General features: G+C 39.8%; 1 protein-coding gene across 2 annotated transcripts; it reads right to left on the bottom strand.

Moving 5' to 3' along the window:
- Positions 1-30,001: 30,001 nt before the first annotated feature.
- Positions 30,002-107,147, bottom strand: LOC120722624 (vitamin D3 receptor A). Of its 2 annotated transcripts, none has more exons than XM_040013673.1 (10): positions 107,011-107,147; positions 105,904-106,044; positions 53,430-53,577; positions 52,065-52,195; positions 45,277-45,461; positions 43,419-43,518; positions 42,635-42,812; positions 40,445-40,596; positions 39,824-39,940; positions 30,002-38,827 (listed from the first exon to the last, which is right to left on the bottom strand). In XM_040013673.1, the coding sequence occupies exons 3-10, from the start codon at positions 53,573-53,575 to the stop codon at positions 38,574-38,576; spliced, it is 1,263 nt and encodes a 420-aa protein (XP_039869607.1). In that variant the 5' UTR covers positions 53,576-53,577; positions 105,904-106,044; positions 107,011-107,147; the 3' UTR covers positions 30,002-38,573. The 2 variants fall into 2 exon arrangements, with proteins under 2 accessions (XP_039869607.1, XP_039869608.1); XM_040013674.1 differs by lacking the exon at positions 107,011-107,147 and adding an exon at positions 106,137-107,000.
- Between the last annotated feature and the right edge of the window lie 704 nt (positions 107,148-107,851).

Raw genomic sequence — 107,851 nt, 5'->3', positions numbered from 1 at the left:
GTCCCATATACCTAGAAATGAAGATTTGTACAACATCTTTACAGGTATTTACATCAGTTCAATCAAAATATATGCATAAGCAGAACCGTGATGGAAAAGTAATCCGTGTTTGTTTGGACAGGACAGCTATGAAGTTCAAACTGAAGAAAAAGACAAATGAGCTGCTGTGGTTATGGTAAAGGCAGCTAAAACAATACTGTTAAGGTTGGGATGCTTAATGCTGTGATGACAGAGTGATGTAATGATATGGATGACTAAGCTGCATATAAGTTTAAAAAAGGGAAAGGAAAGGAAAGGAAAGGAAAGGAAAGGAAAGGATGGGGTCCAGACCCCTGATCCCAGCAGCTGCTGTTGTTTTGTAGGTCAGCATTACATCAGTAGGTTTATGGAAAAGGCTGAGCATCACTTCTCTACTTGACCTACTTAAAGAATGTTAGTGTTAGATGACATACAATACTCCCCCGGCTTCCCAGCACTCACTCACTCACTTCCTATCCAATGCAAAGCGACACACGCTGTTTTGTCATCTTGTTTTATTAGCATTTGCTGAAAGACCACATAATTTAGGAAGCAGGACCTTAAAATGGTTTTGACTAACTGAAGTTCTGGAAGGAAAACTTTGGCTAGAGGGATTGTTTTGAATTTTCAAACCCTTTCTGATTAGTTTTACGTTCGTGATTATTTTACTAATATTTTTTGCCAGCTGGGGCTTCGGTAAAGTATCTGCACAGTTCATTGAGGTTGTTATTAGCAAAGAATGAAATACAGTTTCTAGAACCTCATACATTCATTCATAAAAGTAACATTTCAGAAGTTTACTGTTTATTTTCGACAAAGCGCTAGAAGAAAAATGCAGCCCACGCTTTTCACCTCTTATTCAAAGAGTGGCAGGGCTGTTGGAGCCCCGGGTGTCAGAGCTCGTCGCGATCACGGTCAATTTAACATGCCAGCTGTCTTTTTGCAAAGAATTACGGTTTTAACATCTTATAAAAAACAGTGACAAACCCAAAAGAGTCTGAATAGTTTGAACTCAAATGCATTTTGCAAGAATTTATAGGTCTGGTTGAATTTATAGCATCCATATGTTGGGGGATTTTACAGTGAATGGATGTGGTGAGGACTCTGGGTGTGTGTGTGTGTGTGTCATGCAGAGGTTAAGTGGTATGGTTCTGGCCTCTCACGCAGCAGCTTTCCAACATGGGTCATGTCTTTTTCTTCACCTTAAACCACATTTGGCATACACACACACAGATCCTCAGTTCTGAACATATAGCACATATGAGATCATGAAGAATGTAGAGCTGGCCTGAGAGTAAATGTTGGACTGACAGTATGAGTTATGAATCAAAGAATGTAATGGTAATGACCTGTATTTGTATAGCGCTTTTCTAGTCCCTAAGGACCCCAAAGCGCTTTACACATTCAGTCATCCACCCATTCACACACACATTCACACACTGGGGATGGCAAGCTACATTGTAGCCACAGCTGCCCTGGGGCGCACTGACAGAGGCGAGGCTGCCGGACGCTGGCGCCACCGGGCCCTCTGACCACCACCAGTAGGCAACGGGTGAAGTGTCTTGCCCAAGGACACAACGACCGAGACTGTCGGAGCCGGGGCTCGAGCCGGCAACCTTCCGATTACAAGACGAACTCCCAACTCTTGAGCCACAATCGCCCCGTCCAAATTTGTGTCCAAATTACGCATGTGTGCTGTCACTGTGGCATCAAAGCTGCCATGCACTTGTTCATACACTTCAAATTAGCCGTATCCAGCATTTAATTTCCTGATGACATCATGATGAAAGATTTGTCTCTCAGAAAACTTTGTTGGTATTCACAAATCCAGATTGAAATGTGCCACATAAAACGGCCAGCACAAGGACAGAGTGTATTCACTCCACAAACTGGAGGAGATTCAGAGCTCTCCATGAACATCTGCTAAGAAGAGACTAATAAATGCCTATATGCTTTTATATGTTGGGGTACTAAAAATCTAAGGAACCCAGAATAAGCTATTGCTGAAGTGCTTTAGTGGAGTGCTATAGTGGAGTGCCCACTCAGGGTCAGGGACGAGTTCCTGCCCCAAATTGAAGAATTTAAGTATCTCGGGATCTTGTTCACGAGTGATGGGAGAAGGGAGCAGGAAATCGACAGACGGATTGGTGCTGCAGTGATGCGGACGCTGTGCCGGTCTGTTGTGGTGAAGAGAGAGCTGAGTGTAAAAGCGAAGCTCTCAATTTACCGGTCAATCTACGTCCCTACCCTCACCTATGGTCATGAGCTGTGGGTAGTGACAGAACGAACGAGATACAAGCGGATACAAGTGGAAGGGTGGCTGGCCTCTCCCTTAGAGATAGGGTGAGAAGTTCGGCCATCTGGGAGGGGCTCAGAGTAGAGCTACTCATCCTCCACATCAAAAGGAGAGAGTTGAGGTGGTTCGGGCATCTGACGAAGATGCCTCCTGGGTGAGGTGATCTAGGCATGTTCCACCGGGAGGAGGCCCCGGGGCAGATCAAGGACACGCTGGAGAGATTATATCTCTCGGCTGCCCTGGGAACGCCTGGGTGTTCCCTCGGACAAGCTGGAGGAGGTGGCTGGGGAGAGGGAGATCTGGGCTTCTCTGCTTGGGCTGCTGCCCCAGCGATCCGGCCCCGGATAAGCGGAAGAACATGGATGGATGGATGGATGGAGTGCTTTACCAAAAAAATAAGCTTTTTAGACAATGAAAAGTCAGCAGTGGCAACAAGTGAAAAGAATAAAACGAGAGGTATTAGGCTACTACTTCTCAAAAAAAAAAAAACCCACTTTGAAAGCACATCATATGTCAGTGAGTAAAGAAATCATGCTGGATATCTATACTGATATGGACAAGGCAATGTGTTATGAACAAAAGGATGCTACATGGTTTAATGAAAATGAAAGGGCTGAAGTGAAAAAATGATGCAGCAGGCTAGTCCATTTCACTGCAGCAACTAAAAATGGTACTCATTAGCTTGCATAGCCCCCACGTGTTTGTGTGCATGCCTGACAACATCAGGGTATGCTCCTAATCATAATGTTTGGGGCGATCTTCTCCCAGATGAGCTCCTGGACAGTTTGAGGTGCAACCTGACGATGTCAGATGGACTGAAACATGATGTCCCAGAGGTGTTCTGCTGGTCAGGTGAGTGTGGAGGTCAGTCAATGATATCAATCCTTTATCTTTCAGGAACTGCGAGCATACTCTTGCCAAATGAGGCCGGGTACTGATGTGCCATCGTGGAGGAGATGAACTACCTGTGTGACCTCTGTACAGCTGAGGCATCAGCTCCTGCAACCAGTAGTCACACTGAACACAGCAAAATGCAAAGCTGGTGAAAAAACAGTGAGAAAAGATAAGGAGAGATAAAATGTCAGTATCTTCCAACTGTAACATCATTTCTGTTTTGATGACAGGGTCTTTGTTGCCCCTCCAGTGCACCTGTTGTTAATTTTATTAAGGTGTTAATTTATGCTAAAGCATTTTTATACAGTGTTTTATGACAGAATTAGGATAATTCAGACTTATGAGTAGTTTTTGGGACGTGCCTAGCTAAGTAGAGTAAACTGAAAGTGAAGTATAGCTACCATTAGCTTTGTAAAAGCTAACTAGACGGGGTGCTTGTATAGTTCTTTGGCAACATCAGATCTAACGTTTTTAGGAAGTTCATAGAATTTTGTTTGCAGTTAAGCTCTCAGTTGCATGTGATAGGCTAATGTTTTAAAACAGTGCAGTCCATCTCTTTGCTATTCTTTGCAGTCTTCCAAATGTGTGCCAGCTAGAATGAAGAAATTGTGATCAGCTGATTGGAGAACAGAATGAACCTCATCGTTAAGAGTCCACAGTCTGCGTCAACAGCCATATTTCAGTGTATTTAACAGCTTGTTGTTATGGCCTAAAGTGAATATAAATAAACCCTAGTTTTATCCAAACATCAGTGTGTACATGATGCTGCCAGAGATGTATACAAGCTTCACAGAGGCTGTGTAGATAGTTCATTCTGTCCACCTCATTAAAACTGTTTATAACAGATACTGAGAGATGAAGCATACTCAAAATTACTGAATCAACATTAAAATTGATACCTTCAAAATCCTCATTAACAATGGCTGTGGAAACCTTTCTAAAATAACAGGAAGCTTTTTTTTTTTGCAAAATCACAAGTATAAATAAAATGGCACATGGTCACCATAATGTCAACAATTACCAATTTAGGACAACTAACAGCTGTGTTACCCTGAGTATTCATAAACCACAGTTGCAAGCAGCTGCACACGGACAGGCTGATGTGTGTTTGTGTATTTTTAGACGCAGCGCAAGATCATGTGTGCAATGGACATCTGGGTATGACGTGAACATTTGATTAAGCCCATTAAAGTGACACATGGCTATAATTTGTGTTTACACTGGCAACACCTGTGTGGGTGTGGGTGATTTTAACTGAGACCCAAAATTATGAAGTGACATTTTGAGGCTCACAGCCTTTTTTTTTTTTAAATAGTTTTTGCCACCACGGAACAGTTTAGGATGGTAGTTAATATTTTTTCCCAGATGGATTTTAAATAGATTTTGATGTTGATTGTGGTTTCAGAGTGTGTAACACTCAAAAGCTGAGGAAGGATTTATTTATTTCCAGATGAGTGGCCCATGAACATCTGTTCATTAGCATTATAACCTCCGTAAGGTTCAAATACTGAAAGTGACAGATGCAAAACTGCATGACATAACCTGTCATAACCTTATAAAAGTGCATTTACAGATTATATCATGTAATCTGTACATCTATTATTTGAATATTATCCATCAGATATTTGTTCACATGCTCAGCACCTGTCCACACTGTGACTGGATTTAAATTTGCTCGATAAATTGCCAAGAGAGTGCACAAAAGGAGCTGCAGACCTGCATTCATTGCTATTTTTTCCAACTTGCTGCTGTACCTAAATGTCAAAAGAGTGGCAACATATATGACTGTTTGCAGATTTGCTGTCCAAGACCCTCTATTGGACGGCTATGTTTCTGCCAAAAAGGAAGTAGGTAGAGGTAGGATAAAGAGTAAGAAAGCCCACCTTTGAAAGATGAGCAGTGTTGAGTGTAATGCATTTCAAACTAAAGTGCAAACTGCATTCACCTCAGAAACAGCTGCATTGTACAGCTAACATAACTTAAGCTCTTTGCTAGCATCTGCGCAGACAGCATGCTAACACAAAGCTAGCCAAGAACTCAAAATGATAATGAAGTTAAGTAAATGCAGACCGAGATCGTTTTGAAGCCTCTTTACGCTGGTTTTCATCTTCATCTCCGTGTTGTCGATTTTGTGTTGTAACTTAAAAGCTTACAGAAAGATCACGTGTGTGCTCATTAGGATATGTATTTGTGTTGGTGTGTAAAACGGTAGCCTATGTGTAATGCATTACTTTTTTTGAGTAATGAACACCTGAAGATCACACTGAAGATTAGTCATAGAGGAATGGGTCACATTTGCTCTTTTCTTATTTGCATACATTTTTATTTTTACTCAGTAGCAAAAAAAAACACAACTTTCAAAGTTTGAACGATCTTTGGTTTTTGGTAAGAATCCACCCTTTAACAAAAATAACTGCAACATCGAAGATCTTCTTGGTTACTACAGTGAAAGTCCTTACTTATCACACTGCCACAAAAGTATTGGCATTATGCAACGGCTGATGTTGTATTTTGTTGTTTCCTTGCTTATCAATGTAATTGCTCGTTCAGCCATATAACACCTGTGAGACACACTGTAGCGCTTCCCGTGCTCAGATGCATTTACATTTATACTTGGCATGGGGTTTCCTTTGTAGTTGATAGACTTATAATAATGTATAGTAATAAAACCATATATGTACTTTCACATTTCAGAACACTGCGTAGTAAGTTTGAATAATATTAGAAATAATTCTAATACATTAGAGTTACAGTCAATCCCACTCCCACTGCCCACAATCCTGTCTCTTTTCTAAACACTTCTCTCGAGCTTGATGGAAAAGTCAAGACAAACGAAATGTGACTGTGAAGTCAAAAAAGACAAAAAGAAAACAAAAATCTGCTCAGAAAATTTGACTGCTCATGCACTAGGCTACATAATTATGTCGCGGCAGGTGTTCTTGATGTGGCTCGAGAGCGGTGAACCTAAAAGCACCGCTCAGATACTTCACCCTGTGCACACTGCGGTGTTTTATGCAGGTCATAAAGACGGTAACCTGGTGAGAAATGTGACTTCATTACCAACATCGGAATTACCGGTCACAAACGAACTCTCATGCTCATTGCGCATCCTGCCATTTAATATAATTTTATGAAAGCAACTGTTACATGTATGAAAAATAAATAGGCAAGTGTTTGGTTTAGAAATCTTCCACCATATGCTTACAAGTCATCCAAGTTTCAGTAAAACCTAGACACTGTACGCTATTCAAACACTACAATGCTGTGTTATGTTGAATGCACACACTCTGATCTGTCCAGACTAAAGGAGGAAGGAGGAAGCCCCAACGAGTATTTAAAGCATTCAGAGAATTTGACGGACTTCCACACTCAAAAAAATCTGTTGTTGGATAAACACAATTTAATCATGGCACCTTTTTCCACGTGATTTAACCAAGTACAATAACCCATTTTTGACCATGTCAAACCAACACATTTGGCATTTGGTGGTTTAATGTAATCAGATTATGTTGAATCAACGTAGTGTACTTGCATTGACTTGAAGTGATTTATTTAAGTATGTAGAGTGAAATTTGTTTTAATTCATTCTACACAAGTTAAAAACTTTAGGAAAATGCAATGAAATCTTGTTGTTTGAACAACTACTTTGTTAATCAAGGCATTTACTGCTAGTCTTGCTTAATGAACCAATATGGGGGTTGATGATTTTGGTTGAGACAAACAACCATTTGCACTTGCATTCATGGGTAATTTAGAATCACCAATTAACCCAACTCTAATTACACACTGCAAACCAGCCAGATTGTGGATTTGAACCTAGGCCCTTCTTGCTGTGAGGTAACAGCACTAACCATCACACCACCAAGCTGTCAATCCAGGCTTACCAAAAGTAGAAAAGCTATGATTACAAGGCTTGATGCAGCATTTTCTGTACGTTTTTGTCCATGACAGGTTAAACCACAATAAATAGCGATAGCATACACGTGGTGTGGGTGTAGTTGTCTGCCTCTTAAAACTCCAGTGATTTTTCTGCAGTTTGACATCTAATGTGATCTTGTGAATTTTGTGAGTCCAGGCAACTAACCACTCTTACTAGATTGTATCATGTCATCTCAACAAGAACAAATTAAGTTTCTGAATTTCATGCAGATGCTGCATGATTTAATTACGTTCACCATAGAAACATGAAATTATTTAGTTCAAATTACAAGTTTGAATCTTGTACATGCAACAACCACCCAATTTCATTTTTTTGAGTGCATCGTGGATGCCACTCAGACACTTCTGGGTCATTACACTGTTAATCCTACATGTTTCCAACCCTCATGCTGCAAGTTTGTAACCCAAGCTTTCTGTTACACATTTGTCGTATCAAGTACTCAAACCAGGAGAACTTTGATGTTATCGTCAGGGGTTATTTTCTCAAATGTGGCAAAGCTCCTGCAGAACCGTTAAACTGTAGATGCTTAACTGTTTTCACAGACTGAGCGGCACTTCTCATGACTCGACTGTTAGCGTGACATGTGAAAATTGGTTGACTGTCCCTTTAAAGATGACTATCTACTATATCCCTTGCAACCACAGTGGCTATGGTCAGACGGACGTGCTTCTAAAAGTATAATGTGGCCAGAATGATAGAAATAGGGTTACTTTCTAGTATATTTCTCAGCCAGAAGACAAATAGAGCAGAATAAAAATATTTTTCTTGTGTCACTGTAACTTCAGTGCGGAAACAAATCTCCTTCATCAGACTGTTCACTTCTGACACAACTGAAATGAACCCTGTCCAAACCACAGCCGTCTTTCTGAGATGTAATATCCCTGTTATATATTTAGCTACTATTTGCACACTGCCAACTCTCCACTTGACATTCATGATGGAGCCAGATGCGGCTGATAGATTTGTGATATCCGAAAGCAGAACCCCGAGGATGTGGAGATGGATGGACGGAGGAAGGAGGTGAAGGGGGAACACAATGGGTTTGGGAGAAGGGGAAGACGGAGGCTCTCTCGAGACTGTGAGGGAGGGGGGATTTGTGTGTGTGTGTTTGTGGGGAGGGGGATTTTCCTTCACCTCTCCATCGCTCATCCTCTCATTCTCATTGCAGCCTTGCTCTTTCTGTCCCTCCTCCTTGATTTAACACGTAACTTTCCTTATCTCTAAGACACACACAAACACACACACATACATACATACACATACACATCTGCACACACACACACAGATGAGGTTTTGTCTGGAGGAGGCAGCAATGTGAGTAAGAGCAACAGCTGCAGGGATTAGAGACAAGGGAGGGAAAAGGAAGAGGGAGTGGGAGTGTGAGTGTGTGTGTGTGTGTGTAGAGTCTGGACAAGAGAAAATGTTGCAAAGTGAGGTGTGTGTGAATTTATAAGTGTGTGTGTGCAAGGGAAAATACAAAAAAGTGGTTGTGGGTGAGAAAGACAACAGAAAAGAGAACGAACAAACTTGTGTGTTAATTCAAATGTGTGTGTGTGTGTGTGTGTGTTAGCAGCTCCACCACAGACCCTGTACATCTCGCAGATCTATAGCAAGCACCTATATAAGGGTTTGTTTCAGCTGGGGGAGGGTTTGTGGTTTAGTGAGCAGTGAGTGGGAGATATGTGTGTATGTGTGAAAGCATGTACTTTGTTGCTGGAAACACCTGTAATTTCACTCAGCCAAACATCAACAATGTCGCAGCGCAGAGATGTAATCAGCTCTCGTCTGCGGCAGCTCACTTCTCTCTGCAGAAGTTTGTGTTTGTCAGGAGAACGTCAGAAAAAAAAAAAAGAAAAACCTGGGTGTGATGAGAATACAGAACAGCTGGTATTTTGCCAAAAATCACAAATAAACATCTGGAGCGTGGATTTCTGCCATTAGACGATTTTCTGTTTTTAATCATAACTGCGAGGGGAGTGGGGATAACGGCTACAAATGTTACTCAGCGGACGTTTGCATGTTTAATGAGTCTGATACAGAGTGCGATGATTTCTTGAATTTAGTGAAACTGGAAACTGGAGCTTTTGTTTGGTTATGTTCACCTAAAGTCACCAAAAGGTCCACTGATAGGATTCCTTACTGAGAGGTGAAACTGGTTCTTGTAGTCTTGAAGTTATCGGAGAAAAATGCGATTCCATGACAACTGGACAAACACAAGTCGGACGAATAAATGAAATCGCTCAAAATCTGTTAAAAGTGTCTAATTTTCCACAACCTAAGATGTTTGTTTTATTTGGCCTTGTTTTATTCAACTCTAAAGCTATTTTGTTTAATACCACAAAGACAAGCATCACTTTGAAACTCCCCTAATGAGTGAGCTAATTATTAGCTCTAGGTGAAATTTTTACATGTTTGCAATCTGCTTATGTCTTGCTTTTCATTATTTTAAGCTTTCTGTTGGATTACTTCTTCTTCAGCTCAGTGTGGTGGGGTCTTTCTGTGTGGAGTGGGCATATTCTCTCTGTTCCTGTGTGGGTTTCCCTTCAGGCTCTCAGGTTTCCTCCCACAGTCCAGAAATATGCATGTCAGACTAATAGATGATTCTAAAACGAGCATAGGTAAATGTGAGAAAACAACCACAAAGGCCATTTGCACAAGCTATGATAAGGTCCTATCTGTGTAGAAGTTAAGTGGCTTCTCTCGGTGCATGGAAAACATGACGTCGTGTTGCCACCAAAGATAATGTTAGCACAAAATATTGACTCTTGTTTTGAGCTTCTAGTGCTGACAATCAGGTGCCTGATTAGCAGCACCTTGGAGCATGGAGCCTGCTACAGCGGTCAGCTGGTGTTTGCTACAAGTATGGCATGTTCACTGATCTGGATAGGGCCAGTGCCATAGGGTGACTTCAAGCTGGTGTTCTGCAAAACCCAGCTGCAGCATATCCTGGTCTGAGCCTGCATACCATTTCCAAATTGAAGATCAACTTTTAACATAACAGGGGATGTCAGAGACAAGCCATGAAGTGGGAGTCCCAAGAAGATGAGATCCACAAGACGACAGTTTCATCACTCTGTCAGCACCTAGGAACCATAGACTGCAGTCAATGTTTGCAGAATGATAAGGCCAACGGCTCTCTGCCCAGACAATCCACAACAGACTAGACGCAGCCAATGACCGGTCGGTCCCAAAGGGTTGCCAGGAGGCCTGCGATAGCTGCCTCTCATTGTCAGGCCCGTTTGCGCTGGAACCTGAACATGTAGAGAATCATTGTGTTCAGTGATGCGTCCAGATTCAGTCTATGGTAGTTGGATCTTAGGGTCAAAGTGTGGAGAAAACACTGAGCATGCTATGCTGATTGCTGCACCAATAGGGTAGCAGCTCTCGGATGATCTGATATCCTCGTGTTGGTGTTGTTCCCAGACCATCATGAAAATGTTGTTCCAGGTTCAACATTGCAAGTGACCAATCACATTGTTGTGACGTTATTCCTTTGCGCACCAAGCCATTCGTGCATTTATGAAATTCCAATGTTGCAAGGACAATATCAATTCTGCTTACTGTTTATTAAAGGGTTACGGTTAGGGTTAGGGTCAGGGTCCGTTGATCGGCGGACAGAGGCGGTTTCACGCAGCTTAAGTACAGTTTTTTGTTTTATGGCGGTTTTTCCCGAAGTCGCAAAAGTATGACGTCACAACATTCTGATTGGTCACTTGCAATGTTGATCCTGGAACAACATTTAGTATGATGATCTGGGAACAACACCAACACGACGATATCAGATCAACCAGCAGCTCTCGGTGGAGACAGTTTTAATGGTACGGGGCAGCAGTGGAAAAGGCTTGTCATCACTGGAAGCATTACTGGAAGAGATTCTGCAACCATTGGCAATCTCATATCTCCACAGCCTGGGAACAAACTCAGTCTTCAAACATGAAAACGCTCACCCCCACAGAGTTGGGATTATCAGAGACTACCTCCAGACTTTGGGATGGCCTGCCTGCATTTCTGACCTCAACCCTATTGAACACTTGTAGGATCAGCTTGGGTGTGCTCTTTGTGCCAGAGCGACAATCACACTCATTGGGATGAATTCTGTTCCACATATTACAACAGAGGCCCCTGATTGTCAAATAAATAAACTGTTAAATCTTCAAACTTCAATCATCCAATCCAACAAATGTTGAACAAGAATCAACAGCAGAATAAGCTGTTAAGCATTAGCAGAGAAGATCTGGGAAGTTTTTCATGGGCACAACTCACATACTCAACTCTGCTGCTCAACCCACAAATGCATTTTCCTTACAAATGTGAAAAATCTGATAGATCACATAGAAATATGATAAGTGCCTCTCACCTCACTCACACTAGAGTAAAAATAGGACAGCAGCCTCCTTGTGATTAGGAAAAAATTGTGGTTGCTTGGTGATTGCACTGAATGTTTTTTCATATTTGGGGACAGGTGACACACAGCTGGTCGCCCAGAGGTTGAGCATGCAACACTTGACCATTGTTGATCCAGGCTATTGCACAGGTTGCCTGTCTCCAAGCAATCATGGTCCCACTTGGATTCACTGCAGCCACTCTTAGACAAAGTGGTTAAGGTTTGCAAATAAATGCTGTGCAATTTATGCATGCAGACAACAATCAATCAATCTGAGTCAGTCTGCATCAATGAGTGTAACTCTGCAATCTCGTTGCTGTAAGGAACTCGACTCACCTGGTTGCCAGCTGGTTGTATTCTTGTTATACTGCTATATAAAAGCAGAGTTCCATTGCACCTATGCCATTTCACAGTTAAATGGTCATATTGTAGCAACACGTTGCAGACGGCAACAGATTTGCAATTTTCACCAGTTTATCAGAGTTAATAGCTGAATTATCACAAACAAATTGCATGTATTTGTCATCTGGGACCTAATTTAATCACAAACTGATTAGACTGAGTCCATTTTATTGTTGTTTTATTCCTGTCTTGATGCACCAAAGTAGTTTTGAAGATGGCAACTGACTAATGGTTGCAGCCCCGTCTTCATATTTAAAGCAACTATTTCAAAGGCAACAAAATGGTAAGTTCATTGCACAAGGTTGCAATATTTTTGGTTGTACTGCAGTCTATTTTTTTCTCTAGTTTGACTGCAGCATTGCTGACTAAAGAGAAACACTTGGGATTTTAGCAAGAGTCTAACTGTATCCCACCTGTACTGAAAATACTAATGAAACTACAATCATTAATTTAGCTCTTCTAACTTAAATATGGTGACAGCTAGAAGGGCACTTATACCCCTTTACCACATCTTACCAGTTACCCCAACTTTTGCCTTGTACCACTGTATTAGGTCAGTTTTCAAACCTGCCCATTCCTAAAATGTGGGCCCAGTCCCAAAAGACACCACGCCAGAACTTTCACAGCAGTATCATAATGGGAGTTAGTGGAAAAGATATATCAGAGAAAATGTCCTTGGACGAGGACATTATGCATTATTTCAAATATTTAAACACAGCGTATAAAGTACTGTGTTAAGGCCTGGTAGGGTTTCTTTTGCAAACAGACAAACTGTGATGATAACATACCCCCTGTGTCATCCCTGTGCAGTACCATAAAAGTATCTGTCCTGAGGTAGATTTCAAATAAAACACAGAGCTTACTTCCTGTTCTTGTGATAACACTCTCAAAGTGCAGACAGACAAGACCCCATGCAACACAAACAAGAACAAGACCTCTATCACCGCAAACAAGCAGACCAGTGGGGAGAAGGTGCTTTGACACACTGATGGAAGCGGAAAATCATGAGTGAAAGTCTAGTTTATTTAGATGAAAATAAGCACAATTTTTCCTGCGACCATCATTACGTGTTGCTCTGGGACTGTTTAGCTTGGGGGAACAGCTCAGTGAGGGAGTCATCAAAACAGGAAGTGCTTTATGTAGCTGAAACATTCCATTTTTAACTCTCACACAGGCTAGCTAAAACAAATAACACAGTCAGACCCAACAGACCCAGGAGATGACAGGCTGGGGTTAGTGTATTTAAAGTACATATATGTGTGGCTTACAGTGTGTGTGTATGTGTGTGCTGTCCAGCAAGTACCTTTTAGTATGTGTGAAGCTGTTGTGCACATTCTTGCATGGGCTTGCAGGTGTGCATGTGAGTTCATGTGTGTTTGTGTGTGCATACCAGCCTCCCTCCTGGCCCTGCAGAGGCCCTCGGGTCTTCTGAAGTCATTTCCTCTTTGATGGGGGACCTTGACTCGTTGCCTGCACACACATAGAATAACAGTGCCCTAGACAAAGGTGGAGTCTAGGACTTCAGTCTTCTAAAATGATCCATACGATGCAGTTAGATCAACAATAAAATGAATGTAGAGTAGAAACAACTATAATAACTGTCCTAAACGAAAACCGCCACATCTGTCCAGTAGTTCCAGTAGTCTAGCAGCAGTAGCACACTTATTAAAAATAACGCAAGTTCTTAAAAAGGTTAGTTAAAGAATTGACTCTACTCTGCTTTAAAACCTCCTAAGACCTGAACTTTTTCATGGCATGCATTTTTAATTTCTCTTTGCTATTTGGGCTGATTGGGACCTGATGAATGTAAAAACAAAGAATTGACAGATTTTTTTTTCCTGATTTATTTTTCTGAGACAAATGAGAGACATATGAGGACATTTGTTTCAAATTTCGATAGAACAGTGGCAGTATAATGTCCTCGAAAGTGGATATCAGGCCCTTGTAGGGCAAAATTGTGTCTTTTGGTCTAGACAACCCAAAATGTGATATCCACATATTTGGACGCCAGGTCCTAGGAGGTTAAGAATACTAATAATAGTTAAAGTAGTACTGTTAAATTTAGGTAAGTTAACTTTGGGTTCTAGCTTGATTGCCAGGAAAAACCCAGCAAGTCATGACAAGGTGACAGAACTTACCTTTTTATAGCTCCCAGCAACAATGCTCACCAAAATGGTATTAACCTGCTGAAAAAGCACTTTGTGCAACACACACACACACACACACACACACAAACGCACACACTGTCCAGTTAAAAGGGCTAGCTTAGTTAGCCTAGCATAAACACTGTAAAAAGTAGAAAAAGCTAACCTGGCTACACTCAAATTTTAGCACGCTATACAGTGGGGCAAAAAAGTATTTAGTCAGCCACCGATTGTGCAAGTTCCCCCACCTAAAATGATGACAGAGGTCAGTAATTTGCACCAGAGGTACACTTCAACTGTGAGAGACAGAATGTGAAAAAAAAAAATCCATGAATCCACATGGTAGGATTTGTAAAGAATTTATTCGTAAATCAGGGTGGAAAATAAGTATTTGGTCAATAACAAAAATACAACTCAATACTTTGTAACATAACCTTTGTTGGCAATAACAGAGGTCAAACGTTTACTATAGGTCTTTACCAGGTTTGCACACACAGTAGCTGGTATTTTGGCCCATTCCTCCATGCAGCTCTTCTCGAGAGCAGTGATGTTTTGGGGCTGTCGCCGAGCAACACGGACTTTCAACTCCCGCCACAGATTTTCTATGGGGTTGAGGTCTGGAGACTGGCTAGGCCACTCCAGGACTTTCAAATGCTTCTTACGGAGCCACTCCTTTGTTGCCCGGGCGGTGTGTTTTGGATCATTGTCATGTTGGAAGACCCAGCCTCGTTTCATCTTCAAAGTTCTCACTGATGGAAGGAGGTTTTGGCTCAAAATCTCATGATACATGGCCCCATTCATTCTGTCCTTAACACGGATCAGTCGTCCTGTCCCCTTGGCAGAAAAACAGCCCCATAGCATGATGTTTCCACCCCCATGCTTCACAGTAGGTATGGTGTTCTTGGGATGCAACTCAGTATTCTTCTTCCTCCAAACACGACGAGTTGAGTTTATACCAAAAAGTTCTACTTTGGTTTCATCTGACCACATGACATTCTCCCAATCCTCTGCTGTATCATCCATGTGCTCTCTGGCAAACTTCAGACGGGCCTGGACATGCACTGGCTTCAGCAGCGGAACACGTCTGGCACTGCGGGATTTGATTCCCTGCCGTTGTAGTGTGTTACTGATGGTGACCTTTGTTACTTTGGTCCCAGCTCTCTGCAGGTCATTCACCAGGTCCCCCCGTGTGGTTCTGGGATCTTTGCTCACCGTTCTCATGATCATTTTGACCCCACGGGATGAGATCTTGCGTGGAGCCCCAGATCGAGGGAGATTATCAGTGGTCTTGTATGTCTTCCATTTTCTGATGATTGCTCCCACAGTTGATTTTTTCACACCAAGCTGCTTGCCTATTGTAGATTCACTCTTCCCAGTCTGGTGCAGGTCTACAATACTTTTCCTGGTGTCCTTCGAAAGCTCTTTGGTCTTGGCCATGGCGGAGTTTGGAGTCTGACTGTTTGAGGCTGTGGACAGGTGTCCTTTATACAGATGATGAGTTCAAACAGGTGCCATTCATACAGGTAACGAGTGGGGGACAGAAAAGCTTCTTACAGAAGACGTTACAGGTCTGTGAGAACCAGAGATTTTCCTTGTTTGAGGTGACCAAATACTTATTTTCCACCCTAATTTACGAATAAATTCTTTACAAATCCTACCATGTGAATTCATGGATTTTTTTTCACATTCTGTCTCTCACAGTTGAAGTGTACCTCTGGTGCAAATTACTGACCTCTGTCATCATTTTAAGTGGGGGAACTTGCACAATCGGTGGCTGACTAAATACTTTTTTGCCCCACTGTATGTTCTTTACTTCATTCTTACAGTTTTATTTATTTATTTAAAACAGTATTATATTCACTCTGTCACTACAGAGTGAGTTTTTTATTTTAACCTTTGGAGAAAGCCAAGCTAGCTGTTAGCCACTGTTTGCAGTGTTAATATTATAATTAGCTTGCCTTCTCCTTCACACAGCTACATGTTTAACAACGTGACTCTTCTTTCACTGTGAAAATAAAGGAATACACATTAATTACATAACTGTAATACATACAATGTTTATGTTCTACATTTCAGTTTATGTTCCCCAAATATCTGATGCACAAGCTGATTTTTCTTCTTCTCTTCTCTGGCCTAAAAAGAAATGATCGTGCTATAAATATAATAAAGTTACAAATAAATGGTAAATGGCCTGTATTTATATAGCGCTTTACTAGTCCCCAAGGACCCCAAAGCGCTTTACACATTCAGTCATCCACCCATTCACACACATATTCACACACTGGTGATGGCAAGCTACATTGTAGCCACAGCCACCCTGGGGCGCACTGACAGAGGCGAGGCTGCCGGACACTGGCGCCACCGGGCCCTCTGACTATTCAAGCTTCTCATGGATTGCTCTAACTCTCAATTCAATCCAGCTTATGTGATTCACTATTCTCCTGGTTTCTGGGTCCAATAACTACTGGAGTCTTCACACAAATCTCAGCTGCATTCTGGATATGATTTTTTCCTGCACACATATGTGGATGTACTGTGTAACCCCTACTATTAGGAGGTTTTATGTGCACCAGTCACTCTGTGTGCAGTATAAAATAGTCTGTGTGTCTGTTTATATTTATGGATGTGCAGATGCTTCTTATTAGTCACAGTGACAGCAGACTACTGAGACCCAGCCACTCCCAAGTGACCAGCTGAGTGATGGTGATGACTGAGCTGTGGTCAGTGCTGACGTAGACATAAAGCCGCGTGCTTCTGTGGCTTAAACTTTCTTTTTCTTATTTTTTTTAACCTATGGGCATAGTCAGATTAGTTACTTTTGTATCCTTCTCTGGTGTTTTCACATATGAACTACAGTTTGAACGTCTTCGTTAGTTGACCATATCTCCACTTTGCGTCATACTGCCATTTGCTGAGGCAACAAAAACTGATAACCACATCCCCTTTCTGTTTCCACTTTTTGGAATTTCTGGTCACAATTTTTACCGACTACACTTAATTATTATCACTAACCATATCTCTAACACTAACTAATGTACTCCAAAATAATATACAGTCATGTGAAAGAAGAGCTTTCACAGCACTTTATGCAGTCCTAGGAAAAATTAAACACATCCGTACTGCTTCCACACAAATTCTGAGGAAGCTGATTAATTGATGATCAGCAAAAGCAAAAGTATTATTGCACTTTTCTGATCTGGAGCCCTTTGGTTTGTGTGTTAACTCAGTGCTAAAATCTCCCTAGAAGTGGATGCCCCAGCAAATTTGTTCGTTCTCAGATAGCATGTTAGATCAGAAAAAGACAAGTATGACTAGTCTCAAAAGGGTTTGAAAGGACATGAGAGTTCAGAAACAATGTCATTTTACAAATGGGAGAAAATTGGAGATGTTTGGCTATAATGCACTGCACAAACACCTCATACTGAGTCCAGCACGGTGGTGGAGGGGTGATGATTTTGGCTTGTTTTCTAGCCACAAGCTCTTGGTACCTTGCGGTCACTTTAGTCGACCATGTAGTTCTAGAGTCATATGTGAGGCCATCTGCCAACAGCCAACAGTTGGGGCCAAACTGGACCATGATCATGCAACAAGACAAAAATCAGGATTACAGCAGCAAAACTACAACAGCATGACTGAAAAAGGAAATAATCCAGGTGCTGCATGGGCCCAGTCACAGTCCAGACCTCAATCTGATTGAAATACTCAGGTGGGACCTGAAGAGGGCTGCACATAAATGAATCCCACACAGCTCAATGACCCGAAGCAACCTTGTAAATAATAGTGGGCCAAAAAGTCACTGATAAAGTTACTTCAAGTTATTACTGCTAAAGGTGATTCTAAGCTACTTAATCATGTGGTGTACTTAGTTTGACTGCACAGAATCCTCATAAAGACTTTGACTGTATCCAGCAGTTAAACCAACACCCTTGATGATATTTAGACTCAACAACTGCAAAAAAAAAGAAAAGAACCAACAGTAATAGAAATGTGGGGGAAAAACTCCCAACTTTATCATCTGAGTAAGAATATGAGTCAGATATCATCATTGCTGGAGCATTGCTTTGTCATCATGCACATGTTTGAGCCCCATCCTTAGTAGTGAAACCCTGTTCGGTTTTAGGTTGGAAGACACAGACATTATATGGATAGCAGTTGTTGAATGAACACCAGTAAGAGCAACCCAGAGATTGTAAAGGTTTCCTGCAGAGTAGCTATAGCCAAAAACAAACAAAAAAACCATGGGTGAACAAAACAATTTGCTCGCCCACTATCCCCCTTGGTGCAATCCGAGCGGGTCGCCCACCCTGCAGAAAAACGATTTCCATGAATGTAGCAGCAGTAGTAGCAGAAGTAGTAGTAGATCACCATAGCAGACAGCATGTTGAACACAGGTCAAACCAAGAAGTCAGAGCGGAGGAGGGTTTTTTTTCCTATCCCAGAATTCCTTACAACCCACACGCACATCCTACAATGACAGCCATCGAGTTCAGCTGCGAGAAAATAAAAAGCATGAAGGAAAGAGTTTTTGAAAGTGATGACAGAGATTAATGCCCTCTTTGGGGTAGCTTTACATAGGAGAGGTGGTGGGACAGCAAAGGAGTCAGAATGATTTTCTCCACCGGCGTTTATATAATTGCGATGTTTTGGTGCTAATTGCTCCAGGAAATTACAGTCAGATTAAAAATGGAGAGCAGCGGATAGCAGTGGTGCTTTTCTATTGTGTCTAAAACGAGACCCAGTTTGTCATTTTCAACATTCGCTGCAGAATGGGAAAAAAGATATTTAAAAAAGAAAAAAACAAAGAAAGAAAGAAAGAAAAAAAGAGTTATGATCTTTGCCATCTTCTTGTGAGGGGAGGTGGGGGACCCTCGGGAGGCCCTCACTAATCTTTAATTCCATTTCCCCAAAAAAGACGTTCCTATTTTTACCCGCGCCTCGATGATCCCCAGAGGGAAAGCACCCGCTCTGGGCTGTTTGGTTTTCCCGCAGATATGTCGTCCCTCAAGAAAACCCAAAATAAACATGCGGAAAACCACGAGGATAAATTTGGCTGCTTGTGCGGAAAAGCTTGGAGTCTCCGTGATTGCGCTCTCACATGCTTCTTTAAGGAAAGAACAAGAAGACAGATAGCTGAGAGGCAGAGGCGGAGATGAGAGGAACAAACAGAAAAATGGAGAAAAGCTGGAAACACATGGAAATGGGTGACATATAAAGGGCGGGGGCTGATGGGGGAATGTGGGGGACAAAAGTTTGTCTCAGAAGACTTTACTGTGGACTGAGCACTGGAAAAGTATACACCTTTCAAACTAATCCCACGGATGAGATGCGTCCTGAACACGATGACCCTGAGGTTTATTATCATTGAAATATATGACCAAGCAGAACACATAAAAATAAAATCAATCTTTCACAAAAATTAACAAGAAAGAACAGAAAAAGAAAGGTTGCCTCATGTCACTGGAAGATTTCCATCCCCCATTTCTGGAAAACAAGAAGAAAGAAATGTAAGTCATCAGATTCAACTAAAAATAGGCGTTCCTGTTGTGTACTTTGGAATTCCTGTTTATATGACCTCTGATCTGCATTATATCTGCCTTTGATAGGAAATAAGCCTCGTGCTCTACCAAAGAGACACGAATACCACCCTGTCGGGATGGTCGACAGGAAAGAGTCTCTGGAGGGGCGAGTTTCGATGGTGTGAGAGTTTAAAGATGAAAAAATGCCCAGCTGGAGGAAAATAATGAGGTCTGCATTTGGTAAGTAAAAAAAGATGTTTACTGTATGCACTGAATCCATCCATCTGTCTGCTCCACCCAAGGCTTGAACTTTTCTTTCTGAACAAACAGAGCCTCTCGTAGCACATGTTTCAAACAGCGAAAAGGAGAGTTAAATACGTTTAAACGGATATTTATGTCAGCTTTGAACGGGGTCTGTCTGTAGTGTTGATGGGGAACATTTTTTTTGTGCAGAGGATTTTTTTTTTAAACAGGAAAAATTAGTCTTGACATTTTCAGTACAAAAAAATGCATCCAATCCAGTTTGACACCGAGGTTGGAAAGATCAAATTTGCAAAGATGGGAGGATCTGATAATCGCTCACACTGTTTACTCTTCTTATCGGTATAAAAGCTGCTCTGCTCTCCTGTCTCCAGACCAACACGTCAACACCGTCTGACTTTTCAGTCAACTTTGACTCCAACAACTCCAAATTCAAACAACTGAAGCAAGTCCAAGTTCACGTCACGGAACATAGGAAAACATTCACCACAAAATTTTAAGAAGCAAGAAGAAGAAGAAGAAGAAGAAGAACATTTGTCTGGTCTTATCAGCTGAGACCCCGAGACTCATAATTAAATCAAAATGTGAAGCAAAACAGCCATAAAGAGATAGAAAACAATCATAATGACAAATGAATTGACCTAAATAAATAAATAAATCATCAAAAGTAGGTACTAAACTACAAAATTGTGAACTTCATAGACGCACCCTAAACATGCTACATGCAGGGCATTGTTTCACAAAGTGCCCTTGTGAGAACTCAGTGGAGTTTTACACCATCAGAGTGATAAGGTTCTATAAAAGGTCAATTTGAGAGTTTAGATTTAAGATTTAGGTTTGATTTTGTAAAATTTCATGTTGTTGTCATTGCTTTAAAAAAATGATGCAAACTCTCTTCCTTAGAAAAACTAAGTACAGTTCACTAACTTTTGTTTTCTTAGTTCGTAGGGGTCGTGTTCATTGTGAGTGGAGAGCACTAGGAGTAACTTGATTTTTCTGAGTGAGCAATATTAAATGAATGAGTTCAGCTGTCCAGGTTTCTGGACTCCACATTAACGTCTGCGTTTTGATCACTGCCAGGTGGGATTTTTGGAGTTTAATTTAGGTTGGGGATTTTAACCTCAGTGCCTCTTTTTGGAGAGACATTCAAGGAGCCATTCCAAGACCTGCAGGACCAACACTTCCAGGTCAGCTGCCCCCAGCCCTGGACAGCAATACATTTGAAAAATTGATCAAGTTATCAAGGTATACAAAGATATTGTAATTTTCTTTCTTTCTTTTTTAATTAGGTAAGGGTATGTTAGGTTAACTGGGTCCATTAACTTGAAACTTACTGTTATTTGTGATGTGAGGAGAATGGAAACACACTCAGCCAACATCACTGCTTAAAATCTGGGAATTCAGAAAAAAGAGATGGTTTATGACTGAGCTGACCTGTTGTTCCCCATATCCCATAATAACGTCTCCACCTGCTGCTGGGTGTCACTTTGTTTTTCTTTTTTTTTTATAGTTTTGCTTTACTTCTAAGTAGTTTTGCCTTCTTGTGTTACCATGGTTATTTTGACTTTTTACCCCTTCCAGAGTCTGGTCAGGATTTTGTTTCCATAAGTGTCAGATTTATTTAAACCAAGTGGTGAGTCGCTTTGGTTTCATTGTTATTCGGAGGAGGAGGAGGAGGAGTAGAGGGAGAGAAGGACGAGGAAGAGAAGAAGAGGAGTGTCTGGGGTTTGGTCCTAGTCCCTTGTGGTAATATTTAATAACAAACATTAAAAATACCACAGAAATCCTTCACCACATTCCCACGCTCTGACTGGCCAGAACATACACGCACATAAGCGTGCAACCACACACGCACACATGTACCCCGCATACATACCAACGGTGACTTTTCTGCCTCTGGATGTACTTATTAACATACCCGTGCAACATAAAATGAATTCATATTCATATACGTGCACGCATGCATCTGCAGACACACAAACTACAGCGCGCACATGATTATCACAACCTGCAGTTGACATTAAACTGCATGTGTGAGTGTTAAACACAGCTATACAAAAAGCCAACACACAAACTAAGCGTGCAACACACTGGTTAATGTCAGAGTCGGTAAACACACAGAGGACAGGGACAGAGGACTGTCCCAGAAGTGGGAAATAACAACAGCGATACAACAAAATGTTTTAAAAATGATATCTCCAACCCACCCACACACACTGTTAAATATCCCACACATTATAAAGTGTGCGCAGAAGAGGTTTCACCCCCGTTTTCCTGTGCTCCACGTGGTTTTAAACGATCACAACCTCATCACTGATTATCACCCATTAAACTACTATTAGATCTGTTATTATTAGTGCTGCTCTGACTCTAGTGTGTGTGTATGTGTGTTCATCATGTCGCCAGTGGCTTTCTGACCTCGTCTCGAGGTTTTGGTGATCCCAGCCAGAGATTCCTTTCCATCCCTCCCTCCCCTCCGTGTTTCACATGTGCGTCAGCAGCGTTACCGCAGCCTCTTTCTGTAACCCCGCGATCCTTCTCGTTTTAAACACCCCACCCTCTTGTTTTCACCCGACACATCTCTTTCTCTCCCTCCTTCCTCTTTCTTATATTTAGTTAAATTATTTTTTCATTCCCCCTCTCCAAAAAAAAAAAAAAGAAAGAAAGAAAGAAAAGGGGGGAAAAAAGCCAGCCCTCAAAACTTTGTTTCACATTTGCAACACTTGGCTGAAACTCTTCCTCAGACCAACATGCAGTGGATGACAGATCCAGTCTGCAGCTTTATCATGAAATTGAAACATGCAGCCACGGTGAGCGTGAGGAAGAACACCCCCACACACGTGCTAACACCTGCTGCTCTCTGGCAGCAGCAGCATGCTCTCCCATGTTTTAAATGCACCTTAGAACAACACGCAGCAACACTACACATGAGCGAGAGGAGGGAGGTTTGGAGTCTTCACACACCCCTGTTCTCTGCTGGCCATCGGGGCGGGGGGGCTGGAAGGAGGTGTTGGCCGTCCGATTGGGATCTGGGATGTGGGGCCTCCCTGCTGCTGCGGAGCCTGGGGCGGTCTGCTTGCCTCCACCCCGGGGGAAAGGGTAACATCTCCTGGGTCTAGGTGCCGTTTCCCCCTCCAGGGGCGAGGGTACCTGGACCTGGGGTATAGAATTTGTTTGGGGAGTGTGATTGTGTGTACAGTGTCCATGTATGTCTATCCCTACGTTGGGTGAGTGCTGAGTATTTGTATATGTGTGCATGAGGGTGGGAATGCATGTTTGTGTCTGTGTTTGCCTGTTTGTCTGTGTTTATATGTCAGGTCGGGTCTTAGACTCCACCTCTCTGGGAACTCTCAGGCCCTCCAAAGGCCTATTTCCCCTCACCACACTCACACACACAACTGATGCCTTCAGGGGTCGGTGCGTTGGTGGTTCTTGGTGTCCGGGGCTGGGCGCTCAGATATGTACCAACTCACTCCCGGTGACTACTTGGCGGGGCCTGGTGCCTGTTGCTCGGTCAGGCCTCTTCCGGGGCAAAGGGGGCCCTCGGGCCTCTGGCCTCTGGGCCTGCAGCTCGGTTCACTCTGGCAGAGCTGGCTGCCGGCAGAGCCGGCGGGCACGCCACTGCAGCCCCCTCTGGCTTCTGCTCCGTGGCTACTGGGTGACCCCTCATCTGGGGCTCTCCTCAGCTCTTCCCAGGAGGGTGGCACGGATGCCCCTCTCGCACTCTGGGGCCTCTGGATGTCTGGAGCTTGGATCTCCTCCATGCCTGCTTCATGCCCTGGGGGACGGGGCTATGGCTCTCTACATCCTCTAGCAGACCGTTACATGGGGAAACCTTTTGAATACAAGCGCGCTGATCCACACAGGTGTGCACACAGGTGTCCACACGGGTGTTCACTGTTCATAGACATAAACTACACCTCTATTGACTGCTATTTCCAAGCACACTGCGCTGTCGGTCCTGCTTGCTACACAACAACATTCAATATTTAGTATTTACTGCTGTTTACACTTAGCTAGATTAACGTGATGGTGTTGTGTTTAGTATGTTGCTCTGTCTTTTTTGCTTGTTTTCTCTTCTTTTTCTCTCAACAGGTGATTCAGGAGATTTTTTTTCTTCTTTCTCTTTTTAAGTGCCCTTTCTCACTGTCCCTCTTCCCTTCTGTTTTTCTTTTCTTTCATCTTTCTTTCTCCCTTTCCTATCCCTCAGTCATGTCTGTCCCATCTGTAACAACTGAAAATAAAATAAAATAAATAATAACAATAAAGGTCGATCAAATGGACCAATACGACAAGGCCGTGATAATAATAATAATAATAATGGATTGGATTTATATAGCGCTTTTCAAGGCACCCAAAGCGCTTTACAATGCCACTATTCATTCACTCTCACATTCATACACTGGTGGAGGCAAGCTACAGTTGTAGCCACAGCTGCCCTGGGGCAGACTGACAGAAGCGAGGCTGCCATATCGCGCCATCGGCCCCTCTGGCCAACACCAGTAGGCAAGTGATGATCCATTTGGCAAAGTAAATCCATTGGGTATCCTTGTTGGTCTTCAGACAACAATTCTGACGGCTAAAGAACCAAATGGGACAGGCAAAAAAAAAAAAAGAAGACCCCCCACACAAAAACTGCCGGTGCTTTCAACTCAAAGTGGGATTTTTCCCTGTTCACTGTATACTATGTGAAGTCAAGTGATCAAAATGGGAAACAGGTGCAGCGATTTATTGAATTGTGCAAACATACAGGGAAATACAGTTCAGTATAGATGTTAAAAACAGAATTTACACAAATCAAATGAGGTTGAACGTCAGTATTTGGTATGACCCCCTTTATTCTTCCTGTAATACAGGGATGGAGGAACTCCAGGCCTCAAGCGCCGGTGTCCTGCAGGTTTTAGATATCACCCTGGGTCAACACACCTGAATCAAATGATTAGTTCATTACCAGGCCTCTGGAGTTCAACTTCAAGGCATGTTGAGGAGGTCATTTAGCCATTTGAATCAGCTGTGTTGGATCAAGGACAAGTCTAAAACCTGCAGTACATGGGCACTCGAGGCCTGGAGTTGGACACCCCTGCTGTAATGTCTTTAAGTAGTCTGCAGGAATAGTTCTCCAGGCTTCTTGAAGGCTAATCAAAGTTCAAAGGCCAATCCATGACTGATAGTGTTCTGTTGTGTGTTTCTCTATCCTGGTAAGCTTTTACTGCAATATCAGCATGTGGGCTGCTGCCTCAAAGCATGACAAGACCAGTGTAATAACTTTATTGATAAGCTGTCACGGAGCTCAGCCTTGCTCGAGATGGAGGAAATTTGAAGACATCTAATGTGAAAGATTCACCAAGATAGGAGACCCTGCTGAGGCTGTTTGGCCGAACAGAAAAGTACCGCAGTGCAATGGCAGGAGATGTCTTTGAAGCTGTTTAGTAGACGGCCAGGGGTAGCATATATAAAGGAATTACACCAAGGATTGAGTGTAACCCCAGAAAGGAGGAGCGCAGATCATTGTAAATATGAATCCTGAAGTATCTGTCACATAGGTATGATGAAAATCATTTGAGAAGTGCCAGTATAAAGGAACCTGCATAATCTGTTGAGAGGAATGACACAATCAGTGGTGTAGATTCATCTAGAGAAACACATGATATGTTTTTGCATCAGGCAGCTATTAACAAAGAGTCTATTTAAAATGGACTCTTTGGTAAGTTGTCTCTTTAGTGTAGACGGAACACTATTCATCACTTAAAATCAGCGTGAAGTGGCTTAACGAATGAAAAGCGTTCCTTGGAAAATGATCAGGTACAAGGAACTGAACGTGAATGAAAAAGAAGCCAATGTCCGAATGAAAACATTCAGAAAGCCTCAAGAACTAGCGCTCAAGACCACTTTAAAAATGACAAGCAAGTCCAAGCAAGTCCATGGAAGGAAGACATAAAGAAATCTTGTGTTTGCAAGAATAAAGGTTTTCGCTGCTCAGTTGCTTCTGCTGCCCTCAAGTAGCTACAAATCAAATCAGATGACAAGTCTTTCATTTTAACTCGTCTTCCTCTCAAGCCACAACTTCGCTCAGATAAAGGGATAGTACAGGGAAAATAAAGGACTTGCTAACTATAAACTAATTAAACTCTTCTTATTTTGCTCACTTACTGAAATGAACCAGCTGATTAAAACTGTAAAAGCAGCACGAGGAACGAAATCTTTAGAGCTCACACACCTGGTCGGTCGTGGTGTGTTAAATTTAATATTTAAAAGTGCAAGGTCATGCAAATTAGGGGCCTGAGAAACTGTGAGAAACATGAGGCGTAAATATAAAAGTCATAATAAGGCTCGACCTCTTGTGCATTTGTCTGCTGCGACAGCTGTGAATGTCGGACATTTGGCCGGAGAAACAAGAATCTTATTCAGTAAAACACTCCTCCTCCTCTGGGAAAAGCTGCACAGCACGGCACAATGGGGATGTGAAAATGAGACATGTAAGAAATACTGGAGGTGACTCCCTTCTGGGGCTGGACAGATGAATGGAGCCAATATTTTCTTCTTTTTTTTTTTTGCTTTGTGGGTTTTTTTAAAAGTTGTTTTCATATATATATATATATATATATATATATATATATATATATATATATATATATATATATATATAGATGCTCCATGATTTGCAGCCAGTGATTTCTAATATATCTCCTTTCTTATTGTCAACATGAAAACACACTGAATTTTCATTTTGTGTGTATGGACAGTCTGACTTAGTGCTTTTACTGCTTTTGAACTCTACTTCAAATGATTAAAACCATCTGTGGAGGACTCCCTGTGTGCTCAGTGACAAGCTGCTTTATTATGATGAATGTCATTTATTTTAAGTTGGTTCTGCACACACCAACTCAGAGCCACAAATAACAATCCGTATAATCTGCTTTGCAAAAGACCCCCCGACAAAAAAAAAAAAAAAAGACTCTCCAGTTTTAAACAAGTTCTACTTTTCTTTTTTTGAGTACTGATTCATTGCAGTATTACAACATTCTCTGACATTCCAGTAAAGAGCATCTGGACACGTCACCATGTGCAGGATGTGACTAACGAAGCTCAGCAGGGATACCAATAACACAGTGTGTGTGTGTTCATGCCATGGCATGTCTCTCTGTGTATCATGACTCTTTCCCAACACGGCTATGTGCAGCAATTATGCAGGAATGTGACTGTAGAAACACTTGAGACGCCTGGCTTCTCAGACTCATCCATAAACTGCAGCTCTCTTCACATGAGCCATGAAAGCCGGCGAGATAATAGTCAATCAACACTCTACAGAGTGAGCTATTAGCATCTGGTTAGCGGTCCAGCGGAGAACTTAATATGGGAGAAGCCGTTATTATGAAAACCGCAATGAGCGCAAACATGGTGGAAGCATTCGTGGCGGCTTCGCTGTGAGTTTATTTCAAGGCTGAGAACACAATCATTCAGCCACTGGGAGCTGTGTCATTAACATAAACAAAGACAAATACCAGATTAAGCAGACAGCTGTCATAAAAAAAGCCTTTCCTAATTTTTGTCACGAGAGTGATACAGTTTAAAGAGCTTAGCTTTTAGGATCTCAACTGCTCAGCCAGCAGTTATTCTCATTAGAGGTGGGTGGATCGAGCCAAAAATAATATCAGTGCCAATACTGGTACTCGTATTGGATCGATACTAGCGTGATAGGATCAGTGTTGTGTTTCTAGCCTCTATGCTCAGTTTTCAGTGGGAGAAACATTTTGTCACTCATCCAAGTGACTTCTTCAGTCTCAGCTGACTCCAGGTTTCCCCAACGTTATAAAGAGTAGGGCTATGAGGTCAGTTTTTGGATCATTAATATGCCAATTGACATGACCATTGATCATCAACTACTGATCATCGACCAAAGCCCAATGATCGGTGGCCTTAAGTACCATTCACAGAGAGTTGGGGAATGGCTGCAAAGATGGTGAAAGATCTCCTCAATTCAGACCAGTGTTCCTCCCTGTCCAGCATGTGTACATCCTCATCAGTGAAGGAGTGTCCACTGGTTTGGTGTGATTGCAGAGTCCTGGCCTGACCAGCTCTTCTCCATCGTCCATCTACTTCGCCAGAGGTTGTTTGGTTTTCTCGATGTAGAAATCATGGCAATCCTCCTGGCACTTAACAGCGTACACTATATTACTCTGCCAAAAACTGGTCCACTCAATCCTTGGGGTGGACCAGTTTTTGGTGCGGCGTGTTTTGGGGTTTAAAAGCCAGAGGAATGCAGTGTTTAGAAAAAATGTGTCTCAGCTGTTCAGATACTCCTGAAAGGTACTATGAAAAATGTCTGAACCTTTTTTGTGTTGACTGTCACGTCTATTTTATCTATAGTCTATAGCACATAAACAACAGAAGTTGACCCAAAGTGCTTTAGAGATAGCGGCACATTTACATTCCAGTTTCAAGATAAATAAAAAGCTCAAAAGGTGTGTTTTGATGTATTCATTTTTCTGGAAAACCTAAGTGATAAAGATTTAATTTTCAATGAAATGTGTTCAGATTTTGCAAATTCATGATGATTAATCTAATAAATCATGACACACTGCTCCCCCTATAAGCTGCCTTTATAGGTTAAAAGTATCGGTACTGGTAATATTGGCCCAGCATTTACTTGGAATCAGACTGCTATCAAAATGTGCGGTATCGCACAGCACTGCTCGTCGTTCCCGGAGGGTCACATGGAATGAGACTGTCCTAATGAGGTCTGGATGACTGTCATCACAGGCAGGCCAAAGCATCCTGCTCATGCTCACCTTGGTCGTGCAGAGGCTGGCAATAAACTACAGCATTTGTTTCATCGTGGTTGGGTGGAGTTTGTCACAAGAGGGGCGAATACGTTTGTGATCAAAGAGAAACTTAAAATGAGCCTCCCGGCTCTCGCTGAGTGGGAAGCCCTATCTATCTTGTTCCTTACATCTACTGCCCTTCTTCCTTTCATCGTGCCACAGCTGCTGTCTTATCATTAGATAAGGCAATCCGTCAGGGAGAGAAGTGAACGTAACACAGATCAGTCACGAGGAATGGCGCTGTGCAGATGAAAGTCTAACACGGAAAGAATGAAAGTGGTCATTTTTGGGGACAGCAGCAATTTGGTCACCACTCTGAGGTGACAAAGACATGTAACGGTACTTGATTAAAAAAAATAAATCATGCGCATCTTTAATGCACGTTAAGAAAATGGAAGGCAGCTTCTCACTGCGGCTGTCACTAATCAGGATGTAGGTGAAGATGTGAAAGTCTCCAAAAGCTGAAAGGAAAATGGAAGAAAAAGTAGCTGAAATACATTAAATTTAATGATCCTTTGACTTTATCGGAGACGTGAAATCGGAATATTGTTCTATGTTCGGTATGATTATTTCCACATACGGAATGACCCACTTCGATGAGTCTATCAGCCGCTCAGGACTACAGCAGCATATTTGCGCCCTCTACCGGCCAAAGAAGTGTACAGCCATGTGGTAATAAACGAGGCAGTCCCACACTGTTCTTTGTTTAGTAGCTGAATTTTCTGGCTTTATTAAGTAAATTAAATACAATTATTTTAATTAATTCACTTATTTCCCCCAACATCAAGTGGAGGATAAAATGACAGAATATCAACAAACTTCACTCATGGAAAAAAAATATTGCTCATTAAATAGTTCCATATTTCTCAATGAGCAGTGGACACAGAAGAGCTTTGCAAGCTCGTTTGTCGATTTATTTCACTTTGAGTATAAGTGACTGTAATTAAGTGGATTATTAAAAATAAATGGAAAGTCTGGGGGCCTCTGGTGATTATAGTAAAATCAGTTAACTTAAAAGAAACTTGCATATGTGCCTTAAAGTATCACCCCATACATGTTCTCTGATGACATGCAGGGACTAATTTGTGCCTTAAAAAAAAACAAAAAACAAATAGCATTTTAACTTTGCAGGGTTTTTTTTCACAATGATGGAAAAATCTAATTGAGGTAAAATGAATTTGAATTATGCTGTTCCAACTTTTTTAAAAATGTGAAAACTGATGTATTTCTAGGGAAAAAAAATAGTTTTCATTTATCAGCATTAAGTTAGAAATAAGCGATGTTTTCTTCTACAGCACGACACAAAGAAGCGAGGACACGAGGGCTGTTTTGCGTCACTATGTACAGCTGTTTTATTTGTGTGATTTCCCCAAAACATCATCAGTATTTTACTAAATACAATGCATTTAACCAAAGTACAATGGATCAACTTCAAAGAGAAGAGCAAATAGAAAAGAGCAAAAAACAAAATAAAAGGTGGTGATTCATACCACACAGAGACATTAGTTCATATATGTATAACACTATCTGTCTTTACGTAAGGCTATTGATGGTGCCATCAACAGCAGCGCCCTGGCAACTGTGTATTCTGAAAAAGACAAATTTCTGCTCAAAGCACTGAGATCTGCTGAGTTTTACTGCATGGTGGTGTGCATGTGTGAAAGCAAAAGTACTTATTTTGGGACTCTGGTGAGATCAATTATTACTTCAACTTTTATTTTTATTCTACAAGAAATACACAGACCTACATAATAGATCGTTATCTACTGGAAACCCTTTAAAAAGACTTTTAATCGAGCCAAATTAGATTTAAAAAGATTAAATCAGACTCCAAAATGTTTTTTTTCTTGCTTGTTTTTCTGTTTGCTTTAACTCTAAAGTGTCGTCTGAAAGGGGAATAAATAAAGTATCACAACTAGCTGAAACACTGACATAGCACACCCCGTGGAGGATGCGCACCTTCCACATGCACATCGTAAAACCGACTGTGGAAATAAAGGGAGGGTTGGGGAGGGCTACTCGATAAAACTCAACTGTCCTCTACAGAACATCGTGTATTCTGGTTAAAACCCCTGATATTGTCCCAAAATAAGGCTGTGGGTTCTAGGCACACCAAGGTACAACTGAGCTGAGAAATATGTGCATTTATGTTTCTTTTCTCTCGTATTTTTAAAGACATGAATCTTTCTATACAGATGAATGAAAAACCTACTCACTTCTAAGCACCTGGCTAGCCCAGGTCTTACTATGGAGATTACAGGTTTTAAAAAAATAAAACTTGATGACTAATTTTTATTAAAAATGTTTTTAAACATATGTTTTGCAGAGCATTTGGAGACAAAAACACAAGTGCATCATTGGCAAAAAACTGCTGGTGAGGGAAAAGAAGTGGGCACAAGTGTGCGTGTGTTTGAGTGTGTGTCATGTGTTCACTGTCTTCTTACAGTCAGTTGCAAATGGGTGCATGTTGACCTTTGAGTGCAGCGTTTTCAGTGTGTGTGTGTCTGTGTAAGCGCATATTGAAAGAGGTAGCAAAGAAATGCAACAGATGACAATCTGTTTAGAGTGAAATCCATCTGTTAGACAACAGAAAAGCTGGCTTTCTATCTGTCTGCTCTCCTTAGGTTCAAACACAGGCAACATATGAATCATATGAGTCACAGCCTGTTGTTCAGAATACAGCTCGTTTAAGTGTAAACTAAGACTAAGCCTCCTAATAATAGTTTTAAGGACACTATATGACGTCAATCAGGAGGCAAATTGAATGAAGCATCTGCCAAAGGATTTCCATCAGCAACAGATGAGGGTGCTAAATGAACCTTAGAAAACCAAAAGCACATGCTGTGAGCTGAAACATGACCCATTCATTTCTAGAATGCCACAGTGAAGTCTCGCTAAGTCATTCATATCATATATTTCTAAAGGCCTGCTTTAATTTGAAAGCTAAGTGAGAGCAGCACATAGGTGAAGCATTCAGAGTTAGAAGAAGGCAGAAGTGCTGGGCTGGTGCAGGTGCGTGATACTTTGATGCAAAAGAACCCAAAACTGTTACTGTATCTAAAATAGGATCCCAATGTTGTAAACCCTTATCAGACAACTGAAGGGCACTAGAGAAAAAGAAAACACATGCACACACAAACACACGCAGACAGTAACGGCAAAACAAAGCTGTCCGAGGGTCACTGTGGTGGGAGTTATTCTTTTACATTTTGAATGTTAGGGGGAAAACAAAGTTGTCAAAGTCGAACTACATTTCTCATTATCTGAGCTGAAGCTGACAACATTTACATAAGTTTGACTGAGAGGTTTCTGACTGTGTGGGATGAATTCATCAACAGCAGTGGGTCAGTAGAGACAAACATCTGTTAGCGTATTATTTTGATTAACTGACGAGCAGACTCAAGTGGGACCAGCTTCCTCTTGTTTCGCAGAGCTCAGATTCTTTTGGTTTGTTTGTAAAGTTTGCACTTAGGTTCTCTGGCTTTATGCTACTTTCATACAACAACCCATGAGACTCGATTCCTGACTGCTCATAATGAACCATCTCTATTTTGACATGAAATCAATTAGCCTCATGAAACTCAAGCTTGTCAAGTATGTTTTGATTTAAAATCACTCAGTTGTATTTTGTCCCTGCTTTGTCTTTGATTAACTGCTCTCAACTTTACCTTTGCCTTCTGTGACTTTGTTGTTTAAATGAATTGTTGGGGCAGCGTGATGCTTGCTTTCTTGCAATGGTATAAATGAGCTTCATACCACTCTCATGTCTGTATGCCTAATATAAAGCTACATCCTGGAGACAGTTACCTTAAAGTGGACCTGTGATGTTTATTTCCAGCCCCATATTTTTATTGTTGGTCTGTACTGAGTAGTTGGCATGATTCAAGGATAAAAAAAGAACATCCCTTATTTTAGCTTATACTTGTCCTTGGTGCAGCGCCACAGTTCATCCTGTTCGAAACATTCCTTTCCTCTAAGGGAACCCTCCCCCTAAGCTAACTTTCTTCTGATTGGTTGCCCCTCATACACACACACATAGTGTGTACAGCAACTAGGTGAAGGTTACACCAAGACCAAAGGCATCATACAGATCTAAGAGTATAAAAACAGAGTTGAGGTTTTGGCTCACAGTGATTACTTGTACATAAGCCATTCATTATTTGAAGTTTCAGCCATATTTAATATGAGTAGCTTCCATCATAAGTACATATATAAATGATACCAAGCCCCACCCCCCAAACAAATAGGGAAAACATAACAGGTCCACTTTAACAGCAACGTTTGTATGGGTGGAGGTAAAATATGGAGCTTATATAACTTTACATCTTGTTACAGAAACAAAGTCACCGCTTAATATTTGCACCGAGCCAAAGTGGTATCAATCAAACGTCTAACTTGCTTCATGAAAGCAAGAAAATGAACTTCCATAAATGTTAAACTTGTCACTATTATTTTGCTGAGTTTATGACACATCTCTCTTCAGAATTTTTATAAACTGTTTTTAGGTCCCGCACACCTCGCAGTAGAGCCTGACTGATACAGGATATTCAAGGTCGATTCTAAAATCGAGTGGTATGAAAATCCAATAATCCAAAATATCGGCTGATTATTTTTGTTTCGTATGCACGATACATACAACTTTCCTGAACATTTGTTATGTGTAGTTATTTATTTACTTGTTCACCTTCTATCCAGCTGACCTCAGATCATCCGCTTGTTGTTTGTGCCAAGTGCCCTCTGGTGGAAAAACTATGTAATATCACCGTTCGCAACATGGCTGAAGGGTGTTTCTTCTGTCTCTTCTTTCCATTTCTATTTTCAATTAAAAATGCAGATAACAAAAAAAAGCAAATATAGTCCAATAATATCGCCGTGCCAATAAATCAGTCAGGCTCTACCTCTCAGTCATTTCAAAGTTCTGTTATACGATGCTTCAGTCTACAAAACTTCACCTATCGAGTCAGCTGTTCTGCTTGGTAAAGGGGACTTTGTAAAGTTACTGTTTCATCAAAATTATGTCTGTTCCACCAATAAGTTGCTCATTTAGATATTTACCTAAACAAATGGGTTTTTTTTCTCTCCTGGGTAAAACAATAATAATAATTATAATACTTTAAAAAACATAAATCTGCTCTTTGAGACACATAAAAAGAATCCAAAAGAATTCTGGCACTTTCTGCTGCTCTGAATGTAGCCTCACTTTCATGCATCATTTTTAACATGCATCTACACACTTAGGTGAGAAAGTGGAGCTAAAGAGGCCTCGGATTTGAGTGAGTTTAAAATTTTATATAGAAATTTGAAGTAAAAAAAAAAAAGAAGATATCATCCAGCATTTTTTTTTATAAAAAGAGATAAAAAGGAATATACTGTACATATACACCATGATACTTCTAAATTAGTGTTAACGTAAAAATGGATGTTTTATATTAAGCACAATCATGCTGCGACAAAAATATATATATTTATAAATTTATGTGCAGAAGGGAGAGGTAGTATGTTTGGCTAAACGCACTGCTAAAGCTTAGCGGTGCGTCGTCCGTTTACAGAGACAGAGAGACGACAAAGTCCGAAGAAAAAAGAGAGCAAAGCAGTGATGACAGCAAGTGAGTAAAGAGAAAAAAAACAAGAGAGTGTGAAAGTTAACACTGAGAAACATTGGGATCCACTGGCCTACTCACAACAGGATTCTACCTAACAACCTTTTTACAACAATTGGCAACTAGTTTCCTGTATATCTTATGAACACTGCAAAGGTTGCTGAGGAGAGAGTTGTAGTGTGTGTGTTTGTATTGGTGTATGCTGAGTACATCTGTGGTATGAGTTTATGTTTGGTTCCCTTGAAGGCTATTGTGAAAAGTTGTCCTGTACATTACTGAGGTATCTGTTAAATGTTTCCAGCTGAGTGAGGTTGCTGTAAGTAAGGCTACTGAGGTGGAGCTGCTGACCTGGGTTGAAGGGAGGAGGGGTAATGGTGCGAGAGACTTGTGCATTGTTTGGATTCTTTTGAACGCTAACGGCCTCTAGCATCAGCTACAACTATTAGGTTAAAATGTATAAGCCAGATGTTTCATGTTTAACCCTAAATATATACATTAATAATGGCAAGTAGGGCTTCTCCAGAGAGGAGTCAGCATCCAGCAGCAGCATAGCAAAGTTAAATAGGGAATCCTTACAAGTGAGCAGACTCTCGCACCATCACCCTCTCCTTCATTTCTTTTGAAACAGATGATGTAGATGTAAATGTAAAAAGTCTGTCAACAACTGTTCTTTAGCAAATGACGATTACTTTAAAACAAAACAAAACAAATCTGAATTTAAACAGCTGCGATGCGAGATGCAGAGCAGTGACAAAGGTAACATCCCGCTTTGGATTTTAACAGGCGACGTATCAGTCAGTGTCACAGTGTGTCACTAAGTCTGCACATCTGTGGCAATTCTCTTTTTAAAAAGTCTTTTATCTCCTTTAATCCTCTATACAGATTCTACACAGTCTTCTAGAGGTCCACTCCAAAGGTTTCCTGGGTCGAGCCGGACAGAGGAGCCATTCTCGGTTGTCATCTCCACATTTGAGCGACCTGTACAATTCCACAGCAGTTGTGGCCCCTAAAACTTACACTCCCATCAGCCCTTGGTGCACCACAGTTTTCCAAAGTAGAGCTTGACTCGCTGCTGAGTTAAAGCTATGAAGAGTAATCCTGCTGTAACTGGTTATTGAGGTGGTTAGATGGTTGATGAAAAAAGAGGCACGCCCATGCTGTAGCTGCAACAGTTTGCGTTGGTTAAGTCCTGTGAAAGTCAGTTGAGGCAGTGTTAGTTTATCACATGAGGGTTTGAAGAAGGAGATGTTTTTGTTTTTCTATACAGAGTTGGGGACTGCCTCTCCGTTCACAAAGAAATGATCCAGCTCCAGGTAGAAAACAGCGACACTGACTTCTTTCCTTCCATTAACAAAAATCAGTGTCAGTGTTCCTTCCCTTCCCCGTATGTGAGGATGAAGCCACTATGTGAGTTAAGAAAAAGCTATTCCATCTTCACTCACTTGATATCGGGGGGAAAAAAGGGAAGAAGAAGCTTGTTCTTGGAAAACGGCTCCAGGAGTCCGCTTTGCTCATCTTTGCTTCACTAAAACGACACTGCAGCGCAGCAAGCCAAGCGCCAGCAAGACGGCAAACTCTGACACGCAATACAAGTGACAGTCTTGAAAGTAACAAAATTAAATCAGTAAATAAAATCAGATGTTCACCAAAATGAAAAGATTATGAATATACTGTATAATTGTCAGAAGCTTATCGATTGACTTTAGAAGGAGAGAGAAAAAGACATACATCCATAAGCCTGAAATGGACAGAGAAGACATTTACTAGCGAGAAGTTACTGAGCTGTTGGGCACGTTTCAAAGGCCGCCAGTGTGTTAGGATGCTTACACCAACTGTGTGTATACTGTGTAGATGGAATGCTCAAAAACAAATGCCACTGGGAATGTTTAATCATATGAAGTGTTTGTAATTATAAAACATATTTTTTCGAAGTCTCATTGATGTTTGTCCACTATTTGGGACTATATTGGCCAATTCAGTAGGAATTCATTTAGCTGTGGTGGTGTTTTACTCATATAAAACAGGTACATTTCTTTCCACTTAATGTCAAAAAGAAAAAAAGCCAGCAGTCTTCTCCGGTTCTCCCTGAAACAGCTCAGCAACCTGTCCAGAACTGCCACTTCTGTCCGTTCTAGCAGAATAAAACATAAGAGTTCAACTCCTAATTGCATATAGCAGAGCATCTCGCCATTAACAAGTGAATTCTCTTCCTATATTATCCTACGTTAAATTCTAAATATGTACAGAATTAGCAAGTGGTATTTACAAAGTTTGTCCACAAGGGGGTGGTCCAGGTCTGCATGAGGGTGAGCAAACACTGTGTCAACAGAAATGTGATGTATGATATGTAGTGATGTTGAAAATTAACATTCTAAACCTCGCTTATGTGGCTGGTGTTAAAATTATACAAATGTGATAAAAAGATATGAGGCTTGAGTTTACCTTTTTACAAATAAAGAAAATCTTTCTCGTGCGTTGTATCGCTACTCTGCTACTAAGAGCATCTTCAGGATTTCATTCACAACATTAAACTACTGTATATTGCTACTGTTCTGACTTTGGGGGAAAAAAACAATCAGACAAACTAAAGCTAAGGCAGATACTTTCACACCAATGAGTCTGCATTTGAAATGTATTAATTATGACCTCTAATGTAATTTCTTTGATCAGATAAGCTTAGAAAACAAAGTCTCGCATTAACTATTATTTCAAAAAGTCCCTCTTTTAGCTTCCTCCTGCTGTTATTTAGTATGATTAGAAATCACAGTGATGCCTAGAGCTTCAAAAACAATCTCGGTCTCATGATTGTACGCTTACGCCGCACACATCGTAAACACCAAGTACACAATATCATCAGACAAACTTTTCCCTGAGGCAACAGCTGGTAGCTGGTTTCTCTCCAACTACGCAGCTCTGTCTTAGCAGCAATCTAACCAGCTGAACAAATACTTTTGGATAGTCACTATCCATGCAACATGAAGTTGTGTTTGCGTATGTCACTCTACAAACTTCACAGGTCCAAAATGCTTCCCTGCACTAGACCCTCAGTCAGAGCCTGTACACACCCCCCCCCAGTGGTCCATCAATATTCTCCCTCTCTGTACACGTATCTCGCAAATAAAAGGACTCCTCACACGCTTCTCAGTGTGTGTGTGTAATTGCCTTTTGAAATATGACATATACACACACACATGCACGCACACACACACACACACACGCACACACACACACACACACACACACACACACACACACACACAACAGAGGAGAGGCCTTCAAATCCTCTACATAGTACAATAGTCAGAACTATTTGCTTCCATGGAAGCAACCATGTTTTCCTATATATGTCAGCTTATACGTATCATTTATATTTATATAGCTTTATACATACATTCTTTTTTACTTAATTCCTTTTTGTCCTGTGAAAAAGGAATTCCATCATCTGTAGCACCTCCCTCCATTTATCCAACCTCGTTTCCTCCTTCCTTCCCACCATTCCCATCCTGACGCTTTCCTACTTAAATGTCCTTCTTCAGTCTATTACACTATCTGAGACTACATGCACAGATTCACAGGGAAACACGCCTGCTCCACTCTCACTTTGTATTTCTATGAGATTACTGTAAGCTTGCCGATGGCTTCTGATATTTAATATATTTGGATGTCTTTGCTTTTGAAAACTGTAAACCAACAAGAGTTAATAGCTATCTAAACCGAGTTTATCACCCAGCATGGGTAATGAAAGTAAATCTGTGCATTTGCTCCTGTGTATTGTGGCAATGGCGTGAACATGGAGCAATGTTACAAAGAGGATGAGACATTTGTGTCCATCCCACTGCAGGAAAAGTGGCAGGAATCTAGTAGTTTTTGAGGAAAGGCCATCATGATAAAGGGGTGATTTTTGGAGTTTGGGGATGGAGAGAGGACCAGGATGTCAAAGAGTCTGGATATCTGAGTGATGTAATGAAATCTGATTCTGTACAGTGTTTGCAAATCCAGAAGCAAAAATAAAATCTGATTATCCAAGTGCAACAGAAAGCAAGAACCTGTTTAGTGTGTTTCATTTTTGTAAATCCAGAGGTCCAGTTGTCTGAGTCTTGTAGCTTGAGGTTAGGAGGATGAAGAGATGATGAAGAGGTGAAGATTACAGTCTACCTGTCAGAATATCCATCTTTCTCCCACATGCCCAGGTTTTTATGAGGGCAGTGGCATTCTTGGGGAAAAGGCAGCAGGGGTTGGTTACTCGTCCTCTGTGTTACGAGCGTGTGAATGCATCCACGCAGGCCTCCTCCACCGCTATGACACCTCGCTGCCAAACACTTCCAGCACCAGCGGGGTCAGCTGCATGCTGTGCTCGGGCTGGAAGGAGAGCGAGCGGTACTGCTTGGAGTGCTCCTCGTTCAGGCTGCGCAGGTCAGCCAGCTTCTGGATCATCTTGGCGTAGAGCAGACGTCCACCTGGGTGGTTGACTCGGATGTAGGCCTGCAGCACTTCGGACAGGTCGTCCTGGAGCTGCTCGATGCGGGCATGGTCTTGGACACCGGGACGATCTGACATGGGAGAACAAAGAGGGTGGAGGGAGTGGAGAGTATAGCCCATCGTGAGCAAGGTCACACAACAAACGAGGTGGGGGCGTGGACGGAAAGGCAGAATCAGACAGAAGCACAGAGAAAATTAAAGAGGGAGCAGCAGGGTGAGATTGGAGACAGGAGGTGTGGGTGGATGGAACGAGAAAGAAAACATATTTCAGAACATTTAATTGTTTTGTTTTTGAAAATACTGAATTTAAATGTTAAGTAGTAATGCTACCAGCCTACAGACATGTAGGCTGTTATCATGCTCCCTGTTAATAAAAAGTTTGATTTGATCATAAAATTTATGTAATTATCATATCAATTACTTAACACTGTTGCCGAAAAGCGCTATATAAATGCAATCCATTATTATTATTATTCAACATAATAGCAACAGAGAGCAAGGACAGAACTAATGATTTTTTTCCCTCCCTCAAAGAATTTAATTTCTAACTGCGGCTGCTTTCTAAGTGCTGTTGCTTTGATACAAATAGTGTGTCCCTGAGGCTCTCGAGTCTCAAGGAAAACAAAACAAACTGTTTTTGAAATGGTGTACATTCTCTACAAATGACCCTGCTGCTTGACAGATTCTTTCTGTGATTCAGGGATTTGATACTCCTAATGTTCATTCACTGGTTCAAACTTGTCATTTACAGCATGCAAACTTCTGCTTCTCACGCTGTTTTGTAACCTCCTGCTTTAATGTACTGAACAGCACATTTGGTCTTCCAGGAAAAGCTTTTTCTTGTGTTACTGGCAGCACACGACTATAGGAGGAATCTAGGTCGGAAAGAGAATGCGACACACACCCTGCGCCATGCTGTTCACACTTTGATGATACGGTGTTGTTAGTAGTGAAACGAACCACTAACCATCTCTAATCTCTATTCTCAATCTTTAAAGCATGGCTCAGCTGGAAATACTCCAAGACAATGAAGGCACGGACGAACACACAAACAGCAGCGGCAGTACCTGGGGAGAGCAGGCAGATGGCCATCAGCAGCACGTGCTCCTCCTCGTGCAGGTTGAGTTTCTTCAGACCGACTTGGAATTTCACCAGCGGCTCCAACAGCTCCAGAGTGTGACCCGCTGTGAAGGATGACACACACTCACTGTTAGTACATTGTGCTTATGAATGAAAACACACCTGGTCTCCATGTGTATTTCTATTTTGCGGACAGAGAACATCGCTACCTGCCCTTCATGTACGAGTGAATAAGCACAGAGTGTGCGCTTGTGGCTGAAAATACCTGAAATTGAAACCTCACAGTAATGTGCAAGTGTGCGTAAAAAGCCGAGTGTGGGGGATCCTTGTAAGACTGTTATATAAACTGGGAGAAAAATAATCCCAGCCGTGTCACCAGCTTCAACAATTAACACTCTATACCTGGGAGTGTGTAAAGCTATTATTCACCAATGCCTCCAGAGCAGTGACTCAAGAAGAGGAGTCCATGTTTTAAGAGTATATATAACAGATAGCATGGTCTCTTACACGCTCTGTACATGCTTCTTTATAAATACATAAACATGAAATGCAGTCACCGATGCTTTAGTTCTACTGTGCAGCTGCTACATGAATGAGAGGAGACCAACCCTTTGTCACATCGGTGATGCAATACTTAAAGTCAGGTCCTCCACAGCTCCAGGACATGTCTTCCAGACTGAATGACTGGTTTGAACGCAGCATGATGATCTCAATGGCACTTGACTTTAAAAGAGCGATCTGGTCCTCTGCTGTCAGGTCTCTGTACAACACACACAGTTACAGATAAAAGCATGAGTCACACTACACTGTTTCAGTCAGGCACAAGCACTGTCAAATCAGTGACTCTGGACCTGGGACAGAAGAAGAAGGTGTTTTCTTTGGTTTACTTTACTTTTTGAAGCCCTGAGAGAAATAGTGCCTTCATAATGCATTAACCATATAAAGTTATACATGTAAAAATTCATGAATAACCCATACAAGACCAAATAAAATAAAAATAGATTATCATAAATTGTTAATTAATCATGGGTAAATATATTTAAAATACAGTTTTAACTGTAAAGTGTTTTGTTTAAAAACAAAAAGCCAAAGAAACAAATAGTGCATGTAGTAAGTTTGGAAATGGGTCAGATTGTACTGTTATATAGCAGTACACGTGCACGGTAACAAACACTGGCTGCAAACAAACTTTACATTTTAATTGATGCAAATTAAGCGTGCCAATAAAAAACCCAAAACTTTCTCGTCCCCAGAATACACATGACCCTGTTCCATCTGACGAGTTCCACTTAACCACCTATATACACAAATAACTGTTCGTCTGTGAGGTAGAGAGATAGTAGAACAAGAAATAAAACAATGTATTTAACAGGTACTTTAGCAACAGAGATCTTTGCAAACAGAACTAAAAGTATGTGCATCTGCATTCACTGATGCAAGCAGATGCAAATGTAAGAGAACCACAGGCCTTTTATCTACATATTCATGCCATCACTGCTGAATGAAATCAGATTTTTTTTCCTTTGTTTTTACATACCAAGGATCTAAACACTATTTAAATGTTTCTATAATTATGCCTACAGAAAGAAAAGAAAAAAAGAAAGTTGACAAAGAAATCCCAAACTTCTTCATTTGGGCCTCACAGCATAGAGCTTACTTATCCATGAGCCATTATTGTTTCCCAAGATGCAGACATGTATGCGTTATGCACACCCATATGAGAGATACAGTATTCCATGTTTATTCTTCTGTTTCATCGTCTCTGTATGTGCATACATTTACAAATTTATCTCTGCTCTGCATGTATTTATAAAGCTACAGCCTGTTCTGGAGTATTCTTGGAAGAGCGTGTTTGTTTGGGGGTTGATAATAGCATCTCGCCTTACTCGGTAATGCCCAGCAAACAACTGGGCCCTCCATGTGGGTGGGGCATCGTCTATGTGCTACCCATGGGATGCACCAGAATTTACAATGCATCGGGAAAGTATTGACAGTGCTTCACCTGTTCTACATTTTATCATGTTACAGTCTTATTTCAAAATTAATTAAATTCATGTGCCACCTCAAAACTTTGGTGAAAAGAGCCCATAGTGAAAAAGTGAAGAAAGTTTGCTTGAAATTCTTGCAAATTTAATTTTAAAAATAAAAATATAACATGAATATACTGTAACGAGTCCATAAAAAAACATATCAGAAACTTAGTTAATGACATTGAGAATAAGATTGCTAGAATATTAGCGGCTTTATGGTATGAGACGTCTAGCAATCAGAGCCCTTCTGAGCCCAGCAATTTTCCTGCTTATCTCTAATTGGATCAGATTAAGCAGTCTGCTTTGTCTCTAAGACATTTCAATTACATTCACAACAAAGTATTCAAATTATATGTTCAGTCAGATTACTGAATAATCTGCCAATCACTTTATTGCTCTCGTATCTATGGAAATGTGTGGAAAATTGAAATCTATGTGGGAAAAAAGAAACTGAAAATGTTCTTTAGAATCTTCCAGAGCCAAATAAGCAGATTCAGTTAATCCGAATGGCCAAATTTTTAGCATTTATGTTTATGTTTTGTTAGTGAATCAAATGATTAATCTACCGAAATAGCTGATCAGCTATTTTATCGGTGCCTTGGGACCCACGTAAACCCAAATAAAGCTAACATTATATAGTGTTTAGCAACTGTTGGTAAATTATGGCAAATTAGATGAATCCATCTTTTTAAAAATATTAGTTACAAAAATAACAAAATGCTTTAATGTACTTTCTTGGCAAATCTCATTAGAGGCTTTAATTAGTACCTGAAGCCTGGGATCATCTTGGCAAAGCCTATAACCTTCTGAATGCTGTAGGACACCAGGTCAGCCAGGTGGGGCAGCATGGAAAGTTTTGTGTCCTCTTCACTGGAGTCTGGACTACTTGCGCCATCTTGGTACATCATTAACAGGTTGCTGAAGTTCATTTTGGTGTCCACTGACTCTGCTCAAGGAGGGGATTAGGAGACAAGTTGATAAAGGAGGAAGGGGGGAAAAGGGAACAGGGCGGGGAAGGAAGGGAGGGATTACAAGAAAACATTTAGAACAGACAGAAATAGCAAAGAGCAAGTTACCGGTTACACAGCGGAGATGGCAAGTGAGTTCACCTTGAACCGATGGGTTTAAATAATAAATGCGCCAAAGACTTTTAAGTAATTTAATGAAAGGTATTAAGTGTATTCTGTTTGGCCGATATGGCAAAGAAGCAACAAATTCTAAAAAAGATTGTACTGATCTTGAGCTGCTGTGTGTCAATCACTACAGCTTCACTGTGGAGCATCAGTGATTCAGTATATGACTAACAGTGGGCACAAGCACCCCTCATATTTCTTGTAACTGCAAATATGAGTATTCCTTTATTGGGTCTGTTTGTTTTCCACAGTGGGTATGATCCAGGAGCTCACTGACAATGCAGCTGGTGTGATACAACCGCAAAATGGAGCTTAGTTATTATTATTTTTAATCAACAGATCTCTTCACAGCTGGGTCCTTGTGTCCTAACCCTGATTGATAAAACACACAAGAGAAGAGGGACCCTTTATTGTCTCACCAGGTGAGTGGTTGAATGAGTCAGACGAGGCATCAGAGAGTGAGTGAAGAGAGGCAGCTCTGCTGGCACTGCGTGTAACCGGGCCTTCGCGTACCGGGGGCTGCAAACACACACGTAAACACAAGCATTAATATTACCCAGTGCTGCTGGGCTTGTTTTCATGGGCTCCAAAAGTCCAAGTAATCACAACACACCACAGGTCTGTGTCACAGGAGCAGGGACTGCTGGAACTGTTCTTTTTCTATTTGAGGTTTTACTCAGAATAGCAGTCGCAATAATAAAGTAATAAAGCTTCACATAATAGAATTAGAAATGTCAGGTTTGCTGCACAGTGTGCACGAACACCATGTTCTGAAAATGTCCTGTATGTACTGGGGTTACCAAAAAAACAAAGAACAAGCAAAAACAGCCCCTGCCTCACCAGCAGCTGATGTAATCACTGATCACTGAAGAACACTTTGATGAATTTCAATAAAGCCCACGTTTCAACAACAGTGAACTATTAAACAGCTAACCTGGTCGGCACACATGGCACAACACTGTTGCTCTATTAGCTCTATTTTTGTATATAAAACAGTGACATTACCAAAAAGTACCAAAATCATGTTCTCAAATTCTCATTACTCATTCAAAAATGTTTGCTTCATTGTTACTTATAATAATTTTCTGTGAAAAATATGCATAAGTGGAAACTGTGATTAAAGTATGTCACCTCACATATACATGTCCAGCTCAAGTCAGTGTAATTGTGTAAGAGTTAACGCTCAGTAATAATGAATGGGGATCTTGCTGTGGTGTTAACACATTGTGCAAAAGCACTGCAGCACCCTCACAGCAATTCCTGATGTTTTACTGCAGACAAATTTAATCTAATCATATTCATTAGGCACAAAGTAAAAGACAGATCTGATTCCATGCTTTCATCCTGTGTGTACCAGGTCATGACACATGACACCTGGTACACCCATAGTCATTTGGAAAACAAAATGAATTTGCTCCACTAATCATAAAGTGAGCTGTCACTGTCCTAGTAGGGCCTGCTGTGGTTTTACCCTGTATGGTCGTGGGTAAGGTGCTAGCCTTTTTGTACAGCTGACTCTACTCAGCAATTAAGACCAGAGAATAGAGAGCGCTAGTGCAGGGGTGTCAAACATAAGGCCTCCGGACCAGAGTCAGCCCAGCAAAGACTCCAGGCAGACCCACTGGAAGGCTGGAAAACGTGAAAGAGGGGCATACATTTTTGGACTTTTAACTGTACTTTTATAAGTTTTACAGTTTCTCCTCCCCCATGGTCGTTCATGCTAAATCAACGGAACTAAGTAGTACATAAACAATTACATGACAGAAATGTTTCTGTCATTAACCATCTATAGAAATATAGAAACTTTATGTTTTAGAAATACAGCAGACTCTGGGCAGTGAGCTACTTTTTTCTGTAATTTTGCACATTTTTCATGTCGAAACCTGAGACATGCAGTTAAAATTGCACATCTCAGTGATTTCATGTGTAGTTAAACATCTTTGCACTGAAAGAGAGGAGATTTTCCTTTATCCCATCTTAAGGTCAAACTGGGCTTTATGTGGCCCATGACGCCAGAGTGCCAGAGAGGCTTTTGTTATGTTTTCTTTCTTTTGAAGGCGATAGCAGCTCGTCCATCTCTTTAAGTTTAATTATTCATTTTTTTAAAACTTTAACAATTTTCCTTCCATGTCTCTTTTTTTCAAACCGGACACTTTTTACTTTCCCACACCCCTTGGACTTTTTCAGGAGAACTTAACAAGTGGGGGCTTGTCTCAGATTTTAACCCAGGACCTCTGGCAGGTGTGAAGAAAGAAAGTAACTTTTCACAGGACTAACCCTAAAGCGTGTGAAGTCAGAATAGGAGGCATCGTAGGTCTTGTGGTGAGCTTCCACCAGGCAGGAGATGATCCGAGCCTGTTCCTCATTCAGCCGGGGCCTCATGGCCTCTCGGGCTGCCTCCTCCTCTTTTCTCTTCATTATCATGTCCCTTTTCCGTTGAACCTCTTCATCTGTCAGTATGACTACAATGGAAGATAGAATAAAAGACACATTAAAACATTTTACAAAGAAATTATGAAAAAGAAGCAAAATCAAGTTAGGAGTTAAAGGAAAGCAATTCCTGTGTGGTACCTTAGATAATAGTTAAGGCATCATTACCAACTTTCATAGATGAAATCTGAGAAAGTCAGCAATAAAAGTAGCTAAGGGCGATGTAATGTAAGCCCCAAATATTTCCATCCCAGGTTACATTACCATTGCATCGCTTCAAGTTGGCAAGCAGAAAAGCCTGTCATGTCTCCTGTCTTTTCATTCAGATGATGCGGTTAATGTTAGATATTTAAGTGCCTTTTTCCTTATTCATGCTGCCCGACAGAAGCTGCAGGCAGTGCGGCGCAGTGGTGCAGAACAGAATAGACTTACTGCTTATAATGACTCTTGACTCGATGAGACGGTTGCTTGGGAATTCCTGGGTTTGCACGCACACGTTTTAGAGCCTTACATTGCTTTCTAATCAGAGACTATCAAAACATATTATTTACTACAGATTGCCGCTGACCTGCATTTGTCTGCTTTGGATTTTAAATATGATATACAATGACAGATGGCCGTGAATCCTCTGACAAAATCTGATCCCTTTGACTAGGCAAACCATGATAGATGGCGCTGATAAAATTGTATTAGAAAAAAAGATCACTGTCAACATTTCCTGAAGTGGCTAATCTCTGGTTTTACATTACAATAAAATGGTCCTGCCACAAGGGATTCATAAATACCATATTTGATACATGGGTTTTGTGAGTTTATGTAACATCTTGTCAGAAGTTTTTTTCACCCCTAAAAAAAAACATAAATGAATCGCAAAATAACACATTGCAGTAAATTACACAAAAATGCCAGCAATGGTAGCAAAAATGATACAAATTAAACTGATCATTAATTTCTTTTTTTTAAATTAAACAAAAGGTTCAATAAACACTCCAGTTTCAGTTTCTCTTTTAAATGAGCATCTGGATATTTGTCGAATTGAAGGGGCACCTGATTGTAATTTAAATGATTGAAGATAACGTTTTCAGAAATGCTAAAAATACTGGTAAATATTTTTACAGTTAGTATTTATGTTATCTGAAGTTGGAGCCCATGGGTCACTGTAGTCACTGCTGAAGCATTCCACTGACCTATGAATGCCTTGGCCCATATTATACCTTTGACTCTGCGCCATAGTAAACGATTACCCATGAAGAGGTCAACTGGGCAGACAGACAGTGTGATTGCCAGACAGACTGCGACTGCCAAGAAGAGACAGACTGTCATGGCTGAAGCCCAAAAAGATGAGGCTGCAATCTGACAGCTACAGAAAAACTGTTTTGTTTACGTTTTATGCACAATTAATTTAGTCTAATCACATTATGCTGTTTTTTTTTAAATTGTTTGGTATTTATAGCATGTGCAATTTTTAAAAGAATGGGAACTTTTGTAATTCAGCTGTAGCCTTTCTAATTTTAAATACATCTTTGGATCAAAGGTACAAGGATAGCAAATATTTATGTACTTTAGAGCTTAAGAGACCAATTATATGTCATGGCTGACTGTAAATTAAATAGAACTCAGAAAACACACACTTCATCTTGAATACTGGTTGTTTCCCTGGAAGTTGTAAACAACTACTTTTAAAGTGAACTTTCTGTAATTGCACCCTGGACTGCAACCACAGAAGCAGCGTTACATAATCAAATGATTGGGTGATGCAGAGACCAACGACAACAACAAATACTACTACTTGAGGCTTAAAAAGGCAATTCAATAAGCTTGACTGCTTAGCTAACTAGGTTTTACTAGGCTTTCATCTCTTTTAACTGACTGTAATTAATTAGGCTTTGGCTACACTCCGGTGTCCATCCAGTCACAAGCCAGGACTGTCTTGAACCACTCCTTGTGGTGAAGACATCCAAATAACTCAATCGTGAATGGGCACAATTTGGTCAAAGTTTGGCACCAGCCGTCAAAGAAGCTATTCTAAAGCCCAGAACATGATTGAACCGGTTTCCAGCCAAGTTTGAGCACTGGATGGAATCATTAAGGCTTTCCACAAAAAACAACCGACCATCAAAGGAACATCTTGACCACCCCATAGCACTTGGCAGGCAGCAGCAGTTTACCAAAAGAAAGTTTGCTGTTTGTAAAGTCAGTGATTGGATGTGGTGAAGTGCCCAGAGTGGCAGAGGAGAGCAAAGAGAGAAAGGCCAAAAGAAAGAAAGGCAAACTGTGATGGGGGCAATTAATTAAAATCCAACAAGTTTTGGTCAACACCGGTCCTGTTCCCTGGCAATGAGCGAGCAGCAGAGTGCCCCTGTGGTGGAGGCCCAGAGGTTCCCAGCAGGCTTATTCATAAACCAGCCAACCAACCACTTAAACACAATTGAGACTTCTAATACTCCAATTTGGTGAGATATATGTCAAGGTGGTTCTGGTGACCAATACTGTTGCAGCACTTACGCCCTGGGTGTGATGGATGAAGGGAAATTCAGGTCAGATAGATATCAGAGCATGGGAACATGCTGACTGTGATGCCAAATACATGGTGGCAGGAAGCCGTGCGGTATAAACACTGTTGTGTCTACGCAGCAAATTAAAAAAAAAAATGTAACTGATGTGGGCACTAACCTAACTGCTCATGCACCTGGGCCTCTTATCAAAGAAAACATCAGGATTTGTTTTACTTTTGCAATAAAGCTGTTGGTTAAGTTATAGCACAACCAAATACACCAAAGAGTTTCAACAGAAAACAAATTATTTATTTGCATATCCAACTTGCGAGCATAAAGACAAAACTGAAAACTCAGTCATATTTAGAGAGGAAATAGCCCATTAGATTCATTCTATAATTTTATGCCGATGAAGCTGGGAGATCAAGCTTTTAGTTTTGGATCCACACCATTTCCCTCTGTTTAACATGTTTGGTCCACAAAGTGAGCATCTGGCAATTCTGGTTACATCGAACAAGAGTAAAGGTTGTCAAAAGGACAGAATACAAAAACATTAGAGAAAGGGTGAAGAATTTAAATTAGGGAACTGATGGGCTTGGCAACAGCAGGCGAGAATCCAGCCACCTAAATGGTAAAATGTTTCAGAAATTCTCCTTAACTTCTAATCCTGTTACAAATAAGCACCCACCCAAGGATAAGCACACAAAAATACACAAACACTGCAAGTATTATGACACACACACACACACAGGCGTGGGGGAGGGGTGTCCTGGCATCCACCTAACCTCTGTCAAATAAGGACAGCATAGGGGTGTTTACTATGAACTCAGCTGGCACAGATACCAGAGGGCAAACACACACACGGAGTTCTAATCTGAATGGCGGTGAAGCTTAGACAAAGCCGTCAGAATAAAGAGGATAGAATACAGAGACAGAAACACATACACACCAAAACTGATGCTAACTGAAAAGACTCGTTCAAATTCATTTATTACATGTTATCCTCAAAAACAAAAGAAAAAAAAAACCCAAAAAAAATCCTGAAACCTAATCCTTATGTTATTTTATTTCCATGGAAATAAAAGCTGACAAAGACATATTATTTTTTTATGAAAATACTTTTGAGTCAGAAGTTTTAACGCAACCGCAGCGAGGCCGCCTGATGAAATAAATCACAAACAGCTGGGATTGGCGCATAAGAACCGCATGGAGATATATGCACAGAACGAGTTATCAGAGTTATCTTCTTTGTCATACAAGCAAAATTACCCTAAAAACAATGCTTTGAAAACTACTACGAGCACTTGTTTGTTCTCCTTTATCAACTCGACATATCACTTTAAATAAATAAAAAATGAATAAATGTTTGAGTAGATAGAATGCTGTATCTGGCTCTGTGTTGGGATCAGTTTGAATTTTCAGTAATCTGCGGGTATGTTATCACAACAAAGACACATCAGTAAAGATAACTGTACTCTTTTATAACTGGAGGTACACACAGCAGTCCATATACACTTTGATCTTATCTTCTACAGGGTGGAATAAACCGTAATAACATGGGAATGGTTGGTGATATTAAAGTCCTGTTTGTGGCACATTAGTATATGTGAGGGGGCAAACTCCTCAAGATGGGTGGTCATCAAGTCAGCCATCTTGGATACAACTTTTGTTTTTTCAATAGGAAGAGGGCCATGTGACACATCAAACTTATTGGTAATGTCACAAGAAAAACAATGGTGTGCTTGGTTTCAACATAACTTTATTCTCTGATGTCAATGCTGGTGAACAAAGAGAAACTTGTAAATAACTCAAGAAAGAAGCCAACTGTATGTATGTTGCTGAAGCTCCAAGGTGCATACACTACATAATTTTTATTCAATTCAATTTTATTTGTATAGCGCCAAATCACGACAACAGTTGCCTCAAGGTGCTTTATATTGCAAGGTACCTACAATAATACATACAGAGAAAACCCAACAATCATATGACCCCCTATGAGCAAGCACTTTAGCGACAGCAGGAAGGAAAAACTCCCTTTTAACAGGAAGAAACCTCCTGCAAAACCAGGCTCAGGGAGGGGTGGTCAGCTGCAGTGACCAGTTGGGTTGAGAGAAGGAAGACAGGATTTTATATTGTACAATACTGCATGCATTTTTGCATGCACTCTTGTACATGTTATCTATTGATAATATATTAATATTTTTAACACTTACTCTCTTCACAGAATGCTAATAATCTGATTCGATTCAGTCGTGTGAACGGGTCTTTAGTGTCAAGCTTGCTAGCATACAGTCCTGCTACATTTCTTTTCAGTTTCGATGACACAATTGCAGTTGGTATTAATACGTCTCTTCTATAACAGATTTATCATTACCAAAGATCTGAGGCTTTAACATAGCATACAACGGATATTTATTTGGAAAAATTGCTTCGCAGGCACAATAGAGACAAGCAGAGCAGCTGTAATTCCCAGTAGTGAATACAGTGGGCTGCGTTTTCCCCACAAACCTGTGTATAAGCTCTGACAAAGAGACCATTTTATCCACATAAGAGTCCCTGTCGCTCTCTAACTTCTCGCTCTCTCTTCGCTTTTCTTTCATCAGACACAAACAGACACTGCAGTGTAGTATGTCTATTTATGGTGAACATGGTGGCAATCACCAGTCTGAATTGTGCCCTGCATCATCTCTCTTACACACACACACACACACACACACACACACACACACACACACACACACACACACACACACACACACACACACACACACACACACACAGTCTTTTTGTGAATGAAATGGAAGCTCAACAATTCTGTCTCTTTGAAGAAAGCGAGCCATTGTTGAAAAGTACTTTAACCCCTCCTGGCTTCCTTCCTTCTTTCCTTCCTTCCCCCCTTCCTTCCTTCCTTCCCACTTGCTCTCTTATTTACCTCTTGTCATCTACAACTTGTTACAATTATGCTCATGCAGTGATGCTGGCGGTACTTTCTATTACTATATAGTTAGTTTTAATGTGACTGAAATGCACACTGGCTTGTAACATTAAAGTCCCTATTTTTCATTTAAATAAGTTGGATGCAGGACCGTTGATGTAAGCACTGTATAATATGATCGTTTGTAAACATGCAAAATAACTATGGTAGCCACTGCGCATCAAATGCTATTTTGTGTTAACAAAAGGTGAGGTGATGGCTCATTTTCCCTTGACAGCACCTTCTTCTTGTGTTACACCCAGGCCTGCTGCTGCATGCATAACCAATACAGTTAAATGCAGAACACTATCAAACTGAAAATATAAGACAATATTACTTCAGTAACTGATTACAATGCTTTAATACTACCAACTAAACTTCACTAACTACAGAAGCCCTAATCTGGAAGGCTATAAGGAGAATTAACAACATTATTAAGTTCAGCAACAATCTGACCCACGACTGAGTTTGTCATATGGTGCAAACCTTATGATATCTACTTCCTTTAAAATCTGATCAATTTACACCAAAACCATTTATGCTATTGGCTGATTTTCCATCCCACCTACAGAAATAAAATAATTATTACAGATCAATTGTCTTTTGTGCAGCGGTGGCCTTGGTTTCTAATTTAAGCAGTGACACAGAAGCAGCATCAGACCAGCTGCTCAGTATCTCAGATACGAACATGAATATTACATCAAAGGTAAGTCAAACAGGAGCAAAGCTGTTAATGCTCGCTTTAATATCAGCCTCAGTATCACTCTGCAAAGGCATATATCAAAGTCCAGCACAAACATCAAATAATAATCATAATCTTGATCTTGAAGCTATCGTAATTTTTCCATCTATAGTCATATAATTTATAATAATACAATTTATAAAAATAATATTATTTCAGTGTATCTTACTAAAAGTGAAGAACATGTTTCCTATTGGTCTTATTGGTTGTGGTGTCCATCTCTGGAGCATATATTCAACCCCACAGTTGAATATATAAACCAGCAGGTTTCACTCTTTCACTCTGATACCCAGCCCAGTAACCCAATCATTAAAAAAAAGGATCACTTAAATACAAGATACTTTAGTCATGTTTTACATGTCAAGCAATGGCACCAACAACATAAGTACTATTAGACTATTAGAGGTCATAAATATCAACTTACACTCTTTCATCATGCCGATGTCAATGCAGCGTTTAAGACGACAGGCCTGGCAGTGACGCCGGTTGTCCTTAGTGATGGTGCAGCTCCCGTTAAATGGACAGGTGAAGGAAGCTTTACGTTTCATGCTGCGCCTATGAAGAGCCACAAAGAATCAGTTACTCATTTGGGATCATTTATTATTTATAACATAAGCGATATACTACTAAAAACAGGCATTTCTGGTGATAACCCAGCAACAGATGAACTGTACATACTACTGAAATGTAGACATCCAAAATTGAAAATTTAAAAAGAGAAGGCCTAAGCCAAAAGATTAAATCCATTTTATACTGTACAGATATACTCTGTGGTGCCAAAAACATGATTTGCTGGGACATGAATAAAAAAAATCCTTTTAGTTTCACAACATTTCTGAAACTGGGACATTTGGTCTCTTAAGTCATGTGGGTTACATACTTCTGTGATGAGATTAAGATCTGAGTTTGAAGACAAAGATAAGAAACACAATACAGATGAATTGAGTTGTTTCCGAGCAGTTTTTGTGGTTTGGTGTGGCACCTTGTGGGGAAGCCACTGCTTGTGTAACAATGGATGTTGGTTAGCAACAGTGTTTAAGTGGGTGGTGCGCAACAAAGTAACATCCACATAAATACCAACAGGCAACGTTTTCCATTGTAACAAGACGGTCATTTACTTCAGCTGTCAGTGATTTTCACACTGTGGCTGAATAGTATACATACATTAAAATATCACTTTTTGAGTAATGGGTAAGAAAAAGGAGAAGAGAGATGAGGAAGAAAATGAAAAATAACAGGACTGTGGTGAACACTGAATAATTTATAATCTTCTGAAAGCACTGCAATCGTTGTCATGTAGCCAGGCAGAAACAGACAAACTGTACCTCAGTGTCAACAACAATGTACTCTTCATTAACATGCAGGCAGTAATATCTACAGTTATGATGTAAACTCAGATTGGCAATGTTCAATAAACAGAATGATGATTTTCTTTTCCCATAAGCTACTGAATATACAACTTCATTTATTTTAAACTAGCAAGACCCAGAAGTATACAACAGAAGGTCCCTTTGCTGTTTGAAAGTAAAAACATAACAGCTTTTATTTCTTATCTCAAACTTCTTATTTCTAAGTTTCACTATTTTTAACTTGATTAATGGTCCTTTTGGCAGAAATGTGCAAACAACATTATCAAGGGGGCAAACAAACCCCCAAATCAGAGACTGAAATACCCAGCAGGATGTATTCACATTGCCTGGACCCAGAAACACCCTACACTCAGCAGAAACATACACCAAAACGCAAAACAGACAACATGCAAAAACATCAACTGAAGTATGAAACTCACCTGAAGAACCCTTTGCAGCCCTCACAGGTCATGGCATTGAAGTGGAAGCCGGTGGCCTTGTCCCCGCAGACGCCACAGATCCTGGGGGCATTGCGATCGAACTCCTCCGGCCCGACCACTGACGTCGTCACCGTCATGGGCTCCATCACTAAGGAGAAAAGGGAAAAGACAGTAGAGGTTACCACTGCGGCTCCATGCTGTCTTGGTCACAAAAACTCAAAAAGACATTAAAATCAGCATAAATACTCTAAGCACAGATCCATAAAAAAGCCAACCTCAAACAAGCTTAAAAATCTCTTTGCCTGTGTCTTCTGTGGGAGTCTTTGACTGTGTGCTCGACAGAGAGGTGAAGTGTGTATTTTTCTCTCTTATACAAACAGGTGTTGGGTTATTAGCATATTTAGCAAAAGGCATTGACAGTCACACTCTGCATTGTGCAGCTATTGGCTGAATGAGTCTGCAGGGACAGCCACACACACACACACACACACACACACACACACACACACACACACACACACACACACACACACGTCTCAAGAATTTTCAAATTACTGTGTTAATGGCAAAAAGAATTAATGACAGAACAGCGTACATTTGAAGAGGCTGTGAAAAGACTGATGCATTTAATACTGCCAAGAAGAAACATTCTCTGCCATCGAAATTTTTCCAGCACATCCACCATCTGGCTTTCCTCTGAGAGATATGCAGGAGTAGTGTAACAAAAAGTTACTGGCAACTGTGACCAAAATAATACCAGCAACAGTCTTTTTTTTTCTCCAAATGCAACTTTGTCTAAAGTCTGGTAAGGCCAGGACTTTCTGGACGACAGTGCCTCTATTTATAGATTTTGTGGGGTTGATGATTTTAAAATGATAGACACCAAATCTCCCCCCTTATGAACCAGCATGTAAACTAGCACAATTGCCCACAATCATCACGAAAACACCATTTAAAGGAAAAATGTTTGGAGGAATGGTGCTCCACCCATCACCGTATGGGTTTCCAGAGATTTGAAGAATCAATGACAAGAATCACTAAAGCTGTTTTTGTGGCCCACTAACTTAATAAATCGCTTGATGTTTTTCATTTAATTTAATTCCCCATTCATCTGTGCATTGATTAAAGTATTGTATTTTCATCAAGTCAACTCATTTGGCTTAATGGTTAATATTTCTTTTTCTCTTAGTGTTAAAAAGATGTCAATTTTATTTATTCACTGTTTTCGCAGTGCACATATGACAAACACCCCGCTACTTATGCAAGTCTTAAAAAGCATTAAAACAGAACATAAACTTTTTACCACCTTTCATGTTCATTCTATGACATGTTTATTGCTACATATAAATGAGTAGTGTGTTGGAGCCTGCTGATAAACAGCACTACAGAGGGGGAGGTCAAGTTAGGGGAAGACAACAAAATGAGGACAAAGAGAGGAGGGGGCTGCATGCACTGAAGTAAGGAGCAGCAGGAGTCACGTGGCTGCAGAATATAGCCGGGGAGGAGCTGACGTTCATAGAAGTAGAAGCTGTAACACCAGTTCCCAGGAAAACATAAACCCACAGACACGTGAGCTGGGAGCTTCTGGCTGTGAAGGCATCACTCCACTTACCCAGAATACACTGTAGTGGGAGTGCAGGTCACACACCAGCAAACATACAAACATACTTAATACTGAAGGAATATTACGTTAACACACGTTCACCATCTAAACCTGGCTCGTATGTATCAGTGTTTACATATCAGTGATTTCCTCTAACAGTGCGTGTGCATGTGTGTGTGTGTTGGAGTGGTTGGATAGGACAGATCTGCACATACACATACACACAAACACACACACAGACACAAGACCTCCACCATTAGTCATCCTGTCACAAAAACAGCTTTGTTTACTGATGTAGCAGCAGGTGAATAATGAAATAATTAGAGAAGTTAAAGCAGGGAGACAGTGTGTCAAACCTCTCAACAGATCTAAAAAACAAAAAACACCATAACAACCCGCACTTTCATTAATAGCGCTGATTAACAACAATGCGATTCAGCCGCAGGTATGTAATTAACAACTCAAACGGTACTTCTCCTTTAAACACTTTCCCCCTTTTGTGTTTTCTCTCGTTTGTCATTTGTAACACTGCTTAATAACTGTCATTTTATTTATTCACAGCGAGCATGATTAGCTGATAGAGATGACAGCCCTTTTTTCTTCTTTTTTCTCTTGTCCCTCTCCTTTTTTCTTTCTTTTTTTTTTTTTTTTTTACCTGGCAGGTTATTCAGTCTCTCCTCTTGTCTAATCCTGTTACTGAAACCACCTTAATCTCATCATCATTATCTTTCCTTTAAAACAGCAGTTAGATCTGCAAATCACTTTTTCCACAAATCTGGAATCAAACTTGAAATGTGTGATAACTAAGATCAGCATAATTGATGGAATAGTGCTACCGCAGTCTGCCAGAAGTCTTTGTGCTTTGTTTGGATTCATTTTAGCAATTTTCAGGGTTTTGCACGCTTACTAGGTATAAGCTGGTATAAGATTTACACCCCTAAAACAAACTGAACTGGATTAAGGGAGCTAACACAGGCAATATTTCTGGACAAAACAGTTCAGCTGTGAATAATGGATTCTAACTATGAATTCAATTTTGCCATGTTGTCTTAACCCCCCCCCCCCCCACACACACACACACACACACAAAAAGACATTTTACAATAGCACTGAATATAATATAGCATTTTTGTAAAGAAATATATGAATGTGAATATCTGACTCAGTCACCTCATATTATTTTTACACCTCAGTTACTTTATATTTCTTACTATTTATATTCAAACTACCAAGACGTAGAATGAATAATGTCTTCCATGTATAAGTGAGTCTATGCTGTTTTTGAAACGAAAGCCCACCCCTGCTCACCACACTATTAGAGCCGTGTGACTCCCATCTCACTGTAAATACTCAGTAACAGAATTCAATGGTAAATCAAATTGTGTACCAAACAATCATTTTACTAAATGTTATCCAGAAGATTCATTAAAATTTCATGTCCCGGGTGTGTACATACGTAGACTGAGGCATGAAAATAAACCAAAAAAGGTCTGATCTTATTTATGCATCACAGCATCTTGAATTTAATGACTTAAATAAAACAGAAAGACGCGAACAGGACACCAGTTCTAGAATCTCACTATTCTTTTAAGGACTTCTCAAGCATATAAATATATAGGAATATAAGCCAATTTACATTGTTTGTGGCTTCTTTTTCCCCCTTCTTTTTTGTAATTAACACTCCAGCATCAGCTGTAAACACACATCCACAATGCCTCTGAGGGCCATACAGATGACATCTAATGTCAACAGATGAAATATGTAGTGAGGGGGGATAAACAGGCTAGATTACAGTAGCTGTTTATGCTGATGCTGATGCAATTTTCCTCTGTGAAGCAGTGGGCAGTGCAGCTGAGAGCCATCTAGTCTTGTTAAAAATTCAGCAATCCCCTCATCGTATGTAAAAACTAGTTCCACGAAGCAGGCTTTAAAAGCCCATAGCAGTGCATCGTACAGAACAATTACTCACCAAGATGACATTTAAAATTCTTTACCGAATCACTACTTTGTGTTTGCTCATAACATAAAATACACTGAAGCTTTTTCAAAAGCGGCAGCGCCACACAGCTTTTAAAAACAATATCTATTAAAGACGCAGGCAGTAAAGGTCAGCGCTGCAGTACACCTGTGGTGATTACATGAGGGTGTTTGCTTCCAGTTGTAAAACCACATTTTAGTCATTTTTGATTACTTTATTAATTATGCACCTCAATGCACTTACGCTGATTTATAACTATTTCTAAAAATGGTTTTTACAGCCTGTGATGTTAACACATATGAGAAGAAAATAATTATTTTACCTGTGAAACGGATGAAAGAAAAAACAACTAAAAGAGCTATGAGTGATGATAAAATTGAAGACCAATAAATACAACCTCTTGCGTAGGAAAACACTCTACTGGAATAAAGCCCGCCCACAACAGTTCACCACAGGGTGGGTACGGTTTTTCTTTTACTCCAGCTTCCCTTCTATCATAAATCACATTTTCTACTTAGACAGACCTTTATATCCTACATGCTGCTAAAACAGCAAGACCACATGGTTGTGGTGGAAGAAACAGAAATGTGCCACATTCCCTGAAAAAATTGATTGATTGATTGGTAATTTATTTCAACATGTGAACAATATACAAGTACATTTAGAAAAGAAATAAGAGAGAAAAAAAATACTATACAAATTACATACAAAAAAACATTCTGATTAATTTACATGTTGAAAGGGAGTGGGAAGAAGTATACACTTATTTAATCCCACCCCTTTGCCATAAATTATCAGTTAATATTTAGTCAGCTTCCTTACTGATATAATTTGTAATAAAAATAGTGAACAGATTTCTGATATACTATATACTATAATATCACATCATGAATTTTTTGTTTGTTTGTTTGTTTTTAAATAGAGACATTCACTTAATTTAAATATTTTCCTTTTCTTTATAGATCGAGAAGATCATATTTTTATAACTCTTTTTGAACAGTTTTATGTTTGGACATTGCTTTAATTCCATATTCAGTTTGTTCCATAGTTTCACTCCATGAACAGAAACACAAAAGCCTTTTCTTGTAGTACGTACCTTCATTGTTTTGAAGTTACAAAAACCCCTTAAATTATAACTTCCTTCTTTCAAAAAAAACATACTCTGAATATTACCTGGCAGTTCTTTATTTTTTGCTTTGAATAGAATTTGTGCTGTTTGGAATTTCACTATATCGTCAATTTTCAATATTTCAGACTGCAAAAATAGTGAGTTTGTATGTTCCGTATAACCTGCATTGTGGATGATTCGAATTGCTTTTTTTTGAAGAGTAAAAAGTGAATGTAATGTGGTTTTATAGTTATTGCCCCAGACCTCTGCACAATAGCTTAAGTATGGTGAAACCACTGAACAGTAGAGAATATGAAGTGATGTTCTGTCGAATACCTGTTTTGCCTTGTTTAGTACTGCAATGCTTCGTGATACTTTGGAATGAATATATCTTACGTGAGCTCTCCAGTTAAGTTTTTCATCTATTATTACCCCCAGAAATTTATTTTCACTGACTCTTTCAATATCAACACCATTTATTTGAATCTTTGCATTTGTATTTAAACTACTATTTCCAAATAACATCAGTTTAGATTTATTCAAATTTAATGATAATTTGTTTTTATCAAGCCAGAACTTCACTTTACTTATTTCATTAGTCATATCCTCCAATAAATTCTGCAGATCATCACCAGAGCAAAAAATGTTTGTGTCGTCAGCAAAGAGAACCATTTTTAATACTTTGGACACTTTACAGATGGGCAGATGTGATTAAAATTTTTGGTCTTAATAGGGAAATAGGGCTGCTGGGATGGCCAGCGTATCTCCCACGCTTCCTTCCAGCATTGTTAGACCATAAATTCAGGGAGTGGTCCAGGCATGGAATCACTGCAATCTGTAAGATAGTTAAGCATGGGGAGCTGATCAATTTTGAGGACGTGTCAGATTTACGAGATCGGCAGGGAAGCTTTTTATCGTTACCTACAGGTTCGGAGCTTCTTCCGGAAGGAAATTAGAATCCTTGACACAGATGCTAGTGGGGTGATCCAAATATTTATGGATGCTTATGGTGAGAACATTATAAGAAGTACTATAGGCAAAATGTACAGAAGTTCTATAGCTATGAAAAAGACCTCAACAAGATATGTCAGTCATCGATGGGAAAAAGAAGCCGGTATAACTATCTCAGAGGAAGATTGGTTGCGGATGTGGAAGAATGTGTTATCTACCACAAATTCTTTAACATGGCGAGATTTTGGATGGAAGAATTTAATTAGATTCTTCATCACACCAAAGCAGAAATCCAAAATAAGTGGTTCAGGTGCTTCATGCTGGAGGGTGTACGGGGAGGTCGCTGCAGGTTGCTTCCATGTCTTCTGGTCATGCCCTAAACTGAAGACCTGGAAGTAACACTGGACTTCTCCTTTAGTACCATGTACCTTGGGAATATCCCTGAGGATATAAATAAAAGAGACTCATACTTACTGAAAATAATTATGGTTGGCAATTATTAAACGTTGGTTACAGACAAGCCGCCCCACACGGAAGCTGGTCATAGACATTATTAACACAATTCATTGTATGGAACTGATTACCCTCTCACTGCGGCTACAGAAGGAGAAAGGAGAGAGACTTTGGGAACGATGGGATCGTTATACGTCACGAGACTAGAAACTGATACCTCTGTGATGCAGAGGGACAGCTGCGAATTTGTTTGAATGGAACATGCACCTGTGTAATATGTAATATATGTAAGTAAAACAAGGCGTTGTGTATTTTGGAATATGTGAACATATGTGAATGTGTTGGTTTCCTTTGCCCTCTTTATTTCTGTATGTAAAATAAGATGAAAATCAATAAAGAGAAAGTATAAAAAAAAAGATTTTGCTCAGACATGCCATCTAAGCTCCAAAGGGGAGTTCTTCTAGTAACAGTGACTGAAATACATGCACAGATTAACAAAGACTTAGGTGGAACAGTAAGGCAGACTGGCTTTCTTAAAAAATCTTAAAGTCAATAAAAATGTTTGACTTGTTTGATCAGAATCATAACACATCACATGCTGCTGTAGTGTTTTACAGATACTGAAACTTAAAGCTGGCACTAACTGAGCACAGCAGATAAACTTAATTCCTACCACCTACACTGCTGCTGCTGACCTTTGATCTGGTGTAAACATGAAGAAAAAAGAACAATAAAGGGATCAATAAAGTATTACAGTATTACACTCTTTGAGTGACTAGTTGAAAAATAACTTTTACCACACAAACACTAACTTCTGAACTTCAGAATACTTGAAGCTCCTGAGAAGATGCATAAAATTAGAGATGTGCAATCCAACACCAGTGTAACTCCTACCAGACTCAATGTGGACACAGCATGTTAATGAACCATAGTAACAATAAAGTCTAAACCAGTGTTAATTTCAATTGAAAGCAAGCAACTTTCAATGGTTAAAAACATGACAAACCTGTACACTTTATATTTTACTTAACTGAGCCTTAGATTTGCTCTATTATAATCTTATAATATTCAGTCGACTAAAACTAGAGTAAAATATTGTCAAAATATTCTGTCAAAATTAACCAGAATCTATTTGACAATATTTTACTCCGAAACACAACTATGCACTGCACACTGTAATCCCATTTTAAAATTATGAAGCAGTACATCAACGTACGGGTTCAACTGTCCTATATTTGTTGCATGTATGCTGAGGTTCCTCTCCCTCTCTGCTGTCTAAGGTGGGGCATTCTTAATAACAACATTGGGCTAAATAGTTCAACAAAATACTTTCCATCAGCATTTTCTTCTGGTTAACAAAATCTTGCAAGGCTTAAGAGGGGCCTAACATTTTCCCTCCGAATAGTTTCACTTCAAAGCTGAGCAGAAAAAAGTTTTCTGTTGTTCTTTATATGATATAGTGTGAACTCCTCTATACGCGGCACTACAGGGAACATGGCCTACTTTTACTACCAGCTGCCTCACAGTGGGCCTCACTAGAAGCTAACTGCCATAAACTCTAGTCCACTACATCACAACAGAGCAGCAGCTGAGTCGGAGCTTTAACTCGTACACATACTCAAAAATCCCACAACTCGAAAAATAAATGACTACTTCTAATGTTTCCTCACTCTGGTGATACACAGAGACTTCTGGCTGTGTCACCTCAGGGCTTGACTGGTTTTGTTTACTGAGCTGGAAAGTGAGAAACTATAAGTTAAATTTTGTTTGACAAGGTGGGTTTTCTCTTTAAAAATTTCAGTCCAAAGACATTTGATTCCCATTTGGCTCCATGAATCCTGGACATCAAAACATACAGAGGGAGGTGGGTGATTTTATGATCTTATATCAAAGACAATCTTGACATATGATCTATGTTTTAGACACATTATGAAATAAATTGCAGTGCTGTCAAAACATTCTCCTGCAAAAGGAACAAGAAGAAAGACTGTTTGTGACAGAAGCAGGCTGACCTTCAATGCAAACACTAGGTAAATAGTGGATAGAAAGACAACTATAGGTAGAGGTATGATGGTGCTATCTGGTAAGCAGAATCAGACTTTCAGTGATCTCAGAAATCAAGCACAGTGGAGGATGAAGTGCCAAAGGACTCATCACACAGGCTTAGAGAACGATTGGCAACTGCCTGGCAACCACCGGTCTCTATGGAAAAATGAGTGTCTATTGCCCACCGGTCTCCAGGTCTATGTGACTGGGGCCTAAAGGGCCAATATTATGGGGGAAATAAACAAACTCAAAGCAGCAGGTACGTTTAATAAATGTAGACACTTTAGAATGTAGAAACTAGTCAATAAATTCTTGAGTTATAACCAAACATTGTTTGATAACAGAAAACTGAAAGTTTTTGACAAATTGAGAAAACTAATTCTGTTCAAGGCTACTCTAGATGGCTTCAAACTGACAAGAATAAATGGTCTGATCACGCTAAAACACAATACCTCTGACTTTGGAAGAATGGAGGCTGCAAGGATTTAAAATAAACATGTGAACTGAATTTAATTTTTTTGTTCAACAAGCAAAATATTCCACTGACAACTAAAACAACAAGAAAATTATTTAACATGTAGAAATAACATGCACAGACACATAACAATAACATGAGTAAATTATCATCCAAGGCATGGATGTCAGCATTAATAAACTACAATGGGCTTGATTAAAGTATGGTAAAAAATCGGCGTCACAAGATGTCAAACATTATGATTTTACGCAAACAGATGCCTGAACGTTGAACGCAATGAAAGCAAAGGAAGTTCTCGTCCTTCAGTGTGTCCAGGTCAGTTTGAAGATACTAACTAGGGCTGCATGATTATGGCCAAAATGACTATCAGGCTTATTATGATCAGTATTGAAACCACAATTATTGGTCATGTTTATTCATTGATTTTAGTGAAAAAAGTTTATTGTTGCACCCAACTGTGACACTGCTGTCACAATTATTGGACTACAGTTTACTAATGTACAAATCTTTGCATCAAAATAAAATTTCTCTCCCTTATTAAACTAAATTTTGCACATATCTTAGGAGAAAACTATAAATATATTTTTTTAAATTGCGCCAAAATCTTAAACAATAATAATGATGATAATGGATTGGATTTATATAGCGCTTTTCAAGGCACCCAAAGCGCTTTACAATACCACTATTCATTCACTCTCACATTCATACACTGGTGGAGGCAAGCTACAGTTGTAGCCACAGCTGCCCTGGGGCAGACTGACAGAAGCGAGGCTGCCATATCGCGCCATCGGTAAACAAAACTAAATCAACAGTGTACTCGCTTTCACTTTTTAAATGTATTACATTCCAGCTAATTAAAACATCTTTGCAGACACATCATTAATTGTACCTGCTTGCAATTGAAACTCGTAGCAAAGTACTCCCCAGTTGTGAGATCCCTCTCCACTTCCCCTGCATGTTCTTGCGCACAGTACAGGTACTGCTACTTTGAAAAAAAATAATTGCTTTTGTCCAGCATGCTGACCATTTTCCAGAAGCCTGGAGACAAAATATTGGTCCAAATGGAATATGGCTTTGTTGGTGGTTTCTCTCCGTCTTTGTGAGCTGGACTGCTATGCAGAGTCTTCTTTCTTAGAGACGACTTTAGTTGATTTTTGAATGCTTTACTAACCATTGCATTGCTTTTCTTGGCCTTCAGGCATAAATTATCCAGCAGTTTGTGGTGTGTTTTCAGTCAGTTGAATAAGTTGTGTTGCTTTACAGTTGAGACACAACTCTTCAAAACTCTTTGGAGGATTTTTTGGTTAGCACCATTTGCACTAATTCCAAGAATTTCCAACAATAAATGATGGTTCTTTTCCAGAGACAAGCTCTTCACTTTCTACTGTTGTAGACATTTGGATTTTTTGCATATCTGTCTTTTAATGGAGAGTTACTCATCAAGACTATGTCCAAGAAACTTTGTGCAGGAACAGCTGTAATTGGCACATACAACCCTGTGGTCAGGTACTCAGACACAATGTAATTGTGGAAAGTTAAAATTGAGATCAGGACTAAAATTATATTAATTGTGCAGCCCTAGTACTAATGGAGGCCATCAGAAAATTTAATTGACGCAACAACAAAGTCTTGATCTTCCTGCTGTAAGAGCAAACTCAGACTTAAAAGTCCTCTATTAATGCAGGCTTATTAACATTATTTGAACTGCTAAGAAAGTAGTAATGTTTCAGCTTTGTCAAGGTCTTTAACCATTATGTGCTTTAAGTAAATATAGTTTTCAAGCCAGCAACAAATCATCTATAAATGATACTCCTCAATAAAACACAAAATGCAGATGCACTATAAATTCCTGTTATTCATTAGCCCTACTCAAATTATTACATACAACTCAGTGAACACATTGCAAAACCAGAGCATGTTCTTACCTCCTTTATATGTGCCTACTTGCCAGCATGGTACATGCTGAGCGTGTGCACAAGTTAGTAGGTCAGTTTGTTTTATTTTTTTTTATTACAGGTACCACAAAGATGGAGGCTGAAAGAAGATGTGCTGGGAAAATACAGGTGAGCACTTAGCTTACTCGGGTGGAGGCCCACGAACAATAGAGTACACACGTCTTTGTGGCAAACACACTCACATTCTAACATTGGAACAACCCAGAACAACCCAGCCGTACAAATGAATAGATTAGTCACGTAGAAAATATGCTGGTATACACTAAGCATAGGCAGGATGTGGAAACATGAAAAATGACCAACCAATCAAAATATAATTCCTCAGAAAGTGGCTTTGAACATCGCGTCTTTGTTGGTGCCACACTGTTTTGGTCTGAGTAATTTAGAAACTGCTGATCTGCTGCAATTTTCCAACCATCACTAGTGTTTACAGAGAATGAACTAGAAAAAAGTGAAGATCCAGCAGCAGTTCTACATGTAAAAAAATGCCTTATTGATGTCAGAGGTCAGTGGAGAATGGGGAGACTGATCTGAGCTGATAGAAAAGCAACAGTTACTTAAATAATCACTCAGTACAACCAAGCTATGCACCAGAACATCTCACGTTGAAGCAACTGGGCTACAGGAGTCACTGCTGTCATAACAGCAAACTGAGGTTACAATTCACACACGTTCATCAAAACTGGACAAAAAAAATTGAAAAATGTTGCCCGGTCTAATGAGTCCCAGTTTCTGCTGCTGGTCATGATGAGTCATAAACAACAATGACAGCATGGATCCATTCTGCCTTGTATTAACATTTCATATTGTTGTTGCTGGTGCACAGGGTATTTCCCTTATTCTGAATGCATTTAAGGCACAAGACTTAAGACAAAAACATTTTATTCTTTCACTATCGCATTTGAATAAAATGTGTTGAGACGCTGGTCAAGACCAGAGTAAACGATTCCTGTTTTATTCACCCAATTCAAAGTGATTACGTGTGCTGAAATTAAAATGTGGTATCTGGTTAAATTCAAATTCCATCTACTTAAGACGATATTCAAATCTGTTTTGACCCAGGTCTGGCCTCCTTCTGTGTTCCCTCTCCTGCCGCCAATCCACAACAGCAGCTTTGAACTTTAGACCTTGTTTTCTAGGCGGAGGACGAAAACGAACAGGCTGGGCTGTTGGGCTGTTGGCAGACTGACAGCGAGACGAAGAGGGAGGAGTGAGAGAAAGAGAGGGTGAGACAGAGAGGAGCTTGTAAAGAAAGGAATGAAGTCATGAAAAAAATGAAAGCAGGGAATTAAGTAATGAAAGGAGAAAGTGAAAAAGGGAGAGACAGATGGAAACTGAAGGAGTAAAAGAGGAAAGAAAAAGTAGTATTTGAGAACACAGCGAAGGCCCACTGCTGAAAATATAACAGAAAATAATGAGGCAGTCGAGTGTGGATAAAGAGAAGGAAACAATGAAGATGATTTCTTTCCATTACTCACTGCATGAGCTTTCTTGCGGTAGCACCCTCAGGGCCAAATTTTGCAAATGTTTTCCACACAACTTATAGTTCTTCAGATATGTTAGTCAGGAAATTGTCCTCATAGTTTACAGCTGTCTTTTTTGGAGCCACAGGGTGTCACGTGGTGTGTCCAGCACTGGATGTGGAAGCTTGATTTTGCTGGCTTAGTGAGAAATGTAGCTGTGATGTACACACTGGCAAGGAGACCATTTATTTTGCACAAATCTTATCCACTTTTGTTTAGAGGGCATACGGGGTTACTTACACTTATGTCTGGGTAAAATGCAAAATGCCCAAAAGAGATCTGGGATAAAACAGAGGCTCTTTGCACAACTCCTTCAACTCTTTCAACTGACAAGACACTTGCACACATGATGAGCTAAGGCTTTGTTATTAGTGATCAATATATTCTTATCATCTGCTGACCTGGAACATGTGAATAATGTCAAACAGCAGCTGATTGCGCTGTCATGCAGAGTCAAAGTCAGAGTACAGCTACAGTGTGGAAAAAACGACGCAAGCAACAAATCTGTTTCAACTGTAAGATAGTTCTGCTGTTTTCAATAATGTCAGCATACAAGGCGGCCCCTACTTCTGGATTATTTCCAAAATTGATTAAGTAGTGGGTCTTGTCAAAATACTACATCAAAAGAAATAACATGCGATTCTATTCAGAATTTTAGGACTGACTAAAGCATCTCTTATACTTTTAAACACAGCTGATTGCTAGCTTACAAAGCTAAAACAACATATACATAAAACTGTACAAACTGCACTTTCGTAGAGCTCACTCTACTGAAACTACACTTCTTAGAGTCTCCAACGACATTTTGATGAGATGTGATGCAGGAGAATGCTCCGTTCTGTTGATGTTGGACCTGACCTCCGCCTTTGATACTGTGGACCATCATATTCTGCTAGATAGGCTGAGAGACTGGGTGGGTATATCAGGGGCTGCTTTGGACTGGTTTGAATCCTATTTGCATGAACGATCCTTTTCTGTGGCTACCTTTAAGTACAGTTCCTCTTCTACTTTTCTTGCCTATGGTGTGCCACAAGGTTCAGTTTTGGGGCCTTTATTGTTCTTACTGTATTTACTTCCTCTTCAACACTTATTGAGCACTTTTAAGGACATTTCGTATCACTGCTATGCAGATGATATTCAGGTATATATCTCCTTTAAGCCCCATGATGTTTCCAAGCTACAGATTTCGCACAAGTGCATAGACTCCATTAGATGTTGGATGGCTGGAAACTTTCTTCAACTAAATGAGGAGAGGACTGAAGTTCTTGTTTGTGCTCCTAAAAATTTTGTACCTAGTGTTATGGAAAACTTAGGTCCACTTGCTACATTTGCAAAACCGTCTATCAGGAGCCTTGGTGTTAGTATTGACTCAGCTCTGACTTTGGATGCCCATGTAAAATCTTTGGTTCGCTCCTGTTTTTATCATTTGAGAAACATTGCTATGCTGAGTCCCATTGTATCGCGCTCCGAATTAGAAATTGTCATTCATGCATTTGTTTCATCTCGTCTGGACTACTGTAATTCTTTGTTTACTTGTTTATGTAAAGCCTCTTTGGAGCGTCTGCAAGTTGTTCAGAACGCTGCTGCAAAGCTTCTGACCAAGTCCTCCAAGTTTTCCCATGTCACACCCCTGCTGATTCAGCTGCACTGGCTCCCCGTTAAATTCAGGATCCAGTTTAAGGTTTTGACCTTGACTTTCAGGGCTCTGCATGGACAAGTACCAACATATATAAGTGAACTTTTGCATCCATACATTCCCAGCAGGTCCCTGAGGTCATGTGACCAGGGCTTGCTTGCTGTCCAGCACACAAGGCTGAAAACAAAAGGCGACAAAGCTTTTGGAACTGTGGCCCCCAGATTGTGGAACTCTCTCCCTTTGAGCCTGAGATCTGTGGACTCAGTGGTCGCTTTTAAAAAACAGCTAAAAACCCATCTTTTTAAACTTGCTTTTGGTTGATTTTTATTTTTAGGTTTTAGCTTCTGTGAAGCACTTTGTGATTTTTATCTTGAAAGGTGCTATATAAATAAAGTTTTACTTACTTTACTTACTTACTTACTTTACAAAAGGGTCTTTGTCAAGCAGCTGAGTGGATATCAACATAGACATTAGGGCTGGGCCATATCATATCGTTCACGGTAATACCGGTATAATGTTGGGCAACGACTATCGCGATAGAATATGGGTAAAATGCGCATGCACCAGTGCCTTTGTTTTCATATGCACATGGCGAAAAAGGTGACGGAGAATGAGAAGGGCGAAAGCAGGTTGTTGAATGAAACGGATGAACCAGAATTGGTTTGTAAAAATGCTGCAACTTCAGTGGTGTGGAACTGGTTTAGCTTTCGTCTGTCAGATACACAACAAAGCACTATTTTTGGTAGAGCATGCTAGCGGGCCGTCGTTATTACTGTGTTTTTTGGAAAATATGGCACACTTAAAATCAATCCTTTGATTTTTTTGAAAATCAACAGTGCCCCTTATAATCCCGTGTGCCTTATGTTTGAATTCTGGTTGTGTTTACTGACCTCGAAACGATTTTATGTACACGGCGCTCGAAAATCTGTCAGATGTTTCAGTACGACTTTGCTAAGCTACGAACCCGGACTGCTTGATAGATTGTCGGAGAATTACGGCTATCGTAGGCAGGAGCCTCGCGGAGTGATACGTACTGTGCTTCAACATAATATTACCGTATTGCGTGTGTATAACCTCTTTTTAAGTTTTGTGGATATTATACATGGTTATCCTGAGGATATGTCGGCCAATTTCCACTGGAAATGCCTTTTGGTTAAACTATCAGCAAGGAATTTACATTCGCACTGTTACGTTTTTATACAACTTTAATGCAGATAAAAAAAACAGCTGCTTGTTTAAGTGAAAATACATTGATTTTTTTTTAACTAATAAAGTTGTGGAGTTGGAAAGTATTTTGTCTAGTGTCAATTATATCGTCAGTTATATCGCTATCGCAAATTTTCAAATCTATATAAAATATAAATATTTTTGGTCATATCGCCCTGCTCTAATAGACATTATGCTATTTAAATTACCCATTGTTTCTGTTACAGACAAAATGGCTGTACCATATTAATAATGCCCCTGCCTGGGCCAAGTAAAGCAAATAGCACATTAATAAAGGCTGCAATTCAGGCCAGATCCCTGCTGACGTAAACTGTGATCTAGTGGAGAGATCTGATGGCGGGGCAAAAATAGTAGCAAGCACTGGACATACACCAGTGTTTGCTACATAGATATGTTTGCACAGTAGAAAATGATGTGTGGGAAATAACAAAAAATCCGACAAGCATTTAAAAATTAGACAGTAAATTAAAATGTTCTTCTTCATTGGATGTGTACTATTTTCGTGTTTTAAAAGCACATGGAGTATGATTAAATAAGAACAAAACCTGTTTTCTACCACAGCATCTTCTAAGGATAAACACAGCAAAGTGCAAAGGAAATGCTTCACATTACATTTTGACTTAAGCATTATGACACATCCGTGTAATGCATTACATCCGTAACAAAAGACCACAGAACAATGGAAAGTAGCTTATGCCTTCTTTCACAATGTCATTATCAGATTTGGCACACATTTGCTCAACTTCTTATTCCCAATCACTTCTAGATATGGGTTCCATTACGTAAAGCCAAATCTACTGCCGCTCATCTGAAATTGCTGTGGATTTTATAGACATCTGTACTGCTTTCCAGTGTTTGCCTAAAGTGAATGGTAGCTTCTAATGAGGCATTTCATTGCTTTGCAATGTCTATTCATGTTATCAGTGTCAACAGTTAGTAGGAAATGACTTAGCACTTACATTTTTATTACTGTTACCAGAAAGATAAAACACAGTGATTTAGGAGGGCTTCTAAACATTAGACCTGCAGACAATTTTACATTTTTCATAAACTCCCCTCAAAGCATGTTAGGTTCGACAGGACCCAGTCCTAGTTTATATCAGTTTCATCTGGAAAGGACTTTACTGATTACCTTCGAATCACTATGTAGTGACTCTATATCTCAGAAGTGCGAACATCTTACACTGCCCAGATGACTACATAATCAATTACAGTTAAAAGGTAACAGGCTTAAAATAAAGGATCGTGCTTTATCTGTTTTATCCCCAATTCTGTGGAACAAACATTACTTATTTAACACCAGCATGATCAGTTCCTCATTTCAAAAAGCTTTCAAAGACCCACCAATACAGAGTGGCCTTTGTATAACTTGCATTACTTGTTCTTTTCACTTATTTTATATGTATCAAAAGTTGATTATTATTTGTATTATTTTTAGTAGCACTAGTAGTAGGAGCACCCAGGAGGAGACACAGAAAATCAGGAAGGGCACCTGCTGCAAAATCATGCCAAATGAAACATGTAGAACTGCCCACTATAGTGGTTCCAAGCAAGTAAGGGAACAGCAGAAATTAGCTGCTTTTTTATTATTAGTTATATTGTTAAAGGATGCTCCAGTGATAAGGCAGCCAATGAAGAGCTTTGACTGGAGGACTTTGTGTTGGTCTAATTAATATAGTTTCTGTATACAAAGTTACACTATACAGTGCATTTTTGAAAGCTGAATGTTGAAAGTGTATTCAGTAAAATTTATACATATAAGGGTGTACAAAAAAGACAGGTTGCCATACCATTATTATTCTATCAATTTAATGAACTTAACTAACCCCCAGAAAAATACCACATAGCGCAATCTGCCTAGAGAACAAAAAAACGAAACCTCAATCAATGGACCTTTTGAACTGCCAGTATAATAAATAAAATAATTATTAAAGTCCTATTTGCCTATGTATCTCTGTTTTTGTTTTTTTGTTTTTGAATTTTGGATAAGTTTTGCCTGGACTCATTAAGGCTAATTGTTTGTTTCATGGGTGCCGATTTCCCCGCAATATAAAGGAAGAATAATAGCCAAACATGCCTCATAAACTTGTTCTGTGTGAGTCAGACATTACTCATGTAGCATGGGTTCATGGCTGTTTTATGAAGAACAAAACAACAATAAATTCAGAAAGAAATACTTTCTATTTAGCATCTCATATCTGTGGGGAGAAAGACAGATAAAAGTGTAACTTTGATGCAAATCCCAAGGATACCGCAGTGTTGCTTGACTTAAATCAGAAAGACAAAAACATTTTGATAGAAAGCAAACAATATGACACTTAACGTAACCTAAGGGCACTGTCAATAAGAGAGGCTTGTTCTTTTCCCTTCAAACAGATAAACACAAGAGCTTACCGTCAAAAAAAAAAACCCACCGCAGGGAAAAAAATATTAATTCAACTCTTCCTATGCTTTCCTTCCTCTACAAGAACCTTGCAGCTACTTCAATAACATTTATTGATACTCCCTTACTCCCACGGCAAGCCTTTTTCTTTGCATCCTGACTATTTCCTCCCAGCACTCCTATCACATCAGTAACTTCCCTTTATTTCTCTTCCTCTCTTATTAACAAGAGGTTAACATACTGGAATCAGAACAGAGTAATGTAGCCTGTGGCCACGTCAACGATGTCACAAAGTTAAGGACGAGCAAGGTAAAGGCTGAAGGTTAATGCTTAACCTGATAATAAGGCTCAGCAGGGAGAGTGGGAAACCTCATAAATATAGCCAAAGCCATGACCGCAAGGGAATTAGGCAGGAGAAAATAGCAACGTAATGACAACAGAAATATACAAGTAAAAGCAAGAGATGGGATGATAAAATGGGAATGCAATGAAAAGGAAATAAGCATGAATACTTAACTGTAAGGGAGATTCCTACTAACAGATAAAAGGAAGCCGGAAAAAGGAAACAAATGATGAAAAAAAAGAAAAAAGTGAATGAGACAAATAACAGGTGCAAATGTGGGGAAAGAGTGAAAGGAGGGGAAAAAAAGCTAATGAAAACCAAAATAAACATGAGGATTCCCTGAACTCAGCAGGAACCTTACAAGAAACAACCGCTGCACAAACATTCCCAACACTTTGACTTGAGCAATAATTTCAGTGACATCATTAGATCAAAGGAGTGTGTAAATGCTCCTAAAAGTTCAATGAAGCTGCTGGAAACTGTTTTATAATCCACAATTTGGTTAATTTTTCAAGAAAGTGAAATTAGAAAAATGTGTTAGCCATCACAACAAAGGCTTCATTCAAATGCATGGATGCAGATGGAGACCTTTGATGTAGCCTTTACTACAGCAATTGTTGAACTATTGAGATAAATAAGCTAGCAACTGCTTGTGTTTTGGCGGCACCACAACCTTTTTATATAATGCCTGTTTATAGTACGATGGAGAGTAAATAAGCAGGAACATCTTTAATCTATATATTGACGATAAACATACCACCTTTGTCATGTTGGAGTGTGATGTAGTGAGTATGTAAATGCAAAGACTGAAAAGCAGAATACAAACAAAAAGTGAGCCATTTATTCAGGCTTGAAAGCCCATTGGTAACAAACAAAAGTGAAAAAACATGAGGATAAGTAGCTCAACTGACACAAGAAAAACAAAAAGCAGGGAGCACGAAAGCTTAAAAAAAAATCACAAAAAACAGTTCAGGGGGCTGGGCTTGAAGGACACCCTCTGGTGGCTTGGCTGGAGGCTGGTGTTGAAAGAGCTGATTGAACGCGAGAGCCCCACTTCCACCTGCAAAAGAGAGAGAAGTGGGAACAAAGGCTGGAGGCTCCTCATCCACTTAATGTGACTGCCAAAGAAGTAGCAGAATCGGAGCTGAAATGGTGGGGAGCACAGAGTCCGTGAGCCCCAGAGCCAGGTCCAGCAAGGCAGATGCCAGATAAAGTGAGCTGACAGAGGTCACTGGCTACTGATTCCAATTCCACCTGAAGCACCCGAAGCTGGTTAGTTGGAGGAGCAATGTGGAGTTGGCTTGCTGCAGTAGAGGGAAGGGAGCTGGCTGGCATGAAGCTAAACTAACCAACCCTCATCAACAGTGATTCAGGCAGTGGGGTAGGAACTGGGAAGGCAGTCTTTTGCAGCAATAACTGAGAGTAGCTGGGGTGCTGCAATGATGGCTTTCTGCCATCACTGCAGCAAAGGGTTGGCCACCTTCTGCGAAGTCATGGACGCAAAAAAGTCTTTAAAAAATTTCGTGAGTATAATTAACATAATCTGGATTAGTGGAAACTGCCCAGTTAATCTGGATCCTAACTGACTTCTTCTCTGTGAACAAATCAGATGACCATCCACAAAGCCCAATAATCCAGAATAAAAGCCCCAGAAAGTTACTGAGCATTTGAGTTCATCATCTACTCACAGTGTGATGTAGTGGGGACTAGGGATGGGTACCGGTATCCGGTGCCATAATGGCACCAGTTCTGACATAAACAATAGTAACCAGACTGAGCACATTTCGGTGCTTTATTTCTGTGCTTTTTTTTCCTGAGATGTCATACACTTTGGATTCTAGCCATTTTACCTTTCCAAGGATAGTAGGCGGGCCCAGGTACTTACGTTCTTTTAGAGCAGAGCTACAGATTAAAAGATGCAAACGCAGCATCCTGCAACAAGTGCTTTAAGGTGATACTGTGCAAAGGAGGTAACACCTCGAATCTGGTGAAACACCTGGCGACGCGTAGCGTTTTTTTAAAAGCCGAGAAACGCACTGTATTTGATAGCTTGCTGCGAGACCTCACACCGAGCACATCTACTGCGGGTGTGGTGCCTGTTATCGGACCCGGAGTCAGCAACATTTCCCAAGAACACGAAGAGGAGAGTCCTGGCTCCTAGCCCTGCCAGTGTAGCAGAAATGATGAGGATGATGACGGCAGTAGCTCTTCTCTGCGTGAGTAGCTTAATGTTGTTCGTGTGTAATTTACGTTGAGTACTCTAACCACGTTATTAAATTAATGCATGTAAGGTGAACTAGCAAACACGTAGTAGTTACATGAGGCTGTCTTCTTGTTTGATGGCAGATACTCCCTTCATCCTGGCCAAAAAAGCTAAAATGACCAAAGAAAAAGTGGAAAACAGTTAAACATGAGAGGTTTTTGACAAAGTCTGTGTTTTTTCCATTGTTTAAAACTGCTTCCAGCCAAGAGTGATACCATATATGCCCTATAGCTGCAGAAAAGGCTAACATTGTTATCTTTTTACAAAAAAAACAGCTAAACATGAGGTTTTTGGACCAATTTTGTGTTCTCCATTCTTTAAGCACCGGTTTGAGCACTGGCACCGTTTCAAAAGTACCAGTTTGGCACGGTGCCGGTTTCAAAAGTACCAGTTTGGCACCGGTATCGGATAAAACTTAAACGATACCCATCCCTAGTGGGGACTCAATTGCAAAGATGGAGAGAGGTGGAGTACAAACAAAAAGTGAGCCATTTATTTAGGCCAGAAAGTCTATTAATAACAAAGAAAACTGAAAATACCAAGAGGACAACTACAGCATTAGGAATGAGTTGGAAACAAACAACAAACTGAGGGTTTAAATCAGGGAGAAGTGGAAAGAAAATAGTAACACAGCTGAAAGTAATCAGAGATTAAACAAGGGAAGTAAAAGTAAATGAGGCACAAGAGACAAACGAATACCAAAAAAAAAATAGGATCACTAAGTGCACCTAACACAGACAGACACTTAACAAAAACATGAGGGGGCAGGATAAACTGAAGCTCAAGGAATAAAAGATAAACTATAACCATGAACCGAACACAGACAGCTCAAATGAAGCTTATGCTTCATTTCTGATCTGTAATCACTCATCTGCCTGCTTTCCTGGGTGTTCATATGCTTTTCTTTTCTTTACATGACTACAGCTTACCCACACTGTCAATCTCAATACTGTAATCATTACTCCAATCATTTTCTCGCCCGCTTTATTTGAATAGATTAGAAGAATAGAGTAGAAGAATAGAATAGAATAGCCCTTTATTGTAATTTTACAGGTACAACAAAATTGTGGGTGCTCCACACCAACTGTGCTGGAATAAAATATAAACAGTAGACAGCAGGAATAAATAACAAACAGGAGAATATATACAAAAATATGAGAAAGGAACACAATAGAGATCAGCCTCCACTTCACATGTTTAAATCTGTGCTCTCTGTCATTCTCCCTTTCAGACTCTTTTGTGCAACTCACCTCCTCCTCCTCATCTCCACCTCAGACATCTCAGCCAGAGCTCTATTTAAGCCTCAGTCTTCATCTTCGCCACCACTAGCGTCTAGACTCCGGGGGGTCCTGTCCTAAATCCTATCACTGCTGGGATTTTGTTCTGCCATGATGGGTCATTGGAATCTAACTGCCAAATAAATGAATTTCTCTATCTCGATAAATTATATTCAATTCTTCCCAGTGAGCTCTTCTTATTGAACAAAAACCAGAGAGTATAACATAAAGAAGCCAACAAGTAAGGACCTATAAATACCAAACCTCAGGGAACGAAACCCTGGATCCATGACAGCTTCTGATTCATAATGTGGTCCAAGTTAATATATTAAATGATATTAAAATCCAGATAAATCCCCATAACTATAGTTACAGGAGATTCATTTTAATAGGGTAAATAAAATCAGCATTATACGAGAGAATATCAGGGATTTCTTATTAGTAGACAACTTGAATTAAAGCAGTAATAATAGATTGTTTGGGCCTTTGGGCCGCAGGACAACCTGTAAACATAACATTCACATATTATCACCTCATAAAGTTGATAAAGCACATGCATTATTAGTTGCCTACAGCTTTCCTACACATCCAGAAGGAAAGGTATTACATTATCATAATTCTTTCAGGCCACCTGGTAATTATAAAGTGTAGTAATCAGTTGTTTTTAAGTCCTGAACCACGAAAAACTCAATACTATGTTCGGAAGCTAATTACTAACTTTGTTTGCATGCTATTTGTGTCTTGCCAGTTTGTGACAGTTGAGTTTTTGCTGAAAACAGTTATGTATCTGGAAACGGACTGAGTGCAGTGCACTGAGAATAAATCAAAATTTTAAAAAACGTCATCTATGCTTTACGAAATAAAAACAGTATTCTGATCCATCATTTCTATAAAAAAAATAGTTATTGCAGCTTTATCTGTAGCATGTAAATATGACAGATGACATTCAACCACAGGCAAGTATCCTAAAATCACCTGGAGTCGTGTAAGCCGAATAACAAGGTACTTGAGTTGGTGACTACTCTACTCGGGTAAAATTCCCCTCATAAACTAAGGGTGCAAGTCACATGATAATGGAAAGCCATGAGGCAGCAGACATTAGATGTGAAGAATTTCCTAAGCCCCAAACAGCCTGAGGAGACCACGGTTAGTCTTTTTAAATGAAGACAAACTGAAGTTCAGATGTGCATTTTTGGATCAACATGTTTGCAAGGTAAAAAATTCTACCAAATTGCTCTGACACATCTGTGTTAACTTAAGGAAATAAAATAGGAGTTGACTCATCAAGACTCCCTCATTAATTCTCTATTCATTAACTGCACTATATAGTTTTTGTGGCCTTACAACCATTCCACTTCACAGAGAGTTAAGCAGCATAATAGAAGTGTTTCCCACATATTGTTACTATTTGGACAGATTACTTAAGAAAGACTGCGGCTTAAATTCATGTCAGATGTAGTGATGCACAATATAATGGCAAGCCCTGCATGCATCAGCAACTTATGATTCCTGGTATATAACTGTACAGAAATAAAGAGAAAATGTCAGTTGTGTTGAAAAGAATGCATAGAAAGAAAGCAATATCACCGCCATTATGAAAGGTCAAATCTTGTTTGTATGCCAAAGTTGGGAACTCCAAAAAAACAGTCCCAAAGAAAGTTTGAAAAAATAAACAAAATAGTTTTTGAAATTTAAAAAAAATAACAAATACAATAACGTAAGGTTCCTTTGGCCACTGCCAAACTCTCAGCGTCAAAATTAAAACGCAACATGCCAAAACTAACATATGAGCTTATTGACGTGCAGGTTGCTCAATGTTGACAAAGACTAAATGAACTTTGTCTCACTGAACTGACAGAACCGTTTTTAGGATTCAAAACAAACTCATAAGGACGGCGTCCTCTGCAGCCATATTAAAGGGTTGCTGAGAAATTTGTGGCTGGTGTTTGTTTACCGCAGCGTTTCTGCAAAGATGAAGGCATAACGCATGCACTAAACATGGAGCGAGACTTTGTAAGGGTTACTTACTGTTAATTTCCTTTCGAAACAAAAGTGTATTTAATTACAGTGTTTCTTGTAAAGAGCTGCTACATTTAACAAAAACATGTTGTTCTTTTTTTTATTTAAAAAAAAAAAAGCAAACCTTTTAGGAGGGTGAATGATAGACTATGACATCAATGGCCATTGACAGTCCCTACTCACCTCCCATTATAATTTATTAACTGGAAATTTCCCGAACAGGAAGCTTCTGCATACATTCAGTAAGTCCCTATACACACAGGTCCAGAAAAAAAGTTGACAACTGCCTGGCAACCACTGCTTGCAAAAGAAAAATTAAAATTCCCCAGCCAGTGATTTGTTGCTGGAAGTAGTCAAGTCAATTGTGGAGTCCCAATTTCCATTGCACTTGTTCAACATCATGGTAGTTAGTCAGCAAATTAAAATACAAAGAAATCAGCATCTTCCATGCAAACTATAGGCAACCGTGCCAATCTGCCTCCAATCAGCCCCCTCTTTGTGACTAACGTTAACCAGCTGTTGCTGGTTGAAATCAGTTGTTGATTGATTGATTGATTTATTTATTAAAATAGTTGCTGGAGGCAGCAACCTCCAGCAATTACTTGCCAACTGGTTTGGGAGTATATATTTTTAATAGTGGTGACCAGGACGGTTGGGAGTTTGAACTGCTCTCTAGGCGTCTGAGATGCAAAGCAAATGAATATGTATTCCCTCAAGTTCTGCCTCTTTTCCTGTTGTTCATTTGGGGTAGCCCTGCTGCTCCATCCTCCTGTCCATGTTCCCATGCTGTTAAAAATCACTATATTTACAATATCAACATTGCTGATCTCGTCCAGTGAACTTGATGCCCACGTCGTCTCCATCAGCTCTCCACCAGTGATGAGACGATGGGGAGGAGTTCCTGTCCCTAATGTCTACTTTTATATGTAACTGGTCTATGGCGTCCCTTTTCATCAGTCTAACCTCCAAAATTAGTTTTCAAAAGGCTATATTTGTCATACACTAACAAACAGAAATGCAGGCAGAATAAGGTTATTGTTTACAGAAATTAGATTATATTTTTATCATTACTTGACAACAGGAAAGGTTCTTTAAATAAAAAAAAAGAAGTTTTGAGTTGGATTTCACAGGGAAATATTATTCTATTTAGTCTTGAAAGCTTAGCAAGCTGATTGTGTTGGGTGCGGGTACACTGTATGTGTAGGAACTGCTACCAGCCAAAAGTACAAGATAAGCCAGCCCGGTATGCAACTCTAGCTTGCAGCTCCTTTTATTCTCTTTAAAGGCAGAAAGGTGAATTCCTTTGTGTATTAGCTTGTTGCGTTAACAAAAACAGGCAGTGGAATGAAAAGAAAGAGGCCCACAGAAACAGTCATAATCCCAACATTCATTATGATAAACACAGGTATTATCTGGACAACTAACAGTCAAAAATGTAGTGTCTCAGCTATGTGTTAATTATGTGCTGTAAATGAAAAACACATTCACTTATACACACTCAAACTAGACCAAAAACACACCTCCTACATGCCTTCTTGTCATCCTCAGACTTGACACCCCAGGCACGTGAGGTGGTCCTGTGTACAGCTGCCAGATCCTTTGTTGAGTAGGTAATAGTTATAATGGCAGCATTAAGCCAAGTATCAGTTTATCTTCCACCACAGCATTGTTTGAGGACTCCTCCCAACTTGTCTAGACTGCCAAGTATGCAGATGTAAATCAATACCCCCATCACTACCACAAACACCACCAAACGAACTCAAAAGTTCACATTTAAACTTCTCATGAATGAGAAGTGCAGTTAACAGGGTGCTCTCAGCGAGCATTACAACACAAGAACAAGTGCTCAGGACAAAATAAATAAATAAACAAGCAGATAACACAGGAAGGACAGACAGATGTAAGAGCACAACCCCATAAAAAACCGGTGACTGTAACACAAGACAGGGTTCAGGGTCAGGAAAGGGGTTAGGAAAATAAAAACTGAAGTGAAGGATCTTGAGTCTGTCCTTGAAAACAGACTCTTTCACATTCCCCGATGTGGTTGGCAAGCTGTTAAAAGAAGAGTCCCTCCGAAGGAGCCTTGTGTGGCACTCAGCTAAGCAGATGTGCCTCTCACTAAAGGAGAAGAGCCTGACTTTTCCAAGATCATAGTAGTAAAAAGGCAGTTTCTCCTTTTCTAAACCTCATTTCAGAATGCCTCTGTGAATTTTTTTTTTTTTTGTTGTTGGTATCAACGATCTATGGTTGACATAGCAAAATGTTATATGGTTTCTAATAAACAAAGCAACTTTTTGTTTTGTGAAGCAAGAGGCAAGTGTCACTTTCACATGTGACACAACAACCTTGAAGTGTAAACACATAGGCTTAAATTTTTAATGCGTCTAATTCAAGCAAGGTATTACAGATAAGCGCATGGATACCTGATCATTTACTCGCTCTCTCTGTCTCACACACACACACACACACCTGTGGGGACTAAGGATCAAGCAGCCTCTGGGAGTCCATTAGTCCAAAGTAGGTTGACGGAAAAAGAAACAGAAGGTGCATGTTTCACTTTCTGAACAACAACAAAATTTTACGTGGCTATTTTACATATATACATTTACATATATTTTACAAAAGCCATTTGCTTACTTGTGGATTTTTCATTCATTATTTACTAAACAATGAAATTCAGTTTCAGTCAGTTAAAGCACATTTTTCCGTGTGCCTATATCTTCTCTATTTTGAGATAGAGTCACTTTGTATATACTATATGGCCATATCTTGTCGTAACACATCTTCCTCTATTGGAAGGATCTATTTCTGTAAATAAATATATTTTTCAAGATTTTATTAAATTAAATTGACTGTGTTTGATGTGCCAACAGGCAGTTAAAAGGTGCCAAAAATGAAGCCCTGCTATATAGAAATATGGCTGTAAAACAAATAAAGCACAAAGAAGAAAATTAGGGTAGCAACATTGTGATGAATGACCAAAACGAACAAAAAATAAAAACAATGTTTCTTATAGGAAAAAAACAATGTATAGAGTTTACAGCTATAAGGAGCTAATGACCACTCTGCGCTTTTCATTGAACTCTTTATAAACCTACCTATCAAAGGTTAACAGGTAAGATTATAATTATTCAACAAAATAAAGCCTGCTTGTGACAGGTGCAGTAACAGTGGTTTACTTCTGTCAAAAATCTGGCAGGTTTTCTAAAGAGTAAATGCCACTCTCTACAATGGCTTATGCTGTGAAAGCTTCAATCATGGAGAGAAAGAAGCGCTTACAGTGGAGCGATCAAACCAGAGATTAGTCACTATAATGAAAGGAGAGGCTCTCGCAGGTGGCTTAACGGGGAGCAAATGGTTTCTTAAAAGAGTTCCTTCAAATCCAAATGCAGACACAAGTATCTACTCAAACCCTGTTATCCAATTCAATTCCAGTTCATGTGTCATTTGAATTAGCTCAATAAAAGCTGTTGGTGATCTAATAATACTCCATACCTTTCTACTTAGTTCGAAAGATTTGAATGCCATCTTCCATATCAGTCTATCCAGCGTCTGTCCAAGAAGGGCCAAATAAATATTCATTGCTTTATTTTTCTTCCTGTCAGTAGTTTTCTTTACACAAGTTGTGATCAAGAGCTGTCTCTCTAACAACCATGCCTGATTTTAATGTAGCTTTTATCCCCTTTAAAGTCGTGCACTTGGCTCACAACTCCTGCAAAATTATTTTTATTAATGTCTGACTCTCTTCAACAGTGTGTCTTTTGTCCCGTCTCCCTTCCCTAATAGCCAACTGGTCACGGCAGACCACTACCCTTCCCTGAGCTCGGTGGCAGTGGGAAGGAAAAACTCCTGATGAGCAGGAGCAACCCTCAGACACAACCACATGCTTGCTCAAAGCTAAACAACAGATCGACCCTAATTTTCATCAATCTTTCAAGCTAACAAGTATCAATACTAGGTAGAGATTTGCGAATTAGTGGTTTTTTAAGAACTCCCCGCATTAAGTATTGTAAGAACTATGAGCGTTTCACATGTTTTGGTTCATGCAAAGTGAAAGGAACATTGGGATAAGTTCATAAAAAATATTTCAAGTAAAAACCACAGTCTGCCCCATCATAAAATTACACCAAATGTGAAAACAAAAAAAGATACTCTTTTTCCACCCACTACCTGGCATCCATTTATGAGTGAAAATAACAGGGTTTAGTGGAAAACAACAGCGTCTGACAGAGAAAATGACTCATCTCTCACTCCATCCCTCCATCTCTCACTCTCCATGTTCCTCTTTTTTCTCATTACCAGCTTGAGCACATCCTGTACATAAAAACAAAGCTCAACTTGAATGAGAACATAGACCCTAATACTCTACCCAGAATACTACCTCTGTTCCCAGAAGCAATTGAGCAGTCGGAGGGGAAAAAAAAGGTTAAATAACACAGTGTCTTAATTATATATTATACAGCACACATACACGCATTTAAACAAAACAAAAAAGAACTAAAAACATTTTTTATATAACCATATTTCCACATATAATATATGAAGTGGTGGCATGAAGTCTGCATTGCTTGCCAAAGTTTTTCATGTAGTTGTGGCAGTTTGCCTCCACCATCAGCTGATTTATTCTGACACTAGTAACAGCTAGTGGGAGGATCTACTGGGCGAGTTTGACTAGATAAGACTCATTTTCCTCCCTCATAATAGCCTCGTTTGAAGGTCAGGCTCCTGCTAAAGTACAATTATTGCTGAGAAAGTGCAAAAAATAAAAATAAAAAAATAAAAAATAAGAAAGTGGCTCAGGTAACTGGCAAGCCTAGCACATGTTGGAGCTTGATTAAAGCTTAAGCTCTTCCATTATTCCAGGGGTAGAGGGAAATGAGACCCCTCAGACTCCAGCCTGTTGGTATCATCTGACAAGACTGGAAATATCTCCAGGACCTAAAATTTTGCATAGTGCTATATATTTGGATTTTTGAACTCTAAAATTGCACAAATTGATGCAGATCTAAAGACTATCAGCTTGAATGTCTATACATATTAATAAATTGAAATGTGTCCCTGATGTTACAGTCACATTCAGAAAGATTCTTTTAAGAATTCAATAAGATCCAGGTTTTGTTTTCAACATGTGTCTTGAGCCACACCTCATTTCGTTATATTTCACTAGGAAAATTGGAAATAAGTTCAGTTATGTATTGAAAGATGCAATAAATCACCTTCACTGTGTGATGACACACACTGTTATACCTCACTCCTGACCTCCTATGCACATATCAAACATTTGAACCGAATGTTTGATTTGAACCACTAAATTCTTAAATTAAAATTAAATTCTTTTAAATTTTAAGATTCATCACTTCATAACACTTGTTGCCACTGATTTTAAGTCCAGTACTTGTATAACTTGGCATATCTCCCCCTTCTATAAGAACGGCTTGTCGACAGTCAACCTTCCACTGAGATAATTTTTTATGAGGCTTCAGCAACCAGTGAATAGATTAACTTGAGATCTAGTCCAGAGCCAGTTTCTCAGGTCCTATGTTAGTTTCAGCATATGATGTTTACTTTTACTTTTGGTTTTTAGGCCTAGCACTTCTTCATTTTTAAGGACAAAATCCACATCATGTAGAGATATGCCAAATATTTAGCTAATCATTCTTCATGAATCTCCTTGTTGTTTTAAAAATACGACTTTATATCTGCCAAACTGATATCCTTGGTTGAATATATAAAATATGCCGAAGAAATGGGAACAAACTGCGTGGTTTTGACAAATTGTCTAAAGTTGGTTCTTTGCTAAACTCTCTGCTTCAACCCTTAAGTTTGGTGCCTTTCTGAGGCCTGAATGACTCATATTTAAGGGGGGGGGGGGGAAACCCTGAAAGTCTTTAGGTTTCTAAAAGAAAAATTTGAAAGACCTTCAGAAAACCTTGAAAACTACTGATCAGGAAACACTTTAGAAATATTACAAGAAAATCTGGTTCCTTGGAAAAAAAATTGAAGTATCCGTAGCATGGCTTTTGTACAGTACTGTGCTTTTTTAAAAAAAAATTTAATTTAAACTTTATTTAACCAGGAAGATCCCATTGAGATTAAAAACCTCTTTTTCAAGGGAGACCTGGCCAAGATAGGCAGCAGCGTCTCACAGTTACAGAAATTACTCAATTAAACACAGGCAGCAGCAACACACATGCAAAAATAAATGGAAAAAATAAAATTCAATAAAATTCAGTAAAATTCAAATAAAAATAAAAAATCCATTAAAATGACAGGCTGGCACATCAAATGTAGCACATTTTGCAATTATTTTGTACTCCGTCATCTACAGACTCCAGCTCTAACAGAGGCCGGCTTAACACACACACTGCAGCACTTTGACATTACAAAACCTCAACCAGCTCTGGTGGGACAACTTGGTCTTTTCAAAATACCCAAGTCTGTCCAGTTTTCAGTAACTGAGGCTTTCCCCTGTTTTCCAGTCCCTGAGACATAAACATTAACATCAGCAGCAGCACTGCTGCATAAATGCTTTCAGATTAACGCATTGAATTGAAAACAAGAAAAAAATCTCTTGGAAAAACAAAAGGTTCACCCTCATCAATCTTACTTCAAATGTCAGCTCAAATGGCAAAGGGCAGGAATCAGCAGTTGGGCACACTACATCAAGAAAGTCCAAATCTATTGTCATTTTACTGGATAAAGAAAACAACAGTTTTGACGACAACAAATAAGAAACTATAGAACCACATCTGATGTATAATGTAACGGTATTAGATTCACAGAGACTAAGGACAATGAATAATCTGTGTGTGCATAGGTGTGTCTGTGTGTGCACACTGGTGTTTTGGGGGGGTTTTAAACAGCATGTGAAGGACACTTGTAAGATGCTCGTTTATTGTGAAACCCCACTTAAAATAAAGGAGATCCAGATTGCAAACAGCAGGATGTCTTTCAACAAGCATGTGTGTGCATGTATTTGCAAGCGCATGCTCTAAGGCACGACTTCAGTTTTGGCTTTTTCTGGCAACTAACTAAATAACTTAGTCTGTGTCAACACCCTGGTTGCTGGCCCTGTCATGCACAATTTCATGGTTTGAAAAATGAAGTAAGACTTACATGAAGATTTATTTAAAAAGGCTTTGGGCATGAAAGGAAATAAAAGAGAATGTGAGAAGGGCAAGATAAGTAGCACCAAAACAAATTTGTGCTTGATTAAAAAAATATATTCTGCCCTCCATCTGTTTTAGTGGAAGCCTTCTGACACTCAGGTAGAGGTGCCTTTTGCTCATATTGCTTACACATTTAATCAAATGTCACAGGGCTCTTCCATAAAGAGCCAGATACTCATGTGACATTTGCCACCTGGACAGGCGGGCAGCGGGGGGAGAGTGAAAAACAACGTTTTCACTTCACTCACAGGCTCCAACATTGACTTTAAAAGCCACCGAAAGAGCCCAGGAGACTCTCACTGACGCTTTGTGATGCTGCATCACAGGGGGAATTTTGGTTTTAAAACCTAATTGTGCCAAGCTTTGCCTGAGCAAGTTAAAATCATTTAATTAGAATGCCGTGTTTCTCTCCTGCAAGTTGTGTAATGTATGTATGGTTGGAGGGTAAGATGGCGCCGCCATTGCGTGCAATAGGTCGGCAGCCTTATGAAATTTCCCCTTGTGGGACTAATAAAGGTATATCAAATCAAATCAAGTTTCACTTTGTGCTGCTGCAGCCTTTAGATTACACTGACAGCATTCAGTTAAAAAACCGAAACTGATCTACTAAGGCTGTGGTTAGTGCCATAATGCGGATAGATTTTCTGTTTGGCAAGTAAATCAGAGAAAGCTTTCTGCCACACTGGTGGGTAAATGTTTATACTGAACCTGATATGTGATAAAAGGCTCAGAGAATCACATGCAGATATGCCGCTTCTGTTTTTGTGTGTGTGTTTGTGTCGTGATTTGAAACAAAAGCACACAGCTTTTTGTAACCTTTATTTGTAATGCCACGCCCTCTTGACTTTGATTAACCAGAACTGTAACACTAGCAACGAGTGTTGAGTAGGGCAGAGTCATTACCGAACACTGCACCGTCAGGTGCAGGTGGCCAAAACTCATTCACCATGCAAATTTATTTTAACATTGAGTGGCACATTCAACAGAACTTGGAGATTAAAACTTTTTGAGTTGTATTCTAAAATTGTCCTCTGGCAGTGTGATTGGTTGTTTGTGTCAGACGACACCTGTCCATCACATGGCTATTTTTAAGTTTTTCTTTTGCCTAATTGCTTTTAAAGAGGATAAAAGGTTTAAAAAAACAATGCTCATTGTCCATGTAAACAAACAGTCAGACAATCCTTTTAATGCTGTATGACCGCATTTGTTGTTATTCTGTTTTGTTTTGGGTTTTTTTTTTACTTTTAAACAGTTTTTATGACTGTTAAAAGATGTTTATCGATTGTGCCCTAGTATTTAGCTTGAATTTCTTTTGATCTTTAAATGGCATTTCCTTCTACTGAGAAAAGCCACTCCTTTTCTTTTTCTTTTTTTGAAGGCATCTTTCTCTAACAGTGATTTCATTGAAGTTGTGCCATCTGCCACTGCTTTTATGGATTACTTTCTTGACATTAGTTCAGTAAGTGAGAGCTCACAGAGAAGAGATCGGGGGGGGGTTTGTGGCGTAACAGACAAAGATGCACCCTTAAACTTACACAAGGAGCCTCATCGACAAAAGATTTTACCATTTGAACATAAACAACTACGGGCGGCTGTCAAAATAGGATACGTAAATCTAAATCTGTGAAGGAACTCTGAAAGTGCAGGTCTGTCAAACAGGACGACTATTTTCTAAATAGGAGGTCGACATCACCACATGTGAGAGTAGAATCTGATTTTGAGTGGCAGCTTTGAGTCTGCGGTAACCAGTACAACTGTAAACAAGTGGGATATGGGAGGGAACAGGCTGGGCTAAATGGTGAGCGTGCAGACGTTTAGTCCCGCTTTCTTGACGCCTGCAAATGTGCTTGAATTAATGGATTTTTATCTGTTTGTGCATGCAGATGCATGTATAAGTTCATATACCAAAAACAGCAGCCACAAGGTCTACAACAAATCATTACATACACAAAGAATTGCAGAATACAAAAACCACAACCACACAACAACATGGGGAGAACACGGAGAAACTGTGGGGAGAAGAGAAGCTGGAGGGAAACGATTAACTCTGTTTAGACTCGTGTGTGTTGTTTGTTGCTTGGTTTTTCTTCTCTGGGTTACTGACCGCATATCCAAGAAAAAACAAAACCGCTTTCTCCCGGTTTCAATGTCTCTCTGAACACACACACATGCAATAATGCACACGCAGACATACAAAAGTATGTACACTGGAATTCAGCTTTATGTTGTTTTTGCAAACACAACACAAGCCCAACGCACAGTGTCCTGCTAAAATACTCAGCTGATTGAAAAGTGAAGCTCAAATACGAATAGCTGTTGAATATTTACAAATTTTACTGAAACAGTGCCAACAGCATTGGAGCCTTTTGGATCTTTGCACATAACAGACAACTGTCTGCTATATGCAAAATGAGGCAGATTACTTTTAATAGCAAACGAATAATAATGATTAGATTTATTTATTGCATCCATGGGAAATAAGCTAGAAGAAGGAGCACTGATTAGGAAGTTCTTGGCAGAGTAATTCTTGTCCATCAGCACGCAATGCGTAACCGATTAGGTTTATCAGTGTCACTGCCCGCTCATTAGGGCAGATCTGATCTACAACCCTGGTGGTCTTAAACAGTCTTGGAAGCAAGAAAAATGTTTGTTTTGTTTTTTTGTTGATCAACAGGGCATATTCTGTTTCATGTTATCGAACAATGGCAGTCCTTTAACATAGCTGGCAGACAGCAGGAAAAAAAGGGACAGAAGAAAAAGCATCTCTCGTTGATGATCATCAGGAAAAACTAATCTGTACACCAAGGTCTATGGGATCTTGTAGCAACAAAATTAAATCAGGTCATCAGCAGTCTGGGGTTGCTTGCTAGGTGTTTAGCAAAGGTTACCATGGCAATGAAGGAAGGAAAAAAACACCTTTTTTTTTAAACTGAAAGACCAGAGATAAACCTGGAGATACTTAGTTAAGCTCCAAATCCTACAGGTCTTCTTAACATCAAAGAAACATTTTTTCATCTATATACATTATGAAAGATTTTCTCTTGCTAGACTACATCACTGTTCCCCAGTGATATTTATCATATTATGGCCTGTAATTAGTGTGAACAATTTCTCTTGGTATTTTTTACAATTAATAAAACACCAAAATAACAGAACCTAACACTCAAGCAGCCAAACAGCAAAATCCAAAATTGTATAACTATACACACATCATCAGTATTACACTTTTTCAGCCAAAAAACCAACATACAGTGATATGCATAACACTAAACACACCTGTGTACTAGGGGTGCAACGATACACAAAATTCACGGTGCGGTTCGGTTCGATACTTTGGTGTCACGGTTCGATATTTTTTCGATACAAAAAAAATGTTCATGCCTTTTTAATTTGTCATTTATTAAACTTATAAATATATATTTTAACTCAAAAGTACAGTTTTTAAATTTACTGTTGCTGAAACAAAAGTAATTAAAAAAATATATATATATCTCAGGGCTCTCAAAATTTCAAAATCCCTGGTAGCCTTCGGGCAGGGACTCTTCAGTTTTTGGTAGCCCAAAATAAATTTAAGTGCCATTAAAGTATAATACTGTAAAGGAAACAAAACATTAATCAAAAAATTGTTGAACAACATATTACAACATTGTATAAAAATTACAATCATCAACTCAAATACTTGGTTCTAATTGAACAGAAATTTCTATGAACTTGTAAGAACTGTGTAGGACATGAATCAGTCTGTGTCAGATCCCGAATTTGAAATTTCCACTGAAGTCACAGGTAAGAGACAAGTGGAACCAAGATCTAGGCCATTTGCTTTTTGAAGTTTGCAAAGACTGCTAAATTTTGCCAGTGGTAGTTCAGTCTTTGCAACATAGTACGCTGTTCTAAACAGATTTTTCAGGTTTATTTTTAGTATGTTATTTGCAATTGGTGTTTGTTCTGGGAAAGATATTGCAGACTGAGCAATAATGCATTTCTTGCATTTCTCATGGGTTCTAATGGGGGCCTTTCTTAAAATGACTGGTCCCAGTAACAAAGGCGCTTGTCGACTCAGAAATCGAGAGAAAACCAACGACACACCCGGCAGAACATTATGTTATTTACACGGGTGCACATAAGTGGTCCGCATGTGCGCATTCGCTGTCAAAATAAAAGACGCGCACCAGATAAGAAGTTGCAACGCGCGTTTGCGTCCATATAAAAGGCAGTGTTTTTGTCCGCTAGAGTGGGATTTTCACGGCACATTCCGCACCACATCTCTGTGCGTTCATCATTTGTTTGAAGCCAGCTCACCTCCTGCAACCACTTTTCCGAGAATACGTGCTTCTTTTGTGGTTCGGACTCCTTCTGACATTTGTTTGGAGGTGGAGGAACACCAAAGTAATTGCTTAAAGGAGCAATTGCTTCTTCGACATCTTTAAGAGTTCTAAACAAATGTCTGTCCTCCTCCAGAAAATCTTATGTATGCAAACACGCGTTGCAACTTCATATCTTGTGCGCGTTGTTTTTTGTTTTTTTTTGACAGCGAATGCGCACCTGCCCCGGTTATATAGCTCGTCATATTGCAGCCACAGAAATTATTTTGTCCATGAAACCATAAAGCTGCACTTTCTTTTTGCCTTATAGTCTGATTTGTCATAACTTTTCCATTTTGTGGTAAGCTTTTCTTTGGCTGTCACTTCTTCACCCTGACCTCTCTTATTTGGCTCAGCAGAACTAAAATATATATCCTGCTGCTTTTACACACACACACATAACGGTCAGCGATTCTCTGCGCGATCAACCTCTCACATGTTTAAGCTGCGGGAGATTTCACTTGTCATGTTTGCATAGTAAGCTAACGATTGATAAGACAACGTCAGAGGAATTGGTGCGCAAATTATCATCACTCACCAATCAGTGCTGTCGCTCTCTATACACAGTTAGCGTGATTGCAAAGTGAAAGCAAAAAACAAGCGCAAATTCAAACGCGATTTCAATATGTCACATATTGACAGTGGCTCACCGATGCCAATGACATAATTACCCAGCTACATTTCCGAAAGAATGCAAAAGCAATGACATATGTTTTTCCTTCCTATAATAGCCCGACGGGCAGGGCAGAGATAGATTTCAGTAGCCCGACTGGAAAAATCGCTAGCCCCGGGACGTCGGGCAGGCGATTTTGCAAGCCCTGTATCTGATTGAGGAATCACTCATCTTTGGAAAAGAGAGTTTATTACAGAGAAATGGCTCTTTCCAAAATAAAAGCTATACTATACGCTTCTTCTGGGCTATATTCTCAGCAGCATATTGTAGCGGGTCAGGGCTGTTCGGGGTTCTGTTTGTACAGTTATGTTTTGTTTATGTTGCCATAGTGACGGGTGACGCCCTCTCGCTGCGACGGTGTGTCCTTCCGGGGTCAGAGGGCGCCCTGTGTGTTGTTGTTGTTGTTGCTGTGCGGTTGCCGCGCTGAGCAGTTAGCTAGCGGCAGTGTTCTTCTGCAGATGTCAATAAACGGCTGTGCTCCCTGGCTAGCTCACGGGAAGCAAGACCAAACGATACCTCCGTCTCCTCCTTGTCTGAGCTCGCCACATTGGTGTCAGAAGTGGGATGATGGTGGCACCCCATGTTCTGACCCGAGTGACTTTTCCCCCGCCGGTTGTGACTGGCCGGTGCGCCAAAAGAAGGCACCTGAACATTTGCAGGACTTTGTGTGGGGTAATAGGGTCGTCGGGGACGACTGACCCCTTAGGTGGGGGCTATGTAGCGGGTCAGGGCTGTTCGGGGTTCTGTTTGTACAGTTATGTTTTGTTTATGTTGCCATAGTGACGGGTGACGCCCTCTCGCTGCGACGGTGTGTCCTTCCGGGGTCAGAGGGCGCCCTGTGTGTTGTTGTTGTTGTTGCTGTGCGGTTGCCGCGCTGAGCAGTTAGCTAGCGGCAGTGTTCTTCTGCAGATGTCAATAAATGGCTGTGCTCCCTGGCTAGCTCATGGGAAGCAAGACCAAACGATACCTCCGTCTCCTCCTTGTCTGAGCTCGCCACAATATTAAACATATCAGGTCCCCATAAGGAGAATCATGTGCTAACGGCTGTCTAAATGACTCGGGTAAAGTTTGTGGCATGCATGCTTGTTGTTTTTGTCTGCTTCCACTTGTGTTTGCACTAGGATGATGTCGGCGTAAATGTGCAGTCATATTCGTTGTGCTCCCACTAGTGCTGTCAGCGTTAATCTCGTTGAAATAACGTTAACGTCACAACACGGCAAATCTCCGTTAACGAGCTACCCCTGATCGCCCCGTGCGTGGGGCTAGACGGCCAACACGTTAACGAGCTAACTGCGCTAACACACTAGTTCCCACCCATGTAATTGAGCATTGCGTGGCACATCCAACATACTGTTTTACTTTAGTCCATGACGCGCTTACCTTCAGGGTCATACGTCACATGAAAACCAAAATAGTTCCAAACGCCAGATCTGAATGAGGGTGGGGAGGTTCAATTTGCCATGTTGCAAGGAGAGCTTAACTTCTGTCTCGCTAGCTTGCCCTGCGCTCTTCCTTCTGACGATGCTGTCTGTGTTGAGCGCTCAGTGGATCTGCACCGTGCTGAACGAATCAAGTAGAGTCACGTCATGTCAGGTTAACAGCATAGGGGTGGGCGGCAACAGCATACGTGCTATTGTTTGGGCTGCTGCACACTAGTACATTAGGAGTGAGAGTTCAGGAGGATAGAGATAGTTTGGCCATTTAAAGTACGAAAAAGAGAACTTAAAGCATTTGCCTAGTCAGAATTAACAGTTTAGTTTACTATATGTACTCATGTTTTCTATTTTAAAAACAGTTGTACAACGTTGCAGTACATATATCATGTTCAATCTTTGACAGAAAATAAATATTTTAAATAAATATTTTCATATGAATACACCTATGAACCACTTGTTTAAACACAACAAAAAGGGACTGACACACGGCGACTTAACTGTACACACACCAATTCAGGTTTAAGAGCTATAAAACAGCAACACGCGCGTTAATTGGGTGTAGTGATTAAACAAAATAAGCACAATTTTGAAAACGACCTAAATTAAGTAATCTCAGGACAGGACAGTCATCTTTATGCATTCAACTAAGAGTAACAATTAACTCCTTTACATCAGTAAAGACAGTAAGCATCAAAATGAAGAGCTAATTATCTGATTCATAGGCCAATATGTAGAAATAATATCAGCTAAGTTACAAGGTATTTGTGGAATGACAACGTTATGTAACTGCTGCTGAATCCAGTCAAAGCTGCCATCAGGGAGTCTGGATGGAAAAGAAATATGAGCCCGAGTTCAATTTGGGTTCTTCAGATGTTTTCCTTTTTAAAATTGAGTTGACTTCACTTCTGACCATGGGCCAGGATCACCATATACATACATATACTTTATTACATATGTACGCTGCATCTGAAACACACAAAAAAGTAATTTAAAAAAGAGACCTTCTCATTTAAAAACAAAAACAAAACGTGACCACACTCTCTTTTAATAAAGTAGAGCATCACTTAGATGCTATGCAGATAATGCTATTTTCATCCATAACCCATAATAACTAGAACTGAGGAGCCAGACCTTCAAACAAGTACAGCACTTAATATAAATCTACAGCGGAGATAGACACTGATGACTAACGTTTATGGCCTTCCTGCTTGCTTCAACAGCCTCTCTACTTAAGTAAAACATACGACATTCTCATTTTCCAACCTCCTAATATATAAACGTACCTGCATGCTGGGTTTTGGCATTGACTCTAATGTGAAAACCATATGAGACCCAAGGCTTAACATAACAGCTGCTGCAAACCACCACCACAGGGGAAAACTTAACTAATTTACCTACACACATTCAAACATTAATCATGACATTACCAACTACACAATGACTCACAATTGTGTGCTTTTCAACCTGTCAAATTGCAGTTTGTATCCACACATCATTTCACCCATTTAATGAGAGCTGTCATCTGAGAAGAGGTTGTAAGGACAGCGGTACAAATAGATTTTTCCCTAAACCACATTTTTGATTTGTACAGATACAGATGAGTGGTATAAGTGAAACAGATTTCATACACCTTAATTAAGATTTTTTCTTTTCTGCTGCATGTCTACTGTATTCCTTGTATGTTATGGCCCACATGCTTTGTTCTGTACTCAGTGGACGAGTTATAATAACATGTCTGGAATTTCATATGCTTCGGTTTTGCACCCTTCAATCATAACACTATAATTTGCCCACTAAATAAATAAAGTATTTGTTACCTTGAATCTGTTTTCTGAAACGTCTCTGGTCTAACTACTGCCTGGTGGCATACTCACTATCACAAAACTTGCCTCCATTGTCTGCCTCACTGTGGTGCAAATAATTTCCTTTCCAATTTCCTTTCTAAGGTGAATTAAAATACCTCACCTCCCTGCTGCCCCTGGCTCCCAGCCAGCCCAGAGGCCTCTGAGGCTGGAGGATGGGGGCGAAAGCCTCTACCTAACCCTCACTCTGTATCATTCATTTTCTCTCTCAGGATCTTTGTGAAATTTATGATCCATTAGGAAAAAGCAATAAAAATGAGTTAACACTGTCCAAACCTCTGTAACAGCATTTTATGTTTGCTGCTTAAGTACACTTTTTTCAAATAAAAAGAACATTTGTGAAATAAGTAATGATATAAATTTACTCTGTATGATACATCCCATCAGAAGTGTGCTAACCCATCCTGGTGATGCTCTACCAGAACTCTACTCTGTGTCTGCTTTAGGACTTGGTTTCATTCTGGTTTCCAGCAAGTGGGACTCAGGACAGGCGACCTAACATTCCACTGTTTGGCCACAGTAGTTAAAAAACACACTGGTTGTTTTTGCTCCATGCTGAATAACACTGGAATCTCATAAAACTCAGAACTGTGCATAATTAAAGGGCTACTATAATTAAAGGTTGCTATTCTGTTCACCTAATATGGATGGAGAAAACTACAGCAAAATGCTAAAATAACACAATGTGTCACTGTTAAATACTACTGAACATACATTTTTTCCTTCTTCATTGTGACACCAACACGTCTTTACAATGTCCAGCCTCTATCATGCATGCCAATCAACCCACTGCTGCATCTGTTTGAAGAGAGACCGGGCCAGGGAAAACAATTCATGGCTTTCCTTTTGCTCTGTTTTTCACTGCTTCAATGTTGAGGTCTAGGCTCTGAGGAGGCCAGTCCATGACTGATAGTGTTTGGTTGTATGTTTTTCTATTCAGGCATGCTTTTCCTCCTGCATTGGCAGTGTGATTGGGATCACTGTCATGCTGAACACCACTGTTGTCAACCAAATTCCAGTTATTATTGCATGGTGGAGGAAAATCTGGCACGTTCCTGCGTTCATAACTCCATCAATTTTGAAATGCACCATGACACAGTCTCCACCATGTTTCACAGACGGCTGTGCAAACTCACTGCTGTACTCCATGGGATGTGTTACCACTGATTTTCAGTCCAGTTGTCTGTAATTTGGCATCTTTTTTTTTTTTTTTGATTCAACTGAACTAATGTAATGGAAACAATTGTTGTGTTTTTGTTACAGGCTACTAAGAAGAATGACTAAAGATAAGACTGCATCTTTGCCAGGTTGTCCATTATGTGTAGACACAACACTGGTTTAACGTTCAGTGGTCAAGTGACTAAACACACACACACACACACACACCCAAAACATTTCTCTGGAAGTGGTCAGATACAATTATTGTACAGCACTTTATTTGCACAGCACTATAATTCCCTAATGTGATTTCTGCTGTTTTAATGTATTTTCTTCGTTGGTTCATAATTTGTTTTTCCTCAACCAACAAAAAACAGTTTTTTGTCATTTGTTGAAAAATCTCTGAATCGTTTGATCACTTTTTACACAATGACAAAAAATATCCTTCCTTCCAGGCAATGGCTTTTCCGTTTTAGTCACCTTCCTGAAACTAGACCTCACACAGCTAATTTGTATAAATGACTTCCTGGTAGACGTGTGCACAAAGAGTGACCAAAATGGCCATCTGAAGTAGCTAGGTGCACCTGGCCACTGAACAAAGTTGAAAACAAAAGGAACCGTCTAGTGCAGTAAATATATTACATAACGGAAAATGGTGTAAGCTGACCAAAAGGACACAATAATGGCAATGTGAGAACACATTAAAATGCACACACACACACACACTCAGGAAGTGAATCTGCAAAACAGAGAGAAAGGAAAATCTGAGACTGAGAAAAACAGTGATGGGGAAGTAGTTGGAGGTGACAAAAAACTGGGAGAATTGTACATGGTGTGGAGAAAGTGTGGGGTTACTACACAAAATCAAAATCAAACAGGAGCATTTTCTTTGCGAAACACGAGCTCGGAATACACACAAACACACACACACACACACACACAAACTTCGGCACAGCTGCCAGATCCAGGAATGTCGGATCTTGCAGACGCCCACAGCCGCCGACACTGAAATAAACGTCATCCACATAGATTCAGACTAAAGTATGTCACAAATAGGGATGGGTACCGGCACTGGTTCTGACATAAACAATAGTAACCAGACCGAAAAGCAGCACACATTTCGGTGCTTTATTTCGGTGCTTTTTTTTTCCTGAGATGTCATACACTTTGGGTTCTAGCCATTTTACCTTTCCAAGGATAGTAGGCGGGCCCAAGTACATACGCTCTTTTAGAGCAGAGCTACAGATTAAAAATGCCCAAAGCGAAGCGGTCAAATTCTGGCTGTACTTCACAGCAAAAGATGCAAACTCAGCAGCCTGCAACAAGTGCTTTAAGGTGATACTGTGCAAAGGAGGTAACACCTCAAATCTGATGAAACACCTGGCGACGTATAGCATTGTGTTAAAAGCCGATAGCTTGCTGCAAGACCTCACACTGTGCACATCTACTGCGGGTGTGGTGCCTGTTATCGAACCCGAAGTTAGCAACAACTAAAAACCCGAAGAATAGAGTCCTGGCCCGTAGCCCTGCCAGTGTAGCAGAAATGATGACGGATGATGATGGCAGCAGCACCTGTTCTTCTCTGGGTGAGTAGCTTAATGTTGTTCGTGTGTAAGCTAACCACGTTATTAAATTAATGCATGTAAGGTGAACTAGCAAACACCGTCGTAGTTACATGCGGCTGCCTTCTTGTTTGACGGCAGGTACTCCCTTCACCCTGGCCAAAAAGGCTAAAATGACCAAAGAAAAAGTGGAAAACAGTTAAACTTGTTAAAATTGTTATCTTTTTACAAAAAAACAGCTGAACATGAGAGGTTTTTGGACCAATTTTGGGTTCTCCATTCTTTAAGCACCAGTTCGAGCACCAGTTCGAGCACCAGTTCGAGCACCGTTTAAGCACCGGCACCGTTTCAAAAGTACCGGTTTGGTACTGGTATCGGATAAAACCTAAACGATACCCATCCCTAGTCACAAACACACACAAGCACAGGAAACATCATGAACGGGCAGACACCAAAATATAGTCATCCATCAACCCAAATCTTGCTAAATGCTCAGAATGTGCAAAAGATAAAAATAAAATAAATAAATAAATAAATGTATGGGACACAAACCATATGCACTAACTAATTTTGAAAAGGCAGGAAAAGGGTGGTAGTTTTGACACCAGTAGCTGACAAGCTTTAGTTATCTGTCAGCATGCGTAGCAAAGAGACAAATAAGTAGACAGAATCAGCAGACTGCTCGATTTAGGGTTTTCTACTTCATAAAAAATATTACTGTTAGCATAGTGCAAATATGAACATAATCGTAACCTTCCCTCAGATTTCTATTTCCTAGAGTAGAAATTTTCTCTCTTTGGCTTTAAATGTAAACCCTTACCACTCCTGATCTTGCCAAACATCATAACAGTGCCATCATTTCAGACATGTGTGGGATAATTCAGTAATAGCAGGGTATGAGGTACAAAGCAGAAAATAAAACAATAGTGAAAGAAACTGATATATAAGATATGTGCATTATTAAATTCTTTGTGGTGCTTTTTGCATTTTGTTTTTTTACATTTTTAAAATGCGCAGTTATGCCGATGCTCAATCACAGCTGCAAGAAATAAGTAATGACACTTTATTTCCTTCTAATTTGACTTGAGTCACAAAACTGCCACCAAACAACACACACCAGTAAGCCTGTCTACAAAGACGGCATTTTAGGCAGTTTTATAATTACTGGCGCTATTGGCTTTGCTTCATGAGAACAGCCTTGGTGGCCTGAGCCATCTTTTACTTCTTCACACACCTCCTGCTGTTTGCTGCCGACTACACTTCTATGGCTGTGTTTTCTATCCAACTTTGTTACCCAGCTCAAAGAGCATAATGGGTAAACAAAAACAACAAAATATTCCAGTAACTCCAAAAAAATTATAATACCACAAAACTAGGGACAAAAAAGGGATTTTAAGATTCATTTATATGTTTGAAACAGTAAGACCTTTGTCAACTGAAAATGTACTGTTTCACATAATATTGCAAATATTCAGAGAATACTTGGTTAAAATAGAGCACACTTATTTAAATAACAAAGGCAAGTGTAATAAAAGCATCTAAGTGGCTACACACACACACACACATCTCAGTTTCTTTTATAGAGTTCAAGTTGCATCATTTTCTAAAATAAATCATTTGGTGATGGCAGAATACAGTATACATATGTTAGATAAAGAGGCTGCCAAGAGTGTCTGCGCAGCAGTCTACTGTACTCTCTGGAGAGCATACTACAAGCCTCTATCAGTGTAGCACTAAAACAAATGTGACCCAAGCAAACTCCAGCTACTGGCAGAAGCAAACAGAGCTTTAAACGGTACAAGATGCAGCGCAATGAGCGATGGAAAATAGCAACAGGACAGAGAGAAACCGGGGCAGAGAAAAACAAAAATTGTAAAACGCTGGCAGAAGAAAAAGAAAAGAAGAAACAACAAAAAAACAATGACAGAAGAAAAGGCAGAGACTGCATGATGTAGTGTGACAGAGCACATTTAAAGACATATTAAGATTTTACTGCTAACAGGAATCTGACTTAAGGACAACTTTGTAAACAAACCGAAATGCGCACACACACACACACACACACACACACACACACACACAAACACACACACAAAGAAAGAAAAAAAAACGGGGAAAGCTGCTTTGAATTAAACCCATCCTGTAAGCATTTGCTAGTGGAGAAGTATGCAAATAAAAATCTCTTACCACCTGTGGAACTAATTAACATAACACCACCATAGGAAAAACTCCTTTTCGAGATCCATTCTTAATCTGTTTGTTTCTCCCATTTAATTCAAAATAAATATTATTACATTATATTATATTATATTATATTATATTATATTATATTATATTATAAGTATTAATGCAAGCCACAATTTATATTGTCTGATTATTCAAGACAAAGTTCTAACTATAAAGTTTATTCTTTGAAGGAAAAAAAAACTGTTTTCCTGACACCTCAAAAAAAATATCAATTTTATTAATGATTTTGACAACACTTTAGAAGGACAGAGTTTCAGAGCTGGACCTCAGTGGAGAGTTAACCCTCTCAAGGCAGGCGTTGCCGATTTGCAACAGTTAAAAACTAACAACCTGATTACCCTACATACATATTTTATGAGTTTTTTTTACTCAGAAGTACCACTGCAGGACTTGGTTGTGCATTAGCAACAAAAAGTTTAATTTGAGCCTGAGAGGGTTAAGAGGCTCCAGCCATCACCATAACAATGTGAGCTCTTTGAGCAATAATGTGGACGAGCTTAGTGATGTGACTGAGACCCAGAGGGCTTACAGAGTGTACTCCAATGTGTTTCATGGAGGAGTTGCTACACTAACACTTCCTAAACGACAGTACCTGGCTTCAGGATTTTTCGGATGGACAGAAACATTAATCTGAGCAGTAAGAAGAAAAATGTGGGAAGAAACGCTATTTGTCTAAATCAATACAACATTTGGATTCCTCTATCATCTGATGCAGAGGTCATCCTACTAACTGTGGTGAATAACTATGGACATTAAATGGATACATCTGTAACAACATTCTCAATTCAGCTGCCATAAAAACAGATCAGAGAAAACTTATTTTACTGTTTTATATTTAGGTTGAAATGTATTGATCTCATAGCTTTTACTTTTTTAGCTTTTTAATTAAAAAATAACTTATTGTAAACATTGACATCAATCATCACAGAATTTCACAAGCTGCTATTTCAAACTATTTTAGAAACTCTTGAACAATTTGGAATGGCAAAGAAACAAACAGAAAATACGAGTAAAAACAAAATCCAACTATAAAGAGTCTTAACTGACTATTGCAGGCCATAATATAATACTCTGAATAAGAGAAAATAATAGTGAGAGAGTGTGTGTTTCCCTGTGACTGTGTGTAAAAACACAGAATAAAAGTGCTCTGCCTCTGAGCCAAGATATGCTTTGTCTTTGCTTTTTCTGCTGGCATCTGCCTGTTGTTTTAAATTTACAGTGGATCCAAAGTGATTATGGTAAATGGCAAATGGCCTGTATTTGTATAGCGCTTATGTACACGTGTCAAAAAATCTGCACGAAAGCAGAAGTAGTGAGAAGAAGGACATAATTACACCAGTAGTAATGACCACCATAGAACATATACAGTGGATTGCTTGGTCATCCACTGCCCTTCTGGATGACTAATTATCGGACAAACAGGGTGAGATGGGCGGAGTCTTCTGTAAGGGGCCCGTTAAGCAACAGCCAATCGTCTTCAGTGGGCTTGTCTCTCTGTCTCTGTGCTAAGGTAGCATAAGGAAAGTGGAAATAAGAATGGGGGAAAAAAGGGCTCAGAAGAAGGGTTAGCAGCTCAGTGAAAGCCCCTTACAGTGGGCCTCCGTAGACAGACACAGTAGGACAGACAGAAGCCTGAATCTCATTTCAGAGTTTCGTCCTCCAACATTTCTCTGCAACAGTAAGAAATTCTACGATCCTTTTAAAATGAAATATTGACATGATGAAAATGATATGATGTTACCCATTTGAGGGACAGCTGAAGCCAAAATAACATTACACTAATCGATGACCAGTCCTTACACCAATTTACTGCCAACTACACATAGCTGCTTTCATTTTAATTCAAATTACAAAAAAATTACAAAAACTTTTTTTGGCCAACTCAAAACACTCTGCACTGAAGGCTTGGTGTTGAGAGCTGTCCGTCACTCTCCCTGTGTCTTCTGTTAAATAACAGTCCAGTTCGCCATATTCTCATGCACTCTCTGAAACACATGTGCTCCTGGGTTTAATGAGTGACTACAGTAATGAGCCAGTCGTGCTTTTAGTGTGGCTGTAAAACACATCCAAGTGAAGTCTCACATCACTCTAATTAAAAAGCCCAAAGTTTAAATCAATGGAAAGTGTGTCTAATCTTCCACAGAGGTGGCAGCGATGGTAACAAAAAGCTTTTCTGCTGCTTTAAGAAATATCTTTTGCATTTTATGTTTGGCTGCCTGACTTTAATTAAAATGAATCAAAGACACTTAATGATTTGTGCACTTCAGGATAAACAGTCACAATTTGATTCCTTCTTTTAAAGAGTGTGTATCTTGTCCTCCAGCATGAGCTGTAGAAATAAACTGTGACTGGCTTATTTTTGCCAGCCTGTGGACAAGGTTTTCATTGCATAGACTGAATCTATGGCTGATGGACTGCTTTTCTGCCAGCTTCAATACCATCTGTACATGTATCACTCTCATCAACATTCAAAGCACAAAATGTGACGCAGAACCTCTAAAAGTCTGTTCCATGCTCGGGGGTGGGCAGGAAAACAGAAACGTGTGGATTAATTCTGTAATATCCTACAGCAGTACAATGTCTGACACAACACACTCAAGTAATTCAGTTCCATCACTCCTTACTCACCTGTTGTCTAAGCTTATAAAACATTTGTCTCTTTCTATATTTACAGGTATAAAGAATTATATGTTGCAATAAGTATATGCTTCTTGTATCGGGTGTTTGCTACTTATTATTTTAGACCTTGGCACCTTTTTAATCACCTGAACACCAATCTACCTCTGCAAAGACAGAATAGTGATTTTAGTTTCCTGTTGTCCTCTGGGCACATTAAACTGTGCAGGCCATGCTAAAACAAATGCAAGCCCGTGTTTTATTTTAAATCAGTCTAACAGGTAAGTGGATGATGCTGTACGTTAAATTGACTGATCTTAGATCTTTACCTGAAGACGTAATTTCATCACCGCAGCAAATTTTCCAACTATTCATCAAAGGTACGGCCACTTTCAATTTAATTGAAATTGATCTGGTTGAAGGAAAATGTCCAAGACCAAGAATCGGTAATAAATGTTTTGTTTAAAGCCAGAGTGCACAAACACTAACACAATCATATATTACACAGAGATTGTGTTAGATTTGCCATTGTCTATCATTTTGATGCACAATGTGATAAAAAATTTCTGGCACAGTATTATTTTGTCTGTCATTTTATTTCCAAGGCTTTTTAATGATTATAGCACAGATTTAATAGCATTACAATTTATTTTAAATGACAATAGCAAAAATATAAAAAGTGCATGCATTCATGAACTCACTACTACCACACTTCACACCTCATAAGGAAGCGTGATAGCATGGTTAACATTTCTTCCAAGGAAGCAAACAGATGTCACCAAGTGAATATGGACTCTCAGATGGTGCAAGTACCAGAGCTTGTTATCAGTTTTCATTATTATTTTTTTATAAAAAAGAATCAAAAATTAATCAAAACTGACATTCAGATCCTACTCTGCCCCATATCTTTTTAAAAAACTGACTGGTTGTTTTTTTTTTTTCTATTAATACTTGGCCAAACATGGAAGCATCATTGAGTCGACTTTGCAACCCGAGCAGCTCGTACAAAAAAAAATTTTAAAAATCTTATGTCTGCCGTGATGGACACATTTTGACAAAGATGACACCAAACAAAAAACAAAGTCAAAAACGAAACAGCTTCAGCAAACAAAGTCAACACCACCAATCTGTTTCAATACTTGAAGCACAATCATACTGCAAAATATCTTATGGGCAGGGATAGCTCAGTAGGTAGCGTGGTCACCCCATGATCGGAAGGTCGAGGTGTTCGAATCCACTGAACGGCTACTCTGAGGTACCCCTGAGCAAGGTACCGTCCCTACACACTGCTCCCCAGGAGCTAGATTGGTGGCTGCCCACTGCTTCACTGAGTGAATGGGTTAAATGCAGAGAGGAATTTCCCCACGGGGATCAATAAAGTATGCATTATTATTATTATAAAAACCCCACCTTGACAGATAGATAATACAAAGTAGCAACACATTTATAGTGCAAATATGCAAATGTTGCCAGTGAACAATCATCCAGTCAATTCAAGGCAAAATGTAATTGGGATTTTAATTTAGCCCTAGCAAGCTCTAACTTCAACTCATTCTGTCCTGTTATTATTATTATCATTAGTAGTAGTAGTATTTCATTTAACAGTAGCTCCACCACCAGAATTTTAATCTGTCGCTATGGCAGCGTGCAGTCTGATTTTTCTGTTAAATGGATAACAATATTCGGTTACTGTGACCTCTGACGAAAAACCCTCACCCAATATTCAACCATCCCTGCAATCTTGAAAACTACATCAAATTAAAATGGCTCCTGACAAAACATTTTATAATCCCTGAGAAAAGAATTTCCAGCAAGAGCACAGAGGAACTGTTTGTCTCTTGATTGGAGATCTATTATCCAAAAAGCTTTTTATTTCCAGTGGTGCAAGCATTTTTGCCTTGTGGGAATTGAACCTCTAACCCCATTAGTGTTATGCAAAGTTGCACTTGACCACAACATAGTGCACAAACCCTGTGATCTACGCCACTGTTTAGCAACATTCAGTGTGGGACCCAGAGAAGTTGCAGCTCTGTGAGCGCTACTTGCATGGTAGCCTGTGACCTTAGGCTGTGAGGTCAGCTGCTATTGACGTTTATCTCGCCAAATCCCTTAGGGCTTCAAACAAGACCTAATCAGACTAACCACAACACCAGAACCTCTCCTGCATTTATGTTGTAGCTACACAATTACCTCTCATAAGGAATCTATTAGCCCCTGTTGAGCATGTTCGCATTAAAAAGGGAGGTGGAGAGGAGATGTGGCTATGGGAATAAAGGAAAATCTATTACATGTGAACACCACGAAGCAGAAAAATATCTGTTTTCCTCAACTGAATTTCCGATTTATCAGTCATAGCAGAAATCCAACAGCTGGCAGGCTTAAAATTTTGAAACTACAAAACACCTGGTGTCTTTTAGTCCTTTCCCTTGGGGAAAAACCTTCGCCAAACAGGGAGTGATGTGTTTGTTTTTTAAAAAACAAACAACAAAAAACTGAGGAGATAGTGGTTGGTGTGATCACCAGAGCAGCAGAAGAAAAAAGAGAAAAGATATTGTATTGAGTTTTTTAACTGAACAGAAAAAGGTCAGAGAGAAAACACTGAAAGCATTAACAACAATATATGGACAAATTAAAACACAAGAATGAGAACACTGCTACTGTCAGTATACTTTAAAGTTGTGTCCACATACCTTTGACGGTATTATAAATACTACCTAATAATAGCCTGATTCATTCATGTGTGGTAAAGGCCAGCAAGTGCTAATCTCTCTAAGCCCAAAGACAACACACCATCCTGATCTGATGATGGTGGTTGAGCTAACCGGTACTGCTATTGGCTAAAATGAAGGACATGATATTTCGATCTGCTCTGCATTGTCCCCTTTTTTCTGATGATGTTGCACTGTTGCTCTCCTGTATGGTAGCAAGCTCTTCAGCATGAATTTTGCTGCACATGCAAGAGCGTAAACAAGGAAAACTATTTTTTTGCGACCATGACTGACTCAAGCTGTAACGCTCTGAGAAGCAAAAAGATTAAAAAGAAGAAACTCATCTCTGTACCTCTACTAGGATTGTGCCGATGGATGATGACGATATCCATCAGCACCAGGGATCGGCAACTGTCAAACCAGTGGTGATAGTTTGCTATAGTTTTATGCTTTTCCACTTACAAAATACTTGAATCACAGTAATGTTTTTCACACCAGTTGATGTTGATATATATCATCATATAAATCAAATCACTATTTCTGTAGGTGTATATATAATAAACTAAACTCTTAATTCCGACCAGTCAAAGGCTTCAAATGTTACAGAAGCATACAAACAAAACGGGAAACTAACTCCTTTGGTCAATTCCAAACAAATAACAAGAACATGATATAAATGCAAAATAAATCTCAAGAGACTACTCTGTATTATTTCCCTTATGGTCCAGGGTAAGCAAGCAATCAGCAAATTTAATGGATACTTTAAAAAAAGGTACAGGAAGTGCATCACTGTCTCAGTGACATAGACAGTGAGGCTCATATATGGATGTACAACTTAACCACAAATCCAATCTGGCAGCAAACTAGAAGAAGACACAGCTATTCAACTGTCTCTCTATGCCTCAGCTGTGAAAATGCCCTCTGAAAGAAATGACTTGGGCCAGGGAGTTGGCAAAGAGTGTCAATTACTTTAATCAGCCACTTAAATTCAACATGTGCTTACTGGCACCATGTCTTTTCAGTATAGTAGTCTGCTGCATTTGCGAAATCACTGTCTCTTTGTGTTATCATTTATTGTTTTGCTTTATTATTTTATCACCAAGCCCTACTTGCAACACAGATGCCACATGTCTGCAGTTTGTGCAGAGCCTATTGTCCAACCCTAATCGCTTATTTTAAAAGCTAGAGTGTCCAGGTTAAATGTAAGATTAATTAGTACAATTAAGGACATAGTCATTTTATTCAACAAGCTTTATCACTATTTGGATCAAGCAGCTTTAGAAAAATAACACTATTGCTTCTGCAGGTGTTTTAATCAATAAGGAGATGAACAGAAGTATTCAGTTGAACTCACACCAGCAAATAGCCAATTCTCCAAATCAGACCCAAAAGTTTTTGTGTGCAGCATGCCAAATAAATAAAAAAATAAAAAAAATAAAAAAAAACCCTTAAACAATCAACAAGTGTTATTGAAAAATGCTGACAACCAGGGTATGGGGTTACCATCTAATACATACCCTGATATTAAAAACAGATTTTTATAGGACTGATTTCAACCAGGGGATTTGGTTTTATTTTGATTATATAATGAGCCTTCCCTCTAAAATTTTACATTTTTAAAGTGATTGATTTTCTATCCCCATCAGAGCAATGACTCTGCTTATCTTATCTTCAATGTTTTTACCCAAGATCACTTTCAACATGTAAGAAAAGTGGTTGTGCCCGCATTGCCACGAGACTTTAGTACACAAATCACAGATGACTTGACCGGCATAAAGTTAGACAAAAAAATGTAACACGCACTAACAAGTACGTGTGCATGTGCACATGTATGTACATGTGCATTTCATATTCCTGGGAATTTCAAAACAGCACTCTCCACCTTGAAGACTCTATGCATCTGTTATCATTTTACAAGTTGCCTGTAACTCTGCGAGTACAAACCTCTCAAGCACAATGTGCCCCACTAAGCACCTCATTACAGAAGAAAGGTTCTGTGTATCCCGCTAAGGTAATAGATGGGAGGTAGGATCCTTTAAATGATGGAAATAACACTGCAAAGTGGCAGAAATTACGGTTTCTGCTTCTATTCAAATTCATCTCAACTTCTAGCTTCTCCCATACTCATAGAAGTGTAATAAAGTGAACACTGATCAAGTGCATGATGAATCTTTGCTAAACCCTGTGATAAGTGTACCATCTCACCCTGTGTGAGTCGATAGAGGTATATGCACCCTGCAACCTTAAATTTGATAAGGTGTTAAGAAAATAGATAGATGAATTGTTCCTGGCAATATGAGCGTAAGCAGCCAAGAAATCATGTCATTGCGCAGGCTAGCATTGTGTTTTTCCTCGGGACAAAGGAGACCAACAAGCAGGTAAGATCAGAAGAGCTAGGCAAAAAAAAACCAAAAAACAGATGTACAAATAATGCAACAAAACCATAATATGACAAATTACCAGCTCATTTTCTTCATTTTAGCATTAACTTTCTGATGCCCTGGTTGCCTTGGCATGAAAAGACGTACAGAGACTTTAGCACTAAAAATAAAGCAAAACAGCTATGTAAACAAATAATAATTAAGTCAAGGAAACCACTCTCTGCGTGGGTGGAAACATCCCAAGAAATATGTCCTGCTCTTCCAGCGAGTAAAACATTTACCTCTTCTTATTTAAAGCAAGCCTAACAGTGTGTTGTTAAATTGAAACACATAAGAAACACAAATGATATGATGGGCACTAAGGACTGAGAATGAAAGACGCACAGGTTTCAGGATAGTTAAAGTTTACTTTGTGAAAAACAAACACTGAAATTAATCACTGGATGGTGTAGCTTTGACCTTTTAGTGGCTCGTATCTGCTAATGCATATTTAAGACATAAAATAGAATGGGACAGCAGACTCAGACAACATGTCACCTTACTGAAATCTATGCATGTCTACTCTGCTCCCCTTGGCTCCATGCTAATCTGTCCCTTTGTCTTTTCCCTGCAGTCTCCTCAGCACCAGAGGCTGACAACCTCTGAGAAGGAAAGTATGCAACCCCGTAAATTATTCATGTGTCTAAAGCCACATCAATAATCCGCCTGCTGTTTTGCACGCCAGGCCAACACATGTTCATTTTAATGCAGTGTAATAAAGGATAGGGATTTGCGCATTGGCCCTGCTGCTGGGCTGCAGGGGAGGCGAACATACACATGTAGAATGTGGAGTAACAATAACACAACACACAAAACGACACCGGGATGAGGCGAGTGGAGAAGCGGCAGAGCTTCGCAAATATCCCGAACACGGAACAGCGAGCACACAAAGCGAAAAGCTTTTTTTTTTTTTAATATACAGATTTCATTTTGTTTGCTCGTGTTTAACTGATAAGAATCGCCACGCATGCTAAGCGAAGCTGTGATGCACCACAAAACCAAGACAGTGAGTTCCGTCTTACCTGATGTTGCATATCAACCTTCACTTTTGTACAGTAGCAGAGAGGTGCCCAGATGTTGCAGCCAGGTCACTAACTAGTGGAGCTAAAGGTGAACAATTTCCCCCCGCGTTGAAAAACTTTGCCCTCTGTATAAAACAAAAACTGTAAACAGAGAAAGAAAGAAAAAAAAGACAAGTGAATTAAGCAGGACTGTCTAACGGTCAGTCGGAGAGGTGGGAGTTGGGTAACATTACCGCTGACGTGCCGTTATTTCGTGCATGGAAACACTGTAGCGCCAAACGTCATTCTATAAATCTGGCGATTTTAACGACCTGACGTGCTCGAGGTAAACACGTCCAGAGGAAGGGGCTTTGGACTTTTTTCCACAGTCATTTCACGGGCTCGTGTGTGAGGAGCAGTAGTTACACATGATGCAACACTTCATTCAAACTAAACTTTGCAACACGTCCACGCCGCTTTGCCATTAAACGCTGTTTTGTTTGCCCGAATAGGACTTGGAGCGAACAACCAAGTGCTTACGTGTAGCCAGAAAATCTAGCAAACTGAGCATTTGCGATACCACCGGAGGTTACATGGCGTGTAAATGTGTCGGTACATATTCAACTGACACATAATTAAATAGACTCTTTTTTTGCCCCTTTCCTTTTCCCTCACACACAAGCGGGCTGAACCTGATCGAGGACCGGACTCGGGGTAGTAAAAGAAAAAGAAGAAAAACAGCGGTACCAGCGGTCACACACCGCCAAAGTGTCCTTTAATTTTCACACGCCACGCTTATTACTGAATTGTTGTGTTACAGTAGCGGGACGGCTGTGAAAATGGCCTCTCTACAATGGCATTACACCTAACCTCACTGGACGCATTGTTTGTGTCAGCTGCATGTCAAAATAATGCAGACCGCTAGAGAGCAATGACAACAGCTAACGTTAACGGCAGCACCACTTTGCTGGCCTGAAAAGCGCGTGTACCACTCGGCTTGAAAAGCAGTTTTAAGCTAAACGAAACGAGAGGGGGGAAATGGCCTAAGTATAATGCTACAAAAGTGTTATAACACGTCAGACAGCGCGAGGCACGCCCAAAGGTACGGGAAAGTCTAAAATAACTTACATTAGTCCATGCGAAAAGCAACGTAGGCAGACGCTCCGTTAGTCCAGTTTTTTTTTTTCAGATCTGTATCAACATAGATGGACAGCACTTCTCCGTAGTCCCGCCCCACATGGTTTAGCAGTCGGGCATATCTGTACATATATATAATCCCACTCCCCAGATGTCCAATCACAACTCTCCACTTTGGAATAGTGTCTTTTCCTATTGGTCGAGAAGCTTATCAGTCTCGTGCTGAGTTTCCAGCTGTCTCCGTACCATATAGGGGTGTGTCGTGACGTAGCTGACGGTCCGATAGATAGTAAACAATTGCGGCAGAAATAAACCTTAAGAATATAAACTGAAATAAGGGGTAAAGTCGAAAAAAGTAAGGGCAGCTTTTAAAGTTCAGGGCGTTTAGCTGTATGAATCTATAAAGATGTATACTAAATATACCACACATGTTTTGACCAATTCACGGGTGTGTGTATGTGTGGGTGGAGGGATCTGTTTTAATACCGTTGCATTTGAAGCTTAAATGTGCCTTATAAGTCCGCATTTCTCATCATGAATCATATATGGTTCACCTATACATAATATATGAAAGTTCCAGCTTCTTCTAACCTTTGTGCTCCCTCTGTACTGGAAACTGGTGGTAGCTGATAGTATACCCATGATGACGGGATAACGGCTTAGCTTAGAAAACATTTTGACCGACTCGCCTATTGGTATGTGTCCATAATTTACCGTATATTGGGACACACGCCAAAGCTAATTTGTTTACTGGGTGAAAGAATTCTGTGGGAATGATAGGGCCCTGTGGTGCTATTCTGTGTCACCCCTGGGAGGTTACTGTAGCACATCA

Source organism: Simochromis diagramma, unplaced genomic scaffold (assembly GCF_900408965.1).
Source record: "Simochromis diagramma unplaced genomic scaffold, fSimDia1.1 OVJJ01000705.1, whole genome shotgun sequence".
NCBI classification, from domain to species: Eukaryota; Metazoa; Chordata; class Actinopteri; order Cichliformes; family Cichlidae; genus Simochromis; species Simochromis diagramma.
This window is presented reverse-complemented; position numbering and strand designations above follow the sequence as displayed.

Excerpts from the sequence above, each read along its gene's own strand:
- LOC120722624 (XM_040013673.1), bottom strand. The coding sequence starts at position 53,575 with ATGGAGCCCATGACGGTGACGACGTCAGTGGTCGGGCCGGAGGAGTTC. Across the intron at positions 42,813-43,418 it reads CTCATTCAACCACTCACCTG|AGTCAGTGGACACCAAAATG; the intron begins GTGAGACAATAA and ends CTCCTTGAGCAG. Across the intron at positions 39,941-40,444 it reads CATCACCGATGTGACAAAGG|CGGGTCACACTCTGGAGCTG; the intron begins GTTGGTCTCCTC and ends CATCCTTCACAG.